Here is a 144,179-nt window from a genome sequence, read left to right on the forward strand (position 1 = left end):
CTGATACCTTTTCTCTTTTATTCCTGGCTCATGGCTTTGCTTTCTTAAAGCAAGCAGTATCTGCAAGAATGAGGAGGGGGAGGTTGCTAGATGGGAAAAGAAGAAACTAGCCTGATTGCAGCTTAGCTTTGTGAATTCAAGAAGTGTGTGTTTGAAAAATGAAGGTGCATAAGTTAGTGTAGCTCCAGGGCGCCAGCTTCCCTAGTGTTAGCATAGCTGACACACTGACAGTTTATATGGAATTTATGTGCCTATTTCCTCTGCTTTTTATGGGAAAACATGTTGTTACCTTACAGCTGCCCACATCACATGCCGCCAATCCGCCTCTGAGCCATAGAGCACCTTTCTCGAGGAAACATACATACATCAAGGGCTTATGTATTTTTTACAATGTTGTAAGGGGAAAATAATAAAATATGGGTTATTGTGTACACCATTCCACGGTTTAATTTTTTTTTATTTCACTGGTTTAATTGACTCTGACCATTTTTATTGCCCTTTTCCCCACCTCATCTCGCCATTTTAATTGTTTATGTGTTTGTGTACAATTGGATCGCATCTGGAAAAGGACAGGAGCTGTAACCACAACTTAAAAGCCAATTGCAGAGCTTTAAAAAGTAAATAAAGCATTTAAGCTGCCACATCAGTAGGAAGATATATGCAGATGTAAACAGAAGGAAATGTACGTTTTAAAGTGAAATGCTTAAAACTCAGCTCCTCTTTTCGATCACCTGCAGGAGCCCTGGATCCTCTGTGCTCTCTGGCTGCTGGAAGGTAGTACACAAGGAAGCACAGCAGGGGTCTCGCTCTGCCTCTTCGCTTCCACTCCGAGAGCCAGAAGCTCCATATGGGCCAGAAGCGGAACCTTAACCTGAGCATACTTGAGAGGCAGGTTGTTCATGGCTGAGTACCTAGGGTCACTCTCACCTATTGCCTTGAACTACTGTCTTGCTCAGACTCTCAATGCCTGCAGCAGTTTTTCAGAACACATCTCATTTTCTATTTAGCCTTTATTCCTATTTCTTCAATGACATGATGGGATAAAAATAAGCTATTTATGCCAATTTACATTTCCCACAGTCATCTACACTTTCAAATAGTACCTCATTGCTATAAATCAATCTTTAATTGGGAAGTGAAGAATGTAATGCAATGAGAGAAAAATAATGAGGATAGATTAATGAATCCAAATCATAAAAGGAAATTTCTTTGCAATACAGGGGATTGACCGTCTCTGTACCCTTCAATAAGCAGTAAATTGAAATAAGGTTCAACATTTATCTTGCCCCTCAAACTCGTCTGCCCTGGTTACTCAGGATACCCCTGCTTTGGGAATGTTATTAGACAACAAAACGTGAAGGAGATTTTCACTTAAAGGAAAAAGATAATGTATGTGAAACTTAGCTTTCTAGTGAGTAGGTTGGACCCTAAATGATGTAAAGAATGCTCTCATTTTTCAAGTCTGTGTGTGTGTGTGTATGTGTGCATTTGTGTGTTTAGGTATATCTTAAACATTCCTGCTTGAAAATCTTATAGTCAGTGCTCTGATACTTTTACCTTGGCTAAGGCAGATGCTGTAGCTCTGAATATTGTACCCCTCCACCAAACTACCTTTTGAAATACAAAATATTTTCTAAGTATACAGAAAGAACTGTCATAACCTAAGATGCTGGCCCCAGAAGGATTGCCTTGTAGTAGTGAGAGGCACACAATCAGCACTTCCTGCAATCTGCCTGCTGATATTTCCTTTCCTCTCAGGGTGCCTGGTAAATTATGGCAAAATCAATGAAGTCTTCTCATGTCTTGTTTTCCTTCTTGTAATGCCTTATCCCCCAGAATGACACATCACCTTCCATTAGTACTTAGTAACAAAACTAAGAGAGGCCTAGACCATTTCACTAGCACATTTAAAAAGGATCAGCAGCCAGGCATGGTAGCTCATGCCCATAATCCCAGCACTTTGGGAGGCCGAGGCTGGTGGATCACCTGAGGTCAAGAGTTTGAGACCAGCCTGACCAATATGGTAAAACTCCGTCTAAAAAAAAAAAAAAAAAAAAAAAAAGGATCTGCAATAACTAAGCTAACCCAATTTTATGAATTAACTTGCCTGCTTGCCTGCTTTCCAAGATACAGAGTATTCATCTTTGAGTTCATTCCACACTGGGGCTGGCCCTAACCTGCTTCTACATAGCAGAGGTCCTCTTTAACCCTGCCTGTTGAAAATTCTCAAATTCCAGGTCAAGAAAAGTCAAAAAGTTAAGATAGTTTATTTAAAATACAGGAGACTCTATCATGTGGGATTTAAATTTGACTTGCTCTGTATAGTTCCATTGTGTAAAATTATGACTGATGAAGGTGGCATGAAGAAAAGGCTCAGCCCAGGATGAGTAAGAACCCTCTAAAGAGCAGCTCTGGGTTACAATGAAATGAGATGCTTTATGAGATAAGGAGTCTGAAGTAGAGCTTGGAAGAGCAACAAAGACATAGACAATCACATTTAAGGGCTGGAATAATTTTAAGTTGCCTATAGTGCAACCACCCTCTTTATCTGAAGGTTGATGACTCTAGCATGGTCTCAATTTAATGTTAAGATTATTAAAGAAACGTTTCCAAAGTAGAAGGCCCCTACACTGATTTAACTCACCATCCTGTTAGGTAGAGATGGCATTTGCCAAATTTTAGATATGCACGAATGTCTAAGGTGGGATAAATTCTGGGAGGATGCAATTACCTACAACACATAAGTCCTCGTGATATCACAGACAGCAGGGTGGTATTTGTTCTCTCTTGCAGTTATTTAGATAATGTTTTGGATAAGTTTTCAGTTTCGTTTTATCTATTATTGCCTTTAGGTTTCATGTATGCTTATCCTATTTATAAAAGCGTTGTGTATGTCCTACCTCACAGCTCTCTTAGCATTGTTTCCAAGGGACAGAAATATATTATGCATTTTTCTTGTCCTTCAGTTGTTCCTCCAGACCAGGAATATATACAAGAAGAAATATGACAAATGTAATCTGCTCTCAGGCAAACCTGAATTTATTTAAAATGAAAAGGCAAAGAGATCAGAAAGTCTGTGTACTAAAATTTGTACAATCAGTGTCGCCTGACACTGACATAGAGAAAATAAAAAACAACTCCAACTTCTTGCAATAAGTAATGTGATAAACAAGAGGAATATGGTTTACAGTATGCATATATGTGTATGTGCTTGTGTGTGTGTTTATACTTTCACTGAAGGAAGCCATTTGACAAACAACCCATTTTGATAGATATTTTTTCTATATCCCCTAAACTTATTCTAAAAAGAAAAGTGATAAAAACAGAAAGACAGGACTGAGAGTGATCTTATAAAGTCTTCGATTCGATTCAACTCCCTTATTTTAGTGATGGGGCACTGGAAGTCATCGGGGACACGAGTGGTAAAATGTCTTGTCCACAGTTGCCCTGCTCTTTAATGGCAGAACCGAGACTTTGCAGCAGTGTATTGCTCTTACGTTCATAGCACCCCTTAGGCAGGTTTTCCAATGGCTTGAGTGATTAGGGGTTTAATAAGATTGCTTTTGAAGTTAATGTTGTGCATCAACCATAGTGAATTATGGGTTTTAAGACACAGAGAGCCACACCTTAAAAGATGGTTTTCTTTTCTTTCTTATTTTTTTAGATGGAGATGAGGTCTCTCTATGTTGCCCAGGCTGGTCTCAAACTCCTGGACTCAAGCAATCCTCCTGCTTCTGTTTCTTAAGGTACTGGGATTATAGGTATCAGTCGCTGCACCCAGCTGAAAGTTGTTTTTCATAGGTATCCTAGTGTACATGAAACTGACATGAAACTCTCTATGTTTTTGGTAGAGTTTGAGACTTAAGAATTACTAATATAACAAAATAGCTAACATTTATTGAATGCTTGCCCTTTCCATCTCACTTCTAAGTATTTTCGTATATTAACCTTAGACAATCCTTAATACAGAACAATAATGTAATTAATATAAATATTCTGCTTCACAGAATAAGGAAACTGAGATTCAGGACATGTACCCAATATCATAGTTTGTAAGAGTGGAAATTTGTAGTGAAGGCAATACTACTCCAGGAGCTGCTTTCTTAACCACCAACTACTTTGCCTCCCTGCAGAATTAGCATATTATGGATGGTTACCTATGTTGTGTGACTTAAAAAGAGATAACAGTCACAGAATGTCTTCTATTTGTCTTCATCAGTTCCTGAACTTTCTAGTGAATCTAGGCAGTATTCTCAGCTGGCATGTGTGTGTGTGTATGTATGTGTGTGTGGTGTTGCATATGTTACATAAGACAAGTACTATAATATTTAAGTTTATTACCACTACATGGCTCATTGTCACTTTGAAAAGAGAGCTCTAAAAAAGGCATTCAGGAAGAGTAATGTTTCGAATTTTGTTTGGTGGAAGCACTGGAAAAATCGAGCTTCTGCAAGGATTCATCTAGAAGCCAAGTAATATAAATTATGCTAGTAAGAAGCTTCAGAAATATAGGGGGAAAAAAGAGAAAGAACTGGGATTCCAGAGACAAAGAAAACAAAAACAAACAAAGAAAAAAGAAAGACACAAGGAGTTGGCAAATATATACAATACACATACTTGCAAATATATGGGTATTACAATATGTATGCATATGTAAACTGCTTCATAATTTTTGCTCCTATATACTGTTGTTTAACTCTTATAGCTGAAATTGCAGCACAAATGTCCATTCCTCCCATCCTCTATTAACTGAAGTCCCATTTTAAGTTCAGCACCTCTTCCGTCTTTTCATTAAGTTTCCTCTACCCTGATTCAGGTCATTAGACCCTCACCATTAGGATTGGTGCACTATGTCAGATATTGCAATACAAATTTGTCTTTTGAACACTACCACTTTTTTTTCTCCTTTCTAAAATCCAGTTCTTCTTATTCCACTTTAATTAAGTCATCTGCTAGCTTAAATGTCTTCTTTAACTTTCTACTTTTTAAACCATAAAACTGTTTATCCTAGCATTCAAGTTCACCCACAATCTAACTTGAACCTGACTTTACAACCTGCTACTACCTTGATAAGTCCAGTCAAATGGATCCACTGGCCACTCACAAAATGTGCTCTATCTTCCTATTTTTGAACCTTTGTGCCTGGCATCTCCACCACTTAGAATTTCCTCCCCAATTCTGACTTCTAAATCCTAACCCTTCTCAAGGTCCAGCTCATCTGCCACCTACTTCTGGAAGTTTCATTGATATATCAGAAAAATCGTTTCTAGTTAACCCTAAAACATCTTTAATGATGCAACACCAGTCACATGCTTCCTTGAATGGTAATTATTTGTATGCAAGTTAAGAGTACGCAACAGTGACTCAATCAATGTCTTCAAACTCCTTTATTGCTGGACACATTTTTCATAAGTCTAAATCATAATATGTTCTACTCCAACCCAGTCTCTAGAAATGCACCTGAAATAAGGCTTTATACACATAAGAAGTTCTAAATGAAGCTCTGATAAATGAACGCATTATAAATGTGTCATGATCTGTCCACTTGCCAGCTTTCTGACTCCATCCCTTCCTAGTCTCTGCCATACTTGTAACAGTGGAGGGAGGCTCATCATACTGATTCCATTTTGCTTCTGAGCAGTGCAACTCCCGGCCCCTGTGCCATGCCAGCAGAAGTATCTTTTAGGTTAAAAGCTTCTGCTGAGCTTTGCATATAGCCCAGCTAATTATCAGAGGAATTTAGCTTGTAGTTCAGCTTTAAGACAAAATGATAATAGTTCCTCTCTCAAAACTAACTCCTGAGGAGAAACCTATTTTACAGCAAAGTGAAGAAACCAAAAGCTTCACCCCAAAGTAGAAAGTCTATACTTAAACATTTCAACTCATGCACCTGCATTCTCTGTACTGTCTGGTGTCTGTGTTCTGTTATCCACCATGAATGCACTGAGGGATGCATTCGACGAATTCTGGAACTTAATCCCTCTGCCTCAATACTTCTACCAACCTCATCGCTCACTTTCTACTCTGCCATTGGATTCCAGAATCAGTATTTGTGCTCGATGCTTTGTCACTTGATGCTTATGGAGCCTAAGAAAATCACTTTCTAATTTCCTCATTAAGAAGGAAGGAAGAAAGGGAATGGAAGAGAAGGGAAGTGGGGGAAGGGAGGGGAGGAAAGGGAAGAGAAGGGGAAATTGAGGAGAGAAGAAGGAGGAAGGAGAGAGAAAGAAAGAAAAACAATATTTATTTATATTGTATCTTTGCCCACAGCTCTACGTCTGGTGAAAGAGTGAGTTGGGTATTAATGAAGATTCTGTCTATTCATTTATTTTCCAAATGCAGGAAACATTGGTCCTCCAACAGCTTTAAGGATAATTAAAGCAATGATGAAATATATTGATTGATTCCAAATTTCCTCACGGGAGTAAATAATTGCATTTTGGACTTTGAGAAATTCCAAAGGAGATTGCAAGAGAAGAGAATCTTGATCCTGGGCAGCATGAGGCATTTCTTTTTCTCCCTTCTTACTGTTACTAAAATTGCAGCTATGGATACACACAGACAGAAAGAATGTGCCCAGTGCTTAAGATGTAAAGAAAGATCCTCACCATGTCACTGCACATCAGTGGTCATGTTTCAATGTTCTGGAGACACCCAATCAATAGTTTAAAAAGAAAACAATCAATATATGAACACTACAGAAGCCCATAGCCAGAGTACCTTATGGAAATGTTGGCAGTTTCTCTCACGGTGTAAAGTGATGTGACTGGGATTTTTTGCTTCTTTGGGAACTGCAGTGGAATAATTTAATTTAATATGGTCATGATCTCAAGAATCCAGAGAAAAGAATTAACTTTTCCTGCTAGGGAACTACAGGTCTTGTAGCTCCTTTGGCTTATTTCTCTGGCCTGAGGTACTAGATGGTTGCATCCCCAGGGCTGGCAGTATTTATGTGGCTAGGTAGCTAAAACCCTCTGATTCAGGGAAGGCCAGCCCCAAAATAGGGGCTTAGCCCAAGGGTGTTCTTGGTTTCTCCAAAAAAAGAACTCAAGGATGAGCTGGTGGTGTTAGCAACTTTTATTGGAGAAGCAGTAAGGAGCAGCAGCAGAGACACTTCTCCTTATGTAGCCGGGCTACACCATAGGCAGTGTGCCCAGAACAGCAGCTCAGAGGCAGTTCTGTTGTCTTATTTATACCCACTTTTAATTACATGCCAATTAAAGGGTGGTTTATGCATACATTTCTTGGAAGAGTCGTAACTTCCCGGTGGTGGGGTCATTGCTGTGGAAAAGGGTGGTAACTTCTGGGTGTTGCCGTAGCAGTGGCAAACTGATATGGCACACTGGTGGGCATGTCTTATGAAAAGCTGCTTCTGCCAGCACTATTTTAACTGGTCCTCGATTTGGTCTGTTGCCTGAGCCCCACCTCCAGAGTGGAATCCTGCCTTGCTTTCTACCTTACTGTGTCTTCTGTATGATAGTAGCAGCAACTAATATTGATCATGTGTACCAAGAATTCTAGGCACTGAGCTAAAGCCTCAGATTTAATCTCCCACCATACACTGCAGGAAACTCTACTATAATGATTATAATTAGTTGAAGACACATAAGTTTAGCGGGCTTAGGAGACAGCCTCAGCCAGAAACAGAGGAGATGGAGTTTTCAACCCAGTGGAGCATTCCAGAGCCCATGCTTTCAAAAGCAAACTCCTCACTATTTATAGTCCTGCCAGAATTGCACATTATTCCTCAGGGTGAAATCTTAAATCACAGGATGAAATCTTAAAATGTTAGCCTTTGTAATAACATTAAAGGGGGCAAGAAGAAGGGGAAATTCCATAGCATGTGGTGTCAGAAGCCTGGAGTTTAAGTCGAGGTGTACACATCCACGGGCTCTGTGATCTTAAACAAGTTTCTTGTTCTTTCTGGGCCACAGTTTCCTCATCTGTAAAACAGACACTTATCTTATACCTTTTAGGTGAACAGATGGAATAACAAATGTGAAAGCTTATAATACATTTTTAAGGGTCATATGAATATAAGTTATTGTCTATGAAAAGGAAACTGAGGCCTAGAAATATGAACTGGCTTGCCCAGAGCCACAGAACTGGTTAGAATGTTAAGGCCTGAGCTGAAAGGTAAAATCTCTTAACACAATTTATTAACTTTACCCTAACAAGCATGCCAAAACTAAACTGAATTAATACTTTTTAGTCTTGGGGCCATCACAGGTAAAAAATTAATTTTTAACACTATGCTTGGCACACTGTAGTTAATGAATAAATGTAAGATATTATAATTATTATTACCTTCTCTTAGCATTGTTCTGAACAAGAAATTAGATGAGAAACATAAAATATTCTTTAAATAATAATATGCTGTACTAATAGTGTCAGGCAAAGTTAGGAAATTGTGTTCAGCATCATGTTCAAATTTAACAGCTCCTGACTTAATCACATATTGAGTCCAGAATTGTTTGGCCATGATACTATCAGAAAGAGAACAACTAATTCCTTCTGCAAAGGGAATTACCTTCCAGTCCAACCCAGTTTTTAATCTGAGTATGTCTCATAACCCCAATCCATGCAGACTTCCAATCTCTCTCTTTCTCCTTAGTAGCCAGTGTAGGTTTAAAAGGCTTTGGGCCGGGCGCAGTGGCTCACACCTGTAATCCCAGCACTTTGGGAGGCCAAGGCGGGTGGATCACGAGGTCAAGAGATAGAGACCATCCTGGTCAACATGGTGAAACCCCGTCTCTACTAAAAATACAAAAAATTAGCTGGGCACGGTGGCGCGTGCCTGTAATCCCAGCTACTCATGGGGCTGGGGCAGGAGAATTGCCTGAACCCAGGAGGTGGAGGTTGCGGTGAGCCGAGATCGCCCCATTGCACTCTGGCCTGGGTAACAAGAGCAAAACTCCATCTCAAAAAAAAAAAAAAAAAAAAAAAAGGCTTTGGAAAGAAATTCAGCTATTTCCACCTGTGGTGTTCTAACTGTAGTCACGTTGCTCTCTATTTCGAACTTGGAGAGAGGGTGCAATGCCAGTCAGTAATCCTTTTGTTTGCAACCTAAACTATGTACTTCTTCAAAGGGTCCTTAAGCCAGAGGTCATTTCCAGGGGTGAAGTGAATGAATCATTCCATAAGGACATCCACTCACACTCTACCAGCTTCAATTGCCCTCAATTTTGTAAAGCTGAATCTGGGTCAAATAAACAACATAGGTAGGTACAGGTATGGATGTGTGATAGAAAATGGTCAGGAAAATAGGAATTAACAGTACAATTAGGATAAAGGCTGTTCTCTTTATTTTACATGCTGTTATTCACAAGGGAAAAGCTGCAGTGCACCATTAGTCCTTTTAAAGGACTTGCCACATCCTCATGAAGTTCCCTATGGCAATTTGATATCCCTATCTCTGGTTCCTGGTATAGACCCCAAAACAGCAGACCAGGATACATTTGTGTCTTGGCAACTCCCCTTTCTGGGCTGCCCCTTGCTGCACCTGAGCTCCAAATAGCTGCTTAACTCCTTATGAATCAGAAATATATGGGTCTAAATCAATTGGCCTGACTCCTATATCTGTAGCAAGGAGATGTGTTTTCTCTGTTCAGCCTGTGCAAAACAAAAGCTGATATGGTTCCCATGGCTCCTCCATAGTCAGGCGATGGCCACACAGCTGGGCGAAGCAAATGACAGCCTCTCCCTCAAGCTGAGGGCTTTTCCCACTTGTTTTCTTTTTTAATTTGTCGACTCACACTGTCTCCCTGTCTTTTGAAAAGGACATAAGAAGTCTGAGCCCAGGAGCTTCCTACCAGTAGTGCCTGCCAGGAACTGAAAGGACCAATTAGCAGGGTCCCCTATCCGGGATTTCTCCGCCTCTGGCTGACTTGCTGGGGACTCATAAATTACCCATGCTGAGGCAGACACCAAGACCCTGGGCACTTGCTCACAGCTCTTCAGACACCACAAACTGCACAGGAGCTTCCCTGTGAGAGGGCCTGTGGGACTTTCACTAAACTTGCCTCAGTGGGAAATCAGTGGTTAACTAGGTCATAGGCAGCTGACAAAATCTCTAAAGGGAGTGAGTGTGCTAGGGACTGGCTTTCTTTAGAAAAGTTTGCTCTTTAGTCAAGGAGGGAGGGTTCGAAGAAGCTATAAAAGGGGCCAATGCTTTAAGAAAGAGAAAGAAGGGAGGGAAGAGAAGAGGGAATGGGGTGAGGGACGAATATAGGAAGGGAAATTCTGCACTTTAGCTGCTTCCCAAAACAAATAGAGATATTTGGATGACTTGAGATATTATGACCTGATATTCACATTAAAGTCTGAAGGGACAAGAATTTAGATGTGTAAGTTTACAAGCAACTACCTCATATGTCATTTCCTTTCATTGTGATGGACATAACTTGGATATGGTTGAATATAGATTCTCTTGTTAAGAAATATATATATAAAACAGCAAATGGTTGTATTGGTCTGTTTCCTCAAATAAAAGATTGAACTAATTTTTTATTTTTTTCCCCAACATTTTTTGTGGTCTCATTAATAAAACATAGTTTTCTTTCTATATGTACCTCAAACTTAATTTATTTAAAAGCGTCCTTTCCATCCTCTCCTTCACTCAATGCTCTGTGGGTCAGTACCTGACCTAGAGGCATAGAGGACTTCTATCCAGTCATGAGCCGCATTCAGCCAAATCCATGCCTATAATGCTCCCCATACTTGTATTCTGATGCTTGTGGCCAGACCCTCATTTCCACTGGCTGGGATAGCTCAGACTATCATAATTGGCCTTCCCACTACTGGCGTGCTTCCTTTTCTGTCCTTGCTAAACACTACTGTAATAGGTCTCATTCTAAAATACCCTCAACAAATGTGGAATACAGTCATTAGTCACCAATTAGTCATTCAGGACCTTCTACACCTTTTCCACCTTCTCTAGATTTCGCCCTTTGCCCTACAAACTGCCCACTTCAGCCACAGTGGACACACAGTACACTGCATTTCTCTAGTTCATGCTCTGCCCACTCCCTGCAATGCCTTTATCTTTGCTTCACTCATGCAGGCATCTATAAAAGATGATTTTAGATTTGCACAAAGGCAAATGTGACATCTTGTTTCTCCACCTCTTCCATCCACTGCCGAAGCACCATATCCCCAAGATAAATTTTCTGAACATTCAAATTCAAAATATCCCTTTCCAATCCTGTCATTTGATCATGTTTTAGTTGTAACCATGCTATAGACCTGTTCTGTCTGGTACAGTAGCCACTAATCACAGGTTGCTACTGACCTCTTGTAATGAGGCTAGTCCAAATTGAAATGTACTACAAGGGTAAAAATGCAGACTAGATTTTTATGACTTAATATTTTAAAAATTAAAATATCTTTTTAACCATTTTATATTGATTACATATTAAAATGGTAATATTTTAGACAATATTTTGAATCTTTTTGTCAAAATAAAATATATTATAAGAATCAGTCCCACTCATTTCTTTTTACCCTTCTAATGTGACTGCTAGAACATTTAAAATTACATATGCGGCTGAAGTATATTTCCATACTATAGAATATTTACATCTCAGTTCATCTTACGTTAATGTGTTGGCTTCCCTCCCCAGTACATTGTAAACCACAGGAGGGCAAGAAGCAGATTATTCTGTTTCATCCACAGTAGTTGTGTATGTCAAGAACCCACCAGATATCATTCAAACAAAATTTCAGATGGAGGTAGGGTATACTAGTCCATTCTCACAGTGCTATAAAGAATACGATCTGTGCCAGGCCCAGTGACTCATGCCTGTAATTTCAGCACTTTGGGAGGCTGAGGTGAGCAAATCATCTGAGGTCAGCAGCCTGAGACCAGCCTGGCCAACATGGTGAAACCCTGTCTCTACAAAAAATGCAAAAATTAGCAAGGCATGGTTGCATACCAATAGTCCCAGCTACCCGGGAGGGTGAGATAGGAGGATTGCTTGAACCCAGGAGAAAGAGGAGGTTGCAGTGAGTTGAGGTTGCGCCATTGCACTCCAGCCTGGGCAACAGAGGGTGACTCGATCTCAAGCAACAACAACAACAAAAGAAAAAAAAAACTACCTGAGACTGAGTAATTATAAGGAAAAAGTTTAATTGACTCACACTTCCATAGGCTTAATAGGAAGCATGGCCAGGAGGCCTCGGGAAACTTAAAATCATGGTGGAAGTTGAAGAGGAAACAGGCACCTTCTTCACAAGGAGGCAGAAGGGAGTGGAAGCAGGGGAAATGCCAGAAGCTTATAAAACTGTCACATGTCCTAAGAATTCATGCACTATCACAAGAACAGCATGTGGAGAACTGCTCCCATGATCAAATCACTTCCCTCCCTTAACACGTGGAGATTAAAAGTCCCTCCCTCGACACCTATGAATTACAATTCTGATAAGATTTGGATGGGGACACAGAACCAAAACATATCATTGCAACTTTGCCTTTTTAAAACATTTTGGTCTTTAATATGTTTGCTTGTTATTAGTCATTTCTTTTCCATTGGGTTCTTTCTACTGAATTTTTGTTGGTACTTTTTTGTTGATTTGCAAAACTTTGTATATTTTACATACATTTTTTTGCAAACATCGCCTTTCTGTTTATGAATTGCCTTTTTGTTCTCTTATCAAAAGAGAGTTTGTTATGGACAAGAAATTTAAGTTTAATGCTATTGAATCTATTGACTTTTCTTTTATAGTTTGTGATTATTTTGAGTGCTGTTGGGAAAATACGTCATACCTATCCTGAGTTACAAAAATATTTGTCTCTAGTTTCTTCTAAATTGTTTAAAATTTCACTATCAAATTTAATTTATTGATCTATTCTATACTAATTTTTGAGCTGGTGTGTTCTCTTTTTTAAATTTAGTATTGCTATGCCACCTCTATAATATCAAATTTAGTGTTATATTTCTAATAAGTAAGAGTAGAGTTCACCTACCTAGGGACTTCTATGAGGGCAAGGTAGAACTGTTTGTATAGTTCTTTTTGACAAGTGAAAATACAGAGGCTTGGTTTCTATTTGGGGAGAAGATTTAACAACTCCAGGATCAACCCAGTGGATTTTAGATCTGCACAAAGGCAAATGTGACCTCTTGTGTCTCCCCTCTTCCATCCATGCTGCAATCAACCTTAAACTCACCTCATAGCATTTCAAGAATCTAAATGGTGATAGGTTTCTTATTGCCTGTTACCATTGTTTTTCAACTGTGTTTTCACTGTTGCTAGGAACTTCGAGGAGATAACTCAGGATATAGGCAAAGAGAGAGAAAATAACCTTTCATATATATGAGACAAGGCAGAAAACTACATGGAGTTGGTATATGGGTATGTTTTCTGGATAGAAGATACAGAAACAATTAACCCCTTACATGTTTTCTAGAAGTTTAACAAAAGCAAAAATGCTTTCAAAAGTAGAAAAATTTATATTTTTAAATATAAAAAAAGGATGAATATAAAATGCATAAATTATATATATATGTATCAATCATTCTAAAACTAAAATTATACTGTTTATATGTGTTATGTATTTGTATATCATTAATATATTACGGGCATTTTTTTCCATGCCATAAAATATTCTTTGCAGATAAATTATTAAAAATTGTTCCATTTTATGAATGTTGCAATGCTCTTTTTGACTGAGTTTTAGTTTTTTTTTTCTCTTAGAGTTTTTGTCATTGTGAATAACAATAAAAGTATACGTATATTTTAAACAGGTTTTGGTTATATCATAGTATTTATTTAGAACAACTTCCATAAGTGCAGTGATTGGATTAAAGGGAATGTACATTATAAAATCTCTGATACATACAAGCTAGAGTAAATATATAAGCTCATTTTAGTAAAAAAAGCACCTTTTTTGCTTTTTATTCTTGTTCCAGAATAATGAACTCAGTATATTTTCTTCCATATGGCAGAGATTGAAGATTATATATTCCTTCCTTTACTATATATTGCTGCACAGGACATAATCTCATTCTTTTTTATACCTGCATAGTATTCCACTGTGTATACATACCACATTTTCTTTATCCAGTCTATACCATTGATGGGCATTTAGGTTGATTTAATATCCCTGTTTGCGGTCTACAATAGTTTGCTATTATAATGAACATATGCATGCATGTGTCTTTATGGTAAAAGGATTTATATTCTTTTAGGTATGTACCCAATAACAGGGTGCTGGGTCAAATGGTAATTCTGTTTTAAATTATTGGAGAAATCACCAAACAACTCAAATAATCTATAATGGCTGGACTAATTTACATTTCTCCCAGCAGTGTATAAGCATTCCCTTTTCTCCACAACCTCAATAGCATTTGTTATTTTTTGACGTTTTAGTAATAGCCATTCCAAATGCTATGAGATGGTATCTCATTGTGGTTTTGATTTGCATTTCTCTAATTCTTAGTTAAGTTGAGCATTTTTTCATATGCTTTTTGTCTTCTTTTCAAAAGTGTCATTTAATGTCTTTTGCCCACTTTTTTGGGGTTGTTTGTTTTATGCTTGTAAATTTGTTTATGTTCCTTAGATTCTGGATATTAAACCTTCTTCAGATGAAGAGTGTGCAAATATTTTCCCCCATCCTGTAGGTTATTTACTCTGTTGATAGTCTCTTTTGCTGTACAGAAGCTCTTTAGTTTAATTAGGTCTCTGTATTAGTCAGGGTTCTCTAGAGGGACAGAACTAATAGAATAGATGTATATATAAAACGGAGTTTATTAAGGAGTATTGACTCACACAATCACAAGGTGAGCTTCCACAATAGACCATCTGCAGCCTGAGGAGCAAGGAAGCCAGTCCGAGTCCCAAAACATTGGAGTCCAATGTTTGAGGACAGGAAGCATCCAGCATGGGAGAAAGACATAGGCCAGGAGACTAAGTCAATCTAGCCTTTTCAGGCTCTTCTGCCTGCTTTTATTCTGGTCACACCGGCAGATTAGATTATACTTACCCAGATTGAGGGCGAGTTTGCCTTTCCCAGTCCACTGACTCAAATGGTCATCTCTTTCGGCAACACCCTCACAGACACACCCAGGAACAATATTTGCATCCTTCAATACAGTCAAGTTGACACTAAATATCAACCATCACAGTCCCATTTGTCAATTTTTGTTTTTATTGCAATTTATTTTGACATCTTTATCCTGAAGTCTGTGTCAAGTCCTGCATCCAGAATAGTATTTCCTAAGTTATCTTGCAGAATGTTTATAGGTTTTGGTTTTAGATTTCAGTCTTTAATTCATCTTGAGTTGATTTTTTTATATGGCATAAGATAGGGTCCTGTTTTCAGTCTTCTGGATATGGCTAGCCAGTTATCCCAGCATCATTTATTGAATAAGTCCTTTCCCAATTGCTTGTCTTTGTCAGCTTTGTGAAGAGCAGATGGTTGTAGGTGTGTGGCATTACTTCTGGGCTCTCTGTTCTGTTCTATTGGTCTTTGCATCTGTTTTTGTACCAGTACCATGCTGTTTGGGTTACTGCAGTTTTATTGAATAGTTTGAAGTCAGATAATGTGATTTCTTTAGCTTTGTTACTTTTGCTTAAGCTTGCCTTGGCCATTTGGAATCTTTTTTGGTTCCAGATAAATTTTAAAATAGTTTTTTTTTCCCCAGCTACTCAGAAGGCTGAGGCAGGAGAATGGCCTGAACCCAGGAGGTGGAGATTGCGCTGAGCTGAGATTGTGCCACTGCACTCCAGCCTGGGTAACAAGAGCAAAACTCCATTTCAAAAAAAAAAGTTTTTTTTTCTAATTCTGTGAAGAATGTCATTGGTAGTATGATAGGAATAGCACTGAATTTGTAAATTGCTTTGGTTACTATGACAATTTTAACAATAGTGATTCTTCCTTTCCCTAAGCATGGTATATTTTACTATTTGTGTCATCTCCAATTTCTTTGAGCAGTGTTTTGTAATTCTGATTGTAGAGGCCTTTTACCTCCTTGAATAGTTTTATTCCCAGGTATTTTATTTTTTGTGTGTGGCTATTGTGAATGAGATTGCATTCCTGATTTGGCTCTCAGCTTGGGTGGTGGTGGTGTTTGAGAATGCTACTAATTTTTGCACATTGATTTTTGTATCCTGCAACTTTGCTGAAGTTGTTTATCAGATCAAGGAGCTTTTGGACAGGGATGATGGAGTGTTCTAGATATAGAATCATAGCATCTGCAAATAGGGATAGTTTGAATTCCTCTCTTCATATTGAATGCCCTTTATTTCATTCTCTTCCAGTCTTATTTTAAAGAATTTTTTTTAAAGTGGCAAGAGCTACCACCATTATTATGATGTTGACTCTTGATTTAAAAAAATATCATTTTTAGGAAATATTTTCATTTCACTAAGCATTTCTTTCATATTAAACTCAGGTTATTTTATATTTGTATTAATATTTAGAGATGAATATTAATTATAGCTGTTTAAAAACATCTTTCATTTATCTGGTTTAAGGTTAGTGTTCTATTAACATAATGAATTTAAGAGTTTTTATCTTCCAGTATCACACAAAAGTTACCTCTTTTGTGCAAGTTGAAAATAACATACTCATTGAGACAGTTAAGTTAGGTAACATTTTAGAAACTAATGATCTGATAGATTTTTCCATTTGTTTTATAATTTTCCACTACTAAAATTTGCTATTTCTACCTGGGTCTACTATAATCATATTTTTTTCTGAAAATTATTAATTTTCTCCATATATTCAATAATCGTATATAATATTTTCAATCCTGGTATTATTCATTTGCTTATTTCTCTGGTTATTTTTTAATATTTATATTCTTATATTTTTATTGCTTATGTTATTTAGAATTTTGTCTCTGTTTTCAAAGAAACTATGCTTATATTAATTTTAGTTTTTCTGCTTTATTAGTTATTACTTTTTAAATTTTAGTTTCACTCTATTTTTATTCAAAATTTCAAGAGTAATAAATTGACTAAATAATTATTTAGAGAAATCATTTATAATTTTTCCTGTAGCTGCATTTTTTCTATTTCAATTTTCATTATTTATTATGAACTGTGTTTTAATTGAATCTTTGCCTAAGAGCTGGATGATTTCTGGGTTTTTATATTCTATGACAAAATAGAAAGTTTTCAACTATCTATTAAATCAATTTATAATTTTGTCTCTTTAAGCTGTTAAAGACTGAGGAGATTGTATTAAAATTTACCACTATAATATTTTTTACCTTATATATTTTGTATATTTTATAGTAGATTGATAATCCCATGGTAAATTGTATGCTGTACTTTATATATATTTTCTTTTTTTCCATGATGATTCTCTCAGATGTCTACACATCTGATATTGTATACAGATCACTGCTTATTTTCCCTTCCTTCCTTCATTCCTTCCTTCCTTCTTCCTTCCCTCCCTCCATGCCTCCCTTCCTTCCTTCCATCCGTTATTCCTTCCATCCTTTCTTCCTTCCTTCCATCCTTCTTTCCACCCTTTCTTCCTTCCTTTCCTCTCATCTTTCTTTTTGTCTTTTTTTCTTATGGTATTTTTTTCTTTCTGTACCTTCTGAATCTCTTAGTTTAGGTATATACTTGTCAAAGCTTCATTTTATTATATTAATCTGAAAGCTATATTCTAATAAATCAGACGATTTTCTTCTTACCTCTATTGGCCAAATGGGTATTTTTTAGTTTACAACATATGCTTAATGCATTCTTGCTATGTTCTTGATTTTCTGTCTTTTGCTATATGAATGGTATTTTACCACCCATATTATGCTTCCTGCCCAGAATTTTGGAAGTACACACTAATCTTTAAATTTTACTTGTAGCTATTTTTAAGTTCTGAAAAATAAATATGTACTTTAACCTGTTTTTCTCTATTATCAATTTATCTTACTGATATTGACTGTTAACATTTATTTAAAATATAGAAGACTTTACCAAAAACACTTCAAAATTATGACAGTTTTCTCATCAGATATCAAACAATACTAAAAAGTTCAATGACTTGAAAAATAGGATTCTATTGTGGAATACTTATCAAACTGGTGTGAAGAAGGAGCAAATTAAGAAACAGTCTCAGGAATTAAAGAAAATTAAATAGATAAATATGCTATCATTTCAAATAGGAGAAAAAATGATGAATTATCCAATAAATGATATTGAGGGAGATAATTATTTTTTCCACACATCATGTAGATGAGGGAGATAATCAAATATTTGGGGAAAAAAGTTAAGTCTGGGCACTATACCAGCAGCATATATTCTAATGAGTCAGGACAAGTTGACAAATAAGATGATTCCAGGCATTTCTAAGAACATAAAAGAAATAAAAGGGTGGAGAGGGTGACCAAGACAGGGATAGTGGGGGTTTCAGTAGGGCGGCTCCAAAAGCTTTTTTAGGAAAAATATCAAGGAATCAAAATACTTAGCAGAAATCCATCACGTATAATTTGGGAAAGCATATTCTAGGCAAAGGAGTCATAAGTGCACATACCCTGTGTAGAAATGGGCACAGCAGTTTTGACTACTGAATGAAGGCCAGTTTTGCTGAAGCTGAGGGAAAAAGTGAAGACAGAAAATTAAAGTCAAATTAAAACAATAGGCTTCATTTTAAAGCCATATTTTCCAAATTTATTCCATAGCTAATACCTAGTTTGGCAGGTATGTGGGAAAAAAATCACCGTTATAAATTCTTGGCTAGATTGCAGATTGGTATAATGGAGAACAATGAACATATCTATTCTAATATGGAAATACATCTCTTCGCTTAGGTAGTCCCTCTTATTAAACTTAGCTGACAGAAAAACACAAATAAGCAAAAGTATATGTATTGTAATAGCAAAAAATTGTGCAAACAGTACAGTGGAATACAGGATGACTGTTAGAATAATCAGAGAGCTCTACCTATACATATTATTAGCCTGGAATTCTTCCCACAATACATTTGTGGTGGCTGTTTTGTTTTATTCAAAATTGGCTTTCACCATGTACCTTTAAGTGGAAAAAGATTACAGGAACAGTAATAATATGCTCAATTGTTACTTAAAATATAATTTGTTTTATTATATATAAATATATATATATGCAATGCTGTATATTTACATATGAATTTGTGAGGCAAGTCTAGAAATCTAAAATCAATATGTGCTGTAAATAAATACACTTACAAGTTTTCTCTTCAATATCTTGAGTGCTATTTCTGACTTTTATGTTACAGAGATTCCTTATAGTCCCCAGGTCCTTAATTGAGGCCTGGAGTTTACCCATATGTGGAGGAAGTGGTGCCATCTCACTCTGTGGGTGGGTACTGACTACTCTCAGAAATTGCCTCTTAGGTGCTAAGGTGAGTGGGGTTTGTTGGTGTGCATTTCCACTGCCAGTTAAAAACTTGAAGTGTGTGGGAAGGAGGGCACATCTGTGTCTGGGAAGGTCTTCATTGTACTATTTCTTTTTCCAGAGACTAGTTTTATTTGGTAGCTGAGTTTCATTTAAAAAGTCATCCAACTATATTATTGTCAGATAATAAGCCTTTAGGAAGAAATCAAAGTGGCCCCTATCTTATGGTTTCATGATTAGCATGTATCAGCCCACCCAGGACTGGATTTAATAATTCTCCTCTTTAGTGAATAAAATATCTTTCTAGAAAAGTGAAGTTTCTCTAAATTTGTGCCTGAAGAGGTTGTTTTCTTTCTTTGAGGAGAAAGATCCAAACATTTTCTTTTCCATATAACTTCAATTAGCTTTTGGATTCTAGAGTAAGGTTTCATTTAGCACTTAATGGCAGTGCGCAGTCAAAACATTCTTAAGTGATTATAAGAAAGTGAAACAAAGCATTATGTTCAGAACTTTCACTGTCAACTTCTCAGAATGGACAACTCCCATCTGCATTACCCCTCTATTTCTAAAAGAAAAAAAATACGTAAAGAGTAAGAAACAAAGTATATTGCTATAAATGCCACATTCATTTCTTTTATCAGATAATCTTCACTTCCAAGCAAATGGCAATTGGTTTTATTCACTCAGTCTACAAGGAATAAAGCAGAAAAGGTCTGCAATTTTGAATAGTACTATTTTAGGCAAACTGAAGATGTATCACACCCCCAAATCAACCAGCTCAAACATTCTGTTTGCTGCTGTATCATTTTAAATAACCAAGGTCCTTCGTAAATTGACTTCCTGTATATGTTTTGCTCAGCTTCCTGCTGTATCTTCTCTATTAAATTTATCTTTTTTTTTTTCTCACTCTGTGGATGAGGCTGGAGTGCAGTGGTGCAATCTCTGCTCATTGTAACCTCCACCTCCTGGGTTCAAGCAATTCTGCTGCCTCAGCCTCCTGAGTAGCTGGGACTCCAGAGGTGTGCCACCATGCCTGTATAATTTTTGTATTTTTTAGTAGAGACAGGGTTTTGCCATGTTGGCCAAGCTGGTCTGGAACTCCTAATTTCAAGTGACCCACCAGCCATGGCCTCCCAAAGTGCTGGGATTACAGGCGTGAGCCACCATGCCTGGCCTTAACTTTATCTTCTAACAGTCCTGCAAACACTCCTTCACAATTTGCCATTTCTATGACTTTATTCAGGTTTTACATTACTGCCAGAATGCTCACCTTTTTATCTTCCACTTAAGTGAATTATTCCCATTTTTCAAGGTCCTCTCAATATTTGTCTGCATATTGAAACATTACATCTTTATTTATCTTCCTTTCATTTTAATTGTGCAGCACTTAGTGTATACTGTATTATTCCAGCACATAATTACATGTTGTCATATTATGTTGTTCAACTTTCCTTGCTTTCACCGACTGTGAGTTCTACCAATGTACAGATAATGCACCTTGTGAATTCTCTCCAGAAAAGAGACACAAAATATAAATTTATAAATAAATAGCAGAGACATTAATTGATTACATAATTCATTCCAGAAAATGATGGCTCCTCAAGTATGTCTACTCAGTGACTCTGCTGGTAGATGAGTGCACCAGTGTAGTCACTGCAATAGCTATGCTTGAGGACTATGGGGACTGCTCAAATTAGGTCACCCAGGGACTTTTGAAATCATACATAACCCCTGTTTTCTCTCATTCCTTCTCTATGTCTCCACTGTGTCAATCTGATGTTCCTTCTCAAGGGGACATTATTCTCTGTGGGAATCATCATCACAGTGATGGAAATGTGTCATTGCCTTCTATGTGGTAGAGCATGAAAAAAGGTTTTAATCCCCCAGCTAAAGCACAGAACATGTGAGGCAGAGTAAAGTTATAAATATATGAAAGATATATAGTTTCCTACTCCTTAATGAGAAATGCTTAACTGTGGCAAATTTTGAAACAGGAGAAGCCAAATTATGGAAGGCCCTGGATAACATGTGAGCATTTTGCTTGTATTATTACAAAATACGTCTTGCTTTGGACTTTGGCTTTTTTTTTCAAGGAAAAAATATTTAAAAATATATCTTTGAGATTTCCATATTAATGTTTAAAAATTATGTTACTTTACCATTTCACATCCATTAGGTGTCATTTTCAGAAAAGTGGAAAATAATTGTTGGCTAAACAATGGAGAAGTTGGAAATCTTATATACTGTTAGTGAAAATGCAAAATGGTGCAGAGACTGCGGAAAACTGGTGATTCCTTTAAAAGTTAAACATAGAATTACTGTATGATCTATAAATTGCACTTCTTGGTGTATACCCAAAAGAAGTGAAAGCAGAGACTCTAACAGATATTTGTACAACCGTGCTCATGGTGGCATTACTCATAATAGCCGAAAGATGGAAGCAAGTCAAGTGTTTATCAACAGATGAATGGATAAGCAAACTGTGGTACATACATATAATGGAATATTATGCATCCTGAGAAAATGAATGAAATTCCAATTTATGACACAAAATAAATGAACCTTTAAAACATGCTAACTGAAATAAAACAGAAATAAAAGTACAAACATTGTACAGTTCCACTTATCTGAGGTACCTAAAAAAGACAAATTCATACAGATGGTAAAATGAAAGGTTACTTTGGATTAGGGAAATGAGGGGTAGAGAGTTACTGCTTAGCAGGTATAGAGTTTCTGTTTGAAGTAATAAAACATTTCTGGAAACGTATATTAGTGATGATTGCTCACATTATGAATGGCCTAAATGCCACTGAATCTGTACTTTAAAATGGTAAATCTTAAGTATGTTTTACTATAATAAAACAATAACTACTTTTAACAATGCCTTATGGATTCTATAGGTCTAAGCTGGATATTCCTATTTGTTTATTTTTTGTTGCTATTTTTGTTCAAACTGTACTTACCCCACAATGGTTTTATAGGTCATACTCACCTCTATTTGTGTCTTATAAGTTCCTATGCGTAAAACACTCAGTCCTTTAATCTGCCCATCTCCCTCCGCTAAATGTGCGCACACAGCAATCTCTATCATGCCATTGTCTCACTTTTCTACGGTGCTGCTACAATGCTCCCTTGCTCCTAACCACTCTCCAGATGTTCAATTTAACAGAGTAGCTACCTCAGACACATGCAAACCAAAAAGAATTGCATTATAATTAGGAATCTGATTATATTGCAAATGAAATGAGACTCTGTACTGTTGCTTTCTCACAAAATATATGTTTCTACTTAATTCGATTAAGGTTTCATAGGTTTAACTATATTTCCTCATTTTAATCTTATCTCACTGTTGACAACCAAGCTGTATTGAGTCTCCAAGTTTATTTTTTAAGGTAATTATTTTCATTCCAATAAGCTTTCTTCTCCATAATTATCTAACTAATGAAGAGTTGTATCTTCTATGATTCAACTCAGACAACTCTATTCAGATTACATTGCCTAACAATCTGACCAACAACTTTATGCTACCTATTTTATTGTTTCTCACTAAATATTTATCATTCATTCTCAGGTAACATTTATTATTCTAATCAGTTCCAGTATTTTCTCTTGTAACTAGAAGCTAAAGTAATTATGCTTTTGACTTAGTTACCCCAGAAATGTCTCTTCAATGACTGCCTAAAGATTCTTTGGCCTTCGTAGAATTTTCTAGACTTCTATCTATTTTGTGGAAACGAAATTGAGTCAATGTTCTCTTATGATAATCAATATACTTATTTTATTCTCCATTGCTAAATACCATTTTAAATCTTATAGCAGAAGCAAACTGATTACAAATTCAAATCTATTGCATAACAACAAATTTGACTTTAGTTACAGTGCTATTTACTCATAGTGTTAACTTTGAAATTTCATTAACTCAGTATGACTCCAAGGAGTAAATATTAAGCCAATACATGTTGATAGTAAAAACTTGTAAGCACTCCTTGCAATAAATAAAAAGTTTTATTGTGACAGGAGAACACATCACCATCAGCCAGACACATTATCTGAGGAGCAGGGTATAATGAAGAAGGAAAAAGAAAATTTTCAATTATATAAATCAGTCATCACAAATTAAACAACAATAACAGTAAAACATAAGTCTGCAATTTATTTCATTAGGTATATGTTGCATAAACTTTATCCCAAAGGCTCTTAAAACATAGTGGGGAGATAAAACAATGTGAACAATAGATTTTCCCTTTATCATTACTATGGGGTTCACAGAAGAAAGCTCTGAGAAACTCAAGGCTCAGATATGGCTTTGCTAAATTGTTAGGCATTCGGGCGTCATCAAGTTGGATGGGATTGGATTAAGGCAGGGGAGGGTGTAATATCCAAGGACGGGAGAGATCCACAGCCTATGGGGGCTGTGGCCATGTGATGTGACTGGAGGTGATTAAGACCATCAAGCTGATAGGAGGAACTGAACTGACACTAAATAGAGTGATCAGTGACTCAGATGTAGTCAAGTGGCATTTGCACATAGCCTGTGTATGGCTTTGAAGTCCAAAAGATCAGACTCTATGTTTGAGCAGAGGAGGCACCACTTTGGGAGCGGAACTTTAGAAAAACAAATCTGCTGGAAGCATGAAAATATTTTGAAGAGAGATACTATCGAAAACAACAAAAGGAGGAAAGAGAAGAGCTAAGGAGGCATGGAATGTGTGACCTCATCGCCATGACTTTCCTGGCAAGCAGGAGTAGGTAGAGAAAAGCTCATACCTTTGTGTATGGGGAGGGCACAGAGTTTTGTCTCACTATTTAATTTTTTTCATACTATCTACCTTGAAATTTCATAAACTAGGATTTATGTCCGGGTGCAGTGGTTCACACCTATAATCCCAGCTCTTTGGGAGGCTGAGATGGGAGGACAGCTTGAGCCCAGGAGTTAAAGACCAGCCTGGGCAACAAAATGAAACCTTGTTTCTGCAAGTAATAAATTAAAAAAAACACACACAACAACCAAGAATAGTGTCATGATGGTTCCAGCTACACAGGAGGCTGATATGGGAGGATCACTTGAGCCCAGGAGGTCAAGGCTGCAGTGAGCCATTATTGTACCACTGCTCTTCAGTCTGGGTGACAGAGTGAGACTCTGTCTCAAAAAAAAAAAAAAAAAAAAAGAATATGTATTAGTTCCTATTTGTTCATTTTCATGCTGTTGATAAGGCATACCCAAGGGTGGGTAATTTACAAAACAAGGAGGTTTATTGGACTTATAGTTTCATGTGACTGAGGAGGCCCCACAATCATGGCAGAAGGTGAAAGGCAAGGAAGATCAAGTCATGTCTTACATGGAATGGCAGTGGGCAAAGAGAGAGCTTGTGCATGGAAACTCCCATTTTTAAAACCATCAGATCTCATGAGACTCATTCACTATCACCAGAACAGCATAGAAAAGACCTGCCCTCATAATTCAATCACCTTTCACCAGGTTCCTCCCATGACACTTGGGAATTGTGAGAGTTACAGTTCAAGATAAGATTTCAGTGAGGACTCAGCCAAACCATATCAGGATACAATATATTTTCCAATGGGGAAATTCTTGAAGGTTAGGATCTACTACTAAATAATGCTTTGAATTTTTCTTCTTTATTTTTGTTAGTCCATTTTTCAATTTATTCTAACGATAATTTTAAAAAGTTCGAAGTTACGAATAATCCTTTACAGTTTTTAAGATATATATATATATATATATATATATAGAATTAAGTCAAAGAAAGATTATAAAATAACAATAGCAATTATATGACAGCTAACATGTATTGATGTTTACTATGTAGTATTTAATATTCTAAGCATTTTCATTGTAAAATCTTATTTAATTAGCACAAAAATCTCTATGAGACAAGTACTATTATTATTCCTACTTTACAGGTGAAGAAACCAAGACATAGAAAGAATGAATATGTAAAAGATGTCAGAGCTAAGAAGTGATGGAATCAAGAAGAGAGGCTAGATAGCCTGCCTTGTGACTTATAAGTCATCTGGCCACAAAAGCAATAGTAAGCAAAATCCAAGATCAAACTTCAAAGCATAGGTACTCCGTTAATCAATAACAATAAGAGGAATAATTGAGATGCTATACAGTCTTTTACAAACTCTTTAACCAACATATTGTTGCATGAGATTTTCACCATTTGAGAGGAGAAACCGAAGCACTGAGGAGAAACTGAGTAAGACTACCTGATAGAATCCTCTCAAAGCATTGGGTTTAAGCTTGAAGTTATTTCAGTGCTTCAGTACTCTTCCACTTGACTTAGCATCCACACAATTACCACCAACATTTAGCAAGTAACAGATAAAAAATGTGAAATGTTCCCAAAGAGAGGAAAGTCACCAGCAATCAAAACTGAAAGGAATGTCAAAATTAACAAATAGCACCTGCAGAAAGTGAATAAATTAGGTACTTATAATGTTTTATTATTTTAAATTATGGCACCACTAACTGAGCTGAGAAGGCTTTTTTTCTGATTATTGTATCTTTAAAAATATGAATTCCATCTTGACTGCCTCTTTAAATAAGATTAATTCATAGCATTTCCCATTTAATTGCTTTATCTGTTTTGGTCCATTAGATTCTATTCAAGATATAGCTTTTATGATAAATTAAATTCTAGGGTTTTATTTTGACATCTAAGTTAATTTTTAATTCTGAAAAAAGTTCTGCCCTGTGCAATTTAGTTCTTTTAGAAGTACTGAAAAATGAGAGTTGAAACATTGTAAGTTTTCTATGAAACAGGTATTTCCCAGCCAACCTGGCTGGGTTTTCTTCCGGTTTTCTTAGGCCTTAGCCACTCCAGTGAAAGGGTTCCTTGAGAGATACTCGCATATTAGCTTTTCCTCAAATTTCCAAAGAGCGATTTCATCAGAAGAAATTGCATGTCTGGTACATGCCTGTCTGTCAAGACGGATTGAACCACTGATATAGTTTGGCTGTTTATCCCTTCCAAATTTCATGTTGAAATTTGACCGTCAATGTTGAAGTTGGGGCCTGGTGACAGGTGTTTGTAGCGTGAGAGCAGACCCCTCCTTAATGGCCCTCCTCATGATGATGAGTGGGATCTCACTCTTGGTTTTTATGACAGCTGATTGTTGAAAGAGTCTGGCTCCTCCTCCCTTCTCTCTTGCCATGTGATGCCTGCTCTCCTTCTTCCACGAGTGGAAGTTTCCTGAAGCCTTCAGCAGAAACAGATGTTGGCAATGTGCTTCTTCTAAAGTCTGCAGAACCGTGAGCCAAATAAACAACTTTTCTTTATAAAGTATTCAACCTGAGACATTCCTTTGTAGCAATGAAAATGGACTAAGACAGTTCTCATGCTGTCTTCACTTGAACAAATAGAAATACATTTGAAATTTCCATATGGACCATTCTCTATGAATCGTTTTGGGTTTGGCCATGGAATCAGAGCCACTCTAATAATTAGAAGGATACACAAATTTAATATAGGAATTAGGGCTAACACATAGTTTAAAAAAAAAAAACAGGGAGGGTGAAAGTCCAGAATGTTGGAGAAAGTCATGGATGATTTTGGTCAGAAGTACTCACTTGGGTGGATGAATGAAATGCTGCTTCAATTCTCAAGTTTACACACATAAAGATGCTACTCCTGTCTCAGTCAGCCTTATCAGAGTGAGAGCACATAGATTAATCAGAGAAGCCACTCCATCAGGCTTTCATAATCTCCCAAGAATAATGCCCTCCCCTCCCTTGCAACTTCTACATCTGAAGCTATACAGAAAAGGGGATTCTGAGAAACACAATTCCTGGATTTTCCTCAGCATTGTAGAAGAGATGTTGGAAAGAGGTATTGACCCAGGTGATGACAGCCCAGCATCTCTTGCCAGACACATAATAAAATGGGTCATCACGTTAGAGAAAAATGAGTTCATTATACCTTCATGTCTTTAATGAGACTTTATCTTGAAGTGTCATGCTACATTGAAATCAACCCACTCATCATCAGTTACTGTTTCGCCATCAGTTATGTGGCTGGTGTTGTGATAGGAATTATGAATCAGATAACATTTAGGTGACCCTTTTTTAAAGGCACAATATCATATCATGGTTTAAAAAACTACGTATATTTTAGTTCTGCCAATGAGCTTGACACAATTTGAATGCTGATGTGTAGAAATAATTTCTGGGGCATTTTAAAATTTGTTGGAATAAGAAAGCCAATTATTTGAAATCAAGACCGATCCAGGAAATTTGTGACATCTGAAATAATGATTGTTCCATACATTTAAGATCTATGGTTAGTGTCAACCTGTGGAAAACAAGAGGAGAAAGGCCACCATCCACATTTGGACTGTTTGCACTTGAATAGCTCTTCTGTGGAAGTTGAGACATCTAGAGACTATGACATATGACTTTTTGCCTCCAAACTGTTTTTATGAATAGTTTAAATATTGGTAGTTCTCTATAATAGCCTTCTGTCTGCAGTATGTTTTTATTTACAAGTAATATACTAGAATATGAAGTCTTTGGGGGCAGGTACTATAGCTAATACATCTTCCCATCTCATTGGCTAACAAAATGCTCAGTACTATACAAAGAGACTACCCAAAGGTGCCTGGAATTAATATTTACAGCAATTCAAACAAGACAGTTCTACATGATATTAAGAATATATTCATGTGACCTCTAGGAAGGACATGACAGTGTCTCTTCCTGAAGATCTCACAGAGTGGCATTTTTTTCCTGCTAAATTTTCTCAGTAACTAGGATCACGGCCTTCATTTTTACAGCCTTGGAAACCTACTTTGTTAGCATATTGAGACTGCATCCATTTCTCTGAAGCACATTCACTGTAACCAAACTTGTGAGACTAATGAAAAAAAACAGGATATCAGTTTATTCATTGACTAAAAACAATACATTTCTATTGGGAGAATAAATTCAATTCATAAGTAGTAAAATATGTAAAGCCCATACAACCAATATTTATCTTCTTAAGTGAAGAAGTATATGGATAATTATAAAATAATCATAATTGGTTAAGTATTGGACTTTTTTTTAAAAGTACTTAATGGAACTAATATCAGGCTAAGTCAAGAATGGTCCTGTCATAGGTCCACAATACATGAAATCCACTGGGTATCTTTTTCAGCATTCATCCCTACAGAAGGATGGCTTTGCCAAAGGGACCAGAACACCCAACGCCTTTTATCTAATGTTTTCTCTTCTCTGAGAAGAATGCTGAATGCGATTGTCTTTCACCCCCAGTATCTCCATGACTGACCCAATTCAATTCTTTCAGGTCAGTCAAGTGTTGCAAGTTTAGGAAAGAGTCTATCTCTTTCCTTTGATCTTTTTATTCTACTCCACAATGCGTGGATTACATCATCTGATATTGATGGGCATTCTTATTTTCCTCACAGCCAAGCTTCCTAACATATAATTATTTACTACAACATTAATTTTTATCATTTGTTAAACAATAATTTTCGTGTCTGATATAATTTATGTGCTTTACAACTTTTATTTACTTTATCCTCCCAGGAGTCCTGTAAGGAAGGCATTATCAACTCTATATGTTTATCAGGATAGTGATGTACAGAGTGGTTAACTGAATCAAAGCCACATTACATTGTGAGTGAGCAGTCTAGATTGAGAAGTTGTCTGTTGATGCCTATGCCTATATTCAGTAAGAGCAACAAGCTGCATTCCCAACACTGCCCTTTTCTGGACATAAATTATAGTTGTCACAATCATTCACTGAAATTGAATTTCATTCAGTCCAGACTAAATTTGCATAATACCTTACATATTTCAACTCCTAGTACCTTCTATTAATATCTACAACAAAAGATGCTATAAAGTTGAAAGTTTTTAAACATGGCATCTTGTGTGTAGGAAATGCTAAGTAGAGTTTTCTGGGATGATGTAACTGAAAAAATGATTCTGAGTCCTCTATAGGCTTCTTGATAGATCCAATCTCCAAAAGTCAGGCGGTTCTACCAAAGAATGTTCTTGTTACTGGGAAGGAAAAGCTGAAGTATTCATATATGCGTAACTCTTCTTCTTAGTGACCATTTACCATGACTTACTATATGTACTGTGACCTACAGCTTCCTACAGAAACTGGCCTCCTGTTACTTTATTCTTTCATCTTCTCTGCTGTCCCCTTGTTCCATTAGTCAAAAGCACTAGTCTTAACAATCCTGGAACATGCCAGTCACTCTCCCACTTCAGAGCATATGAATTTTTTTTCTGCCAGATAGCTTATATTTAGGATAATACTAACATGACATATTCATTCTCTGTCTCTTTCTTTTTCTCTCACCAGAACTAGCCAATTTAAAATTTTGACTTTCTCTACTTAACATATTTTGTTTCTAGAAGATTAATTGACATATAACAGAAGCTTAACAAATACTTGAAGGATAAATGAAAATTAGATTTCAGTTAACATAATTTTTTTGGGGGGGGGAAGAAAGCCAGAAATATATCTCTAGGCTGCTAGTAAGATCCTCACTCCCTGTCATAGATAGTTCCCCAGTGCTAGGTAAGAGCATCATAGTTAGTGGTTAGATACCTGATCAAGAGTACAGAGGTCTCAAACCAAAAACTTAACTTTGAAACCTTAGGAACTAGGAAAAGAAGGACAAACTAAACCCAAGCAAGAAAAAAAGGAAATAAAACAAAAATAGAGCACATATAAACAAAATAGTCAATAGAAAATAGAGAAAATAAGTAAAATCAAAAGTTTATTTTTTTGGAAAAGATAAACATAATTGATGAACTTTTAGCTTGACAAAACTAAGGGAAAAAAAAGACAAAAGACATAAGTTGCTAAAATCAGAAGAAAAATGGGAACATGACTGCCAGTTATATAGAAATAAAAAAGACAGCACTGTGAACAATTGTAAGACAGTACTGTGAATAACTATAGGCCAGCAGATTGGGTAACTGGATGAAATGAACAAATTCTTAACAAGTTCTAAATCATAAATAAATAAAAACTATGAAAAGATCTATCATGAATAAGAAGAATGAATTAGTAATAACAAATCTTTTAACAAAGAAAAGTCATGGACATGTTAGCTTTACTGGTGAGAATTGTACCAAATATCTAAAGAAGAACTAAAACCATTTTTTCTCAAACTTTTCCAAAAATTTGAAGACGAAGAAACACTTTTCAATTTATTTGATTAGATCAGCATCATATTACCTGTGACACCAAAGTCAAATGAAACTATAAGAGAAGGTGAATATCCCTTAAGAACAATTAATTTTTAAAATTCTCAACCAAACACTAGCAAACTTAATTAAGCATTAAAGTTTGACCTAGTGGAATTTATTCTTGGAACACAGGGTGAATAAACACAGAAAAATCAATCAATGTAATATATCACATTAACAGAATGAAAGGAAACATATGATCACGTCTGATAATGCAGACAAAGCATTTTTTAAAATGTACCATCATTTTTTTATTAAAACACACAACAGAAAAGGAGTAAAGGGAAACTACTTCTACTTCAACATAACAAAATATTTTCATACCAATCTTTTCAGCTCCATTTGCTGAAAGATTGCTCTATATGAAAAGGGCAAACATAACATATATAACAAAACACATATAACATGTATAACAAAAGCCTTATATAAAAAGCCCTCAGCAAGTCTCACACAATAGTGAAAAATTAAAAACTTTTCCTGTAAAATCAGGAACAAGGCAAGAATAACCACTTTTACCACTTTTGTGGAATATAGTACTGGAAGTTGTAGCCAGGGCAATTAGGCAAGAAAGATCACATACACACAGACATGCATACATACACACACACACACCTGTTAGAAGTAATAAATTCAGTGAAGTGTCAGAATACAAAATCAACATACAAAGATCAATTCCATTTTTATACTCTAGCAATGAGCATTCAGAAAAAAATGAAATTATGAAAACAATTCCATTTACAATAGCATCAAAAAGAATTTTAAAAAAAGTAGAATACCAATGGAGGTGAAGGACCACCATATATTGCTGAAAGAAATTAAAGGAGACATATAAATAAATGACAACACATTTCATGTTCATGAACACGAAGACCTAACATTGTTAAGAAGCCAATAGCACCCAAAGTTATTTACAGATTTAATGCAGTCCTTATCAACATCCCAATGACTTTTTTTTGCAGAAATAGAAAACCTATCCAATAATCAATATGAAATCTCAAGGGATTGCAAATAGCCAAAACAATCTTGAAACAGAAGAACAAAACTGGAGGACTCAAACTTCCTAATTTTAAAACTTACTGAAAAGCTAAAGTAGCTAAAACAGTGTGGTAAAGACAGAAATATAGACCAATGGAATAAAATAAAAAGCTTGGACCAGGCGTGGTGACTCATATCTGTAATCCCAGCACTTTGAGAGGCCAAGGCAGATGGATCACCTGAGGTCAGGTGTTCAAGACCAGCCTTACCAACATGGTGAAACCCTGTCTCTACTAAGAATATGAAAAAATTAGTCAGGTATTGTGGTATGCACCTGTAGTTCTAGCTACTTGGGAGGCTGAGACAGGAGAATCCCTTAAATTCGGGAGATGGAGGTTGCAGTGAGCTGAGATCATGCCACTTCACTCCAGCCTGGGCAACAGAATGAGACATTGAAAAAAAAAACCCTGAAAATAAATGTTCACATAGATGGTCACATAATTTGTGACAAGAGCGCCAAGACCATTCTAGGGAGAAAGGACAATCTTTTCAGCAAAATGGAGCTGAAAAAAACTGGATATTCACATAGAAAAGACTGAAGTCAAACTCTTCCCTCACATCACAACAATTAAATTAAAATGAATCAAAGGCCTAAATGTAAAACTTAAAATTATATATCCTCTAGAAAGAAAATACAGGAAAAAAGCTTCATAAAATTAGATTCGATTGTTTTTTGAATATGACACCAAAGAAATAAGTAATAAAGGAAAAAATAGATAAATTGGACTTACAAATTTTTTTAATGTACATAAAAGGCACTATCAACATAAACAGGCAACTTATAGAATGAGAGCTAATATTTACAAATTATATGTCTGATGAAGGATTAAACTTGAGAATATGTAGAGAACTCCTAAAATGCAACAACAAAGACATAAATGACCAGATTCAAAAATGGGGAAAAGATTTGAATAGACATTTCTCCAAGGGTAATATTCGAATAACTAATAAGCCCATAAAAAGATGTTCAACATTCAAGAAATACAAATAAGTAGCTGCAACAAGATATCACCACACACCCATCAGGATGGTTACTACCAAGAAAAAACAAAGTAAAAATAAAACAATAATAAGTGCTGGCAAGGATGTAGAGTATTTGAAACCCTTGGGCATTGTTGGTTGAAAGTGAAGCGGTAGAGCCACTATAGAAAGCAGTATGGCAACGTGTGTACTTATGCAACTATCTTGCATGTTCTTCACATGTACCCCAAAACTTAAAATGCAATAAAAAATAATATTTATCAATCAAAAAAAGCAGTATGGTAATTCTTCAAAAAGTTAAAAATAGAATTACCATATGATCCAGAAATTGCTCTTCTGGGTTTATACCCAAAATAATTGAAAGAGGATGCAAAGAGATATTTGAATACCCATGATTATAGCAGTATTTATTTACAATAGCTAAAATGTAGAACTACCTAAGTATCTATAAGATGAATGAATATGCAAGACATAGGTTGAGGTAAGAGGGAATTGGGAGATACTGTTTAATGGATACAGAGTTTCAGTTTTACAAGATAAAAATTTCAACAATAGATGGTGATGATTGTCACTCAACATTATGAATGTATTTAAAACCACCAAATTGTACACTAAAATGGTTTATATGGAAAATTTTATGTTGTGTGTTTGTTTGCCCAAATAAAAAAGTGAGAAAGAATCTTCTATGACATCTGCAAAATGTCATCAGGGAAGAAATTTCCTGTCTGTGTTTTCAATATTGATGGAACTAGCAAATTTTAGAAAAGCATGCATGGTAAAATATTATTATAAGAATTACATACCTCATTTTAAATCTTGGAAGACTGACTCATATTCCTATTCAATAGAAACATTTTTTTAGGACACTAGGCTTAAAACCTTTTTGTGGTCACCTTGAACCTTCAAAAACTCATCTTTTTAACCCAATAGACATTCAATCCTATACTAAGTTGTGGGTTCTTTTAAATTGTTGTCTTGAGTTATTACTCACTTGTACAATCAATTCACTTTGCATAGGTGTAATTTTTTTTTCCTCTAAGAACTTAAGTAACTTGAAGTTAGGAATAAAATACTATAGCATTTATTTGATATTGGGTTTTGTCCAGTTCAATTCAATATGTAACAAGTAGTCATGACACATTTTTAAGTCAATTCTTGATGCTTTAATTCAACTCAATCAAATAAATAGTTTAATGATTCGTGTATTCAGCACTGTACTATGCACTGTAGGATGACAAATTCATGCATGCTCTAGCATATGTAGAGAAAGAAGAATGATGTGGCAAGATTTCTCATCAAACACAAGGAGGTATTTAGAAATGTCTACAATGTGTTTGGTTTTCACAGTGATGGGGCACATTGAAGTCATTAAATGCTAGAAATTTAGGGATGACCAATATTCCGCAATGTGTGGGGGGACAGTCCCACAAAAGTAAGAATTATGTTGCCCAAAATACTAGTGGCACTCTTAGTTGAGAAAGCCTGGCTGGGTATTGTGGGAATTAGCTAGAGTTACACAAAACAATAACTTATGCTGAAGAAGTAGGTTGTTATCTTTTAGACAATGGGTGCTATCATGTGTGTTTAAGCATGGGGGAGACTTGATTAGCTTTTAATTTTAGAAAGGAAACTGAACAGAGGCAGAAATGAGAAGCAAGAAGACCACACAGTGGGTAATGTCATTAGTGCAGCTAAGGAGTTGTTTCTTGTTTCTCATCTTGGTGTAGCTCTATGCAGGACATTGCAAGCAATAAAATCATCAAATATTTTTTAAAAGTAGACAAGAAGAAGAGATTGTAGCAAAAGTGTCATGCCCATCTTTAACCAAATTTGCATGTGCAGGTGATGGGACATGCTAATTGGATTATTCTAATAGGACTAACCCTTAAGAGTTAGGAGTGCGACCAATCTTAACAAACCAGCTGGCTGAGAATAGAGTGATATTCTATGGAAATTCAGTGTTCTCTCAGATATACAGAAGAAAGAGAAATAGGAACACATAATAAGTATGTATGTACAATGGGGAAATACATAAAATAGTTGTAAAGTAGCATGTAAATGTCCACTTGGGAATGTGGAAACTTATTCTTCCAAAAGCTCTTGAAAGTCTTGTAATAGCATAGAACCAAACATGTGGTGAATCTCCAGTAACAACCTGCTCAACTGTATTGTGGTAGGTGTAATACATTTTAATTTTATCTTTTGCAAAAGAAATGTCTAAAATTGCTTATCAATTATTGCCTACAATATTTTGAGATATCTATGTAACCAACAACGTACTAAATATCCTGTTCTCTGCAGAAAAATCATAATAGCAAAGGTATTTATATACTAGATAAAAAGATAAAAATGAAACGCAGGAAGAAAGAAAAAAATCTAGTGCTTAATCGAAGATATTTAATGACAAAGGTGAAAGCATTTCAGAGAAGAGTGACTGATACAGTCTGATGTAATCAGGGAAGTCTTTGCGGAAAACAGCCTGGAAGAACAGAAAGAAGTTGGGTAAAGGGGTAAAGAATTGTGGCAAGCCAGTGAGACTTAAACAACCAAATTGGGTCAAAAATGATGAGGTAAGTCTAGTCTCAATTTTCGCATTCACTTCTCTGCAATTGATTCTTTCTGGTCTCAGGTTTCTGATCTGTAAATGCAACTAATGATGCTTATCTTACAGGACTGCCATAAAGATAAACTGAGATGGTATGTGACAAAGCTCCTGGAACTGTGCTCACAATGTGTACTCAAATGTTCTCAATCATTTGTTTGTTCATTCTTGGAATTAACAAACTTGTAACTTTCACTGTGATCATTCAAAATTGTGAAATGTGATTTTTAAGGGATCTAAGGATCACCTCTGACCATTTCAACCTCCTCTAGTCATTTAGCTGAGCTGCCCACACTGCAGGACTGGATGCTGCTTATTAGACAAATGGGACCTAATCAAACTCCACAGCTTCTGCACGGCAAAAGAAACAGTCGCTAGAGTGGATCGGCAACCAACAGAATGGGAAAAAATTTTCGCAGTCTACCCATCTGACAAAGGGCTGATATCCAGAATTTACAAAGAACTCAATCGGTTTACAGGAAGAAAACAAACAAGCCCATTCAAAAGTGGGCAAAGGATATGAACAGACACTTTATGAAAGAAGACATATATGAGGCCAACAATCATATGAAAAAATGCTCATCGTCACTGGTCATCAGAGAGATGCAAATCAAAACCACATTGAGATACCATCTCACGCCAGTTAGAATGGCGATCATTAAAAAATCTGGAGACAACAGATGCTGGAGAGGATGTGGAGAAAAAGGAACACTTTTACACTGTTGGTGGGAGTGTAAATTAGTTCAACCATTGTGGAAGACAGTGTGTCGATTCCTCAAGGCCTTAGAAATAGAAATTCCATTTGACCCAGCAATCCCATTACTGGGTATATATCCAAAAGACTATAAATCGTTCTACTATAAGGACACATGTACACGAATGTTCATTGCAGCACTGTTTACAATAGCAAAGACCTGGAATCAACCCAAATGCCCATTGATAATAGACTGGATTGGAAAAATGTGGCACATATACACCATGGAATATTATGCAGCAATCAGAAATGATGAGTTTGTGTCGTTTGTAGGGACATGGATGAATCTGGAGAACGTCATCCTCAGCAAACTGACACAAGAACAGAAAATGAAACACCGCATATTCTCACTCATAGGTGGGTGATGAAAAATGAGAACACATGGACACAGAAAGGGGAGTACTAAACACTGGGGTCTATTGGGGGGAAAAGGGGAGAGCCAGTGGGAGGGGGAGGTGGGGAGGGATAGCCTGGGGAGAAATGCCAAATGTGGGTGAAGGGGAGAAGAAAAGAAAAGCACACTGCCATGTGTGTACCTACGCAACTGTCTTGCATGCTCTGCTCATGTACCCCAAAACCTAAAATCCAATAAAAAATTAAAAAAAAAAAAAGAAAGCATATTTCATTTAGTGCTGTTTCCACCTTTTTTCATTAAAAAATTTGGGAAAAGAAAGCTGTTCTCACTGCTCCACAGACACTGCCATTACCCAGGTTCCTGCATGGAAACCTCTGGTCAGAAATAGGCCCCCCTCTTCATCTGCAAGGAGAAGGAGGCTTCCACTCTTTCTCACCAAGTGTCTTTAACTAGGTTCTTGAGAAAACCAGAGGAATCAATGTCATGACACCAGAGATGACTAAAATAAAATTCAGAACTGAAACTTCCATTGTATATCCTGATTCTTTGATTTGACAAAAATTATTGACAAGTCATTGGAATGTCTGTTTGTAAGACTTGTTTCCTTCTTTCAGTTGAATAATGTATTTTCTATTTTTTAAACATTTTCATAAGCTTTATAAAGAATGATGGTATTACTTTTAAAGCAGTAAATTATATATAAGTTCCCAAATTCAGGTAAATCCCCTTATTTTCTTTCTGTCTGAATTTCCTTGTTAGACTCAGTTTTCCTTTTCTCTTTCTTTGGTACTTCACTCTCTGCCTTCCACTCCTCACTCCATATGCCCTGGTTTCTTTCCATTTGTTGGTTTAATTTTCTGTAGTAGTTTGATTCCTCTCTGGTTGATCCCAGTCAACACAGGAAAGATGGCAGCAGAGTTGGGATTGGACCAAATTCTGGAGACAGGCTCTGTAGTTCAGTCAGAGCAGGTGCATGGAAAGCCAGAGGGATGCTCTGTGCCGGCAGAGCCGGCAGCTCCATCAGCAAGGTAGCTGCTGCCGCCTTCCTCAGAGCTCGTTACTTTAAATGGAAGTCAGCTTTAAACATTCATGCAGATCGATTTATTCAAAGGTGTTTAAGGTTGAGCTGAGTTTATTACTACAGATGTGGTTGGGGCCCTTGCAGTTTAGCATAATGTTTTATCAGTTGCAGTTCCAAATACACCCATGTGGCATCCGTTGACAGGGGTATAGGGGAAACAGAGATTGCCGGAGAAGGTTTGCTACAGAACTTGTTTCCATAATACTCCGAGGGGGTTAACGTTTATGAAGATTTTAAATCTTTCCTCTTGACTTGAATTATCTTTTTTTTTTCTTTTTACCCATCCCTGTCTCCAAAGAAAGCAATAAGCCTGTCAAAGGAGGAATTAATTAAGCAAATCAATCAGTCGGTTTTATTAAGGAATTACAAAACCCAAGTGGAGCATTAATTATTCAGATAATGGGATATCTCTGAGCCTTTCTTTTCAATTATTGATAAGCTGCTATCTATCATTCAAACTGCTTTAGTACTGATTTAGCTGTGAATGAAGCCAGGTCATTCAGCCAGAGCATATGCTACTTATGAGCAGTGTTGGGAAGCTGAGGATATAGGAACTGGCTGGGATACTGTGTCCACCCAGTGTGAATGCAAACAGTAACTATCATGAGGCAGAGACTGGGCTACACTGCAGACATCTCAGTAAAAGGCTCGCCTTACTGGTATCACCCACCTGATTAAAAATGTGCACTGAGGCGATGAAGCCATGGACTTCTTTTCCTTTACCACATTTATGTTTTTTGTTGGCCCTATAAGAATGGCTACCAACCAAAATAATGCTTCTAATAAAGTGAATGTTGTTGTTTTACAGCTAAGAACAATTTTTAAAATGACCCTTCCTTTTATATCTGCATAAAATTTAGATTTTTCACCTCCAACATCAGGGACAAAATAATTCCTTCAACCTCAGAAATATCTGAAATGCTCTTTGTTTTAGTGTATCTACATACATTGATTTGGATAGATATATACAGATGTAAGATTAAAAGTTCTGCTCAAATCTTTTCTAATTTGTGTTAGGAGTTCCATCAATTATTCTCTCTCATCAAAGATTTATTTAGTATTTACTAAGTGCTGAATCCTGATTATGTAATGACTGAGATTACAAGGCACTCATGGTGCTATGACAAATGCATATATTAATACAAGATTTATTTTATTTTAATCAGACAAACCATCAGTTCCTCACAAGGAAATTCAAGATGAGCAGAACCAAAGATCTCAGTGTGGCACAGAGGATCACAGCAGTAAGAAAAATAAACAGATAATTTGTTTCTCATAAATCATAGAAGAAAATGTATAAAACCCAAAGGGTCCACTAAAATGTTAAAGAAATGCTCATGGAATAAAATGATATCTGCCCGGGACCAGGGTAAAGGAAATAGTTTCTGGGCAGAGCTTGAGAGTTTAGGAATATTTCTGACTCTTTATATCACTAATGGCTCAGTTTTGGGCTCACTGCCCATAGATAGATACACTTCTTAAGCTCTGTGCTCAAGTCAAATTTTAAACATTAACAATATATCTCAATACTTAGAAAATTTAAGAGTCAGCAGCAGCTTATTGGAAAACTGTGAAGCAACACTGTAAAACTACCTACTTCCAAGTTATGTCTCCCTCCCCTGAACTCTTATAGCACTTTCCATTGCTCTTACAGCACTTTAACATATCCTGTGGTTGTTCAGACGAAGGCTTTCAGCCTGATACCTTATTAAAAGCTTTTTGAGGCAACACCAAAAGCATAAGCCATAAACTAAAATGTTGATTGATTAAAATTCTTAAAATTAAAAATGTTTGCTCTGTAAAAAACACAGTTCAGAGAAGAAAAAGATCAAAGCCAAAGACAAGGATAAAATATTTGCAAATTGCATGTCAATAAAAAAGTTACATCTAAGATACATAAAGAATTATCAAAACTCAAAAAGTAAAAACAATTAATTAAAATGGCAAAAAGGTTTGAATATACACTTCACCAAAGAAGACATATAAATGACAAATACGCACCTGGAAAGCTGTTCACCATCATTAATTATTAGAAAATGCAAATTAGAACTGTAATGAAATACTGCATACTTACTAGAATGGATAAAGCTTTAAATCTGACAGTACCAAATAAATATGCAGAGCAACTGGAATTCTCATACATTGCTAGTGGAAATGTAAAATGGGCAAAACTACTCTGGAAAATAGTTTGCCAGTTTCCTATACAATCAAACTTACACTTTTCCTATGATCCAGCAATTTCACTCATTACCCAAGAGTATTAAAGATATGTTCACACAGAAACCTGTAAATGAATGTTCATGGCAGTTTTATTTGTAATTGCCTAAAACTGGAAACAACTCCAGTGTTTTTCAACAGATAAAGACAATCTAGTACAACCATTCAATGGAATAGTACTTATCAATAGAGCACACTGAGCTGTTTATACATGCAGTAATATAGAAGAATCTCAAATGCATTATGCAAATTAAAAGAAAAACAGACAAAAAGCCTACATATTGTATATTCTATCAGTATAAAATTCTGAAAAATGCAAAACTGTAGGGATAATTTTTCACATATTAGTGGCCGCCGTGATTTTGGGCTGGAGGTAAGGTTTGACAAGTAAGGAGCAGCATAAGGAAATATTAAGCAGGAGGATGAAACTCCTTGTATATTGATTATGATGATGGTTACATGACTATTCATTTGTAAAAACTCAAAACTGTACACAAAAAGAGTAAAGTTTACTATATAAAAATTGAAAAATATATTTTGGGAAAAGAACTCCTTGAGCATGGGAACCATGCCATATCCGTTCTTGTAGATGTCAGAGTATGAGTATTAAGATATATACCATGGTAATAGTTTAATAACCATGTATTGAGTAAAACGTACCATAGTTCAAACTTGAAACTTCCATGATTGTTCATAAATAATAGATGAAAGTTGGAATAAACTGATTCAGAACATTGTGCTTCTGCAAAGAGTGATTTTTTTTAAAGATTTTATGTAAGTACTGGCAACTGGATCTTTCTGCGAAAAATGTTCTTAATAGTGAACCAGACATCATGATAAAGTTTGTTTTTATATTACCATTAGTACAGTTCTTGACTCAGCGCAACTCAGCACTTGACTGACAAACAAGAAAAGACAAATATTTGTTGAATATTTGGGATATGCAAGGAATTTTGATAAATTTTGCAACTATTTTCTAATTTGCTCTTTAAGCAACAATTCAGGAAGGTATTATTTTTGTTTTGCAGATAAGAAAGGTTAATCATCTTATCCAAGTAACACAATTGTTAATCTGGAGAGACATGACTCAGCTGAGCTCTTACTGGTTCTAGTCCCTGTCCTGTCCAGTAATCAAGGCACTTTATATCAGTCATCAGACATGGAAAGCTGCAGGTGGCATCAAGATGAACTAGGAATTAGGACTGAGTCTGGGATAAACCCCAGAAATTATAGTGAATTGAGCTGCCACTCCGAACCCAGATAAGTGGTGATGATTCACACGCCAGAGTATGATTACTATGACCAGGGCCAGAAGGGAGAAGGAATATATGTTAGAGAGTAGGGAGAGGGAAAAAATCTTTTGCAAATGAGCTAATAATTAAAGCAAACCAATATTAGATGGCAGAGGAAGACAAAGTTCCGAATGTTTAATGTTATTCCTATTACATGCCAGATCTTCTGGTGAGCAATAGGGCCAAAAGATAAATTAGACAGTGTCAGTCTTTAAGGAGCATAGAATCTAGTAGAGGAAGACCACAGGTTTTGTGGTTCCTTTTTTTAAAAAATTAAGGCATACCAAAACATGCTGCAATAGTTGTAGGCACTGTATAGAGTGGTTATAAAAAAGGAATGGCCACATCTATTTAGAAGATTTAGTAGAGACTTCAGGGAGAAAAGAACGTTATGGTAGTCTCAAAAGATGAGTTGATTAGCCAGATGGCCAGAAAAAAAATGGGGATGGTACTAACATTCCAGGAAGAAGGGACAGTGAGATTGAAGTGTGAAGCTGTTACTGGCATGGTATGTGTGAGGATATGAAAGATATTCAAGAGGGTTAGATCATAAGATTTTAGCCAAGTGTCTATGGAAATAAGATTAAAGTTACGGGCAGGTGCACATCATAGGCACCCTTGTTTCAGTCATGGCAAGAAATTTTGACTTTATTTATTAACTGCTTGAAATTTTTGGAGGGTTCTTCAAAGAAGCATAGTATAATCAGACGTGCAATTTAGAAAGATGTGGCAAATAGAATTAAGGATTGTCAAATCTGGGTGTTAAGTCTAGTTAGAACCCTACTGCTACTTCTCCAGGCACCAGACAATGGAAGTCTTCTAGATGAAGAAGATGGATTAATATTCATACTCATCTCCTTTACTACACATCCCTCTAAAGTACAATGCTTTGAAGAAGCAATATAGAAGCAATACAAAATGTGACTAACAACAAAAATAACATGAGTAGAATCATTGGTTAAAACGAAATGCTGACCAGCCTGGCCAACATGGTGAAGCCCCTTCTCTACTGAAAATACAAAAATTAGCTAGGCATGGTGGTGTGTATCTGTAATCCTAGCTACTTGGGAAGCTGAGGCAGGAGAATCGCTTGAACCCCGGGGGTAGAGGTGACAGTGAACCAAGATCGCATTACTTCACTCCAGCCTGGGTGAAAGAGCAAAACTCCACTCCATCTCAAAAAAGAAGCAAATAAACAAACAAACAAACAAAAACCCAAAAAGAAATAGAAATGCCTGTAAACCAGACAGAGGAGAGGTAACTGATACTAAAGAACAGAAAACACTGTGATTTGAGAGCACATAATAAAATTAAGAGCAAGAAGAAAACTCTTTATTTTGTTTCCGTAGAACCCCAAAATATGCCAAATTCAAGGGAAGTTTGAATATTAAAGAGTTTGCCTGCTACTCCCTCACCTGGTTTCTTCTGCATGCACTAGGCTTGTAAACATGTTTTACCACTCTGCCTGATTTTCCATCCCAACATTTTAACAACCCTTGTAGTGACTATAGTGGTTCTTTGCTAGTGTTGACTCCTTTTAAATATTTATTCAACGAATCAGAGTCATAAACCATTCATGTCACACTATACTCAGCCACCTTCAGAACCCCACCTAATTTGAATAATCAGATCATCTGACTGCTATTTAAAATACTGTTATGTGCTAGACATCATGCTGGGTTGATTAAAATAATTCAAAAAGCAAATTAATATGGAAAGAATTTTGGCAACTCCACCTGTAATCTCACTCAATGTTGAGTTGCAGAATTAACAGGTAGGTTATATGATGTCCTCAGCCTGAGGACTATGTGTCAGGGAGGCTATGGTGCTTTGGTGGCTTCCTGATAGAACAGCCCCACACATCACACAGAACTCAAAGTGCATGTCTTTTCTTTCCTAGCCTACTTTTTATTTCTTGCCTCTGTCTCTAATGTCAGACCAGTACCAATGCCTTTAAGATAGAATTTGGGTTTCATAAATAAATTTGGAAAAGAACTTCAAAGTGATAAAGAATTGGGTGGAAAGGTGTCACATTGTGATTCTGACTTTTTATTTAGAAAATGACTTCTGCATCTGTTTCCATCATTTCACCACTATGACATTATAAGCCTAAGAGAAAAATATGCCAACCCCAGTAAAATTATTAGACTCTCTTGTCTTCCCAGCTTTGACGTGATGGGGTCCTCTGCCTTTTCTCCTTTCCCTCTTGCCTCTGGCTTCTCCAGGTGACCTGATACTACTCTTCTTCCCCAACAGCATTCACTTCAACTCTGACTGCAGAAGGAGCAACTGTATTTAGAGCAAGTGGTGAAAGATGTCAGACCACTTGGCCCTTGTTCTGAAATTAAATATTTTTGGCAGAGTAGTGGAGTCTTCTGCGAGCTCTGTCTGTTGGTGTTCTAGGTCTAGGTTCCTCATTTCCTTCTCTGTTCGAGAGGCAAGGATGAGGGGATTTTGGCATTTGGATGCTTTCCAAAGCTAACTTTGTGTCAAAAGCTGGCTTCCCAAATATTACCAACACAGCGTCTTGATAAGAGAAACACAAATAAATTGCTTATTATTGTAAGGGAGAACACTACCACTCTGCAAAGCTTTGTCAGTGTCTTCTGGAGAGAAGATAAGGTCAAAATTTATTGATTTTAGGCAAATCTTTCAAAGTTAGAGTTTGATCGCATTTGGGTAAAGATTGTGATTAAACAGTTTGGGATTTGTAGAACAGCACAATGAATATTTTGAGTTAGGAATTCAAATAATTTGGGATTACAAAGTGTTGATGTTTTTAGATGAGAATTAAGTCTTTCAGGAAGTTTCTATAATGAACAATCAACATAATTGCCCAGGTAAGAGACTTTTGAAAGAATAAGGTCGTGGTAATGAAGACAGAGCAATAACAAAGACAAGGTAACAGAGACAGAAAACTGGGACGGTCATGCTATTGCAGATGGTAAAGTGTGGTTTCAGTTCTCAGTGCCCAGGCAGAATGTGGAGATCAACGGCTTTGACTCATTGTCACCACAGTATCTGTCAGTCTTTTCTGATTATTTTGCCAATTTGTTTTTGAACTTTATTAATCATGTCATAATGAGATTGTGCTCATTTATTCCACTTTGTGGAGTTGTGGATATTGATATTGGATAAGCTTAAGTTTGAATTCAGGGTCTGCCATTTCCCAGCACTGTGACCTTGGTTGACCTATGTCATCTCTCTGAGCCTTATCTTTCTTGTCTGTAAATCGGGTGTCTTAGTCTGTTTCTGCTGCTATAACAAAATACCTCAGACCAGATAATTTATACAACAGAGTATTACTTCTTTCAGTTCTGGAGGCTGGAAAGTCCAAGATCAATTCTCCAAACTACTTGGTTTCTGGACAAGGCTTCTGCTTTTTTTGAAAAATGATGCCTAATTGCTTCATCCTTCCATGATTAAAGAAGGCAGGGAGCTCACTTGAGACTCTTCTATAAGTACACTAATTCCACTTATGAGCCTGGAGCCCTCATGACCTAATTATATCCCAAAGGCCCCACCTTTTAACTCTATTACGTTCCATCATATAAATTTTGAGAGGATACTAACATTCATTCCATAGTATTGGGATAATGTTTCTTACCTCAAAGAATTGTAGCTCAAATTGAGAGTAGAATTCCACAGAGTTTTATTATCTTTGTTAATGCTTTGTATATGTATTCTTACTGGGTTTTCTGCCCTGAGTTTGTTTATTGTCTAAGTCCTCTTTTTTTGGACAATCATCTCCCTGAAAAAAATGGCTAAATTTTCATTTCTCCCTCTCAAGTTTTGTTGCATTTCCAAGACACTGACAATTTTGCATGAACATTTGATGTATTGTTTGGCCCAACCTTATGAAATTTATGTAGTCATAAGCATGGTGAATTGGAAAGAGCACTGGAATTGAAGTCAGAAGTTCTTGACGTAATCCTTAACTCAGCTACCAACTCTCCCTGTGACCTTGGGCTAGGATAGCCAGGCTGAAATTTGGCTCAGTTAGATCCTTAGTTCTAAATCAGATCCTGCTGACTGTTTGGACTTTGAAGTACTTCTCTGAAGAGCCACATACTCATCTAAGCAGTTTGCCAACAATTTCATGGAGTTTCCTGACATATCTCCATGGAACTCTCAGACTTTTCTGAGCGTGGCTAGAAAACAACTGCCATGAAATCATGGCATTGACTTAACAAAACTCATTTTTTTAATCCACTCATTTATTCCACAAATATTTACTTTCAATAAGTGCCGAGCTTAATAGAAAGTCAATAAAAATGTTCCTAGGGATAAAAGATAGTAATTTATTTGCCTTAGGAGTCTTGTGACTTCTAAGTTCTTAAAATGAAAAGAAAGCCTGTCTCCCATTTTACCCTACCCCCAACACACACACATATGTACACACACTTTGCCACCATGATAGCTGCCAAGCTTCATAAGTTCCACCATCTCTGCACTGCTTGTTTATTAACAGGGTGCCCCTTCAGCAGCACTGGGGCCAGGCTTCAGCTGCTCAGTCATTCTCAATTTGTCTCAGGCATATTATTTCTCCTACCAGCCATTTCAGAGCACGTCTATGCCTTCCCTCCTTCGTTCCTCCATCTCATTTATTTTTTAGTATTTTCTCAACAGTTCCTCCAGACACTCTCATTAAGTGCTGGGCTAATTAACCTCCTGTTTCTGAGCAGTGGAGCTGTGGTGAGCTGCCTGGCCCTGCAGGAGGGATCTCTGCTCCGTGGGAGGAAGTCGGCCCAGCTCCAGTCTGCTCATACACCTGCAATGGCTTACAACAGGACCTGGCACCTACTCAGCAAGGTTGTTTTTGTTTTTGTTTTTTAATTTTTTTTTTTCAAAACTGATGCTTTTTATTCCAGACAAGCATACGCCATGGTCCCAGCCACCCTCACTCACTGATAACATCAGTGATTGAAATCTTTCAGCCCCAGAAACCAGAGCTCCCTATTAATGTTGCAATGTGTTTTCCATGCTACAGACTCAGTAGGCACTTAGCAGCATCTCTCCAAGATGCTCTGCTTCATGGTTAAGAGCAGCTGATACAGCCAGTGCCACAGACAGCCGTGCACAGAATCAAAAGCTAAGGATCACAGGAACTCTGAAGTATGGGAAATGACACATCACCACTGCGGCTTTTCCTCCCCATTTTTATATCCAAGCCAAATACATATATATATTTGAATCTCTTCTCCTAGCTTCCTAGCATAGCCAGCTTTTTAGGGTCATGGTTGATCGAACAAGTGTTCAGTTCTGAAACCCACATTTATAAGAAGGAGAGCAGTAAAATAAATCTTCTCCCTCATCTATTTCATGTATAGCTAACAGACGAATTTAGTATTTTGCCCATCCCTGGTTGAGTCTTTCTAGGTTGAAATAAATGATGAACCACTTTTTATTCATTCATCTTTGTGTATCCTGTAGATAAACTTTTTTTTTACCATAATAGCAATGTAAGTTACTAGATGCTCTCTAAATTTTCTTCCTTGCTCTAAATAACATTAGTGTATCACTTTATAGTTAGCAAAACACTTTCAAACCTGTCATCTTATTTATTCCTCAGTTGGATAAAAGTGTTAGCATCATCTGAAATTCAGAAAGACTTGCCCAAAGCCACCCAAATGAAAATGAGAAAACCAGAAAAATAAGTAGAGAAACGTAACTGCCTAATTCTCGGAAGGCTCCCCAGGCCTGTTAGGTTTAGCCCTGATATTACCTCCTTCCATGCCCAGCCCTTTTCTTCTCACCGCCATATTCTGCAGACCTCTCCCTTCTACCTCTACCCTCTCCTTGGATCTCTGGCCCCCTTTCCCAGAGCACGGCACAAACATTTTCAAGGCATAAATCTATTTATACATATAGCAATTTTCTTAGTCTCCTATGTCTGATAAATGTCAAAGCTATCCTTCACCAGTTTTCTGATAAAAGTAGGGCAAAGCTAGATTAACACTATTGTTAAGGAGCCACTTGAGAAATGATATGCATGAGAGATTAATATCATTTCTACCTACACACTTTGCTCTTATTACAGGTAAGCCAACAAAGCCACTGTTGTTTTGATGTAAAAGTATTACCCTCCCAACTCCTGCTCTGGTTGTTTCTCCAGGCTTTTCTAGCTGCACTTTTGATGAAGGGAGGAGGCTCAAATCTCATTGCTCCAAGCCTTTGGCTTCTCTCAGGACTCCTGAAAGTAGAACAAAGGAAATAAGGTTTAATAGCTAGAGAGAAGTGGAGCAGGGAGTCAAGACATGTTTTCCAGTTCTGTATCCCTCCTGTGTGACTCTGTTAAAGTCACTAAACCCAACTGGTCCTCAGTTATCTCACAATTCAGTTAAGAAGATAAGCTAACATGATTTCAGAATTTGCTTCTAGCAATGAAATTTTACAATTTTATTTCATACGGTAGAGAAAGATATATATATAAGAGAAAGCTTTTGTTCTCCTCCTCCATTGAGCCAAAGTTTTCTCACCTTTTACCAATTGATACCTAGAATCAGCTTTTCCCCTTCTTCATACAATAATTGTCTCAAATGCTCAGGGCAAGTTCTACTTTCTCTAAAGTTATCTTTTCCTAAGGCCAATTAATTTCCCAGCAATGTACACGGTTTGGTTCTGATGCTTTTTGTTAACATTATGAATAGCTTTAACTCTTCAATTAAAATAGAGTATGGCTTTTCCGGTAGGATGTTCTTTATAGAGAGCGCAATTACAACGTATGGGCTGCTTTGTTTCCTTTGTAATGTTATCCTTCCTTCTAGAAGATGATTTTTTCCCCTGACGACATTAGAAGCACAAAATATGTGCCATCAGACAGTGTATGCTATGGAGTCTCTGGCCTCCTGGGGCTCCAGGTGGGGTTGTCTCCAACCTCAGATGCTGACTGCAGACCTGTGGGCCATACTGCTGATACGTCAGACACTGTTGAAATGCTCTTCCTTCTTAAATGTTTAATAGTCAGAACAATGTGAAGTATCTCATATTTCCATCATAGATGAAAACTGGAGGATCAGCTTGCCCAAGCCCCACAGATCATTTGACTCCAAACCTCAAGCTTTAACCATTAGACTATGAAAAGGGGTGAGGTCATAATGGAACACAAAATAAATTCAAATGTAGGACAACAATATCTCTGATTTCAACGTAACTTCAATAATTGAAAATATTTTAATTGTTAGCTATAAAATATTAAGGAAGGATTGAGCAGATGACTTATAGTAAAAAGATGAACCAGTGGTGCCTTTGATTTTGATGAGGATGGAAGAGTAAGAACACACAAACAGCTTTCAACATGCTAACACTTCTGCAAGCCTCAGAGTGGTTTCCAGTTGAGCAGGTAGAAACATGGATGTAGCATGACTCTGTGGATCAATACCCTGCTTTTCCTCCATCCTTTCTATCTGCTAATTCTCAGCCCTCTTCCCCATCTCTCCACTTTGAAATGCCTGAGTGTCTAGCATGCTACTCACAACCCTCAGCTCTCTTGTAACTACAGTCTTTTCTTTAACGTCCTCAGCCAGGGAAGAAATCAGCCCTTCTTAGTCTTGGAAGCTGGACCAGAATTTAGGAGTCCTATAGCCTGGACTCATCAGAGAGCCACTGATGCCTCATTTGTTGAAACTCTGAAACTCCAACTGAAACTCAAACTCTTAATTTGCTATTTTTTTATTAAGATGTAGCTATTTGTCAGAGAGCAACATTACTTATGGTTTTGGATTATCAATATGTTTGTTTGAATGTATTTACCAAGGTCCTTTCTTGAGATTAGCCAGTACAGTGATAAAACTCAGCCAACATGTAACACATCATCTCTAATGTGCAGGTCTTGATGGGAGGCCTCAGAAAACCAGGAGGCAGCAGGAGGGAGGCATGAGAAGAAGAGGAGCAGAAGAAGATCATGGGGCCAGGAAGAAGACTGGGGATGTAAGTCATATTACATATCTCTGAGCAGGTACTATGTTGAGCATCCTCTGGAACCTACCTTATTTGATCTTCATAAAAATTCTACTGCATAAATATTGTTACCCATATGTCTTATGTTATGGCAGAAACATTCTCAGAGAATTTAGTTAATAGACCTCAGATCACGGAGCCAATCTATAATGATGCAGAAATTTCAATCTAAAACTTCCTCCATAGCCCAAGCTCTTTTCCACATATGAGCTTCTCTTCCTAGTGAGGACAATGTCTAGTACTTGTAATTAATATTTAAAATGGACTTGAAGGCTATTCAACATTATCAGATTGTACTGCATCAACCTTTAAGCCACACTGCATTTGGCAGGCTGGTATCTGGTACGCTGTGAAGTCAGAAGAGCTGTTGGCAAGGTATCCCTTTTTTTCTTTTCTCCTTGCTCCAGGTGCCCACTGCTCTCCTTTCCCTTACACAAATCCATGTGTAGTTCCCTTCCTGGCAGTATGGGTTTCTATTCTCTTCCCACAGCTTCCCCCTAAAATCTGACGTCCTCTGCACCCAGAAGTTGTGGGAAGCTGGACAATCACTGCCACGTGAACTACGGTTGCAAATGGAGACTTTGCACAGTATTTTTCAGGTAAGCTGTGTTTATTTTAAAAGTCTGAAAATTGCTTATTTTAAATGAAAAGTTTTTTAAAAGTAGAATTTGCATTTTAGTAGGGATCAGAATGTAAAGTGACAGGAATATAGCTTAGAAAGCAAGTTTTGAGAGACGCATTCATCATGCCATTTCAAGATCCCTAAGATCATGCCACAGAAGCATGCAGTTAGCTCTTGGGTTAAATTCCGTTCTTAAATGTTTCCTTGCATTATAGAAAATGCAACCTATCTTTTATACTTTTAGGCATTGTTTCCAAATGTTGTCATAATCTGAAAAATAGGTTTTCTAAAGAATAAAAGATAGGTTTTTATTTTCTCATCTTTAGCGTTAGAACCTTGACCACCTCATCCATGCTCTGGTGCAGATGGCTATATTCAGAGGTGCTGCAGCCAAAGTTTGACCTCACATTTTGATGCTACTTTGCTCTCTTCTCAGTTCATGTACATGATCCATATCCATAGCTGTGTGGACTATTATTTTTTTCTTCAATCAGTGTTTTCACAACAAGCTTGATTCTGGCAGCCAGCCATAGTAGAATCATCTGAGACTGGCTGCATACCAAGCCCCTTGGAACTTTGGTCTGCACCTAGGAAGAGGATCACTCTGGGGTTTTAATGCTCACTGGGCGAGTTGACCTTGAGCAAATTATTTAACCTTTCTGTGACACAATTTCTTTGTCTATAAAATAGAGGCATTAAACAGCATCAAGCTCATAAGGTTGAGGATTAAATACAATAATCCAATATAAAGAGCTTTTTTATAGCACCTAATACTCTATCCTCAATTAATGTTAGTTATTAATACAATATACGCTTCTTCACCCATCTTTCTTCCTTGTCAAAACATTCCTAAACTCCCAGAAAAAAAAACAACTTTTTTCAGACAACTATAAATATTTTCAGAAGTTTCTTGTTTCAATATCTGCTTATTATAAAATAAATGAATAAATTAAAAAATTAAAGGCATTATAAGCGATCTCCATAATATTTGTTTTATAATTTACATGCTGTGGAATAATCTCACTGGTCATTCAGAGTGACTTTAGGATAGAATTGTCTTTCAAGTTATAGGCCAAATTGATGGGGTTGTAGAAGGCAACTGTCTGGTCAACTCCAAAAGTAAGTTAAATGAACCAGTTCAAGGCTCTATACAAACACTTGTAGAAATGAAATTGACTCACTCTGAATGAGCAGCTTATTATTTAAGGATTGGGAGGCACCATCGCCACTCAACTCAACTAAATTGTGATAATTACTTCTGGATATGAATTAAGCTATTGCGATAAATACTACTTTATGCATGTACATAGCACCCTTTGGGGAAAAACTAGGCAGTGCAGTGTTAGTTTTACCTGACCACTTCAACTTTGCAAGAGCTTAACCTGGAAAATTCCCTCCAATGTTATATATGTTATCTGACACATCTATCTCTTGGTAATGAAAGTGATTTGATAATCTCATTACACTAAGGTGTTAAAGGCATCATGTATTAGTGTTACCAGAAGGAATTATTTTTTAAATGAGGATTCTGGACAGGTCAGTGATTAATCAAAAGCAGCAAAGATTGATAAATTTTCAGATATCAGTAGGTGAGATACTTGAAGAGAGGAAAGTACTCGGCATCCATCAAATCACACCACTTAAATGACTCCTTCCATATATAAAGTATTTTTGTAGCTACTTATTTATTCACACAAAAATCTTAGATGAGGAGTTACTACCTGAAAGTTAGAGTTGCTAGTGCAATAACCAAGACAAGCAAGGTAGACATTTAACAACAAATTAAAGAATTACTGTAAGTTACAAAGCATAAAGAGTATGTGACAGGACTTGAAAGCTTTGGAGAGTGAGGGAAGGCTTACTTGAAGGTTTTCTACTAAGTCTTGGTAGACATTATATATAAAACGGAGTTTAACAATGAAGAAAAAAAAGCACTTCAAGAAGATGGACTAACACAACGCTCTTAAGGTGAGACAAGTATCACTTCTACAGAGCACTGAGAAATTGGTATAAATAAAACATACAGGATGAGGGGAAAACATTAATGAAATAGGAAACTAACAGAGTCCACAGGCTTAATTTATTTATAAACTATGGTCAATCGTAGCCGCAAGAATATTTGAAGCAATGGAGTAGTCAGATTATATATGTGCCTTTAGAAAGTACTCTCTAGCTTCACTGTGAGGAATAGAAGGGAAGAATAAATGGGGGAGTTAATAACAGGAAGTTATAGCAGCTTCCCTGGGGTTTTGAACCAGAGAGGAGGCTATAAATGGAGAGGAGAGAAGGATTTGAGAGATGATCCCAAGGTAAGAATTAATAAGATGTTGCATTTGATTTTATAAGAAAGCTGAGGGCAAAGGAAATGTCAGGAATAGCCCTCGATTCTTTGATTTGCTTAGCTGGATGAATGATGATGCCATTTGCAGAGGCAGAATTGTCTGGAAATTCCAGGTGTTTCTTCTTCAAGATGACTCTGAGTTTGTACTCTGATCACCTCTTCTGTTTTGCCACATTTTAATTATGGGCATAATACATAATGGGAAAACAATAAAACCATAACTTGGAAACAAATAAAGGAAATAGTTTCACAGTCCAGAAATAAACATTGAAGATAGAGGCTAATTTGTTTAATTAAAAGAATAATTTAAAAGAAGGGGCTAAGCCTGAAGGTCATCTTATCCCAGATTTAAAAATAGGTGATGGTGGCCAGGGATTCTGCTTCTCTGAGCAAAGGAGACCAAACACACTGAAAGTACAGGGTGACTTTACCACATTCATGAAAATAGGCTACATGTAACAACTTTGATTATTGAAATTTGATTTCTATCAAAAGAAACAAAAACCAATTTGCTTACCTATAGGGAATGTTTATACAGTTAATTGCCAAAAAATCGAATCACACCAAATAAATCTCAATTGTGAAATAGTTAAGCAAGCTGTGGTCCATTCATAAAGTGGAATATTGCTTAACAATAAAAAGGACTAAATTATTGACTCATGCTACTACATGCATAACATTCAAATGCATGATGCCAAGTAAAGAATCCAGATAAAAAGACTCCATACTTTACAATTTCATGTATATTACATTCTGAAAAAAAGCAGAACTATAGGGGTGGAGAGTTCATCAATGGTTCCCAGGGGCTGAATGGTAGAAATGGGTAGATGTGACTACAACAGGCAGCACAAGGGAATTATGTACATGCCTGTGTTGATGAGGAATGTTGATAGAGCTGTTGTGTTTCTTGATTATAGTGGTGAATCCATGCATTTTTCAGAATCCTGACTTTATAGCAAAAGCAAGAAATTTTGTTCTATGTTTATTTAAAAGTGAATAAAAATTAAACCTGGATTATAATTCTCAGAATGATGTGCATAAAGGCACAGACATAAAGGCTATACCAGTAACTGAGTCAAGACACCCACTAGCTCTGTGGCTGGATCAAGGGCTTCAGCACCATCACCAGACATGATGCTTGCACTTGTGAGATCTGGATCTTGAAAACTACTGGAGGTAGTTGCAGAGCGACTAGGGGTGAGAAACAAGCATGGCAATAGAAAGAAAACTAGGGAGGAATAATCTCCACAAAACATACACCTGTAACCCCAAATTTCAAAACAAATGAAAAAAATCAAATACCAAGTAAGAAAGCAAAAAGAAAAAGCAACTGACTAGAAGAAACATTTCCTTATATAAAACTAATGTTATAGTCAGAGGAAGAATTTAAGATAATTGTGTTTTATATGAGTAAGGCTCTAACTGATAAAATAACTTTCATATTTTAGAAGAAGTCATTATTTTTAAAATGTGCTGAAATAAAATACATGTGGATATAAAAAAAGAAACAACTAGAAAATCTTGCATGATCAAGTATGCCTACTGATATCAAATATATTATTGGTAATGGCAGTTCAAGATGGGCTACAATAATAATGGTGGCACAGTAAAAATATTTAGAATTGGAAAGAATATTTTCTTAAATTCATTCTGAAAATGCAGCACAGAGAGACAAACAGGTAAAACAAGGTAAGATATTATAACAACAAACCCATTTCACCCACAAGTTCAGATGCAAAAATTCTAGACAAAATATTATTTAATTGAATCCACTATCATGTAGAAAGCATAATTGCCAATATGGGCTTATTTTAGACATGCATATTAATAGATAAAGAGAGAATAACCATATAATTGTTCCAATAATTCCGTAAAACACTTAATAAAATTAAATATAAATTAATGTTAAAAGTTTCCATCAAACTAGGAAAAGAACAAAATTCTCTATCATTAAAAAAGTATATTATTAGCATTATGATAAACAGGAGATATTAGAAGTATGAGAAATGAGATAATGCACCCACTTTTATCAGTTCAACTCCTTTCTTTGTATGGGAGATCCTAGCTAGTGTGATTGAAACAAAACAAAAAGCTTAAAGTTCAGAAAAGAATGATCAAAATCTCATTAATGTAAATGATATGAGACTTTATATTAAAAATTTAAAGAAACTATGAATAAATTTTAGAATCATTGGGGAGTTGAGCAAGATGGCGAGATAATAAGATAACCAAACAAAAGTCAGTTGCATTTTCATACTCCAGAAAATATAAATAAAAAGAAGACAGTATCGTAAAAGAACAAGTAACGAAGAATGAATCTAACAAAAGATAAGCAAACCGGTATTTAGAAAATTATACTTTATTTATTTACAGTCATTAAAGAAAGCCTGAAGAAGTGAAGAGATGTTGTGTTCAAAGAAGGAAAATATTAGTATTGTAAAGTTTATTTAATTTATACATAGATTTGATACATTATAGATTTTAAAATATGTCTGAAATAATAAAGAGCCAAAAATAGCCAATACTCTTTTGAAAAAGACTATGAAGAGAGAACTGTCTTATTTCAAACTCATAGAAATTAGGTCCATAAAGCACTGGCACAGGCAGAAACAAATTGACAAAAGCAGTAAAGTTCCAACCCCATAACTGACTCATGCATTTCTGACAAAAGTGGCCTGGCATGCAAATAGATAACTGTGGCCATACCGTATTTATTAAATGGAGTTTTTAAAAATTAGCTATACACTAGAAAAAAAAACCTGTTTTTGGATTTCCCACCTAATATCATGTACAAAAAAATCATGTGTAGATGTGTGAGTATGTGAGAAACGCAAATCAAAACCCCAATGAGATAGCAAGTCACACAAGTTAAAATTGTGATCATTAAAATGTCAGGATACAACAGATGCTGGAGAGAATGTGGCGAAATAGGAATGCTGCTACACTGTTAGTGGGAGTGTAAATTAGTTCAACCATTGTGGAATACAGTGTGGCTATTTCTCAAGTATCTAGAACCAGAAATACCATTTGACCCAGGAATCCCATGACAGGCTATATACTCAAAGGAGTATAAATCATTCTATTGTAAAGACACATGCACACTGTTTATTGTGGCACTATTCACAATAGCAAAGACTTGGAACCAACCCAAATGCCCATTAATGACAGACTTGATAAAGAAAATGTGGCACATATACACAATGGAATACTATGCAGCCATAAAAAAGGATGAATTCATGTTCTTTGCAGAGACATGGATGAAGCTGGAAACCATCATTCTCAGCAAAATGACACAAGAATGGAAAATCAAACACCACATCCATAATGGTAGTTGAACAATGAGAACACATGATCACAGGGAGGGAAACCTTACATGCCGGGGCCTGTCCGGGGATTGGGGACTAGGGCAGCGATAGCATTAGGAGAAATACCTAATGTAGATGACAGGGTGTGGATGCAGCAAACCACCACAGCACGTGTACACCTATGAAACGAACCTGCATGTTCTGCACATATATCCCAGCACTTAAAGTATAATAACAAAATAAAATAAAATAAAGGTGCACTCTAAAACAGCTTATGTGTCAAAGAGCAAATTTTAACAATGGAAATTATAAAACGTTTAGAACTGAATGATCATAAAAGCACAATGTAATCAAATTTGGGAGTTAAAACTAACACAGGACTAGAGGGAAGTTAGCTTTCTAGACGGTTATTTAGAAAGAAAAAAGCAAGAATTAAAGATTGGAAGTAAATGATGTATGTTCAACTTGGATGCTGTAGAAAGAGATCACAAATTTTCTTTTAAAAGATAAAGGAAACAAAACAATAAAGAGCAGGAAATGAAAGAAAATAAGATAAAATTAGTGAAAGTAAAGGCAATTTTTAGAACTCTCTCAGCAAATCTGATTAAAAAATCCCAGAAAGATGGAGAAGAGAGATAAAGAAAGAAAGAGGAAATATGTCTATATGTGTATAAATTAGAATTAGAGAAGAGAATAAAAATGCAAACATAGTAAGGATTTTAAAAATCAAAGAGTGATACATAATTCAGATATAATAAATAATTTCATAAATCAATATATAAATTACCAAAGTATCTCAATAAAAATTCAATAACCATTGAAATATGTACATTGTAATAAAATTTTGTCTTTTTCAAAAGGAAGCCAGTTATAGATTAATTTACAGTCAAGTTTTGCCAAACTCTTAATTAACCAAATAATGATATTTTCAGAATGTTTCAGTCTAGGACATGTGATTAAGTTGACCAACTCATTTTCCAAGGTTAGTTTTGCTTTAATTCTAAAGTTATGAAGGGCCAGGACAAGAAACGATCATTGCAAGCCAACTGTATTGATGAAAATATTGATAAATTCCTTTAAAACTGTTAGCAAACCAATTTTAGCATCAGGTTTATGCATGGTTTATCTTAGGAACACAATGATTGTTTAAATCAGAAAACTTATTAAAGTCATCCTAATGTAATTCAGCATATTAATAATTAAAGGAAGAAACAAAAAATTAGGGTCTTCTTATCATACTTGTTTCTCAGTAAAATCAGAAAAACATTTGATTTAATTTTAGATTTGCCTATGATAAAACACTTAGCCAACAGAAGCATCAGGTTTCTAAAGCTCATAAAGAGTACTGTGTTAGATATTTTTAGAGCTGCTGTAACAAATTATGACAAATATATTGGCTTAAAACCATACACCTTTATTATCTTACAGTTCTGTGTGTTAGAAGCTTAGCACAGGTCTCACTGGGCTGAAATCAAGCTGTTGACATGGCGGTGTTTCTTCTAGAGGTTTTAGGGAAGAATTTGCATTGCATGTTTTAGTTTCTAGAGGCTGCTCCCTTTCCTCAGCATGTGGCTCCTTCTTCCATTTTCAATGCCAGTTAATGGCTGGTCAGGTCTTCACACTCTGTCACTCTTCTCTTCTAACTCCCTTTTCTACTTTCAAAGACCTTTGTGATAACATTAGGCCCCTCTGGATAATCCAAAATGATGTCTCTATTTTAAATTCATTGTAAAGTTAGCAATCTTAATTCCATTGGTAACTTTACTTTTCTTTTTCCGTGTATTTTAATATACTCACGGCTTCTGGAGATTAGAATGTGAACATTTTTGGGTGGCCATTATTCTGCCTACCACAAGTACATGTGAGTTAGGTTTGTTTTCAGCAAAGAACAACCAAAATCCTATATGAAGGGGCTTACATAAGAAAATCCTCATTTGTTCCATGCTGTGACAAGCAACAGTTCAGAACCATATGGCAACACAAGCATGACATCAGAGTCTCCAGCCTCTTCTACTTTTCTCTTACATAATCTTAATGCAAAAAATGGCTGCTCCTCTTAGAGGCATCATATCTGCATTCTAGCCAAGAAGAGGAAAGTGGAAGAGGGAGGGCAGTGCCTAAGTTAAGAATGCAAAAAGCTTTCCCAAAAACCTTAAATTTGCATGTCATTATCTAGCACTGGTATTTTAGCTGCAATGGAGTTTGAAAAGTAAGATTTTTTAAAAATCTGGACATAGTGCTGCCCTTTTCAAAATCAATTCCCTATTAGTAAGATGGAGGGGGGTAATGAATACTGCATAGGAAACTAGCAATGTCAGCTACTGAATAACTATCATCATATTTAATGGTGATATTTTAGAAACATTTCAATTCAAGTCACGGATATAGTGTAGACATCCACTATCACTTCTTCTATTCATTCTTTTAGAGTCTCCAATCAATGTAATACCAAGAAAAAACAGTAGAGCCAGGCTCGGTGGCTAACACCTTGATCCCAGCACTTTGGGAGCCGAGGCTGGCAGATCACCTAAGGTGGGAAGTTCAAGACCAGCCTGACCAACATGGAGAAACCCTGTCTCTACTAAAAACAAAGTTAGCTGGTGTGGTGGCACATGCCTGTAATCCCAGCTACTCGGGAGGCTGAGGCAGGAGAATCACTTGAACCCAGGAGGGATTGGTTGCGGTGAGCCAAGATCGTGCCACTGCACTCCAGACTGGGCAACAAGAGCTAAACACCATCTCGGGAAAAAAATAGAAAAGAAAAAAATCTCTGGAATAGAGTACAATTGGCTGGTGACAGACAATAAGGTTAAATAGTTGGGAAAGGGGGAGGATTTAAGACTGAACATTAAAGAATTACAGTATTTAAAGACAAAACTGAAAAATGTCCAGAGAAGTAGGGGTAAATACAGAGAAGTATGGTATTGATGTCAACAAGAAGAAAGTTTCAAAGGGAAGGAGCGAAAAGTGTTTAATTTTGCTGAGAATAATAAAAAAGAAAAGAAAAAATAAGGTAAAGTTGACTTCACTTTATGGTAAGCTTTGATGACCAAGGAATATAATGGAATAGCGGGGATTTTGATGTGAGCCTGATGAAAAGGAGCTCAAGAGTCAATATATGGAAGTAACCTAAATGTCCCTGGACAGATGAAGGGTCGAAGAGTAAAGAAGATAGGATACATATATACAGTGAAATATGTACTATTCAGACGTACAAAAGGTAAACATTCTGGAATATATGACAACATGGGTAAACGTTGAAGACAATATGCTAAGTGAAATAAGCAAGTCATTCACACACACACAAAACAAATACTGCATGATATCACTTAAATGAGGTATGTAATAAAACATATTCATGGAATCAGGTATTGGAATGGCAGTTTTCAGGTACTGGAGAGAGGAAAATGGGGAGTTACTAATCAATGGACATAAAGTTGCAGTCAAGCAAGATGAATAAGCCCTACAGATGACTTACACAAGGTTGTATTTACAGTCAACAATAATGTATTACTCTTAAAAATTTTAATGTAGATCACATGTTAAGATTTCTGACCATAGTAAAATAAAATACAGTTCAAAGGAAATAGAGACATTGAAACAGCATAACAAATGTTGTGAAAATTTTAATTTTATAGTAAGCAGAAATATAAAGCAATATTGGGAAGTGAAAATAGGGGTGGATTTGGGATTATATTTATGAGACTAGAGTTTCATAATAATTTTCAAAATAAATAATTATATTTATTAGACTAACTGCTAATTGGGATGATCCTATAAAAGAGTCTGGTGAAAGTTCCAACAAAGGAAATGATGGGCAGAAATATATACTAAATACGCAGAAAGGAATTGCCATTAAAATAAGATGGATAACTTGTCTTTTTAAATAAGTTATAGAGATAAAAGAATGGGTGTAGATAGAAAGATGAAAAGACTCGAGAGCGCCCATATGAAGGCTTTAATTTCCCCTGTGAAGAATAAGATCATTTGCTAAGAATTGACAGGAGCAGATGGGGAGAGCCAGATTAATGAAAATGGAATAGGTTTGAAATAACCATTGTAAATATTGGAAAGAAATTGACCAGATAAACATACTAGAATTATTGGATAGTCCTGTTACTGGGACTCAGCTGAGGTTGGCAATCATAAATACACCAAGGAATCACACTGTTATGTGATATTTTCCCAGGAAAACATGATATTTCCTGGCAATAGTTTCATCCAAGTTTGGGATTTGCCCCAGATAAGAGCAATATAGAACAGAGGGGCAGAAGGATTTAGCATTTATGTAATGTTTATTGTAACGTTTGGTCAAGCAATCTAAGCTGCATAGGAAGGAGAGTGAAAGATTAAAAGCCCATGGACAGCAAATCAAATAGGGGTGAAAGCTGCAGGTCTGTACATTCATGGTAGAGTTGTTCGAACCAACAAGCTGGAAAGATGGAAAATTCAGACCAGAGAGTAGTAACATTGACCTAATTGTTTTAAAAGTAAAATCACTTCAAGATTAAGGCAAAGATCAGGAAAGAATATTTAGGGGATAATTTGAGTCTATGAAGAAATATGCGGCTCACAGAGTAAACATCCAAAAGAGGAAAATAATAATTTAGGGCTGGAGTCAAGAAAAGCGGTACAGAACATTTGGGGAAGATGGTGCAATTTATAACGTGGAAAGAAAGCAAGGTCAACTTACGCCTCAGATATTGGCGGTGAGTATTGAGCATTGGGCAATGCCATGAGATCTGGATCTCTACTAATCACGGTCATGAACTGAATCATGGTATGGGATGCTTTTCTATATTCACAGAACTTTCCACAAATCTTCAAATAGTGCTCCCTCTGGGATGAATTGGTTCATCTATGATAAGTGGCATCTTCTGTTACTCATCAATTTCCTGGGCAGCCTAGACATACAAAACTGGTGAGCACAAATGTTGCTGAGTGATAGCATGATCACATGATTTGAGGGTATAAATTTGACTCCAAAGCCAGCCTTTGACACACAAGAATTTTGGGTGCAATTGTCTTCCACCAGCCCTTCCTCCCCCTTATCCACCCTGCCTCCATGCACACACAATTGACTTGTTTATCCCGACTCTTGATTTTACAGACCTTACCCTGTTGCCACTCAAGCCTGAAAGCAGACCACAACACTGTAGGCTCTATCCTCTTTGGTGTGCAAACCCACCAAATGGTGACAATCTGTTCAGATTTTCATTCCTTTTGGGTCTTGTTGGTGACTGATTGGCTTATCTGTCAAAACAATTTATGCAGAAGTACAAATGGCTGAAGGTAGCATGGTGCATTGTAATGTCCTTGTAACCAATTCTTCACTCAGGTTATCAGCACTTTAGTCTCTAAGATTGATTAATAGTATGAGTTTCAAGCTCTGTGTGAAAGACAGTTGGAGTCTCTTTTCCAGGAAGAAAATACTCTTAAATTTCACAAGTTCCTTCTTTAATACATGCAATTGCTGAGAGTCTGTTATATCCCAGACATTGCTTAAGGTTCTGGCCACAAGAAATGCCCAGATCACTGACCCACACCTTAAACAATTTATAGTCTGAAAAAAGACTGAAGCGTAACAAAAATTTTAGGGTAATAGCTGCTACAATAGAAATCTGGAAGTGCAAAAGAGACATAAAAAAGAAAGTACAAATACTCATTGTCTTATTTCCTCTGGGAACATGTTTCAATATTGATTCTTTCTCTTCTGTTTGCTTTTTGTTTCTTCTCTACTGGTCGTTTCTAGTCATCCTATAACTCAAGTCCATTTCATCTAAAAACAAAATAAAACAAGAACCTATTATTAACTCTGGATACCCTTCAATTTTTATATTTCTCCTTTACAGCCTTCTTAGCAAATACGTTCTTAACTTAGGTTGCATATTGTAATTACCTGGGGAAAGGGACTGAAGCCTGAAACTCACTCCACACAGATTCTGTTTATTTGATCTGGGAAGTGGGAATCAGGATTTTTAATGTCTCTCAGGTATATTCTAATATGCATGAGCCAAGAATGAGAGCTGCCATTCTAAAGGACAGTAAGACTGATCACTCAACATATGTACAGTACAGGACATATTAAGCACTCAATAAATGTCTATTATCATTGCATTTATCAATAAATACTAGCGCGCTTTCAGTGCATGGATGTCACAGTCTAGTTAACAGAAAACTGGTTGACAGATTCGCCTGACAGAGGTTGAAATGACTTAGTATTTACCAGCTGTTCCAAATTTGTTTCATCTTCAAACCTTTGACAGCTAAAAGGCAAGACTTTTGGCACTCAGTTTCTCCATCCATAAAATGGGGAAAATCACTTATTCTGAATTGTAGGGTTGGTTAGAGGATTAATTAGCTCATCTTTGTAAAATGTCCTTCAGATGCGCAAAAGAAAAATCTCTAAGAGTTAAGGGTTATAGTCTCTCTGAAGCATCTATAATTTGTAGAGACTTTTACAGCCTGCCTGGTCAGTGAAGCCTGTAGTTTGGAGCCTTACTTTTGCTTCAAAGCTTTAGAGCACAGACTCTTGTTAAACTCATTGGGCTTCACTTATTCCCCAGGAAAATGACTATAAACTTGTTGCTATCGAAAATGGCCATGACCTTTGCTGTTTATACTCTGAGTGAATATTCAATCCTATGTGTTCCCCAAATGCCATCTTTAATGCCTTCTCTTGAGAAAGAGAGTGGTGAAAGTAAAGAGGAAGGGTAAATGGGAACCCCCTTCCCTACACCTTTCCATCAGTTGGATGATGTGTTTTGAGAACTATGCTGGATCTTTACCTATTTTTTTGCAGGATTTTCTAGTAGCTGCTTTCATATCCCATTTCAGTAATATTTACTGTTGCCTCATCTTCTCATTGTGCTCAAAGGTCTTCATAAGGACACTGAAATCAAAGCGATGATTCCTGGCATCCGCACAGAGTGAAGCAAGAGAATGTTACAAATGAGAAAATAGAGCTGGGGTCTGCTTCCTTTCTTTTGGCAAAAAACCTGCTATAGAAACTAATGTAGATGAGGGGGCACTGAGCCATATATAAGTGAGTAATTATCTACTGTTACAGGCCTTATTATCTCTCCAAATGTTTGCTAAAATTCTGTTGGGCAACCATCTGGACCCAGAGATTTACCCGTGGATAGAGAGTAGATTGTTGTTTTAACTTGAGATAGGAAAATTTCTTTCTTTAATTCTTTTCTGTCATCTTCTGTTAAATAATTTAAGTGAATGTCTCTTACACAGCTCTCTGTGAGTCCTCAGAGTAAGTGGATTCAGTGTGATAGACTCATATAAAATATTTTTTGAAAGTTTTTTTTCCCTTTTCCCCCACCAGAGAATCCAATGACAGTTTGCCATCTGTTGTAAGAATTTCATTAATGCACCTATTTTCTCTTCCTTTTTCCAAGAGTGGTCAGTCCAAATAATTTGTAGCCCTCTCCTGTTGTGGGAAGGATTCACTGCCCGGAAGCGTCACCCCATCACAGCTAAGTCTCTGCTCTCTCATTATGGCTTTCTCTCAGGTGGCTTTGTTAGCTCAGAACAACAAAGCCCATGTCCCAAAGCCTGGTTGGGTATCAATAATTTAACAACATGTCATAGACAACAGTGAACCATGCTGCTAGGGTTGAAATATTCCTAGGGCTCACTATCTATTATGCTGGGTTTTCTCACTGTGCAGTGAATGGAGTACAGGTGGGCCCAGCATTTTCCCAATTCAGAAACTTACAAGATAAGATAATAGTACATGGGGAGGATTTATTTGCATTACAAAAGATTCCATGCTTTACCAAAGGGTTCACTTTGGATCCTCTTTAAATTAAGAGCTCCTTTGCTGCAATTAAACATTTATAGGCATTAATTTGTTTGGGGCTTTTATGGTAACATTCCCAAAGAACTTTCTTATTCAGACAAGGTGACCCTCCTTCAGACTTTACTGGTCAAAAGACTGTGCAAAAAATATTTGAAACATAATATTCAAAACCCAGAACTTTTACTTAATATTTTCTTTTGGTCTAGATTTCATCACAGTCTGGTACATACAATTGTAGCTTAGAGTCTACTGCACCTGATTTGAATGCACTGACCCCAAATTCTCACTGTCTCACTTAACCACATGACCCAGTTGCTCCCCATAGTGCCAGATAAAATGCCCACGCACCAAAAGCATCAGGCATCAGTGCAGAATGTTCTGTTATAGTAATTACATTTGTGAGACAGAGGAAGGTTTACGGTACAGTTCCATAGCACACAACCACATAGATACCCAGACATAGTTATATCATTCCAAAAGTCCCTCTCCAAGTCTCACAGGTCCTCTCCTGTCTGTCCTCCTCATAAAGTGCTCAAGCTCAGGTCCCTGTTCTTCGTCCTCCTGGAGATCTTCCCAGCTGTCACCACCTAAATTATGCAGAGAATTCTGCCCTGCTTAGTCCAGCTTCTGCCTTCCTACTGTCAGCCACACTGTGCTTAGCTAAGAACTATCTCCCCAGCTACTAAAAACTCTCAGTATATGCCTTCTGCTCTTTTTCTTTTATATAATGGTATTTTTTGTTTGTTTTAGCTAAATTGTCCACCTTCACTAGAAAAGTTTACTCTATTTGAGACTGGCCTGCTGCCAAACGTCAAAGAGGAGAAGCCCAAGTTTGGAGCATGACACAAGTTCATTCACCATAAATCGTCAGAGCAGTTTGAACATGGGGCAATTATAAATGCCCAGGATAGCCAGAGAATCATTGAAACATTATTTCCTACACTGTCTGAGTAGTTTATGCCAGATCAAGTCAGAGTGATTGGGAGCCTCAACTCCCCTCCCCAGAATAGAATAGATAGGCCCCTGATCAATCATGGGTTTCCATCAATCATGGGTTGTAATTCTGCGCAGGAATTCCTCTTAGAAGGGCTTGAGAACTAAGTGAAGAATGTGAGGGGTCAAGGGTCAGATTTAGGAAGAAGAGAGTGCTCCTTTCCTCCTGCTTTTGTTACTAGGATTTACCAGGAACTTCCCTATTCTGTAACTATCTTTGTGTTCTGGGGTCTCCTAGAAAAAAATTAAACTTGAAATTTGACCAGATAAATATGGTTTAGGGTATTTTTAAAAAACAAACTCAGTTAAAAGATTAAATAACTCATCCAAAATTCAATCCAAAAAAAAATCACCCTAAAAGCATTGTTAATTGTTTAATATTGTTTTCTACCAAAAAAAAAATGAGATATTCCTAGCACCATTGTTTAGACACTTCAAAATAAGATTTTTATTTTAAGTGAATGGAAACATACAAAAACGGTTATCTTAAAACAAGATACTCTTGCTTTTTACATAAATATATCAACTGGTTTGAGTTGTCTCACCCTGTGATGACGAAAAGTAGCCTCCAACATTTTTCTCACACCTGTAATGGAAAAAACGCAATATCCTTCTCCCTGGACCAGAAAAACCAGGAAGAACCCCAGGGATGTTCTGTGGTCTCAAATTCACTAGAAACTTATTTGGGGGAAACAAAAAGGAAGCAGGTCTCAAAATAGCTGTGTTGACTGCATTGCCCCAGCAATAATGCATTTCCCGATGTGGCTGAACAATACCTACACCATCAGCTTCACTCTGGCTTCATTCCTTTTGCTAACAAATAGGTATGATTTTCCCTGGCCATGCTAAGGTTATCTGCCAGCCTGTGACTGATGATTCAATGTGGGGAAATAACTTAAGTACTACTCAGATAGCCAGCAATCTGCTCCCACTCTCCCCAGGCCGAGGGCAGCACACAAGCCGTAGCTTCATGGAGTGAAGGTCTGGGGCCTGGTGAAATAGACACTGAGAACATCACTTTCCAAAAATTATCAGAGAGCCATCATGGAGAAAGAAGGTACTAAAGGAACAGGAGGCGTTCTAGAATACAGAAAGTATAAGATATTAGATCACTAATTTGTGAAAGATTATACCAGTAGGAAATCCTATGGCCTATTTGCAAAACACTTCTCTGAGTTACTCTGCAGGATCAGTCAGTGAAAAATTACAAAATTAGCCAAGGTGCTTTTTTTTCCCTTTTGTTCCACCAGCATCCTTGGTATACTTCTGATGCCTAAAGTCCTTATGCTCCTCACTGTTTTCTCTAGCCCTCTATTGCTTCTCAAAATAATAACAGCAAATATCTAGAGATTGCTTGTTATGTTCCAAGAACTACACTTTTCATAGGACACATCTCTGAGTCTCAGAATTGAAATTGGCTACATTTTTTATCTTGACTTTAAGTTGTTGACAAATTTTCCCTGAGACACGAAACTAGTTAAGTGGCAGAGCGGGGATGCAAAGCCGGGCAGTACTATCTGAGTCCTGAGTTTCTTCAGCCACATAAAGCATATGGCCAATTCACTCATGCAGCTATTTTTCTGCCAAGAAGGAATGTGGTTTTGGAAACTAGTTTACTCTGAGATTACAGACTTAACCAATCCCCTTCCCAAGGTTGTTCATATTTTTAAAAACATCTCAGAATAGAAACATTGCATGTGTGTCTAGTAAAATGTCATCCCAATTGTAGGTAAGACATTTTCTGTATGTAAGACTCGTCTTTTTAAAAAAATTATATTTATTTATTTTTTTATTTTACTTTAAGTTCTGAGATACATGTGTAGAACGTGTAGGTTTGTTACACCTGTATACATGAGCTATGGCAGTTTGCTGCACCTATCGACCCATCATCTATGTTCTGAACTGCACATGCATTAGATATTTGTTCTAGTGCTCTCTCTCCCTTTGTCCCCACCCCTGCCCTGGTGTGTGATATTTCCCTCCCTGAGTCCATGTGTTATTGTTCAACCCCATTTGTAAGTGATAAGTGAGAACATGCGGTGTTTGGTTTTCTGTTGCTGTGTTAGTCTGCTGAGAATGATGGCTTCTAGCTTCATCCATGTCCCTGCAAAGGACATGAACTCATTCTTTTTTATGGCTACATAGTATTCCATGGTATATATGTTCCACATTTTCTTTATCCAGTCTATCATTGATGGGCATTTGTGTTGGTTCCAAGTCTTTGCTATTGTAAATAGTGCTGCAATAAACATACATATGTGTCTTTATAGCAGAATGATTTATAATCCTTTGGATATATATCCAATTGTGGGATTGCTGGATGAAATGAAGACCTGTCTTCTTAATCAGCCTGTGAATTACACTAGAACAAATTTAACCTCTATGGATCACAGGACTAGAATGGTGGGTGCTCTTCTGAGCTGCCCAGAAGCTCCAGATGCTGAAATAGATTATTTCTTTATCCTTGGATTCAAATCTTCATCATTTGAGTTCTTGTACGTGTATTCCTACACTCCACATAGCCAGAAACCACCTTTTTAATTTATAAAAAAAAATTACTCTAGTTCAAAATTCATGTTTTTCCTCATGTAAGTCTTGATCAGTTCCAACCCATATATATTTCTTCTTTGAATTTATCATAGATACATAACTTATAGCCTATAGATGGGTCTTATACTTGATTAATTCTATCATGCTATTCTCTGGTAAATGTGTTTATGTCTTACTTTATGTTAAAAGTTTCTCAGTGAATGGAAAAGCAGAGAGTTATCAATATTTCTGATTATTTCTAGCACAGATTAAATATGAAGAAGCTTTTTAAATGAGATGAGATAATGTATGGGAACCACTTATGAGTGACTGGCACATAGAATGTGTTTGCACACACATACACACACATGCACACTTATTACATTATTTACCTCTCCCTTCTTTTGCCTTGAGAAACACTTTTGACAAAACAAACAAAAACTTAGCCTTTCTCTAGTTAAATTCAAACATATATTTTGTGAAATTAGGAATTGTGTTTGCCTTAAAATCCTGTTTATAACCAGGAACTGAGCAGATGGTGAAAGACCTGGTCTCAGGCCCATATTCCTTCCCTTCAAATAAGATGCCCCTTGATTTAAGGACAGCAACTCCTGTGAGCTTAATTTCATCAGTAGGCTAGTCTCATCGTGCATCTCAACACATTTGAAGGATGTAGACCAAGATAATCAACTGTCCTCACTTGGGCCACCATCACCTTTGAGAGCAGCGGACCCTGTCTCATTGCAATTCGCCAGAGTAAGTCTGCTCAGAAAGCACCTGGCAGAACAGCCTAATTAAGTATTTACCCTGGCAGCCAAACTAGCTCTTTCAGATTCATTATGGTTTCTCAAATGACTAAAATTAATTTCTTTAAGTGAATAGAAAAATGATATTTAAAACAACCTTTTATGGGTATAATAGTTGAATTATCACAATTACTAGCTATTTTTTAGTTGTATTAATTAATATTGTTTTATCTCCAACATATGTTCTTGTTTCTATGGAACTGTCTTCATGACTGGTCTGGGATAACATGTCATCATTAGCCTCTGGCAAGTGGACATTTCACATCTGGGTAACTTTACCTGCCCTAACTTCATAATGAATAAGCACAAGTCTGACACTCTGGAGTTCTTCTATTGCCATGCCAGCACATAAAGGGGGTGGGGGGCATCTATGTTGAAGTCTTATGACAAAGACTAAGACTTACAACGGGCATAGATAAAGAAGAGGGAGGGGTACTTCAGTTTATATGAAAATCCTCTCTCAAGTAAGAACTTAAAAATGTAACTAAATATGTCAACGTTTAAAAAAATTTTTTTATGGTATAAAGAGCGTTTAATCAGCAGCTTTTTAGAATTGTACTTTGGGCTCTGGGGTACTTGTGCACATCCTGTATCCTGCAGGATTGTTGCATAGGTACGTATATGCCATGGTGGTTTGCTGTCTCAATTCCCGGCCTCCCACTACCCCCTGTTGCCTACATCAGGCGCTGTGGTGTTATCAGGTGGATTTCTCCTGGTGTTATCCCTCCCCATACTCCCCACCCCACGATGTCCCTCCCCTCCACCCCCCCCACCTACCCCAGTGAGTGTTGTTCTCTTCCCTGTGCCCAAGTGTTCTCATTGTTCGCCACCCACCTATGAGTGAAAACATGCAGTGTTTGGTTTTCTGTTCTTATGTCAGTTTGCTGAGAATGATGGTTTCTAGATTGATCCATGTCTCTACTAAGGACATGAACTAGTCACTTTTTTATGGCTGCATAGTATTCCATGGTGTATATGTTCCACATTTTCCTTGTCCAGTCTATCCTTGATGGGCATTTGGGTTGGTTCGAGGTCTTTGCTGTTGTAAACAGTGCTGCAAGGAACATATGTATGCATGTGTCTTTATAATAGAATGATTTAAAATATTTTTAAAGAAAAAATCAGATATACAAGTTGATACCTTTCTTGGTAATTTCTGAACTGTTGATTTGTTACATTTTTCTTTGAAATTCAGGACTTTGGCACATCTTGTTAACTAGCACATAATTATTTTTATTTAAGATTTTGCATTGGCAATAGAACTTCAAAAACAAGAGTATTACTAGAAACGAGAGTGTATTCACTTAGAGCAATATGTAGCAAACCAGATGCTTTCCAATACTTGAAAATGATATTAGACTACAAGTCATAGTAGTAAACAAAGCATTTATTTAGAGTGTATTTCATTGAGTTTACATATATATTTTTTATGTCAGGTGCTTTTGTTAACTGGTTTTACTAAGAGATTGGAAAATATAAATAACCATTCTTTTTATGCCAGTGTTATTACCCAGGTGTTAAGGTCATGTTTAATTGTCTCCATTAAAATCTTTTTTTCTTCCTCTTCAAATAAAGATTTGGGCTTAATCAATGAAGTCCCATGTTTACTTAAACCTTCTTTTCGATATTATAACCATTTTCAAACTACATGTAAACTGTTTATATGAGTTTCCTATCTCAATAAAACGTCCCACTCTCATATCACACCCCAAACTTTGACCCACCAGTAATATCATTTCTTCCAAAATTTCACCTATGTATTCCTATTTAATGAATCCCTCACACATGTATGCCACTGTCTCCAGCCAACTATCCATCAACACTCATCTCTAATTTATAGCCCATCACTCTTTCATTATCAAAGACCCATTTTGTTGTCTTCTTAGACAACAGACTAGCTTAGACTCCAGACTCAATCACTTACTCATTCTCTTGACCTCCCATCTCTTCTTAGTGAAATTCCTTTTCTCAGCTATCCCACGTGTCCCTGAAAGCTAAGGAGCATGGATTGGGGAAAGTATGATAATGCTGATTGCTTTCACTTTAAGTTTATAACACTCCATTTCCTGTGAGCTCCTAAAACGTTTCTGCAGTATTTCTATATATTCCTAGTTCCTCCACTCTCCAAATCTCTAGAACACCTTCATAATTTTTCCTTTTTTCTCAAATTTTTAACATACTTTCACCCTCCTTACTCTGTTAATGATTTCAGCTTTCATTTCAGTGAGAAAACAAAGAAATCGTAAGAGAATAACAACCTCATCTCCCATTACCAAACCCACCAATATATCTGCACTCTCATTTTACAGTGCTTCTCTTTTGTTGCAGTGAGTAAATTTTTCTTGCCTTCAATGAAAACCAAACATTCCTCTCCCACACTGGATCCCATCATCTCTAAAGTTCTCAAAGGGGCTTTGTTCCTGCAACTTTACTCGTCTCTCTCTAACTGCATCATCAATTACTCCACTGTGTGTTCTCATCATCTAAGTACTAGTTGTTACACCACTCATTTCAACAATTTCTGTCGCCCTTCATTTCACTCATACATGTTTCTGCCTCTTGTGGTAGGAAAACTGCTGAAAATAGTGTCTTCTACCCATTCTTTTTATTTCTTAAACTCCAATTTTGTCTTTGAAGCCATTCCAGTCAAGTTTTCTTCCAGTCACTCCTATGACCCTCCTCTTGTGAAGTCATCAAAAACTTCCATATAGATGAATCCATTAGTGAATTCTCAGTTCTAATCTTCCTCTGCTCTGTAGCAGCATTTGGCACAGTTAATCATTCCCTCATCCTTGAAACACTTTATTCACTGGTTTTTGAGATACCTTCCCCTCCAGTTATACATCCTAACTCTCTGGCTGCTTTCCCAGACACCTAGGCTGATTTGTCTTCATCTTCCCAACCGGTATTAGACTTCTTTTGTCTTGTTTTTTCTTGTCTTCTTTTCTGAATTACCACTTTGTGCCTTGGAGTGCCAGTAAGTTTATGGTTTTTAGAGTCATCTGTCCACTAACAGCTTCACACTGATCTCTCTAGCTTTAGCCTTTCCATTCAGCTCCAGAGCTGAATGACATATAAACATCAAGCTAAACTAGTAGTTGAATACAGAAGTCTTGAGACCTCTTTTTACTACCTCGCTCCAATCCAAATCAGGTTCTTCCCCATTTTCACAAATGGCTCCAGAATTCAGCTAGTTCTAAACTGAAGTGTTGTTCATGACTTTCCTCTTTACCTCACATCACCATCCCAAACAATATTACATAATTATTTGTTTATTTTCTTCTTTGTAGTCTATAAACCCCATTAGGTCAGGAGATTTTTCTAGCTCATTCACTATTGCATTGCAGTGCATACAACAGTCTCTGTCACCTGGTAGTAAATATTGGTTTTCTCAATGAATGAGTGAATAAATGGTTTCTTCTCATATCTGAAAGGTTTTGTTTTTCAAGTTGTAGTTGAACATCATTCTGTTATAGAGTAGTTCGAGATGTATTAATTTTCACTATATGTGTTTTTATTTAGCATATTTCCATGTGATTTGGCAGTTGATCATGCAGTGTTGAGTGTTATTGTATAGGTGCTTTACCTATATGCAGTTTTATCCCACCTAAAATATAAAGTTCCTGATGGGCAGAAACCACACCTACATTCCTATCTCTCTTAGTTTCTCACATTGTGTTTAGAACCTAAAAACTGAAGGAGCACTGTGCTCCTAAGGCATTAAAAACTATTTATAATTATTTCTGATCCCAGCATTAGAAACACTCTAATACTATTAGAAATATTAATAATATTTTACTTTAGCAAATATTTATGGTTTAATAATACAGCCATGTGGACAGGTCACCAGATATCTGAGCTTAAACTGAACTGTTTTGAAACGGTTGTGTTTTGATAATGTGTTTTGCTTTTGAATGACCTGACTACTTCACTAAACTGTCAACTCTTAAGGCCAATAAAACATCTGGCTTATCTCTGGTCCCCTAATATTCAGAACATGAAGAGAGGAAAGAGTTACACGAGGAAAGAAGATAAAACATAATTTTCTGTGTATGCAGTGCTAGATTCTTTATGTAGTATCTTATTTAACATTTATTATAGATTATATAGTCATTATTTTCTCCAATTCATAAAATGTGGAAACTATATCTTGAAAAATTGTAAATAAATTATCAAATAAGCCAGTAACAAGCAAAGTCTCAAACCTAAGGAAGTTTGTCTTACTTTCTTTTCATGGCCCCACTGTTCTTCCCAATAAGCACGGAAAACATTCATTAAATAAATGAACTAACAATTTTTCAAGCTAAAATGAAGTTGTTACTTTGATTGTTTCTCTCTCTCTCTCTCTCTCTCTCTGTCTCTCTCTCTCTCTCTCTCTCTGTCTCTCTCTCTCTCTCTCTCTCTCTCTCTCTCTCTGTCTCTCTCTCTCTCTCTCTCTTTCTACAGTCTTATGTATGGGAACTTTACTCTTTGGCAAAAACTGACTCTTAAAGAAAAATCCGTATGTTGCTTGTTCTCTGAAATTTATGTAGCAAGAATTTCTGATTTTTGCTGTAGAAATTTCTTTTTCTTTTGATAGATTTATCTTTATTCAAAGTGTAAGGCATATTGCAAGTTTTCAAAGTGAACCAGTGTGATGACTACCTCTAGATAAAATAAAAGACAATTTTTAGTAAACTTTTATGTTTCTTAATGTACACTTTAGAGTGTTTGTAGTAACTTTCTGGGTTTGAGATATCTAGAAAGCATTTCCCAATGAAATGAGTCTGTTCCTTCAAAAAGCATATTCTGTACTAATGTATGGAAATTATGAAAGCATGTTTCTTCACTAGAGAGAAAATTCATGTTGGTGATACAATCTATGTGGACAGGCCACCAGATATCTGAGCTTAAACTGAACTGTTTTGAAACTATAAAAAATCAGTCAGATATAATGATGTTTAAAAGTGATAAAAGGTAAAAAGTGTATGCAAAATATGTAAGAATAGCATACATAATTGACATTTTATTTCAATATTTTGATACATCATATAAATATTTTTGATCAATAAGGTTTTATCATGTATGTTTAGTTGAAACGCATTGACTCTCTATGTTTCTTATTAATCTTCCTCTGTTTATTCACTAATCCTTAATTGAGTTTCTCAGTTATCCAACCTAGCCGCACTTTTCTTTCTTCATAATAATTACATAAAAGTTATAAAAGTCAGTGATTATCATCCTAACAAATTTGAACTTTTTGCTATACACTATTGTTTCAAGCAGGAAATTAATGCTGGTATGTATGAACAAAAGCATATCATGATCCTGTCTTCTGCAAGTTCAAAATCAAATTGAAAAAAAAAAAGACAGGAATCAAGTATTATTGATGAACCAGTATCCATTTTGCATTTGACAAGACTGGATGATAGAATGTAGCTCAAATGGGTGGCCATAAGCAGGCTTCCTAGTGCTTTCCCTTCTCATTTAGAGCTCGAGTCAACCCACCCGAGGAGGAATCTGTGTCTTCGGGGTTTGACACACTCATCTAGAATTACTGTCTTCACACTGATGTGATTACCCATTTATCGATCCAATAAATATTGAGAAACTACTATGTGCCATGTTCCAGATGCTGTAGATATACTGTGTGAATCAAACAAAATAATTCCACTTAAAGTTTCTTAACACAGAATAACAGAAACTGGTAAGTCTACGCCATCCTGGAGCCAACCAGTTCCTAAAATGGGGAAAAGAAAGATCTGGGATGTAAGTAGGCTTGCTTACTTGCTTTCTCTCTCTCTTTCTTTTCCTTCTTTCTCTCTCTCTCTTTTCTTTCTCTCTCTTTCTTTCTTTCTTTTTTTTCTTTTTTTCTTTCTTTCTTTCAACTTTCTGAGACAGAGTCTTACTCTGTCACCCAAGCTAGTATTCAGTGGCATGATCTCAGCTCACTGCAACCTCCACCTCCGTGGTTAAAGGGATTCCCCTGCCTCAGGCTCTCAAGTAGCTGGGATTACATGTGTGTGCCACCATGCCAGGCTAATTTTTTTTTTTAGTAGAGACAAGGTTTTGCCATGCTGGCCAGACTGGTCTTGAACTCCTGACCTCCGGTGATTCACCAGCCTCGGCCTTCCAAAATGCTGGGATTACAGATATGAGCCACCACACCTGACCAGCTCTCAGTCATTGAACCATTCTCTAACCTTCTTCAGGGAGAAGTGAATGAGAAGATGTGAGGAATAAGACATTCTCTCCTGGAGACCATAAATTCCTTCCACCACATGGAAGAAAGAATATGATCGACTTTATGATTTAGAAAGATAATACTATGGCAAGTATAAAAGACAAAGAGAAGAGGGACATGTTAGTCTCAATTTCTTTGGTAAAAATCTTCTTAAAATTTTTTGGGCAAGTTGCCTTAATGATAGATGCAGAATAACTATAACATGAAGAAACATCTGTCTAGAATATAGTGTTGAAATAAAAATTAATAAATATAGCATTGTCCCCAGTTCCCTTAGCATAATCACCTCTCTGGTAGACTAGATATTGTTTCTAGCACTGCTTGAGAATGTGAATATATTATTACATTAAGAGGCCCTATCTTTAAACTGCAATCACTAGAATATATGATAGAAATAACGAACAGAATTTGCAGTGAAATTTTTTTATCAATGCTGAAATTTTCCCTGCTTTATGATTTTCTATTGAAAATTAGAATAACTGCCAGAGATCTTTCAATTTTACTTAGTTACAATAAATGCAGTTGTTCTTTCTGTGGTATAGTTCTCATATGTCTTAAATTTTGCGAGTATTTTGTAATACCTTTCTAAATCACTGACACGATTTGCTCTCATATCTGCAAACATTGTAAGAAAAGTATTTTTCTTATACAAAACCACCATTCTCTTTAATTTGTACAGACTTTAAAAAAAATTGGGGACCGGTGCTGTACACCCCTAGTCACAGCTACTCAGGAGGTTGAGGCAGGAGGATTTCTGAGCCCAGGAATTTAAGGCTGTCGTGTGCTGTGACGGCTCCTGTGAATAGCCACTGCACTCCAGCCTGGGCAACATATAGACACCCTGTCTCTATAAAAATAAATAAGTAAAATAATGGTTTTTTTTTTTAGCAGTTTTAGATTTATGAAAAAATTGAGCAGAATGCACAGTTTCCTTATAGTCTTTAGTCCCTTCCCCTGCTTCTTCTGCTCTTCTATTATAATATCACACATTGTTGTGGTACATATGTTATGATTGGTAAATCAATATTGGTACACTATTATTAACTCTAGCCTATCATTTACTTAAGGATTCACTTTTTGCATTTTACATTCTATGGATTTTGGCAAACATATAATATAATGACGTGTATCCACCATGGTAGTATCATATAGGATACTTTGCCCTAAATATCTCCTTCAATCTGCCTATCTCTCTTTCCCTCTCCCTAGACCTCTGGCAACCACTGATATTTACAATTTTTTTTTTTTTTTTGAGATGGAATCTCACTCTGTCACCCAGGCTGAAGTGCAGTGGCACAATCTTGGCTCACTGCAACCTCCATCTCCCGGGTTCAAGCAATTCTCATTCCTCAGCCTCCCGAGCAGCTGGGACTACAGGTGTGTGCCACCATGCCCAGCTAATTTTTGTATTTTTAGTAGAGACGAGGCTTCACCGTGTTGGTCAGGCTGGTCTCAAACTCCTAATCTCAGGTAATCCACCCACTTCAGACCCCCAAAGTACTGGGATTATAGGTGTGAGCCACCACACCCAGCTGATCTTTTAACAATCTCTGTAGCTTTGCTTTTTACTGACTGTCATATATTTGGAATCTTACAGAAGGTAGCCTTTTCATATTGGCTTCTTTCACTTAGCAATCTGCATTTATGTTTCCTCGATGTCTTTTTGTTGTTTGATAGCCCATTTACTTTTCTTGCTGAATAATATTCCATAGCATATATGCACCACCATTGGTCTATCCACTAACCCATGGAAGTAAATCTTGCCAAGTTTTGAAAATTATGTACAATGTTGTTATAAATATTTGTGTGCGTGTTTTAAATTCATTTGGATAAATGTGTATATTTCTAAAGCTCAAGAAAGAATTTAATTTTTGAAATAGTTTATCTCCATTATCTCAACTGTTTGAGCATCATTTGTATGAAGGCAATACTTTGGAGATGGTGTTATAGTTCTATGTGTTCTTGACCATAGAAACTTTTATCTGCTGATTTTCTCCTTCATTTACCTGCACTTCACTATGCTTCCTGAGGTCTCAGCCTTTGTGTTTGCCTATCCATATATTTCTCACACCATCTTCACTTTATCATTTCTACTAGTTCCTGGCTAAGCTTTTTTTTTTTTTAATTAAAAAAAACTTTGCAGGAGATCAGAAACATAAATGTACTGAGTTGGAGGCTGTGGCAGAATCAGCTTGGTTCATCTGTAAGTCAGCTTCCCTTTTATCTAACCCCAGTTAACCAATTGCTAGTGTATTAGTTGGAGCAGGTGAATGAGCAACATTCCCTTAACCCGTTAAAAAAAAAAAAAAAAAAAAAAAACAAGCTTATTGGGATACACTCCTGGAACATGGTTGAGGGAGGGAGTTGAGTTTTTAAGCATTAAAAGCTATAGCAGTGACAGCATTCTTGAAAAGCAGTTCTGCCAGTACAGACAGTTTAGTCTAATTTGACCCACAAACTGGCCTTTCTTTCCATGAGACCCATTTGTTCCTGAGTAGTCAATGAATGCTTTGGACAAAGTAGTTTCATCAGAACACTGCATTATACTGTACATCTCTGGAATGCCATATTTTGTCTTGTCTTTTCTATTTGTTTTGCAATCTGTTTTTTCACAACAAACTTCTAAAAAAGGGAATGAGGGCACAATTCCTGTTTTATGGGTGAGAAAACAGGCACACACAAATGTTTGATGCCATGCCTAATGCCACATGGGTAATTATGGCAAAACGAGAAGACGAAAGTCTGGTTTTCTGGACTCTTAGCTCCATGTACTCTCTTCTACAGCATGCTGTCTTCACAACTGTGGTCATTAGTCTGTGGCTGGGATTGTGATGGTGTCATGTCAGTGGAGCCAGAGCAACAAATTTAATGACACAGCTGGGAAAACTTAAAAGCCTCCCCTTGGCTGGGTCATAAGTGGAGGTTAATACAATGGTGTCATTACAGACTTTTGCCCGCCTCCCAAAACCACAGCACAGTTCAAGAGAATCAAAAAGGTTCCATTGGGGGTTGGCTCAGGTCTGAATGAGCAGTCAAGGTCAGAATGGAAATGTGGAATAGACAGGGAACTGTTGAGCCCAATGCAAAGTTCAAAACTGCTCAGTGAATCCCACATGACCCAAAGCCTACCTTTGCCTGCCAATTAAAAGATCATCTTCAGTTAGAGTTTAAATTAAGGCAGCGTACTGCTTCTTGGGCTAAAGATCTGGTGATTTAATGCAACTTATTTTTAAATCAATACTTTTCAAAGTAACGTGCTTAAAGCAAGGCTCAATTACCTGTCCAACTATTTTTAAAAATATTCCCACTGCAACTAAATACAACATTCCAAGGTCCCATTGCACACTTCATACCCCCTACCATGTACTATACCTTTAATTTCATAATATATGTGGTCTTAAATTCAACATTTTTAACACCTATATTTTAATGAAACATGAAATATAAAATGAAACTCCAGTCTGCCTTGTATGAGCACGAAGAAAAATCCTAATTACCTGTTTCAAAAGTGTGAAGCGCTTTCTAATTTTCCACCAGCCAGTTTCCTTAGACAGCACCTAGTATTATAACTATTTATGCCAATTGTGCTATTTCATGCATAAAATTACCGCATTATTGTTGGAATAGATGCCAGAGAGATATCTAAGCAGGGTGCAATCACTTCAGTTTCTATCAAATTGGGCTCCTGAAAGGTATCATAAATTTTATTAGAAGGCAAGGGGCTAATGGCAGCCAATCAGCGTTAATGCTGATAAAATTGCTGTATTTTACATTATAAAAACCAGATGATATTTTTGTCAGAGAGCCACCTTTTGTTTTATTAAGAATGCATCATGAAAACTATATTGTAATCACAGAAGATACTTAGGAAAGCTGCCTCCCTTCCTCAGGATGTGGGGGCGACATTCCTCTCGGGGTACCCTGGCAGCAGTTGGTGAGGCAGCCTTTGCTCTTGGCTGTCTGATTAATGGCAGCATAAAATGAAGCAATGCAAAATGCATCCCCCACACTATGGGTACCGTAATTCAATTGCATGCAGCTTTATTCTCTTAGGGTCCACTCTTTGGGAAACAAGTATTAATGTTCCACTGTTCCCAGGTCCTTTATTGTGCTATAAAAAAATTGTTTTCGATTAACCTGCCAATTGAATCTGGAGAGCTAGGTGGTTTTTAAGACTCCCTCGCTTCTTCCTGAGGCACCACAGTAAAGAGTGGCAGATTATGATGATATTGAAACAGAAAAGAAGAAAGTTTGGTGCAGAGTTCAGGCCCTTTGATACACTTGTTAGTTGCATTTTGCATTTTACCAATAGTGACAATAATTTCCATAAGTTGAAGGCTAAAATGTGCGACCTTGGGCAAATCAGTTCCTCTCTCCAAGGCCTCTGTGACCTTATTTCTAAAATGATGGTAAAAAAATGTTGCAGTTCTCTAAGGCACCTTACACACACACACACACACACACACACACACACCTGGAGAAATAACCTGTTATCTTATCTTTGCCTCTATTGGCAACTCCTTACTTGAACTGATACCTGAGAGAAACACTAATGTTATCAGACTTGAGGAAGCATAGGATGAATGACCTGGTCTTTTGTGGCTGCTCCATTTCAGAGAGGAAACGCTAGGACAATGTAGCTCTCTACGGTCAACAACAAGCAACCATAAAAATAGTTTAAATAATTGTTCAAATGCTCTTTCAGACACCCAAAAACTTAGCACACAGGAGTTTTCTTTCCCTTGTTTCTAACTACATCAATAATAGAGTGTAATTTGACTCTCAATTATACTAGGACTTGGGTTGTCTTGTGTTCAGTCAGATATAAATGCTTCAAGGAAAAAGACCTATTTTATACTTCCTTTGAATACTTTTATTGTTCAACACTAAACAGTGTGACTCGTAAATGACTTCAGAACTCAGTGGTTAATGGTAAGTGGCTGACAGAACGTGAGGAAACCATCAGTTGGCTTATACGATCGAGTACACTGGACTAATCAAACTACTAGAGGATAGTAGACAGACGTGTTTAAGACTATGTCTTCAGTTTCTATTCCCATTCGACTATCACCATAAGTCCACTTTTTAGAAAGTAAGTGTCATGTTTGTTTGCTTCTCGTTATGTTGATTGTGCTATTTACCCAAAGAACCACTGATAGCTGCCTTTTTTCCATGGCATTACAACCCACCTGCTGCAGCTAGTAATTATGACCCTGTTACAAGTATTTTTAGAAACTTGGGGGCATGCCTTAATAAAACAAATACATATTTATGTGACTAAACAATATATTAGTGCTTATATCAATCAAGTTACACACATTGTACAGAGTAATAAATTACCAAGGTTCTGTGATTAATGATTATAGTTTTGTACCAACCAGACAGGAGTGCCGTATATGATCGTGCAGGTTGTGTGCTACACCAGAATAAAGCCAGGAAAGTGAGTGGTGAGTCACCAAGCTGTGTGCCTCATATAAGTGAGTAACTATTAGAAAGACATTGTACTTTTTTATTCTCAAGAAAGCATTTCCCACTCTCCCAGCCGTGTACCCACAGGGAGAAGCCATGTTTTTCAATTCACACAAAGAGGTCATAAGCATACCAGTAACTAATAAAGCAGATGATTTTAAAATTCCACTAAGAACCCCACACACACTGAAATCTCAACTAATTTTAAATCAGTCAGTTTCTTCAAAGCAACAGAAGCTATCATCTGAGAAATTTTAGATTTCCTGAGAATAGTTCCCAGAGCCTAGATCCCACTGACACCAAATGAAATCAAGCCATGCAAGACAATTTTTACTTGGACTACCTGAGGAGGGGATAAAGATTGGAACAGATCCATAAATAAATGCTCAGAAACAAATGAAACAATGAGTTAAGAGGCCAGGAGAAAGCCAAGCATCCACCTACCAACCTGCATGTGCAATGGAAAACGACAATGTTCTCATTCTGTATGTCTTATGGTTGCCCCATTTTCAGATGTCTTAATGGCCTAGGAAGATTATTCCATTAGGGTTTCCTTAATTATTTTCACAGTTACTGTCACCTTTACACCCGGCCTCAGAGTAGTTTGAGAACAATGTATGAATGCCGAGATGCATTAACTACAGCTGAGCAATTACACCATTCAACCAGAATACAAAGGTAATGAATCCTTAGTTATGTATATAGCAGAAGAATTGCTTCTTCTCTATGGTCCTACAGGCAGTCAGTTACTACTCATGTCATACAGGTTTATAGAACCAGTTATTTTCAAAGGGGAGATTAAAAAGCTAGGACATGTTCCAAAGCTAGACATTGTTATTGATAACATTTTTTTGCATTTTGTTTAAAATAACCAAATAATAAAAATAAAATATGTTTAATTACCCAATCAACTTTGTGTGTGACATGTACTTATGACTTATGACCCTTGCCTCATGTTTGAATCACACCCTGTTCCTAAGCCACCATTCTTCATACTAACAGTGAACCTCACACCATCCCTGAAACTGATCATTTCTATCCAATCCTGTGCCACTTTCTATCCCAAATTGTCTCCCTAAGATTTATTGTTTGCTTTTAAGCCAGATCAAAATGCACCTGAAGTCAAAACACAGGCTTCAAAATGCCATCTTATCAATATAGCCTGGGCTCTCAAGTTGTTTAAAATACTGCTGGGAGATTGATATGAATGAAGCCCATTGAAAATCTAGTAACAAAATCTTAACAAATATTGCCCTCACAAAGTTGTCAGAAGCTGAAAACTATGAATGTTATTAAATAAGTGGATCTGTTAAGTGACCCAGGAGGTAGTACCAGGAGGGACCCAGGAGGTGTGTGTGTGCTTTCTCAAATTTTATTTTTAATTGAAGATGCCTTCTGACATCTGTTGACACTGTTAAAATGAGAAACCCTAAATAATGAAGTCTTCGCATGTACTGTGATCAGTGTGATGTAGGAGCATTTCTTACATTAAGAAGGTTAAGTACTCAGGTTTCCTAGTGGAAAACAAATATTCTCAATAATCTATCTCACTCTTTTAGAATCTGTTAGTCCATTTTGCTTTGCTATAAAGAAATACCTGAGGCTGGGTAATTTATAAAGAAATGAGCTGTATATGGCCCACAAATTTACAGACTGTACAAGAAGCATGACACCAGCATTTGCTTCTGGTGAGGCCTTAGAAAGTTTACACTTATAAAAAAAGGCAGAGAGAGAGCCAGAGGTGCCACATAGTGAGAGGAAACAAGAGAGAGAGGGAAATGTGCCACCCTCTTTTTAACAACCAAATTTTATGGTAACTTATTACTATGGGGAGGGCATCAATCCATTCATGAGGGATCTACCCCCATAACCCAAACATCTCCCAGTTGGCTCTACTTCCAACACTAAGGATCACATTTCAACATGAGATTTGAAGGGGCCCAAATATCCAAACTATCAGAATCCAAACATGGGCTGTTTGATTACATGAAAAATTGGCTAGGTTGCCTTATTGCTCATAAAACTCTTTTATATCCATGCTACAGAGAGATGACTCATGGGTCAGGTGAAATTCTGGTCCAAGCTCTGGAGACTAGGTGGGAACTGTTGAAAAGACGTGATAAGTTGAACACGTGTAAGTGTAAGAGCATGAAGGGGCTTTGCTTCTATTGTTTGATGGTGATTGTTTGGATACTGCTCTAAATTTTTCAGTTTGGAAATTGAGTAGTAATCAAGTCTCCTTGGAGTAGAAAATTGAAAAGAAGAATAAAGTGGGTAATAGGTAGGTCAGAGGACAGAAGCCTGGGGGTTTCACTATTATTTTTTTTTTTGATAAACAAAGGGAATTCAAGGAAAATTTTAGTAACAGAATCATGTGATTAAAGTGGGTTTACAGAAACAAAACTAGAAACTGGGATGGATTATGTGGATGTGAATGATGACACGCAGCATATTTATGTAGCCTGCAGCTAGTATTTCTATAAAATTATTTTGTGATCTCATAAAATCTCAGTGGTAACAATAACATAATATTTGAATCCTCAGTGGGCTAAAAGTTTCATGATTCCATCCATATGCTGATTACGTGAAATGTTGGTAATATACCCATGGCCAATATATCCTAAAATCCGCATTGATTTATAACCTTGCAATCTATTTGTACTCATTTAATATCTTTTATATAAAATCAGGCATCCTTAGTTGTCTCTGATGCTGGATCTAAAGAGTTGAAAGAAGAGGAGTTTGGCCACAGGAGTCTTTTTGGAAAAATACAATGCAAGAGATCAGTAAAGCAATAAGAGTCTGACTGCCCCATTCCTAGTATATGAAATTCAGTTAAAAATATAACACCAAGATTTTTTAATAACGGGATAGAAGCTTGTGCCTCCTGTCATTGAAGGTTCTAGTGCCAGATGAATCTTTACAATTCAGATCTTGGGTAGGAGGAGGGGGGATATGGGGGAAAAAATGAATAAATCTCTAAAATTTGACAAGTGACAGATCCTTGCCTGGTTAACTGGGTATGCAAAGATTTTAGTAAATTCTTCTGTCATTCCCAATTTCTCTTATTCATGAGAATTTATAATATTTAAATGACACAGTGAAAGGTAATTCTATATTTGCTTTGCAGAACATTTTAAGATGTGCAGTCAAAGTGTCTAATGTAGTCCTGTTTCCACCACTTTGCAAAGACAAAGTTGTATAATCAACTCCAAATCACTGGGAAAAAAGCATAGTGTATTATTTTCATTGTTTCAGAATATAGTAACACTGATAACACAGTAGTCCATACAGTTAAAACTGTTTTCAGCCAAAATGCCTAAAATGCAACCTCTTACCCTACTTTCTATCTCCCTTTGTGTCTGCAACACTATCTCTATCTGTCCTTTTTTCCTGGTCTCTGTGCCTGCTACTTTTGTCTCCCTCTCCCTTCTCTGTATCTTTTTTGTGTTGGTTTCCCTTGTCTCCAGTTCATCCCCCTCTCCACATTCCTATCTCAGTAGACACTTCCCCCTTTGCCCACCTAAGTCTTCACAATTTTCCTAAGATGAAAAAGGAAAGTGAGTGTCTTTGCTTAGATATTTAGTTTGCATTTCCTTCTAATGTACTTTGAGAAAACTACAAATGGAATCAAGAATTTCAACCCAAACTCAAGGGAAAAATTGTAATAAAGTGGTACCAATTAGAGCAGGAATGAGAAAAAGAAATATTGTCAAGTTCTTAGAATATTTTGAAACATTATTACTGTAGGGAATGGATGAAGAAACCAGTTTTAAGCAACTGACAAAATTTTGATCAATAATTGAAGTTGAATAATTCTTAAAAAGACTATTAGTTCGCAAGTTGAGGTGCCCACTGTGGGAACAGAGAGTCCTTACAGTGTGGGATCGGAGGGGCTTTGCTTCAACTCTCCTCTGTCATTTCCGGCTGTATATCCTGAAGCTACTTATTTATCATCTCTAAGCCTTGGTTTACTTATCAAAACAAAATAGAAAATAATACTATGGTAGCTGAACTAAGATAATGTAAAGTGCTTAGTACCACCCCTGAAACATAATACATGTTCAAACATGTTAGTCATCATCACCAACATTATGGTTTTCCTTATTTTTATTGACTACAAGAACAACAATTTCCACATTAAATATTCACTCTCATAAAGACAATTATCAATTTAGAGCTCCATGTTCTCTTCTTTCATGAAAGTTTAGCAAGTTTAAATTTTGATTTAATTTTTATTTGTATAAAACATATATGTACAAAGTTTAATAATCAAAGTATACATCTACAAAGTTTAATAAGCAAGGTTTCTCAAAAATTGTGAAGAAATAACAGTATTTAGTCTTATCTATTTGTACTCTAAATTCTCATTTCCAGAAGTAATTATCTTTATTTTCCAATGTTACATTTTTTTTTATTTTCTTCCCTCCCTATACCTAAATAACTTGTTTATTCTATTTTTTTTTCAGTTTGTATTATTATCTGTTTAGTTCCTGCTGTGGAAAATGAGACTCTGACTCTCTTTGTAATTTCCCCACATGCATAGAAACACACACATTTCTACTTTTCTCATCCTCTCAATACTCTATCACAGTTTTTATTAAATCAATACTCAGTGTTTGTTTGTATAATTATTACTGGATAAATATTACTTACAATGGAACCCATTTCATGTATGATTAGATATTCTTTCTTGTAGAACTTTATGTTTATTCAGGAGTTAATACTTATCTGATTATTTTCAGTTGCGTAATGCCCTACACACCTGTTACTAATTTATGCTGAACTCCCCAACAGAACCTGAAATCTTCTCTTACTATGTTTGAACACATCATGTATTCCACAAATTTCTTATTTATGTATAATGCTCCTAGGGCTTTCCATCTTCCTGCTCTGGTCTAAACTGGTTGTTCTCTAGGCTGGTGGCAATGTTGTCATCCTGATATTCCCCTTCATCATCAGCCTGGGAATTCTATTAATTTTTCTCCTGTATGGAATTTTCTATTTCCTATAATATTTTAAAATATTGGTGTCAACTCTAACTTGCATGGGTATATTTATGCAGTAACTTTTCAGAAAAAAACATAAAAAAGCAAAATTTTTTTTCCTGTGATTTTGCTTACTCGAAAATGTCTTTATTCCATGGGTCAGCCAACTGTGGGCTGTAGGCTAAAATTCTCCCATTCGAGTGAATAAGGTTTTATTAGAATAGAGCCACATTCATTGTTTACTTATTATATATTATGCCACAATGGCAGATTTGAGAAATTGCAACAAAGAACATTTAGATGATAAAGTCTACAATATTTATTATCTGGACCTTTGCAGTGCAAATATTTGCTAACACTTGCTTTATTTTACGTTCACACAAAATCGTTAATTTTGCTACATATAGAATTTTAAAGACTTTTTTTTTATCTTCAGGCTTCCAGAGTGAATGTTTAATAGCCCTACAACATTCTGATTCCTAATCCTTTATATAACAACTGTTATTATTTTTTTTTCTGAAAACTTCTGAAACCTTCTTTTTGTTCTTGGTGTGAATACTTGTTCTAAGGCAATAAACACGTGATTAACCCACTCAATACAAACTTAAGCAGTGTATGTGATAATTTTCTATCTTTATTTTTCCTCTTTTTCTGAACCAAATAGTCAAAGTATAGATCTCCTAGACTAAACTAAAATCTTTTTTAGTCACAAAAAGCTGAAATAATTTATCACCAACAACCATAAAAATGAATAGCATTAGAAATCTAACTACATAACTCAATATGCAAATTTTTTCTTAATATTTAAACCATTTTATAAGATAATTTGTTGTATAAACAAAAATAACAATGTAAAATAAAGCAAAATGCATAACCATAGTACAAAAACAGAGGTATATAACAATATAAAATCCATAATCATAACACAAAAACTGAGATGTAAGATAGGTGTGTTATTGTAACATTCTAGTACTATTTGTGAATTATACAATACCATTTGAAGAGTCTGTAATAAATTAAAATATATTTTCTAAAAGCTACCATAACCCCCAAAATAACAGAGCAAAGAATAATAAGTATCAGCCAACAAAGACAGTAAATTAAGTTGTAATTAAATAATGGAAAAGAAGTCAGAGAAAGAGGAAAAGGAAAGAAAGAATACATGGGACAAATAGAACACAAAAAGCAAAACTAGAGATCAATAATCACTTTACCTGTAAATGTCCTAAACACCCAAATTGGAAGAGAGAGATTGTGAAATTAGATTAAAAGAAAGAAAGAAAGACCCATCTATATGCTGCTTACAAGAAGTGTATTCTAAAGAAAAGAAGAAAATAGGTTAAAAGTAAAAGGATGGGATAAGATATAACAAACTAACACGATTAAAAAAAAACTCTAGAGTATTTATATTTGCATAAAATAAATTAAATTTTAGAGCAAAGACTATTACTAGGGCTTAATATCGTATTTACAATGGCAAATGGTTAAATAATCAGAAAAACATAATTTTATAAATATTTATGTATCTAAAAACAGAGCTTAGAAAATGCACTAAGCAAAGTTAATACAATCACAAAGATAAATATAAAAATTTCCATATAATTAGAAATTATAAAACCTTTCGTCATGGTTGGTAAGTGGACAGAAAACCAGTAAGTATATAGAACAACACAGTCAATCCACCTGACCAAATGATATTTATAGGACACTCTACTGAGCAATAGAAGAATAAGTATTATTTTCCAGAGCACATGGAACAATTACCAACATGTATATTATTTTTAAGTCATAAAACTAATCTTAATACATTTAAAAGGATTTAAGTCACACACAAAAATGTTCTCTTACAATGAAATTGAATTAGATTACAATGAAATTAAATTAGAATTAAATAATAGAATGAGATCTAGAAAATCTTTTCAAATATTTGAAAACTAAATAATATACATCTAAATAGCCTATGTATCAGAGAAGAAATCAAAGAGGAAATGAGGAAGTATTTTGAATTGAATGCAAAGAGAAAGACATGAGAATTTATATAATGCCAGTAAAGCAGTACTTAAGGGAACATTTGCAGCACTAAATGAGAAAAGAGAAAAACAACAGATCAATGATCTCATCTCTCAACTTTTAAAAACAGAAAAAGGAGTACAATAAATGCAGATTTAAAAGAATAAAGGAAATAATAAAGATCAGTGCAGAAAGCAGTGAAAGAGGAAAGCCAGAGAAATAAATGAAGCTAAAAACTGTTTAGTGTGTGTGTATTTTGAGATATGTAAAAGCTTATTACTTTGTCCAGATTCAACAGGAAAAAGTACAGAAAACAAAATATTATAAATACGAGGAATGATAGAAGTGATTTCACAGGAGTTTCTATAGATACCAAAATCTGACAAAGATGTTGCATGAAAGATTACTATAGACAAAAAAACCCCACAAAAATAACAAAAAATAGGATCCGTGTTATTGCTAAACACAACTTTAGCAAATAAAACTCATCTCTCTTTCTCTCTCTGTCTTTCTCACACATACACATTTGTTTAGTGTTAAAACAAATTGGGAATTCCTAAATAACTTTCATTTGGCTATGATAATATGTGTGTGTGCATGTGTGTGTGGTGTGTATGCACATAACATATTTCTATATATAATATAGATACACACACTATATATATGTGTGTGTATATATATATATGCACATACACATATATATGTAGCACTATACTACATATACTATACTAGACAGTATATATGCACACCATACACACGCGCACACACACACACACACACACACAATGTTATGACCAAGTGGGGGTTATTTCAGAAATTCCACATTTGTTTTAGCACCAAAGAATTAATTAATGTAACCCACCATATTAAGAAAATAAGAAAAATAGCATAATCATATCAGTAGCCACAGAAAAATGCATGTGGTGAAATCTGTTTCTGATTAAAACTGTCAGCAAACTAGAAATAGAATGGAATTTCCTCAAGCGAATAAATGACATCTACTATAAGCCTACAGCTAACACCATAGTTAGTGGTAAAAGACTAAATTATTTTCCCTAAGATTAGGAATATGATAAGAAAGCTCCCTCACACCACCTTTATTCAACATCATACTGAAAGTTCTAGCTAGTTCAATACAGCAAGAATAATGTATAAAAGGCATCCAGACTGGCAGAGAAGACATGAAACTCCCTTTATTTGCACACACCATTATCATTTATATAGAAACTTCAATGATAACTCAAAACAGCAATTAGAATAAGTGAGTTTAGCAAAGTTGAATGATACAAGATCAATACATAAAAATCAATTGTATTTTCATGTAGTAAATTTATTGATTTTAAAGCACGTTATAAAGCCACAATAATTAAGACCATGGGGTTTTGGCATCAAGAGAAAGATGTACTCCAGTGAAACAGACCCTAAAATTCAAACTGCACATATCTATAAAAGGAGGTTTTTGACAAAAATGCAAAGATTGTACAGTAAAAAGAGACCATCTTTTCAACGAATTAGGGTGGACCAAACGGATGTTTGTATGCAAAAATAAAATGATGTACTTGGATCATAACTCTAATTGCTAAAAATATATTATAAACTTAAATATGCAATTTAAAGTTATAAAACTTCCTGAAGTAAACACAAGAAAAAGCCGTTGTGATCTTGGCCTAGGGGACCATTTCTTAAATATGACAGCAAAAGCACAATCAAGAAAAGAATAGTTAATAAATTCAACTTCTTCAAAGCTAACAACTTTTGCTTTTTTAAAAACTGGAAGAAAATATTTTTAAAGCTTATTCCTGACAAAGGTTCATATCCAAAATATATACAGAACTCTGAAAAAAAGTGTAAGAAGAAAACAAAAAATGCAATTTTTAAAAATAAGCAAAATATTTAAGAAGGTACTTCAAAGAAGATATATGGATGAAAAACACATAAAAAATGCTCTGCATCATTATTATCATGGAAATAAAAATTTTAAATGTATTTCTACATGCCTATTAGAAAGGATGATATTAGAAGAACTCATGATTTCCAGTGTCATACACATATGAAGCCAGTAGAACTCTCATATACCATTGGTAGAAGTATAAAATGGTACTGTCACCTTAGAAAATAGTTTAGTATTTCCTGAAGAGTTAAATACACATCTACCACTTAATCTAGCCATTCTACCTCTCAGTATTCCTGCAAGAAAAAAATGAAAACATGTCCATGCAAATATTTGTACATCAATCTTCACAAAAGCTCTAATTTTAAGAGCCCCCAAAAGAAAACAACCCAAAGATCCATCAGCAAGTGATTGAATACACAAATTGTGATATAGCTATATTATAAAATACCACTCCACAATAAAAATGAGTAAACGATTGACAAATACAACACATACATAAGTATCAAAATAATTATACTGACTGAAGGAAGTTAGAGAAGGAAGAGTACATACTATATAATTCTACATGAATAAAATTTTAAAAATTAATAGTGAAAAAACAGACCAGTGATTGGGAATGATATGTAAAGGAGAATTATAAAAGGGCATAAGGAAAGTTTTAAGGGTGATATGTTTCTTATCATGACTAAGATGATAGTTTAATGGATTCATACAAATGTCAAACTGCATACTTGAAATATGTGCAAGTTCACTGCATGTCAATTGTACAAAGCTGTCAATTTAAAAAAATATTTAAAAATATAGTGAAATATTACCCTCCTATCTTTTTCTTAGCAACACTTATTTTCTCCTCAAGTAACCATTATTACCAGTTTCCCAATTTTTCTTTGTATCTGTTTCCTCTCTGTTTTGGTCTCTTATTTTAAGATCTTCAGGTATCAAGTAGTTACTGATCATTTGCTCATACTGAAAGTTCAGATGACATAGACACAGTTGGAGAAATGGTAAAATGTTTAGGGTATTTGGTCAGGGATACTACTTTTATTTCTTCGTTTTTTTTCTTAGTAAATCTCAGCTTTTTCTTATGAGAAATCCGATTAGCTTTGGCTAGTGAACATATCTAGAAGGTACCACTCAAATCTTCTATTTGTAGCGTGCAAGGATAGCTGTCAGTGGCTTTGTAGAAAACACGTAGATTTTATTGTTCATGGCAGGGTAATATGTTCCAGTGTGTCCTGCAAATAAGGCAGTGGGACACAGGAAATGTGTGGCTTGTGAAGTTTTATAGGCAATTTGACAATGATTAACATCCTATATCAAAAAAGTCACTATCACTTTAAAATATGAGAAATTATACATTAGTCATATCATGCTTTCAAACTACCTTAGAAACACAGACTCTTAATTCACAGGGTGAATAATAAAAAAATTTCTGAAGCTCCTTTGGATTTTCATTTGAACCCAAAAATATTTCTTAGGAATATTTGCAATGTCCTAAAAATGAATATTTTTGAGAAATAGGAAAAGACAAATTAGATGAACATGAACATAGTCAAGCTGAGCCTATAATTGTGACCTCAAAACAGGTGTCCTTTGAAAGTAGTGGCACTTAAACACTAGTTCTGAGGAAAATTTTAAAAGAGAAATTTCTAATGCTTATTGAATGTTGACAACCTTATTAGAATAAATATATCTACTCCCAGAATGACTACTTCGAAAGACAGCTCTCACTCAGATGTACAAATTTACATGTGTCAGCATGGGTGGGAGTAATTAGGAGGTCCAATTTATTTCTTTACAGATGTACTTTGGATAAGCATATCAGGTGAGATCAAGCAAGTTGCCCCACTACTCACCTGCAAAAGCCTATTAGGCTGGACTGCCTCCTGAGGATGTGTGGCTGATGACAGCAGAAGACAAGAAGGCTACCGCTTTGATAAATACCCCAAGGGTCTGCAAAATGGCAATGCTGGGGAGGCATGTGCCAAATCATGTTTGGCTTTGGCCCTATAACTTGTGAGTCTGTCAAGGACTCATCACGTCAATTGGTGGAAAATGGATTACTGTCATTCTTCAAGGCACGGCACATCATTCCCCATTGATTGGCATGCCAAATCCTTCACAACGTAATGAGTCAGGGACGATTCAAATCATCATCCAACTGTCAGCTTGATTGCATAGCCCTCTATCAATGGGATTAAACTGGTGTGGCATCCAAATGTAATGAAATGCATTACTTTACTTGAAAAGTTGACAAGAAGACAGCAATGCAGGACCCAGGAGGCCTAGGCATACAGAAAAAAATAATAATCATAAAAGTTGGGGAGTGAATTGATAGATAATATAAATATATTTTTTCAGCCTCGCAGGAGATGCTGTGACTAAAGGGAATTACTTTTCTCTTCAAAAAAAGTTTAAACTGAAAAGACATTATAGAAATCATCTAGTTGGTGCCTGTTCTTTAACAATAACACCAAAAACTAAACTTAAGTAAAGTGAGTCACCAATGTTAGTTAATGTGGAGAGAATGGTAATACAATAGAAATCATGTTCTTTGGAGGAAAAAAAATAACGTGGTTTTCTATCTTGTTTCTTCAACTTACTACTTGTGTCATCACAGGAAAGTTACTTAGCCTCTGTCTCCTCACCTTTAAGATGGGGATAATTATACTACATATATCACAAAGGTCAATATGCATTGATATATGCAGATCTCTTATACTGTATTACATGTATATATATATTTCATATATACCACAGTTAAGGACCGATTAGGGGAGCAAAACCAAATACAAAGTAACTATTACATAGTAGCTATGTTACTTATTAAAAATTGAGACAATTAGGATATTATACCAGTGTTTGCCAAGAAAAAGTGCTGCTGTGTGCTTAATTCGTATGTAGCATACACACAGACACACACACACACACACACACACACACATCTGCTATAGAGACTCAAACCAAATTTCTTATTTTTCTTCTGCCTTGGTGATCCCCTTCACTTTATCTCAGAAAAGGGCTATCCCCTGGACAAATATTACTCACCAACATTACTTTGGTTAATGCAGTTTAGGGAAATCATAAATCTTGTTAAAGTCATACACCCAGTAACGGGTGGGGTTTTATTGGTGTGCCTACAAAGCCAGGGACTCTGATGCTCCTCGTGATGATTTCCTGTTTCTTCATCAGCAGAGAACACTCTTCCAGTGTTTTTTTTTAGCTGTTGCACCAGGAGCATGCTGGATCAACTATATAGTGCAACGATAGGTTGTGTTGCCAGAGGGTTGCCTCCCATGTGAATAGTCAGGTGATTAAGTGAAAGTTGTCCACACTTTGCTCCCACAACATTTGTTAAGTTACATTAAACTGATTATAAGTACATTACTTAAGATTTTAGAAAAAAAAATGTTTGGGGGATAGGGTGTATTACATCTCTATCTTTATTAACTAAAGGAATTATTTGACAACCTAAAAAATGAAGTATTTGAGAAATTGTTGGGGTACTGAGTCCTGAAACGGGAGGTATCATTTTAAGAACAAAATATCTTCCCAGTGTGAGGCATCAAGACCAGAGCTGAAAGTGTGATTCTAAGTGAACTATATTTAGACATCTATTTCATTGTTAGAAGTTTCGCTATCTTTTCTGCCAGATTCTTAAGATATGGATTCTGTGCCAGGTGATGGAAATCATATATTTAGAGTGGCATTGACACTTCATAGTGCATACGAAGAAGTGGCCTTTGATCAAACAAGCTGAAAAAATACTGCACACAATGTCCCTTATAGCTCCAATACTTACTAACGTATTCAAGGGTCTAAGAAGTCTTGTCATGAAGAAACCTGTTTAACTTTATTCTTCCCAGCATTTCGACAGCTTCTTTGACAAGAGAAGTTCTTCATATGTAATATCCACCATAGCACCTAGAACAGAGCCTGGCATACAGGAGAGGCTCAAGAAACACCTGGGGTAAGAAAGGTGTGGAATAAAGTTCACAGTATATTCACGTCTAACAGTTGTTATACAGAAAAAGTTGATTTGACGCACTGTGGCAGGCACTGGGGAAAGAGTATAAAACAATAAACATGACATATGCATTGGTCTCAAAGGAGTTTAGAGGTTAGTAGATGAGACAGAAATGCTCATAAATTACAAAATGTAGGCAGCACCACATAAATATTTAGAGCAATGGCTTTGGCCTTGGACAGACCTGGGTTCAAGTTTTGATGTTGCCACTCGTCTACTGGATGGTCTAAGGTAAGTTATTTAATGAGCCTTCCAACCAGGAAAATGAAGATAACAGTGTCACATATCTCACATGAACGGTATTTGATGTAATGTAGGCAAAGGAAAAGAACGGTATCTTGTTTCATTATTCCCAGAACCATCTAATATTGAAACATAGTCATTGCTCAAATATTTGTTTAGTGAATTAATGATGACTTAATTGATTATATATTTATAGTTTCTATCTAGCACAGTGCCTTATATGGAGTAGGTGCCTAAGAAAGTATTACTGAATAAATAAAAGAATGAATCAGAGGGATTTTTGAAGCTCAGCTTGCACTTTCTCCTGTGTACGTAATTTTCCTGCCCTTCCATTGCATTCCTGGCCATATAAAGGGACATTTATAAACATCTACCATTTTTCTAAGCTTATGTGATGGCTTTGTAATGTGCCAGCTTGGATAAGTGAACTTCATTTGCCATAAATAGTTTTCTTGTGTGTCCCCGGTTAGAGCAAGACAAAAAAAAAATTTCTTTCTTTTTTTTCTTCATCCCTTTTTTGAGGGGAGGGGTTGATATTGCAGGATGAAAGTAAAGGAGCAGCTACTTTGAATCTTATCCATGTCGTCACTTACTTTCTGGCTCTTCTCCAGATATAGAGCAGCAGATAGGCCTGCAGCTGCTCCATCTTCCCCTGGAATATCCCTCCCTTTCTGCGACTCCTGTCCAGATATTCATTTAGCTTCATGATGGACATCAACTTGACCATCCCTATCAAGGTTAACATTGACATGAGTTTCAGTCCACTCCTGTGAGTTCCAGTTCAAAATGTATAAAATATTTTTAAACAACCCATATTTTCCCTTTAGTTAGGGGAACGTAGGAAAATGTCTTTGTTTCATATGAAGATGATTAGGGTCTTTAGGGCTTTCATTCTGCATATTACTTCCCATCTGGAGGGGCAACAGAGCAGTGCAAAGCTCAGTCCAGACATGGGATATGGGATCTATTCCCAGATCTCAATGCATCAGCCCTTGGGGCATAAGTAAATCAGTAATTTTGTGAGTTTCAGATTCTACTTAATTCAATGGATGGTGTCCATTCTTCTGCTTATACAGCTACTGTAGAGATGAGCTATTACATATAAAACCAATACACCTTGAAAAGATATATAAATCTCTAGTGTTTACAATTGTTCAGTATTATTTTGGCATTGTTGCTATTATTCTTTCATATCTATCATGTAGTGAGAACTTACTTTATACTATGCTCCATACTGAGAGCATGTTTCATTTTTTCGTTTATTCCCTGTAGAATAGGCCTTATTGTCCCTATTACACATGTAAGAAAGTGTTAGAAATTTGACTACCATCCCAGAGTTTGTAGCCTACCCTATCTGTACAGCCAGAGTGCCTAGGCATTTCTTTATAACATGCAGAACACATAGAAAAATTATGCAAATTTTATTAATATGTGAATTATCTGCATTAGTTGTAAAATAGTTGTGCTATATGAAGTTACTTACAAAACATTTTTATTAAATTGTATAATGATACAATACTGAATTTGAAAATTATTGCATATCACAAGATAGATCATTCAACCTCAGGCAATGAAAATTGCCAAACCACTTGACTTACATCAGAAATTTTTCAAATTTAGGAAAGGTTATTGTGAACTGCCAAAGTAGTTTAAAGAACTCTCCCTGAGGCATCAACCATCTATCAATCAAAAACTTTCAGCTGATATTTAAGAGTAGCTATTTAACTTCAAGTAGTATTATTTTAATTACAGAAAATTGAAAGTGAACATTTAAATACGGTAAATAGTAAATGTGCATTAAATCATTTGCTATGTCTTAAAAGATGATAATAAGATTAAGATTTTAAGTTTGGATTTTGGAAATTAGCTTGTCATATTGATAGCATAACTGCAATTGGCCAGAAGTGCTTCAGAAAAATATTAAGAATCAGAATGTAGAAAGGCTGACATTTTGATTGGGATAATAAAGAAAAAGCTATTTGTGTAAAAAATATAGACTCTTCTGTGTGAATATGGGTGTGTGCAGTGTGTGTATATCCTAAGATATGCATTGTGTGTATATATTGATGTATTTTACAGAAAAGCTATTATCAAGTAAATATGTGTTTTACTCTCATGGTAACGAAGTTGAGGGAATTTGGTACACGTGTTTAAACTATTCTTAATTTTAAATCTTGCAGGTTGGAGCCAAGACTACAGATAGGTACCAATATTCTAAGTGGGCAGTTAAAAGAAATAAACAATGTGGATTAGTGCAAGCAGGTCAACCTGGTAAAATATCTACTTCATTTTTAACATGAGGTCTAAGATTTCAGAAAATTTAAGTTAACTAAATTGTCAATAAGTTAGCTCGATAAATGGCGAATCTAAAGGAAGAAAAATGATCTTTGATATTGAAAGGGAGATAAAGATAGGAGTTAAAGGGAGTAGGCTGAAATCATTAATTTTTTAAGATATTTAAGTAGGTGAGTTTTAGTAATAAAGTGAAATCCTAACTCTAGAAATATTAGTACATAAAAATATTGGAAATTGCAGCCGTCGGAAGAGTGAGTCTGTAGCCTAGGAAGATAAGTAAATCATGTGAATTGGAGGCCTACATAGAAAGAGAAACCAAAATAGAAAATTAGTATACAAAAACAAAGAGAAAAATATTAAGTATAAGTTAACACAAAAATGCATCTAATTATAGCACACAATGGTTGTTTAGACAATTACTTTGTTAAAGTTAATGACTTGATAGCAAAAATAGAGCAAATAACATATATACACATAAAATAAGACACATTTTAGGAAAAACAATCTAGAGTAAGATGAAATAAATAGATTACTAATAAAAATAGAATATTTCATACATATATCTAATAAGTAAGTTCTAGTGAAATTATGCTTTGAGCAGTTATTGTTTTTTAGGGCAAATACGTATATGTTCTATATTATACAACACTGATATATACAGTTATGGTAATTTAGGAAGTACACAAGTAAAATTATGATAATGTAAATATTGAAGTAGCCAGCTAGAAAAAGTCAAGTGAAAGGAGAGCTTAGTCCTAATCTGTGATTAAATTCTAAGAACTATAAAATGTGTTTGGAAGTATGCTGCCTGCATTGCACAAGTTTTGGACCTTATTATTTTCTCTTTGGTATAACAATATATTCTCCATTGCATATGGTAGAACTTCCCCTGATTGTCTATAAACATTATCCTTCTAAACCAAGATTAGAGACTTTCTTGTGTCTAAGAGCTTGGAGCCAAGACTAGAGAAAGTTCCATTCAGAATCAATGTTTCTGCCCATGGGAATTTGGGTTCCAACCCAAAGATGAGTTTGGAAAACATGAAACACCACACACTTTTAGTACCAGAATAAGGGCTGCTGAGAAAAATGAAATATCTACTTTCATTTTGTATTTTCTGCCTACCTTTTTAAAAATATTTTTCCTCTTTCCAAATTTCTAAGTCTCTTCCCTCCAATGCTTCTTAGGGAAGTTTCTTATATTAGAAAAAGATACATAATTATGACTTTAAATGATTATAATAAAGCTCTCAAATGGGATTTTTAACATTTTTCTAATTATAAAATTAAACTTTCCTTGTGAAAATATCTCATCCATCACCAGCAAAAACTTGAGGTTTTACCGGAGAGAATAAGAGTTTTACATTGCCCGTGAAATCTTCATATTTCAACCACGTTGAAGAACTCTCAGATTCTCCAACCACATTCCTTGATCCCCTAGACGCTGTTCTACAATACAAATGGCTATGTGGCCGGAAGTTCTGTACCACAATGGCACAAGAGTCATGTGCAATGAGCATCCTTGAACCCCGGGCTTAAATGTTGCTTCTTTGGTGTGTCTGACAAATTTTTGAATTAAATAGTACTTGTTGGTCAATCAAAATGTGAAATAAATAAAAGGCCTTCCAATCAACATTAATTCCTTTACACCCTGATCTCTCTGAGTCTACAGAGGCCTTTCCACTATACAGAAGCATGGTCCAAACAGCCTGGACCATGGCTGCCTTTTTTTTTTTTAACTGCTATTTTAAACCTATTATTTGACCTGTCTCTTCAAGGTACTTCTTCCTGTGACAGAAGAGTGTATGAGTAAGTATTTACAGGCCAGGTGTTATGGGTAATAATTGCTTAATAAACCCCACCCTGATAATAATTTCCAGCCCAGTAATAGAATAAAAGAGGGAAATACTACGTTAGCTGTATGTTGTTTGAGAATTTATTTTAGGACAGAGTTTCATGCAAATCATATTATATAGTCAGATATTTACTTTGCTTATGTTTAAAGCTGGGGTTAGGTTACATGTACACACCTAATCCAAGTGTACTGTTCAAAGTCACTTTGTGTGTCCACAGCTGAAAAAATCCCTCTTTCCTTTGCCTGATGGATAAGAAACAGCGTGCTACATTTTTCTTAACTAAGGGTCTCACACATTGGCAATTTTGTCAACCTAGATGTAAACACCACTGCCATGTCCGAATCATAATAAATTTCGTTTACTGTAGTTAGACATTGAGTTTGCTTACATTTTAGTTAAAACAGCCGAAGATTTATCCTTCTGTCAGAGCCACTGGAAAATTGAGAGTCTTGTGCAAGTTGTAAGCTTTCTGCTTAATCTTCTGGAAACTTTTCCAATTTTCCTTTAATAACACCAGGAACCTAGTGGTGTGCCACTTATGGATGAAGGGGGAGGAGTTCTCCATCCCCAGTTCCCCTCCTTTGCTCTGCTGACAAGCCCCACAGAAATGAAATGCAGTAATATACATTAGCACTAACTTATACACCAAGCTGTCACCATCAGGTAAAATTGATCACAAATTACTGATTACCGAATCAAGAAAGTCATCAGTTATATTGTACTTGATTACTTTCTCATAAAAGGAATATATTACTGAATATGGTGAGATTACTCATGCATAAGAATTTGGAACTGACACTCCAGCAGCCCACACTCAGGAGGGAAGAAGAATTGTGCTGAGGAATTAGACTCTAAGTTCTACATAAAAATTACTTTAAACTGGTTCTTAAATTATGGCCAAGACCATAATGTCTACTGGAATAATTTTTAACTGTTTTATGGGCTGAAAGCTTCTTCATCACACATTCTTCTAGGAAGTACCATGGCCATGCTTACCAGCTACCCTCTGTGGTAGGAAGAACCCTGATATTGGTCAAGTTTACAGAATTAAGCCAATGGAGATTATGGAATTTTCTCTAGGACTAGGTAAGAAATAAAACATCCTTTTTCTTTGTGGTTTATTTTCTCCTTCAAGACGTGTTCTGCACTTGATCTTAGCCAAAAGCCAAGAAGCAACTGAAGACCTCTTTTGATTTGTCTTATTCTTCTCTTTCCTTTGCTAGGATCACTTTAAGACCTACTGAAAATTGCCTCTCATCAAAAAGAGGCCCTTCTGCCTGTGGAAAACCATATGGGTCACACAAAAGTCCTAAGACAAATCTTAAGGAAAATATGTGAAGGAGATATTCGCATTCATACATTGTCTATTTAACTCACCTGGAACATGAAGCTGAAGCTTTCTTTTATGATAAGGAGCACACATTTGCCCATATAGAGATAATTTTATCATTGCCAACTGATAGCAGCTGACTGAAATTCAGGCTCTGTGAAAGGAGGCTGATCATACAGAAGAAATATAAAGTTAGGTTGACATCTTACATTTTACACCAAAATACAATTAGATGGGTAAGGCATGGTTTTTCCAAACAAACCCTGGCAAGGTTTTCCAAACTGGGTTATGCAGAGATTTCCAGTGAGAAGCAGCAACAGTATAGATGGAAACATCAAAGAAAAAGGTAAAAACATCTTCCCAGATTGTTTATTCTGGCTAAATTGGTATCCTCAGTCTGAAAATATTTAGGCCAATGTCTTATTTTTCTTTAAGTTCAGGGAACATTATGCTTTTATGTTCAGGGAGTGATCTGTAATATTGTGAGTTTGTGTCATGTGCCTGTCAGCCCCATCCCTTTCACCACATCATCAGCACAGTTGGTGCCATGTGAATACAGCTTGCTTGGCTGGGTTAACAGCACTCACTCCACTCCTGGTGGTGGTCTGCCAGTGATACTTAGTGCCTAGTGGTGGTCAGATGGAGTCACCAAGGACCGGAAGCTGCACAGAAGGGAGAAGATTAGGAAGCCTGTCTTCGTCCACTTGTATAAGTCTGGATGTTCCCACAGCTATTGATCATATTTTTTATTGTCTATGCCCAAATTTTGTCAGCTTTCCCCCACTAGTGTGACCTTATCCCCAGCATTTAAATTGCATAGCAAAGTCATGCTATCAAATGGATGGACAAGCAAAGCCAAGGTTCCTGACTTAATAGGCTTACTGCCTATAGATTCCTGATCCAATTCCATCCATATGTTTGGATTTCTTTGAATAGAGACACCAGCCACAAACAAACCCAAGTCAATACTTGGTTTCAGAATATAGGTATTTGGGCCTGAGTGCAGTGGCTCATGCCTGAAATCGCAGCACTTTGGGAGACTGAGGCAGGCGGAACACTTGCCAACATGGCAAAACCCAGCCTCTACTAAAAATAGCAAAACTTAGCTGGGCATGGTGATATACACCTGTAATCCCAGCTACTCGAGAGCCTGAGATACAAGAATCATTTGAACTTGGGAGGCTGATGTTGCAGTGAGCTAATGTTGCGCCATTGCACTTCAGCCTGGGTGACAGAGTGAGACCCTATCTCAAGAAAAACAATAATAATAATAAATAGAAAATGGGTATTTGACTAACAAATTCTCCATATTGGCTTCAGGTTTAGCACCGCCTCCTTACAAATTATCATGGCACACTGTTCTGACTGAGGAACAAATGTCCGGAACAAATGAGAATTTTACAACTTTAATATTTGTGAGAGCTAAAGAACACATCTTTTCAGAGAAAACAGAGCCCCTTTTCAGATCACATCCCATGGGATATTGAAAAGAGAAAAAATAATAATTGTAACTTAGATGTTTATCTAATTCTTTAATGGTAGAGTTTGAAAGAAGACTCATTGTAGTTCCTAATGTTGGACTGACTCCTTGTAATTCTTTAAAAATATGTTCCACACAATGCTCTATGAAAAATATAATAATCCTGACTATTTAATTATCAAAGCTGGTTGTTTATAACAATAGGATAGCTAATGCTGTAGGACAGAAAACAAATGTCATGCAATGCAATTTTTTTCACCTGAGCTTTAGTCTTCAGTAAGATCTGACAAATATCGGCATTATATGTCACTAAAAAGTAAAAGATCATGCTCTGACCTTCAAGAATCTCCACAATATGTACATTATGTTGATGTGCCCTTTGTTTTTTCTATTTTGGTTTGCTTTGGCGGCCTCTGCAATTTCAGGATGAGGGAAGATTGTCTTACCGAGTTTCCAATGTCATCATTTTAGCCAAGGAATTAACTAAAAATGAAGACTACCTCTTCCACTATTTATTTATTTCCCTCTGACACAGCTGGGAGTCAAGACATGTTGAAAAATGCAGATGCCACATATGGCTCCGATGTTCATTTAGGGTGAGCCCAAGTGACTTCACAAAAGCAAGTGTAAACTTTTCCAAAACAGTTTGGTTTTAATTTGAAGTATCTTGAGAAGGAACCCAGCTGAGAAGGTCAGAATTTGTACTTCTTTCCTTTGAAAGGCCTTTCCCTCACATGTCAAAAATGTGCACCATCTCAAAGATCCCAGTCACACCCCTCTGAATCCATGGAGACTTGCCCCCATCTCTGTCACTGTATTCACTCACCTCCTCTTTCTTTAAACTCCTAAAGTTCTTATAATCTCTGTTGTACGTTTTATTATTTAATTATATGTTTCTTATTGCATCATTGGTTTTGCCTCCCTAGCTAGAGGTCTTGCAAATTAAAATGGATGACCATGTCTCTTTCTTATTACATGACATGAGAAATGGTATATATACTCTTCATACAATTATTTTAATTGGTTATTACCTAACTACAGATTGGATTTAAAAGCAGACAGATAAGAAAATAAAATATAAATACTGTTAGGTCCTGCTTTTTCTTACAAAGTAAGATAAATTTATTTCTAATATTAATCATATATTTTTGCTTTTCAAAGCAAATTTATATTCACTATTATGATTGATCCTTATAATAACTCCCAAAGATAAACAGAACTGATGTCCATGTATATATGAGCATGTGTTCATACTCAGAGTAAGTCGAAGAGTCTAAAACTCAAGACTCAAAATTCCCAACTAATGTGCTTGACTCTAAATAACATTGGCATGGAGTCAGGTGCAAGGGCTCATTTTTGTGATCTCAGCTACTTGGGAGGCTGATGTGGGAAGATGGTTTGAACCCAAGAGTTCAAGGCTGTGGTGAGCTATGACTTTGCCACTGTAGTTCAACAGTTCATCCTGGATGACAGAGCATGACCCTGTCTCTCGAAAAAGGTAGTCATAAATAACAGTGGCATGATTTACTTCCCATTTAGAAAAAAATTATGCCTTAGGTTCTGCCAGATAATGACATCATTAAGACAGTGCTACTAAAATGCAATGGAAAAAAATAGTTTCGGCCGGGCGCAGTGGCTCAAGCCTGTAATCCCAGCACTTTGGGAGGCCGAGGCGGGTGGATCACGAGGTCAAAAGATCGAGACCATCCTGGTCAACATGGCGAAACCCCGTCTCTACTAAAAATACAAAAAAATTAGCTGGGCATGGTGGCGCGTGCCTGTCATCCCAGCTACTCAGGAGGCTGAGGCAGGAGAATTGCCTGAACCCAGGAGGCGGAGGTTGCGGTGAGCCGAGATCGTGCCATTGCACTCCAGACTGGGTAACAAGAGCGAAACTCCGTCTCAAAAAAAAAAGTTTCCATTAAGTTTGGCAGACCACAGAAAATATTCCCCTCATATATACAAGTAAAAAATAAATGATTACACACGGGGTTAAAGTAGAATTACTGACAGAAATTTCAGTTAGGAGGCAAAAGTAAGAGAATTAGTCTCAATTCTGTACATCTCCACTCTGAGCCTCCATAATCTCAAAGAAAAGAAGGAGTTAATTTCAAGCATCTCTTCTAGCCTAATACTTATGATTGACCTTTCCGTAACACTAATTAAGAGTAGCTTATTATTCAACTCTATGATCCGTGTCTACTCTATTATTTGGGCCTTGGCATGATACAATATTTGAGTAGAATTTGAATTGAAGCAGTATTTATTTTGAGTTCCCGGTGTTGTTTACCTGGCTTATAGTTTAATTGTTTGGTTCATCTATTTATGCATATTTAAAGAGCTAACTGGTGATTATACTGTTTGTTTAAGAAGTCATGTTTCCCAGAGACATATGGCAAGTTCAATCTAGTGCTACTGAGAAAAAGAAATCCCCATTCCTCGTTAAAGTTTGACGGTGTGTTGAAAAGTTGTTATGTATTAACCCCATATTCAATGCTCTATAACACTATCTGAGACATGCTGAGAAATACAAATATAAGGAAAGGATCCTCCTCTCAAATGCTCAACAATCTTGCTAGGAAGTAAAACATATAAATATGAACAATTTGCTGGCAACTCAAAGAAGTAAATAACAAATAACAAATTATTGGTATGTTTACTGTCAAATCATGTCCTGACAAATGTTTAACAACTGACTCTTTGATGGGGGCTGAGGCAGGGTTGGAATAACCAGATTAGTAGCATTTGCCAGTTTTCATGATGTAAATATTCCCACACTGGTCAATTTCAAGCCACCAACCTGAGGTCGCTGGAAACAGAGTTGGGGACAGGTGTACACGATACGCCCTGGCAAGCCAGTTCTAGCTGACTCCAGCATGCCAGCACTCTTGTAGAAGTTTGGTCAAGCAAGATCTCAAGAACCAAATTGGTTAAGCCTGTTCTATGGAGGAATGTCTCATATCCCTATCTCTGAAGGACAATGGGATAAATACAGGTGAGTTGATGTGAAAGCATTCCTGAAAGAGATGATGTAAGCAATAGTCTAAGTGTCCAATGATCAAGATAGGCTTCGAGAATAGAAATACATCCATCAGAGGACTTATTGAGAATGATTTTAGATAGTAGGTAAGAAAGCAAGAAAGAACTCTTCCGTGATTTGGATTGTATCTTGTAAGTTTGCCTTTCGAAAGATGTGAATGATATCCGCGTCAAGAAAGAAAAACAAACAGTAAAAATTATCAAACCCATTTTCACTAAAAAAATCATTTGATGATTGTAACAACTGTTATTGAAAAATATTTTAAAGTGAAAAACACAAAATTTGGTTATAGAAAGCTCTACAAATCACAGGAAATTCCTGCAGCACAAAATTACTCTGGGAATAGAAAGTTTAAATCTCTCTTTAGCCAAACCACATTGAATTCTTTTAGTAGTTATATTCAGTACTACATTGGAGCCTTTAAAATTCTCTTCTTTTTCCTGCAAATAAATCCATGTTTTGCCCTAGGAAACTTTTAACTTCAATCCTTCTTCACAGCAGAATCCACTGTTATAGCACTATTCCAGAATATTTCCATTCTTGTCAGTATCCCTAAAGATAAGGATTCATTTTGATAATTCATGTGGTTGGATATCAAACAGCTGCCAGGATATCTACCGACATCTGCTGTTCAGTTTTTATCAGTTTGTCCCATCTGGCCTGCATTCAACAGGGCCCAAATCAAGGCTGAACAAAATCACAGGACCTTCAAAAGCAATTTTACATTATTTTTGGAAGCATCAAGTGTTCCTTCCCAGTTGTTAAAGCCACAGACCATGTTGTCTATTGTCCTAGAGACAACTCTGAAACTTTTCAGATTAAACTTTTTAACAGTTTTCTCCATCATGCTTTAAAATTTCTAAACTATGTGCTTAATATTCATCTAAACTGGCTTTATTTGGCTTAGAAACATTAACTATGATAAGGAATATTAAATTATTAGTATGTGCAATCACTAAAATACATGTTAATCATTAATTTAATCTACACAGATAGAGCAAAAAAAAAATTCTTATCTTGAACATTTCCAATTTCTTTCCAGGATTCCTTGCATCTACCTTTGCTCCTCATTTTCATGTAGCAGGTGTCTACTAATATCCTCCTTCATGCCTCACATTCTAACTTGTTGTATATCTTCTGCCTCTGCCCATGCCTATCAAGACAAGAAAAAGAACTAGGATCATAAATGTGGCATGTACCCTGGAACATAAAATTCCACAGTGCCTTTGACTCCACTATCTTTCAACTTCTCCTGAGCTGATTCCTCTACTGTGAGCCTTTCTAGCACATCTCCAGTTCCAGGGTCTCCTTTATGTTTAATACAGACCTGGCATTTTACCTACTTATGTAAAAATTAGATGTACAATTTTAATGAAAAAATAGACACAAAGAAGTTAAATCCTCTTCTAAAAGCCATGTAATGAGTTAATGGTAGAACAAGAAACATTTGACAAAACATCCTATTCTTCCAAGAACTCTCCAGATACAGACAGCAGCACAGTTTGTGCTTGCTAAGGCAGACTAGAAATGCATTCTTTTAAAAATAATTTCAGTTTTTCTTTTAGTTTCTGGGGGTACATGTGCACATTGGTTATGTGGGTATATTTTTGGTGCTGAAGTTTGGAGTATGAATGATCCCACCACCCAGGTATTAACCATAGTACCCAATAGGTAATTTTGTAGCCCCTCCTCTCTCCTCTTCCTTCTCTTTTCCCTCTTATAATCCCTAGTTTCTGTTGTTTTCATCTTTATGTCCATGTGTACCCAATGCTTAGCTCCCACTTGTGAGTGAGAACATGTGGAACTTGGTTTTTCTCTTCCTATATTAGTTCACTTAGGATAATGGCCTTTAGCTGCATCCATATTGCTGCAAAGAACATGATTTCATTCTTTTTTTGTGGCTGCATAGTATTCCACAATGTATACATACCACATTTTCTTAATTCGGTCCATCATTGATGGGCACCTAAGTTGATTCCATATCTTTGCTATTGTAAATAATGCTGTGATGAACATATAAGTACATGTGTCTTTTTGGCAGAACTATTTATTTTCATTGAGTATATACCTGGTAATGAGATTGCTGGCTTAAATGGTAGTTTTGTTTCAAGTTCTCTGACAAATCTCCAAACTGCTTTCTACAGTGGCTGAACTAATTTACATTCCCATCAACAGTGTATAAGTGTTCCCTTTTCCCCACAGCCTTGCCCACATCTGTTATTTTCTGACTTTTTAATAGCCCTTCTGAATGGTGTGAGATGGTATCTCACTGTGATTTTGTTCTTTATTTCAGAAAAAAATGTGGCTGAAAAATCAAAACTAATTAAGCATAAATGTATTCTTGTTTCCACATTGTTTTCTACAAAATCATGATAAAAAGAAATAAATATATAGTTTGAAAAGAATAGCATGTGGTTACATCCTCTCTTTTATTGTAGAATGTTTAACTAAAGAATACTCATTTCCATTGTGTTCATACACTCAAGATTCAGAATTCAGATAATTCTCTACCACAAATCCCCTAAAACAACTCCCACTTTTTTGTATTTGAAAGTATTGTTTTCTGTAAACTTTCAAGTGAATTTCTATAATTTCTATAAAGGACATGATTTTACTCTTTTTCCACATTGTACCAGTGGTTTAGTGGAACAAATAATCCTGTTTAGGTTATCTGTTCATGTTTAGAGGTGACAAGCAAAGGATGGGTAGAATCAGGCTAACTGGGTATCTGCTTTCTAATTCTCATCCTGTAACATCTATGCTAACATCACAAAACCTATAAATGTGTTATCTAATTTCTCTGAACCCATTTCTAAAGTTTGCAAATGGCTGTTCCTCAGGTCTCTTCTTCCAAGAGCCAACCACAATTCCAGGGTGCACCTCATTTCCCACTGGCCAAGTGCCGTGAAAGGGGTTGGATATGCAGAATGAGGTGTCCACACATGTAAGCATGAGGTTCCTTGCAATGCTGAACAGAGCTGGGGATGGGAAGAACAGATCCTTGGTCAAAGATCAGAAGGGGCCTTGGCCAGGTGTCCCACATATCACATTCTGCATGGATTCAAGGAATCCGTGAACTCTGCATTCAACTCTGATGCTCCTCCTGATTTTAACTTATTTACCAGTTTGTTTTATTGAGTTCTGTTTTTTAAATATTCAAATATGTGGTATGAAGACTTCCTTTAATGCATGTTCACCAACCTTGCAAGTGTTAGGTGTGGGTCTGCTTTTTCCCTTCAACCCACAATGAATACAAATGTGTATGACAAGGAAATTTCAAGTGATTTGATTAATGTAGTCAAAAATGCACAAAAATTATTTACCTGAAAATAATAATTCTTTAAGAATTTTGTCTACACATTTAGGCAAAATTAAAATTTATGATGACAGAGAATTTTAAACTTCATTTTATTTTTCATTTCTGCAGTCACACTGATCTATTTATTGACAGGATGTGAAATTTCTACTTTGTTCATTCTATAGAGACTCCAAAACAAAGTAATTCTTTAGTTTCTTTCTGCTATGTCCATTCCAAAAGAGTAGGAAATTTAGCTTAGCTCTCCATTTCTTTGTATAGAGCAATGGTATTTTTATTGAAATGAGAAATTTACATGCTCATTACAAAGTGCTTATTCTTGCCCAAAATAGCTTTGGCATAGTGTTATGCAATATTTCTCCCCAAATCAGGAAATGCTGAATTAACAGATCCAGTGTGGAGAATTTAGAGGTTGTGCCCAGTTACTTTACTATGTCTGTCAGGGAAGTCCCTCTCATCATTCCAGAGTAGTTTCATCTTTGGTTTGAGTGGAACTTTTGTAGCTTAATGGGTGATAATTTCCTCCTGTCAGGTATCTCATATTCTGCACGCCCTTCATCTGGCCTGTGTCACATAAAGAGGAGGGAATATAATTTTCCACCCACCTGTAGAAAACAGCTAAGTTTTATTTCCTATGTGATTCCTAATACACTGCCCCATGACAGGAATTCATTATCCACAAATGAAGCAATTATCCTCAAGAAGAGTGGAATTGAAGCACATAAAGTTTTGAGTCTGATAGGGATGGGTTTGAAGGCTGGCTTTCGCAATGCTTACATGCTATATGATCCCTGGAAAATTGCTGAATGTCTCAACGATTCAGATTTCTCATTTATAAAGCAGAAATAATATACTTCTCTTATGGAATAATTGTGAGGATTAGATAAGACAATAGGTATAAAGTTGCAGGCACCTGGTAGGCATTCAGTAATTGCTATTATTATTATTTGAGCATTTAAATAATCACCACCACGCTGCTATGAGTATTTTACTGTACCTATCACTTCTATGTGCATGATTCCCATGTGACCCCAAGTCTTTTAATTCCAATCAGGCCCTCCACTCAGATGTCTCAGAATTATCTTGATTTGATATGTGCAATATAAGACATCATCAGATTTTAAAAATTTGTCCTCAAAATTCCTGAAGTTAAAGAAATATAGCTACTAGATTCTCCCTCTTTGATTTTTGTAAAGGAGTAATAAAGAAGGTGTGATATTTAAAGTGAAAATTTCTCCCTTTCCTATGCTCCTCTCTCATTCCTTTCTCAAATTCCCATAGCTAAACATGGTTACAGTTTGGTATGTTCCCACAGTGTCATGTTTTACTGCTGTTTCATTTTTCCAGTATATGCTATTTATCACTAGATCCTGAATTCTTTACTTTGCAAATGCCTCGCATGTTTGTTGCCAGTTCTCAGTTTCCCTTCTATTTACACTGCTCTAGATCTTCATCATCACACATCTAAACATCTGCCTGACCCCTGATTCCTCTCCTTTTCCTTCTTCCTTCTCCAACTTATTCTTCTGTTCAAGTTTTATTGCCTGCTGCATCCAGTAAGTAAACCAGTGTACCTGCTTTCAAGACCCTTTTGTATGTATCCCTGTGTTTCTTCTCCATCTTGTATCCTTTCATATCACATAGGTGGAAGTTTTACATGAACTGTATTTTTGTGCCTCAGATGCTTTGTTTATGCTGTTCTCTGCTGTTAGGAGTTAAAATCTTTTCCTCTGTAACTTATCCGTTGAAGTTCTAACTCTCAGTACCTCTGATTGTAACCATATTTGGAGATAGGGCCTTAACAGAGGTAACCAACTAAAAATGAAGCAATTGAGTGGACCTTAATCCAATGTAACTATTTTCCTTATCAAAAAGGGAAATTTAGGGACAGACATTCAGAGATAAATAACGCCATGTGATCATCAAGGCAAAAACAGTGTTATGAGCCAAGGAACACCAATGATGTCCAGCAAACACCAGAAGGTAAAGGAGAGGCATAGAACAGATTTTCCTCACGGCATTCAGAAGGAATCAATCCTGCTGACACCTGGATCTCTGACTTCTAGACTCCAGAACTGTGAGAGAATAAATTCCTTAAAGCTAAAGCTACCCAGTGTGTTGCACTTCGTTATGAAAGCCATAGCAAACTATTACACCACTCCTCGGAGCAACTGTCCCTCTGCCAATGCTGAGCGCTGTACTCAAACTGAGGACACAATGAAGAAGTTGTTCCAGACCACACAAACTGACACTGACTTTTCTTCTCTGCTTTTTTACAGTGCCTAACAGCTATACCACGATTATGACATTTAGTCATGGAGGCAGATACTATTCACAGTACGTATCAATAATATAAAAGGTGTATCCCTTCATCTCTGCTTACAATAAACCACAATTTTACTTTAAATGCAAAAAGTGTTTCCCTGATTCCAGAAAATTAATTGTAAATATTTAACTCAATTTTCTTTTCTTTTCTTTTTTTTTTTTCCTTTGGCAGAATTTTGCTCTTGTTGCCCAGGCTGGAGTGCAATGGTGGGAACTCTGCTCAACACAACCTCCACCTTCCAGATTCAAGCAATTCTCCTGCCTCAGCCTCCTGAGTAGCTGGATTATAGACATGTGCCACCATGCCCAGCTAATTTTGTATTTTTAGTAGGGACGGAATTTCTCCATGTTAGTCAGGCTGGTCTCAAACTCCCAACCGCAGGTGATCTGACCATATTGGCCTCCTATTAACTCATTTTTAATAAATTATTTTTATTTGCCAGTGATTGGACTAGAGACAGAATGTGAACCCTAGATGATAGATAGGATCAATGGGTAAAACATGGAAGATTTCTAGGGAGGCTTTTGCTTTTCTGACAAGGGAGGCAGATGTGGCAAATACTACCACTCTCTCTCCTCCTCTGGTTTTCAGTGAAGTATGCCTGAAACTACAGTAGCTATCTTATGACCCAGAAGCATCAAGGGAGAGAAGAAAATGGCCAACATACTAAGAAGGGCACAGAGCAGAAAGACTATAAGTGTGTGAATCCTTGATGATGTGACCGACAGCCAAAGTAATCCCAGCAAATGCCAATCTCCAGACTTCTTGTTACATGATGAAAATTATGCATTTTTGGTTTCGGCCACTTTCATGAAAGCATGCCCAACTGACAATGTGCCATAAGACTATTATATGAATATTTTATATGTCTTGTTTACCAATAATGGCTGGGACTTACTTTTTCCTGGCATATAGCAGATGCTCAGTAGATGAATATTAATGTTCTTTATGTCATGTTATATTCTTTATGAAGCTGTTAACATCCAACCAATGCAGGCTTAATTATTTTGCCAAAACCTTGAGTACACATGAACAATCCAGCAAAAAAATGTTTTTATGATCTCAGCTCTGAGGGCCATTAGTAGTAGTACCCAAATATTTCAGAGTCCATACAGGCACCATGGTAGAATCGCACTTGTCTACCCTATTTTAAATTAAGCATATGTATAGCACTTGTTTCAGCAAATATGAGTGGGAGTGATGTGCGTCACTTCGAGACTAAAAGCCAATGCAGGATTTGTGACTACCTCTTTTGTTCTACTCTGGCATTGGCGATGCTACCATGTGGGCTCCCTAGGAGCCTGGGTACCAGGATAAAAATGATATGAAGCAGAGCCCTTGGCTGACACCTGATGGACATTTGATGTAAATGAAAAGATAACTGTTCCAAGCCACAGAGATTTTTGCTTCCCACAGAGTAACCTAGCCTGACTAGTATATAAAACAATTTTATCTTCTGAAACAGGATTTCGGGTTGATTTGAACATTAAAACCTCCTACGATCACCATTTTGGCTTCGGTGATCTGTGATTTAGGTCTTTTTTCTATGCCTTTTATTAACATTCATATAGTTTTGTAATACTATGGCTCTCACCCAGAATGGTTATGAATAATTTTATGACTTTATTAATCCAGATCCTGCCCTCGAGGCACTTATATGATCTATGGTGTATTGAGTTTCTCTATAAATATTCAGTACATGCACAAACCTCTGGCAAAATGTAAAGCACCAATAGAATAAAACGAAAAAATGCCAAACACATTTGGAAACTGAAGACTTAAGGACGGAAAAACTGGTGGTAAACAATTTATTTTTCAACACTTTCAGCTTTCAATTCCATAAAACACTTTCTTTTTATGTGTTACTTTAAGTGTTATTAATAGTCGTATCTGAGTTCAGAGCACCTGATGGCAAAATCGCAAGGTCAGTAAGGTTTGTGTTATGGCCCCAAGCCTTAGCAGTAGGAACTGTTTCTCCATTTCAATAAAACTGCTTTCTCCAAACTCTATACCTCATTTCTAGTCTCTCTTTCTCCTAGTATTTTCTGCTCTTTCTTTATCAAAATCCAATCCAGGAACAAATATGTCATTCATGGCTTAAAATATTTATAATGGCAGATAATTTACATTTTGAATCTTTCCTGCAATCATGACAGGTTTTGTTACCACTTCAATGATGTAAAAGACTGATGATCTGGTAGAGATGAAGTTTTAAGTGTTGTTGTACAAACTTGCTTCTGATCTCTGAAATCATGTACCCTAGAGTTGCTTTATCCAACAACTAAGTAATTAGGATTTTCTCGCACTACACCAACCAGTGGACGCCACAGTCATAACAGTAACTAATGGCACTCCAGACTGCTGACTATGTGCTGGACACTCTTCAGTGTATGTCCCATGAGTTAATTTATTCAATTCTGCCAACTATTCTATGGGATAAATTGTGATATTTTGTCCTTGTTACAGGTCAGTTAAGTAAATGTCCCAAGGTTGTGTGATTAGTATGATGCAAATCTAGGGTTTAAATTGAGACAGTCTGGACCAGAACTCACCCACTTAACTTATCCTTCATTCTGCCTTTCTGTTATTTTAAGTGTGGTTTAAATGGAGAACTGCTAGTCTAGCATTATCCATGAGGCTTCACGTAGGTATATCTGGAAGATGAAAGGCAAGAGAAAGATTGTCTTTATGGGATTTTTTACATCCCTATGTGTCTCCTTGCCCTTCCATGATAAACATTTCAGGCTAGAATGTGTAGAACCAACTGCTCTGCCATCTCTTCAGAGGCCCTTTTGGCATTTTGTATTGTTTCCACACCTGTTCCATTGGACTGAAGAATCAATTTAGTCCTTATCCTCACATTCATTGGCCAACTTCCTAACTGAGATTTAGCTACCTGCCTCTCTCCCTCTTGAAAGCCAGTTTTCTTCTTTTCCCATCTCATCAAATAATTTTTCCAAAGATTGAACAGAATATTCTGATTTGAGAATGATGCCTTATATCTGGGATTAGGCTATCCATTTCAGAATTTTCATTTTTACTGTTGAGAGTTGTGCTTATGGAATTTTCAAGATACAGAAGTTTGGAGTAAGTGGGATGATATACCTCGAAGGTTTTTTGTCTAGCTATAATGGTCATTAGATGGTTTAGAGAAAGATTGCAGGCTTCTAGCCCTCTTGCCTCTCACAACGATGTTATGACAGGGCAGAGCATAAAAGAAGAAGTCAATACATGCTATTGATTGACTTCTTAAATTATTTGTAAATTTGTTGAGGAATTCTTTCTTCTTTAATTGTGGAACTCAAATTTATTTCAGGAAGCATTAATTCTGTATCGGTCTGACTTATTTGCAACTTATCTTTTGAAGAAATTATTTGATGTCTAAGGGCCTTTTAAAAAAAGAAGCCATTTCCTTTTGAACAATGAAATCACGTTTCACTGGCATAATTGGCTGGAACAGACAGGCTTGAGTTTAGCTCTAAACTCAGAACCCATGAAGGTCGATTGGAAAAACGCAGTCGCCCATCCCAGTCTTAAGTGGCATTTTTTTTTTCAAACTGTGTCACAAACATGCATACAAAACAAGAGCTAAGTGTTACAGATTATAACCTAAAGCTTTCCAGCCATGCCAGTTAGGAGAGAAAATCAAAGGAAACTTGCTCATTTAACTTTCTCATTTCACAGCATGTAGAAGGGTGAGGGGAAATCAGATAGATGTAAGGTATAGCCTACAATGTGATCAAAAGAAAAAATATCTACCATGCTTTGCTTTTATTTCAGAGTCCTATCAGTCTGGCTACAGTCTGAACAAACAAAATCTGTCTAAGAAACATCTGTTCTCATAACTACCTAATAAATCAGCAACAATAAAAGGTGTGTACAGCTCACCAACCAATGTGCAGCAATTATATCAAGCTCTCTCATCTTGTACCTTCTTTATGCAGCAGCCCCCACTTACCTAGTTCCTACTGCTTACAGCCCTGTCTGTTTTCCCTCTGCCAACATTACCTGGCAGATAATTTCCCTGGCCCTCAGAGCTTTGTGAATACCGTATCCATCCTTTGACTCTTCCTACTTATAGGTATGAGTAACTATCCCCTAAATTCACTATCACCCATGTGATTGGCTTGTCTGTTAGTACCCCCAAAGGGATTTCTCTGTCACCCAGCATGGAGAGATTCTGTTGGACCAAAAGAGAAAGAATCTATATGAAATGAAAGAAAAGAGATAAGCCAATAAGGATTAAAGGGACCTCTCAAGGCATTACGTGGCAACACTGACAGTAAGTGACTTCAGGGTAGACAAGTATAAAGACTACACTAATATACATATTATATTACACTGCACTAATATATATATATTGTTATATTGTCTAATATTGGGTTAATACTGTCTAATATATTGTCTAATATTGGGTTCTGTCACCACTTCAGATATATATATATATATAAAATACATACATTTCTTCAGAGATGTATATATATTTTTTCAGAGATATACATATCGTTCTTCAGATATATATATATGTACACATATTTCCATATATTTCCAAAAATTGTTACCCCTAGAAGGTAGAGGGGCCCTAATTTAATCTGGTCCAAATGTTTTATTTCATAGGTATGGATATTTAGCCCCCAAGTCAAGAGAATTAATGAAGTTTATATAGTGAATTAGCAACAAAACTGAAGTTAGACCCAAAGTATCCTAAATTGAAGACCAGAGTGCTTTTCTTCCCCAGTTCTCTAGGAATCCTTGCAGCGTTTTGTGCATTGAAAGGATTCTATACATATTGAAGGTAGCAAACTAGGAAAGCAGAGATTGAGGGAGGAAGTAAAGAAGGAAGATACTGTATTCTGATAATGCATTCTTCAAGCAAAGGAGAAGTATTTAGATAATGCAGTGTTTTCTGACATAGAAGGGAGTGGAGCGGAGTGAAACAGTGAAACAACAAATACCTGCCAAGACTCATTCTTCAGATACAAAGACCCAAGAATACAAGAGGAACACACCTGGAAGCACTAGAGAAGAAATCATCAAAGTGGGGGTGTTCCCAGTCACGACTGAGAATGAAGGCCAAGGATTAGGACCCAAAGAAGACAGTTACATAAACAGAAAACAAAAATATACCCATAGTTGTTAAAGCAAAGTGACCAGTTCTGTCTAGTGTGGCTTTCTGCCCTTGTGGCCAACAAACCAGATATTGCTCTATAAAATTTGAAAAGTTGCTCATCACTTCGTTTTCTGGACAACTTCAGAAAAGTAAGTGGAAGTTTACAAAAATACTGATCAAATTATGGCAAATATGAAAAAGTATTATGGTATGCTGTGTTGCTTACAGTATTTCAAAAAGGTAAGATGAAATCGTAGAATATCAAGTTCCTAAAGTTGCTTATAAGTGCAGATGAAAGTAAGAATCCTCCGATAGGGCAGCATCTGGAAAGCATGGAGACATTTTAAATGAGGAAAACAGAAAGAGCAATAGGATACCAAGCATAATTATATGTGATGACTATATAGTGCCCATCCAATTGATGGCTCAATTTTGATGTGGTAATATGCAAAAAGAAAACAAAAACAAAACCCCACACACAATAGCATCTGGCAACCAAAATATCTTAAGAAAATGTCATCTTTATTATACTCGCTCATGAAAGTATTAAAGGGAAATATATTCATAATAAGGAGTGAAACGTTTAAATTTTTCTCTCTCCATCTCTGTCTTTCTCAGTATCTTTCTTACCCAGAGATACTGCCTAATGTTGTTCTTTTCTTTCATACAATCCATCCAAAACATTATTTCTAATTCATCTTATTTTCTGTCATACAAACTTCCTTGTTTTCTTTTCCTTTCCCTCTCTGTCTCCGTTCACTATGTATTATGTATATAGCATCACCTTGCACAATAAACAAGGCCACAGTAACTCTCAAGAGGTTGGGCTGCAGTAGAGGCACAAGGAACATAAAGAGAAGGGAATTGCCACATGCCACTCAGAGTGTCTAAGCTTGTCGGACACATCCCCCACACAGCCCCAGTGTTCTATCACTGATTCTGCCCCTAGTGCCTCAGTGCTTCCCAGTCTCTGCAATTTAAATCCAAAAGCAACATGCTTTCATCAAAGATCATCCATCACTCCAATTCACCAACCTTTCAGCCCAACCATGCACTATAAACCTCATTCTTGCAGCTCACTGAAATTCTTGCTGTTCTCAGAACTTGACCTGCACACTCCCACATCATTGCCACAGAAATCTTCCCTTGGAATACCCTTCTGCCATTTTCCAGTTCTTAATAGTTTGCCTTAAATACCATCCTTTTTTTGAAGCTGCACTTAGTGCCCCAGTCAAATCAAATTCTCTCTCTTGTGTGGCTATCCACACTGTACCCCTGCATTACAGACTTAGACATTCTTCATCTCATTCAAAAAAGACTTGTAGTGCTTAGTAAAGCTATTTGTGAATATGCTGTCTTTCCCCACTCAGTTCTGAATTCCTCATGGAAAGAAAAGCAGCTTTATCTAAAGCCTTTGCAAAACCCATAAAGTGCCCCTTGAAACAAATATGAACCTAAAAAAGTTTATTCCCTTGAATGACCTGGCCTTATCTTACCCAACTTACCTTCTGTAATCTCCTAGGTGAATGGCAAGAGTCATTTTGTTAAATGAAATTAATGGCATTAAGGTGAAATTAATATGTACATGGGAAAAAATGTAGTCTCCAAGCCAGTTGCCAATATTTGAGAACCAATATTTAACAATTAACAGTAAACTAGATCAGAACTGCCTAGAAGTTACCATCTGCTACCTTAGCATGGTCAAATCAGAATTTATTATGGATTTGGATGCATATAATGATTTTTTCAGGTTAAATAAAGGAAGAAGAAAATAAAACAGCGTAGAAGAGAAGTAATCACGGTCAAAAAATGATGTCTCCAAAGTAACATCAATATAATGTAATTAAAAGTCAAGAAGAAATCTTTTCATTCGGAATGTACTTAAATTGCTTATCTCTTTACTGGTTTGAAACATTTCATCAAACTAACACAGCAGCTATTCCCTGTGGGCCTTTATAGACACATAATAAATATGAGGTTTGAAATTTCTGCTTTTTTGAGTTATTTGAAATACCTTTGGTTATTCTGCGTGTGTGTGAGTATGCATGCACACACATACATATGCACACATACTCTGGAAAGAGCAGAGAATGTTCAGTTAGAAGTCAATGCTGGCTCCACATCTTAGCCTGACTCATTGGTGAAGCACCTTGCATTCATGAATTGGTGAAGCACCATGCGTTCTTTTTCTTTATGATTGGGGCATTGAAAAAATTAATGTCTATATTCTTTTTTGGTATGCAGATCTGTGGGTTCTATGCAAATGCACACCATTTAAATAACTGCCTAATGTAGAACACGTAAATTTTTTTAATTATACCTAAAAAGGATCAATGCAACAAGAAGAGCTAACGATCCTAAATATATATGTACCCAATACAGTAGCACCCAGATACATAAGGCAAGTTCTTAATCACTTACAAAGAGACTTAGACTCCCACATAATAATAATGGGAGACTTTAGCACTACATTGTCAATATTAGACAGATTAACGAGATAGAAAATTAACAAGAATATCCAGGACTTGAACTCAGACCCGAAATAAGTAAACTTAATAAACATTTACAGAACTCTCCACCCCAATTCCACAAAACATACATTGTTCTCAGTATCACATCACACCTATTCTAAAAGTGACCACAAAATTGGAAGTAAATCACTCCTCAGCAATTGCATAGCATTTCACAGGTTTAAATGAAATATTGGTTGGCTGCTTGTTTGTTATTTTCCTCCCTTATTCCTTCCTGTCTCCATTGTTAAGCACATTTATTGGCATAAAAGAGGTTCTTAATACCCATTTTTGTACTTCATTCTAGCCTGGGCAATAGAGCAAGATTCCCGTTCTCTCTCCCTCTTTCTCTTCCTTTCTTTCTCTCTTTTAGTCTTTTTTTCTTTCTTTCTCTCTCCTTTTCTTTTTTCTTTTAAAAAAATTATACCTAGTAAACTTTCTGGTAGAAGCTTAGGTTCCATGAATGGCTCTTAACCCACAAAACTGTAAAAAGAGCAGGAGGAATGTCCACTCCATAATCACACAGGAAGTCTGATGTCTAATCTAGATCAGAACTCAGAGGATGCTATCTCTGGCCCTAAAATTAATCAGAGTCCATTGCTCTCATCCATAAGATTAAAAGGAAGGATGCTTTAACTGAAACAATGCTCTGATTTAATCTCATATCAGGGATTGACACACAATCTTATTTTGTCTTCTCTCAGTTTGGTTTCACACATGAAAAAGAAAGCCCTTGCAAAATGTGTGCAAATTGTTAAATGTCAGCTGAATGTCATTTTCCAAGTTTGGCACTCAAATAGGACTCTGAAAATTGGCTGTCATCCTCTGAGACTTAAAGGAAAGATCTTTGAAAAGGTCCTGGGAGGCTTCATTTCCAGAGGTTTTTAAGGTCCCACATGAGCTGACTGCTTCCACACGTGAGTCATTTTCCCCATGGTCTACAACGTCACAGTTCTTCCTGCCTCCATGCCTTTAATTGTGTCACTCCCCTGCCCATGAATGCCCTCTCTTTGCTCTCTATCTATCCTAATGTGGCTATTTCTCAAAGACAACACTAAGGTACTTCCTCCACAAAGCAGCCTTGACTTCTTCCACCATACATTATCTTTCCACTTCGTAACCTGACAACCTGCATTTGAACTCTGCACCAAATTAGACTAATTCTGGTCTAGACAATGATTGCATATACAACACTATACCCATTTCTCTGGTCTTACTACTTGTCTGTAAACTCTTTAAGCAAAAATCCAATTTTATTCTACCATCTGTACTGTTCACCACAAAGCTGTTCATACAAGAGATGTTCCAACACTCAATACTACTTCTGTTTCAACTCCTGTTATCCTCAACAAGCAGAGAAATTTCCATGGTCTTGTTGCCTTTAAGGTTAGACCTACGCCGCTCCGCTGTTTTTTGTTTTTGTTTTTTGGTAAGTTGATGAGTTGAAGAGGCAGGGAATGAAGGCAAGTAATCAAATAATTAAGAGCAGAACTTATATGAGCATTTCAGCACAAGTCAACATTTGAGCCTAAATTGTCTCCCACCTAATCACACTTACACTTTCTAAAAGCATTTTCCCATACCTGAGCTGCTCTTGACAACCTAGATAGAGCTACCACAGCTCACTGGGAAACTTAAATATCACAAATGCCCAAACTGAGTACCATTAGGGAACGAGGTGTGAACTGCCTAAGGATAGACATGAGTATCTGATGGCCCTACACCCTCTCAAAATCCTGGGCATTTGTCTTACTGCCAGATTGACCTTCTCTTGAGAAATACAGTTATTTTTCTCTCAATGAGGTAGCATAATCGGTGTGTTGACTCTGGCTTTTCTTCCAGGTAAATGGGACAGAGACAGATGAAGAAAAATATAGAGGGAACTTTGATGAATCTATGCAGTGTTTTATTGCTGATGGAGGCTTATTCCATACATTTCTGGAAATGTAACACTTTAGAAGAGAGAGTGGGGTTATAATTGAGTGAAGGATGATGTAACGGAAGTTGATGCATCTTATCAGTAGTTGAGCAGACACACTTACTCTGCAGATGAACCTCATCACAAGGAAAAAATCAAATGACATAGAATAGAGCCTAATGTTTTCATTAAAGTGAGAAGAGACTTTTACTTTCCTAAGAAAAATGTCTGAACTAAAAAATAGATTTTTCAAAGACCACAGACAACAGCAAGGTAAAATGTGTCTGATTTATGGCAGGTTTAAAAGGTCTTCTTCCCACATGTGAGTCTAGAGCCACAGTAAGTGCCACAATAGGATGATAAATGAAGAAATAACTCAACAGGAAAGCAACAAGGCAGTGGGCTCTGGGGTAGTGACAGCTGCACCATTCAGCCTCAGAGTGGAATCTGAATGCTGAAGGTGAGCAACTATGTTGTGAGGTGGAAGAGGCAGATAAAGAAAAGAGGGTGACACTAGGAATCAGAAAGGTAGAACTTTTGTCCCCAGTTTACTATTAATCTTTTGCATGATTTTGGGCGAAATCACCTTACCTTTCTCTGCCTGTACTTTTGCATCTCTGAATGAGAATAACATGTTCCACTACTCTCTGGGATGTTATAAAAAATAAAACACAATGTGATAACAGATGAACCAGTGCTTTGAAGAGCTCAAAAGCGCCTTACAAATGTAAGGTATTAATTATGCTCTAAAGGTATCATTTCAGTGAGAGAGATAAAAAAAGAAGGAACATATTATTAAATTACGTATTTGAAAAGATAAGAGAAATATTGGGAAGACTGCTTTCAAGAGATATTATTGAAACTGGCATTCTATCTTCTAGACACCAGCCAATCCTCACACAAAAACACAGATCTGAGATGAGAGAGAAATAGATGGGAGAGAAATAGAAATAGGGGGTGAATCGCATATGAAGGTAAATTGCAGAAATGCACTGGAAAAATAAAACTGGTGACTTATATAATTAGTACCAAAAATAATAGGTATAGGAAAGACTTAACATGACAAAGAAGAAAAGGTAGAGGTTTAGGGTAAATTCTAAGCTACAAGATAAACTGAACAGGACAATTACTAACAAGTAGTCCTTCCTGCCCAAAAAAGGGGAGCAATGGAGCAACAGGTTGTGAAAAGCCAGGTCTCTGGGGGTTCCATCCTGCCGACACCTGAGCGATAACTTCAGAATATAGCTACCCTCAAGTCCAAGCAAAACTAATCACTTAATAAATGATTCATGCTTTAGGTTTGGGAGAGACATGAGAATGAAAACCTGGGAAATTCTGCCTTTGTGGGCCAGCTAGAAAGAAAGGATGAGAATATAAAAAACAGTGAAGTGAGGCTTACTTGCTAAACACAGGTTACTGACTATGGACATTCTAGTTGGTTAGAAAAGAAATATAATGAGAGGGTTTGCTCTACAAGATATAAAAACATTTCTAGTCTTAAGATTCTAAAATTTTAAGAGCATTTTCTTGCTAGAAATATCATTCAGAGACTTCTGCCTCCTGGCTCTTGGAAAAAACACGAAAAAATAACTCTAAAGAGGTGGAAGCTAAGTGCTTTGTATTCAGGAATACCAGGTCCAGCTAAGAGTGAGGGCTCATGTTGAAAACGAAGAGAGAGTAGGTGAAAGTCTATATACTGAAAACTGAGGTGTCTATCCTAGCTTCCAGAACACTGGCAACCAGGCTTATATCCCCTCAAACTCATCCCTTTGACTACCTTCAGCAAACGAGATTGGAAGATACTTTGGGGGGAAATTCATAAATTCAAGAGGATTATGTATATATATATGGGTTTTGGCAGATGGGGCTCTGGACCTGTTTAGAACTTACAGTAGAGTTCATTACTAGTGAGCCCCGTCTGTGCACAGTCTTGACAGCTCTAGATATGAGCAGATAACCTGGAGTTACCAGGCGGCAGAGGACAGCCTTTACTGGAAAACACTCAAACAAAAACGATTAAAGGAAATAGAAGACAACAGAAAACTTCTGGGAGAAGAAAACTTAAAAAAAAAAATAATTATAATTAACATCCTCAGAGGTTTAAAAAAAAGTTGAACACCCTTTGAAATAAAAACAATGATTATTAAAAAATTATAGACATTGTCCAGGCATGGTAGCTCAAGCCTGTAATCTCAGCACTTTGGGAGGCTGAGACGAGAGGATTGCTTGAGCTCAGGAGTTCAAGACCAGCCTGGGCAACATAGAAAGACACCCATCTCTACAAAGTAAAAAAATTACCCAGGTTTGGTGGCACTTGCCTGTAGACCCAACTACATGGAAGACTAAGACAAGGAGGGTCGCTGGACCCTGAGAGGCCAAGGCTTCAGTGAGCTATGATGAACTTCAGCCTGGGTGACAGAACAAAACCTTGTCTCAAAAAAAAAAAAGTCAGAGACATATATCAAAGTAAAGAGAATAATATAATGAACCTTGTGTACTCACCAACTAGCTTTAAAAATTATCAATATATTGTCAAATTTTTAACCTCTAAAAACATCACCTGCTCTCTATCCCAGATTGTTTGAAACAATTCCTAGGTGAATAGCATGTCATCTATAAATATTCCAAGACAAATCTCTAAAAACTTAGTACTTTAAAAAGTACGTTACTACTACACCACTATCATGCCAAAAATTATCATTATTATTTTCATCATCAGAAAAATCAGTCAGATTTCAGATTTTTCTAATTCTATCATTTATTTCATTTTGGTTTGTTTACGGGTTGCTTAACTCAGGATTCAAATTGTGACATTTTTATCTTTGTCAGATTGCCTACGCTCTTAATCAATAGGGTTCCTTTCCTTTCTCCATTTTCACTTCCCTTGCAATTTATTTTGACAGCTATTGGTTCATTTTCATATAGAGTATTTCACAGTTTGGATTTTGCAACTCTGTGGTATTATTAAACATGTTTCTTTATTCCTGATAATTCTTATTAATTGCTAATTATATTTAGAGACTAAGTCAAATTTAGGTTCAATATTTAGGCAAGAGTTTTCTGTAGTAGATTATAAGTACTTCTTCCATCAGCAGGGACATAGTGTCTGGTTGTCTTTTTTTTGAGACAGAGTCTCTCTCTGATGCCCAGACTGGAGTGCAGTGGCACGATCTCGGCTCACTGCAACCTCTGCCTCCCAGGTTCAAGTGATTCTTCAGTCGCAGCCTCCCAAGTAGCTGAGACTACAGATGCCTACCACCATGCCTGGCTAATTTTTGCATCTTTAGTAGAGACGGGGTTTCACCATGTCAGCCAGGCTGGTCTCCAACGCCTGACCTCAGGTGATCTACCTGCCTTGACTTCCCAAAGTGCTGGGATTACAGGCCCCTTTTTGTGACATTTTAAGCCTTAAAAATCATTGCTTAATCACTAGAACTAAGTTTATTATTTCATTTTGGGTTACAGAATATTCTAATTCTACAATTTCTTTGTCATTTTATTAACTGGTATACTTGTATAAAGAGAACCTTTTTTTTAAATCAAATATCTGCTCCCTGAGATACCTTTGTAGAAGAAAGGCACAATAAGGTAAAAGTACTTAACTTTTACCTCTACTAAGCAATTTTTACAGTAATAAGTTGATTCTCTCACATTCTCCAAAGTAATCAATGAGGTTTTTTTCAAATATCATTATCAACACATAGAATTCTATGTCATTGATTTGTCACCCTCAGTCAAAATTTCTATTGTTACCAGTGTTCAAAACCTCTTCCAGTTGGCCTCTGAGTTTTTCTGACATAGGGTGGAAGTCTCTGCTTTTTTATTTGATAAGATGTTCCAGGCTCATCTTATACATTCCCAGTCTTAGACCTACATTTTTTTCTTTCTCCAAAGCCATCTGGTTCTTTTCAGTGGAAAGCAGTATTTCAAAACCATAATTCTTTTTCCTCATATCAGCTCTTTTTTGTTTCTCAAGAATATTTACATATGTATTTACCCAGAATGTTTGGTTATTTGAGAGAGAGGATTGGCCCAAATAACTTAGCCCACTATTCATACCAACTTATACCGGGACCTTTGCTAAGTCCATTCATTGGCAAGTGCTTCCCCTGGTTATTTGCATGGCTTATTTCCCTAATTCTGTAAAGGCTTTGCTTAAAATTTGGCTTCTCAATGAATAGTTCCCTGATTGTACAGAGTGCAAAGAAATGAGTGTTCAGTTAATAAATAAATAGTGCCTAAATAAAACATAAGGGAGCTTATTGAAAAGGAACTCAAAAAGGTCAGAAAAAAGAGATCTTAAAAAATTTAAATATCATAACAAAATGAAAAAGTCAGCTATAAATCTAGAAACACAGGTATATAAACACAAAGAAACAAAAATCTGATAATAAAGAATTATACAAAAAGGTTTTAAAACATTTTTTATTATTGTACTTTGGGCTCTGGGATACATGTGCACATCCTGCATCCTGTAGGATTGTTGCATAGGTACATACATGCCATGGTGGTTTGCTGTCTCCATCCCCCTGCCCCATCGCCTACATCAGGCATTTCTCCCGGTGTTATCACTCCCCATCCTGCCCGCCCCCGCTGTCCCTCCCCTTTTCTCCCCTCCATCCCCCACCTACCCCAGTGATTGTTGCTCCCTTCCCTGTGCCCAAGTGTTCTCATTGTTCATCACCCACCTATAAGTGAAAACATGCAGTATTTGGTGTGCTGTTCTTGTGTCAGTTTGCTGAGAATGATGGTTTCTAGATTCATCCATGTATCTACAAAGGACATAAAGCCATAATTTATTATGGCTGCACAGTATTCTATGGTGTATATGTGCCACATTTTCTTTGTCCAGTCTATCCTTGATGGGCATTTGGGTTGGTTCCAGGTCTTTGCTATTGTAAGCAGCACTTCAACAAACATATGTGTGCATGTGTCTTTCTAATAAAACATTTTAGACATAAAAAATAGTTTCTGGAAAGCAATTAAAAGGAACCATTGAATGTCAGCATGATGTACTAAAAAAAAAAGACTCCCAACAAAGCATTTCATAATGAAATTTCACAACACTATGGACAAAGTGATGACCCTATGACCCAGAGCCTATGCAGAGGCAAATGAACTGATTAATACAGAAGTTCAGGAGTAACAATGCCATCCAACTTCTCTATCATAACAGACCATTGCTAAATCTTGAGGAGAATGATTCTCAATCTAGAATATATTATTGATCAAGTGTAAGGAGGAGAATAAGGAAATATTCAAACACAAGTTCTCATGAAGACAGATTTCAGAATGACAGCAAGCCCAGAAAACTATGAGGCTAAATAGTAGAGCAGGATGAAGGGCCGCACAAGGAATATCTCTAGCAATTAAGAGGAGAGGAAGAAAGGAAGGGAAAAAAGGAGATCTTAATAATTTTAAATATCATAACAAAATGAAAAATTCAGATATCAATTCAGAAGCATAAATATTTAAAAACCAACATCAGACTAAAAGCTACCAAACAGAAAAAAAGGACTACCTGATTTAGTTGAATTAATTGAAAGATTTCCATAACTTTCAGATTATTTGGGGATGATTCATTGATATATAAAAATGAAGCAAATAAAAAATTATTAAACTCAAACAAAAATTAAAAGATGTTGAAGAAAGAAAACAAAGCTAGCATATCACATGGCTCAACAATGAGTAATGTTTACAATGTCATAATAAAGTCACTATTATACAATGATTTCAAAATTATGGCTTACTTATACTGGGAGAGTGGGGAAGGAGAATGGTCTAGGCTGATGTGTGTATACAAAGAGTAGTACATAAACAAAGTTCATTTTCCAAAGGAGGCATCAGAAAATACTATCTTTAGCTGGAGATTTTAGAAATAACAGAATTAAAATGACATTTCTAAAAGTAAAAATGAACACTAAAAGGCAGTTAAGAATGTTAAAAGTATTACTTTGAGGAAGCAGAAATTGGAGTTGAGGAGATGCTTTATTAACTAAGTAAAAAAAAAGCTTTGACTTTTTAAGGGTTTATGTATTTATTCATTTTTTAAGAAACAAGATCTCACCCTGCTGCTCAGGATGGAGTGCAACAGTACAATAATAGCTCACTGCAGCCTCGAATTCCTGGGCTGAAGTCAAACTCCTGCCTCAGCCTCCTGTGTAGCTGGTACTACATGCATGTGCCACCATGCCCAGCTAATTTTTTAAAAGTTATTTACAGATGAGGTCTTACTATGTTGCCCAGGCTGGTCTCAAACTCTGGGCCCCAAGCCATCCTCCTGCCTCAGTCGCCACAGTGCATTGATCCTCCTGCCTCAACCTGGAGGTGTGAGCCATCACACCTGGCTCCTTGGCTTTTTAAACTATATATATATATCTTTAATGAAAATAATTTTTTACATTTTTTTAGAGAGTGAAAAGATGTCTAAAGGGCACATTAAGGAAATGAATTAATCTGCTTATTAATGATTTACATAAGGTGAACAATGTCCTGTAGCCCACGAGCAGAACAGTGGGACATGTGCAACCAGCGGTTTTCACCCCTGAACTGATGTGGGCAGAAACTGAAAGTTCTTGTTGGCTTGGATTCCCAGGTCTCTCTTGATCTTTCCAAAAAATAACTTATCAGTCAGGAGAAGTTCCTTACAGCTTCAGATGCCCTCAGAAAATGACTGAAACTCCTAGGGATTCCTTCCACTCAGGACACTGTCAATTTGGAGAGAAAAGCAGTGTACAATCATGAACACTAGGTATAATGATACTGATTGAGACCAGGCCAGTGAAAGAAGTGATAGGCAAGTGCCAGGCCCATGACCCAGATTAAAACATAAGTGCAAAACCCCTCCTGTCATCCACAAACTCTGCCATGCATCCTTGTAACTCTTCTATGGTAACAAGAACGTAATGTTATAAAATCTTCCCTTTATCTATGCTACACCACTTATGCATATTAAAAAAAAACTTGTTACCTAAGTTGTTCCTCTCATTCTATATTTGATATATTCTATTTTTGCCTGCAAGAAAACGATATGAAAATTATCTCCAAATATTCATAAACATACACAGAAACCCTCAAAACGTACCTTTGTTATATATATATTATTGATATTCATGTTCCCTGTGTTTTAATACAATAAAAATACCCCCTTGACAAGTAGTTTTTCTCTATTTTTGTGTCATCTTTAAAATCTTCTGGTCTTTTTATAAAGTGGGAACCATTTCTGCATTTATCCACATCCTTCTTGTCTACTAAGAATTGTGCTTCCAAATTTCTATGAAAATCTGAATAAAATTATTACCTGTTGACAGTTCATCAAAAATAAAGACAGCATCATACATAAACTACATTGGGTGGAGGATTTCAGTAGTGTAGTAGAAGGAGATATCAAGACTTCTGCAACCCAACAAAGTCTACATGTCCAATGAGTCTGAATTTTCTCAGAAAGATTGTTATGTTTTCAAATTAAAGAAGGGCGTCTTTTATAACATGTAATTTTTGTGCATGCTAAGGGTGAACATAAAGGTCTCAGACTTTTATCTAAAAACAAATTTGAATGGTGGAAGGAAAAATAAATATAACTATCCCAGGTAACTAGGCAGAAGCAAGTATTACCAAAGGTATAGGGCTTCAAGAGAAAGAGTTTGAGGATATTGACCGTAATTTGCATTCCAGTCTGCACCTATGTCAGCCACGGTAAAAGAAATCTGATTTCTGACAGGGATGGGAGCAAATGGAGAAATTAAGTCGTTGATTTCACATCTGTGATGCTAATGTATGAAGACCAGTGTCGTGCGTCCAGGTCTATAGTGACTACCTTGGGTCTGGTCTCACAAGGACATCTGTGCTGATGCCCTTTCTTTATCCTCCACTGCACGTGGCAAAACTCAGGCTCAGTTTTAACACAGAAGGTTAAAGGAATCAAATACATCTATTCACATTTGGTGAGTGACTGCAGGGCTCAATGGACCCTTTGCGTAGCTGTTCACAATTTATCAGTAAAAACAGAACTATAAACTTTCATTTTTTTGAGCTACTATCATATTGTAGGCATAGTCCTTTCTATGAATTGTTTAAAATCAAATCTTGCCAGGCCAATTATTTCCCCCATTTTACAAGAGAGGTAACTGAGTCACAGGATCACCCAGCTAATAAATGGCACAGATAGGATTCACAGACAGTTCTGCTTAGCGCAAACATTCTTGCTGCATTCACTGTGCTGGTTGCTTCTCAGAATGAAGCACAACTTCAGACCTCAGTAACAGACTAGTGGAGAACATCATTCGGAAAAAGTGGTGGCCCTCAAATCAGACCAAAGTGGCATTATATAAACTGCTGTGTATGTAAGACTAGCCCTGGAGAAGAGGGTGTGTACACACATGGACATGTGAATGCATGTATACTGCAAATCCATGAGTGCATTTCATATCTTCAACTTTATAATTCACTTAATACACAAAAATTTGGGGCTATTTGGTAGCATATTTAAACCACAACTCTCAACCCCCAAAATTTCTGTCACCTTTTCCTAAAGTTGTATTGTTTTCACACTGTGAATGCTGTGTGCGCAGGCCCCTTGAGCTACCTAGATTAGTTATCTTCCTCTCTAAATCCCTTAGACTTTGGACTTGGTATGGGATTTAATCCTGAGAGCCTAGAGCTAAAATAGAGAGAAAGAGATAATAAACAATAGTAACTAAAGAAAGAACCAAAATATGCCAATTCAAGAAAGCAGCAATTTCTGCTTCTGCATTAACACCGTCCAGTATTGGAAGCATTACCCTTTTTTAAAGTATTAATCAGCGGGGAGATTTTTAGAATTCAAAATTAGTACGATTTTTTTTTTCAACTTGACATAAAGAACAGTCTCCCTACTTCTGTTTATTTTGCTGACATTTTCTGTAACTTGATGGACATTAATAAATAGCCAAAACGATCACCTGAGAGATTTCCAGACGAACTTGGCAGGACTTAAAGTCTGGGCTTTGGACGGGCAAGAATAATATTAGACCTTCTGGGGTGTTATCCACCCAGTCAGAACATTTTGCCACTCATCCGTCATTACTTATTTCCTCATTCCAACATGGCCACTTGCCATGACAGCCTGCCACGAGCGGCCCGACAATCGTTTCCATACACATTGCACCTTTGGCAGGGAAACTGCCATTTTTGTTTAAGGCAGTTATTGGTCTCACATTTGTGATAATTTATCAAATGCCTTGCTGAAATTTTATTTTCTATGAGGGTATATAAAAGACTCATAGCATCTTTTCTCTATTTGGCAAAAATTAAAAGCTTTGAAATTTGGCCTCTTTTGAGAAGCAAGCTTAAGGCAAATCCATTCCTCATATCTTCCGAAGGGATTGGCATCACCCTCAGGGCTGTAGGCATCCCTGATGCCAAGGTTGGCATGCTGAATCGTTATTTTCTGTAATCTATTGCATTAAAATATGTAAAATTATGACAGTTGCATTTGGAATTGGGTTGTAGTTTAACAGGCACTAGGGCACTTTTAAGTAAGTCACTCAACTGCCACCCCCACCATCTAATACATGATTGCTGTCAACTCATCTTGTACCAAGCATGTCTAAATGCCTGAAAATAGAGAAGAAAAGTAAGAAAGGAGAGAGATCTAGGCTAGACATTATGAGCGTGATGGGGCCCTCCAATACATTTAAGATTGACCCATATTAGAGATGGGTTAACTGAGGCTAAGAAAATATAAATAATTTACAAAATGATCACAAAAGTAAAAGTATCATGTTTCATATCAGGAATCTCTGGCTTCAAAGACTATCTTATGTCCACTTAGTGATGTGTAGGAAGAGAATATATACATTGTTCAGAGTAAATGCCATGTCAAGAAATCTACATTTTTACACAATTGCTTGACATTCAGTCGAAAACTATTTAAAGTCACCTTTCTCTTCACTGCAAATTTATGCTAAAAGAATGCATTCACACACACACACACACACAGAGAGAGAGAGAGAGGGAGAGAGAGAGAGAGAGAGACGCACACATACATACCAGATTAGGAACAGACAGAAGCAGCATCACATAGCCATGCTGTATAACTAATACAACAGGAATTAGTATTAGGGAGAGTATAATCAAAGAAAAAGTTTTTTATAAGCATCAATTTATGAAGAATCAGGACACATACTAAAAATCTTGACAGCCAATCTATTTTCAGAACATGGAAAGACATTTTCTTAATTGCAAGGACACATTCATGGTACTAAAACGGAAAATAGTAAAACTTCTATTCAGTGCTATCCAATATAATCCACAAATGTGAGTCACATATAACATTTTAGATTTTGTAGTAGTCACATTAAAAAATTAAAAAGAAACAAGTACAATTAATTTTAAGAATATGCTTTTATTAGCTTGATAGGTCCAAAATACCACAAATGTCAAGGTATAATCAATATATAAATTGAATAAAATATGTTACATTTTAAAAAATCCGTTCTGTATTTTATACTTTAACGATATCTCAATTCAGACTAGGCACATTTCAAGTTCTCAGTAGCCACACCGAGCTAATGACGACTACTTCTGAAGAGCACAGCTCTTCACTGTGCACCATGGAAAAGAGACAGATGGGTCAGAATGCTATTTATGCTATTTATTCTTTTCCTAATTGGTCCTTGGTTTATGAATGAAAGATCCAGACTAATTAGAAAACTGGGGAGTGGAAGAGAAGTAGAAGGGTTGGGGAGAAGTTTCCAGGATAACTACAGGCAGTCACAATTGGCAATTTAATGGATAGAAATAATCCACTTATAAGTAGACTGCTGATGTGGATGGATGAGTGGGGGAGACAAAATGAAAAATCTTGGAACCAGGGCTTCTTGTAATGTGCAGATTTCATACACCTTAGAGTATCAGTGAACCAGGCGGTGGAAAAAGTCAAAGAGCCTTGAATGGCAATCTGTCTCCAAGAATAACCGAGCAGAAGCTAGGTACATGCACTCGAGGCTGAAGTGTAGATCACAAAAGAAGATTTGGCCTCTGTTCGAGTTGATAAAGCCGTACCTTTGGTTGACGAGTATTTTGGTTGACAAAGACTTTTTTCCGGAAAGCAAAACAATAAAAAAAAAAAAAGCACAGAAACAATAATCACAGTAATTTGCACCGAAACAATAACAGCAATAATTAAAAAAGAAAAAGAACATCATAAATCAGTAGCAAAATAAAGGATTTTTTTATATATGGCATTGAGAATGTGAATTAGAAAAACATTAAACTTTTCTTTTTAATAAAACAATAAGCCAGAACAAAATATCAATATTTTCCCATATAAGAAAAATGTTCCTAAGCATAGAATTCATGAAAGAAAGCCATTCCGAGGTGTGAGAAACAATCAATATGTTTGTATCAAAAATAGAACAGCTCTGAAACTCAGCAAACATCCTAAGCCAAATTAAAAACAATGGTAAGCTAGGCACAGTGGCTCACGCCTACAATCTCAGCACTTTGGGAGGCTGAGGTGGGAGAATCACGAGGTCAAGAGATCGAGACCACCCAGTCAACATAGTGAAACCCGATCTCTTCAAAAAAGTAAACACAAAAAATCAGTCAGGCGTGGTGGCACACGCCTGTAGTCCCAGCTACTCAGGAGGCTGACGCAGGGAAATCACTTGCACCTCAGTGAGCTGAGATGGCGCCATTGCACTCCAGCCTGGTGGCAAAGCAAGACTCTGTCTAAAAACATAAAATAAAATAAATAAACAAGAAAATATTTAATACAAATTATTTTTATAAATCACTCGTATTTTTTTTAAGTGAGTAGAAGACATTTACAGACATTTCACAAACGAAAATGATAAGAAAACTAGATGGACATAAACAGACAATAGCCTAACAATTCAAATAAACTGAAAACTGAATTGCAATATTCAATCTCACCCATAATAAAATGAAACCTAATGCAAAAGATACTGTACATGCCAAATCCATCTAAAAGGTGGTTATCATAGCATTACATGCGCTAGCAAAACATAAAAAATGGAAGCATCTTATGTGTGAGAGAAAAATTAGTTAAATTACATTAAAAATACATTCATTTACAATATTTATTTACATGCTTTAAATATGTAGTAACAGAAGAAAAATGTAGTCTGCAGTTATTTATTTGATTTAATTTTAATTTTAAAAATGGAGTATAAACTCATCTACACATATCAATTTATTTTTGTTAAAATATTTGTTTATATTGTACTAAAATATAAATATTAGATTTTATTAAGAATGCTTATATATGTGGTTCTATATACAGATTGATTACATGTGTGTATACACACATATACAGAAACTTAGACAAATCTTTGGAAAACATGTATATAGAAAAAAGCTTCAATAAATATATTTTTAAATAGTTACATGTGAAAAGTTATGAATTGTAAATTTTCTATATTTTATTGTTCTAAGTGATTATATAGTATTCTCATTATTAAACATTTTGAAAATTCCAAATATTAGTAGGCAATATGTTTAATATGGGACAAGTGAGTGATATGACTGCCAATAAAGTTTGTGAGATTTCTATTGCTAGAGATACCAACCTAACCAAGTACTTTCTGTTTCAGGTAAAAAGCATTGCTACAGTACAACATCCAGGGACAGATTACGTATAGATTGGTTAACTGAAAGAATCTTGAAAAGGAGGAAGGGATCAATATGAGTAGGAATTATTAGGGTTTGTCATATGCTGGAAATTAAAGTCGTCCATGTCCTTGAAGTGCTTGTGAAAAAAAAAAACACACACACACACACACAGAGAAGAAGGTTAAAGACTTGGGATTGTGGAACACCATTGGTAAAGGCAAAACCATAAAGCAATGGTTGTGTGCAGAGAGTTTCTTTCATACAGGTGGCAGGAAATGTATCTTTTCTACAAGTTCTCTTCTTTCTAAAAAGAAATCCAAGCCATGTGGGTTTTTTTTTTTTAATTTTTTATTGCATTTTAGGTTTTGGGGTACATGAGCAGAGCATGCAAGACAGTTGCGTAGATACACACATGGCAGTGTGTTTTGCTTCCTTTCTCCCCTTCACCCACATTTGGCATTTCTCCCCAGGTTATCCCTCCCCACCTCCCCCTCCCACTGGCCCTCCCCTTTTCCCCCCAATAGACCCCACTGTTTAGTACTCCCCTCCCTGTGTCCATGTGTTCTCATTTTTCATCAGCCACCTATGAGTGAGAATATGCGGTGTTTCATTTTCTGTTCTTGTGTCAGTTTGCTGAGGATGATGTTCTCCAGATTCATCCATGTCCCTACAAACGACACAAGCTCATCATTTCTGATTGCTGCGTAATATTCCATGGTGTATATGTGCCACATTTTTCCAATCCAGTCTATTATCAATGGGCATTTGGGTTGATTCCAGGTCTTTGCTATTGTAAACAGTGCTGCAATGAACATTCGTGTACATGTGTCCTTATAGTAGAACGATTTACAGTCTTTTGGATATATACCTAGTAATGGGATTGCTGGGTCAAATGGAATTTCTATTTCTAACGGCTTGAGGAATCGCCACACTGTCTTCCATAATGGTTGAACTAATTTACACTCCCACCAACAGTGTAAAAGTGTTCCTTTTTCTCCACATCCTCTCCAGCATCTGTTGTCTCCAGATTTTTTAATGATTGCCATTCTAACTGACGTGAGATGGTATCTCAATGTGGTTTTGATTTGCATCTCTCTGATGACCAGTGACGATGAGCATTTTTTCATATGACTGTTGGCCTCATATATGTCTTCTTTCGTAAAGTATCTGTTCATATCCTCTGCCCACTTTTGAATGGGCTTGTTTGTTACTTTCCTGTAAATCTGTTTGAGTTCTTTGTAAATTCTGAATATCAGCCCTTTGTCAGATGGGTAAACTGCAAAAATTTTTTCCAAATTCTGTTGGTTGCCGATTCACTCTAGTGACTGTTTCTTTTGCCGTGCAGAAGCTGTGGAGTTTCATTAGGTCCCATTTGTCTATTTTGGCTTTTGTTGCCAACGCTTTTGGTGTTTTGCTCATGAAGTCCTTGCCTACTCCTATGTCCTGGATGGTTTTGCCTAGATTTCCTTCTGGGGTTTTTATGGTGCCAGGTCTTATGTTTAAGTCTTTAATCCATCTGGAGTTAATTTTAGTGTAAGGTGTCAGGAAGGGGTCCAGTTTCTGCTTTCTGCACATGGCTAGCCAGTTTTCCCAACACCATTGGTTAAACAGGGAATCCTTTCCCCATTGCTTGTTTTTGTCAGGTTTATCAAAGATTGTATGGTTGTAGATATGTTGTGTTGCCTCCGATGCCTCTGTTTTGTTCCATTGGTCTATATCTCTGTTTTGGTACCAGTACCATGCTGATTTCATTACTGTAGCCTTGTAGTATAGTTTGAAATCTGGTAGTGTGATGCCCCCTGCTGTGTTCTTTTTGCTTAGAATTGACTTGGCTATGCGGGCTCTCTTTTGGTTCCATATGAAGTTCATGGTGGTTTTTTCCAGTTCTGTGAAGAAAGTCAATGGTAGCTTGATGGGGATAGTGTTGATTCTGTAAATTACTTTGGGCAGTATAGCCATTTTCACGATATTAATTCTTCCTAACCATGAACATGGAATGTTCTCTATATGAACATGTTTGTGTCCTCTCTGATTTCGTTGAGCAGTGGTTTGTAGTTCTCCTTGAAGAGGTCCCTTACGTTCCTTGTGAGTTGTATTCCAAGGTATTTTATTCTTTTTGTAGCAATTGTGAATGGCAGTTCATTCTTGATTTGGCTTTCTTTAAGTCTGTTATTGGTGTAGATGAATGCTTGTGATTTTTGCACATTGATTTTATATCCTGAGACTTTGCTGAAGTTGCTTATCAGTTTCAGGAGTTTTTGGGCTGAGGCGATGGGGTCTTCTAGGTATACTATCATGTTGTCTGCAAATAGAGACAATTTGGCTTCCACCTTTCCTATTTGAATACCCTTTATTTCTTTTTCTTGCCTGATTGCTCTGGCTAGAACTTCCAGTACTATATTGAATAGGAGTGGTGAAAGAGGGCATCCTTGTCTAGTGCCAGATTTCAAAGGGAATGCTTCCAGTTTTTGCCCATTAAGTATAATATTGGCTGTTGGTTTGTCATAAATAGCTTTTATTACTTTGAGATACGTTCCATCGATACCGAGTTTATTGAGGGTTTTTAGCATAAAGGGCTGTTGAATTTTGTCAAATGCCTTCTCTGCATCAATTGAGATAATCATGTGTTTTTTGTTTTTGGTTCTGTTTATGTGGTGAATTACGTTTATAGACTTGCGTATGTTGAACCAGCCTTGCATCCCCGGGATGAATCCTACTTGATCATGATGAATAAGTTTTTTGATTTGCTGTTGCAATCGGCTTGCCAATATTTTATTGAAGATTTTTGCATCTATGTTCACCATGTGGGGTTTTGTTTGTTTGTTTGTTTGTTTGTTTTGTCTTTTTAGTCTGAATGTCTTTGTATCTAAGCTTGGGTAGTATAAGAGAAATTGTATCAAACTCATAGACTTGTAGTTTAGAGAGTCTGGTAGCTTTCAATAAATGAATCATCCTCTAGAATAAAACTTCTAAGAATAAAATAAGCAATAATTTCAGTTTAGTTCATTTAACTCATTCTTTGCTTGAGTTTTAGCCAAAGACACAGAATACTTATTTGACCAAAGTCCCAGACTAAGTGATTATTATACTTTAATTGACTTCTTCCCTGGACAGAGGCTGGGTTCAAGTTATACTATTAACATTTATCTTTCAACTTCTAAGAATATGTTCTTACTTAAATAGACATTCCAGTCAGTTGCAAGCAGTTTGACTTATTTCAGTCTTTGCTTTTGTATGACATATATCTCAATTTCACCTATACGCAGGTGTGTCTTTCATTTCTACGTCACTTGCATTGCATTCCCAATCAATTCCTCCTCTTGGAGATAGTTTTCTCCTCATACTTAGCTCTTTCACTTGCTTCAGGGAATTATAGCTGTCTCCTAAATGGACCCAACCTAAGGACTCCTTAGGTTGCAGTGTGGGTCACATTTATATTTACCTCCAAAATGTAACCTACACTGCAACCTAAGGAGTCCTCAGCCTACATTAGAGTAAATAATCCAGGGAAAAGTTCTTCTTCAATGAAGCATCTCTATGCAGGCACATGACACATTTCCCTCTGGTTTGGGACACTGAGAAATGCCAAAATAAAATAATACTTTTATTTCCAGCAAACCCAGAGCCTAAATCTTACTGTTTGCCCATTCCCAGATGCATGTACCCTGTATGCTATGCTGTTACAAAACCTTTTCACCTGAAACAATCCTTTTTTCAATTAGTTGCAAAGTAGATTTCAGAGGAAGAGTCCAAGCAACAACAGGGACCTAGCTGGGCATCCCAACCCTTGTAACTTGTTGATTCCTCAGGTGAACTTGAATCCTCTTCCTGAAGGTGAAATCCGTCTTCAGAGTCCACTGAGCCTTTTAGTCCCTTGAAAGTTCTTACAGTGTCTATAAAAATTTCTGCTCTTAACCTTTCTTGTGTTATAAAAAGTACAGCCACGTTCCTCATAACTATTTGATGTCTTATATAAAACCCTTTATAAAATAAAAAAAAAAATCTCCCCAGATAGCCTCAAAAGAAAAGTTGCCTGGCGTTGTCTTAAAATGGCATGCTTATTTAATATCGGCATGAAGACAGAGTCAGTGCTCTGAATTCTGGACTGCCCATGCTGGCATTGAGGGGCAATGTTAAAACCTGCCAGTTGCTAAAATATCCCTTCTACTCCGTGGGGAGATAGTGTCAAGAGTAAAAGCCAGAAAGGGAAAATTTTGGCCGGCATCCAAAAACAGTTGTAGAAAAGAAGGTTCTTTCTCCGACAGCATTCTGACATGCTTTCTTCAGTTTTGCCATGAAATTGAAATCTTTCCTCAGGAGAGATGAGTGTATATATAAAGACAGCATGCACGTGGTGGGCTCAGGAATTTCAAACATGGCCCAGTCTGACATGAAGGAAGGAAAGGAGAAGGGGTGGGGAAGAAATTGCTGAAGTTTCAGAAAGGGCTGTCAAAAGTAAGCCATTTCAACAGGTTTCTCTTTGAAATATTTCCACTGTCAAACTCTTCTGACTGATTCTAATATAATTTGGACCCAATCCTTGTATGATTTTTATATAAGACTGCTTGTTGGCTAGATTTCTGAAAGTCTGAATTTATCATACAGTGAATGATATATGTGATCTACATGATAAAAGCAATTTTACATTTATGCAGTAATTAGAACATAGCACATTAGTATCCAAAGAGCAGCTAAGATGTACAGTCAAAATTTTAAAGCATGACTGGAAGGAAAAAATGGGAAGGGGTAATAGGAAAGTATATGGAAAAATTTCCCCAACCTCGACTGGCAATGCCATTGTCACAGAGAAGAGGCTAGAAGGGCTCTGTTATCATTTGACTTACAGTCTTTGAGGAGGGTGATGGCGGGAGGGTGTGACTGTGAGTGCACATGCCAACATATACCGACAGATAGGGCCTGGAGAGCCCCTCAAGCAAAATAAAACTTCAAAAAAGATATACATGCACTTCTTTTCTACACTCAAGGTTATATCTCTACCGAGTATACAATAAAAAGTTGGCAATCATCTAAATAAGTTTGTAACTTTAACATTAACAGCAGGGAACATGTATATTAGACCTTGAACAACAGTGTAGGTTTATTAAAACTGTCTTTATTTCACCTTTTCTTATGTTTTGAATTGCAAGAAAGGGCAGAGGTTCCAATCTTAAGGCCTTTCTGAGTAAATGTTAACAAGTAAGCAAAGAAACAAGCCATGTGTAATTGCTAAAAAAAATAATAATAATAAAGAGTTAACTTCTAAGTAAGCCTATGTCGCCATCAAAATCCACAACGAAAATAAAAAGTGTCATTTTCTCCATTTGCCTATGCAGTAAATTTCTATTCTTGACTTGATTCTTTCTCTAGCTAGCTGTTGATCTTCTTTATGGAAAACAATTCCTCTGAATGTCAATTTTCTCATTGGTAAAATGAAAACAGTAATAATACCTATTTCTTAGTGTTATGTGATTTCAAATGGTACAATGTGTGTATCTTTAGCAGACTATAAAATGCTGCACACATGTTGATCATGAATAGTAGTAATATCTCTGATCATTTCACTCGCAAGATGAAGAGAAGAGTTATTTCATAGCTTCTTAGATTTTAATCAGTTTCTAATGCACTAATTTCATGGTCATAAAATATTAGAGCTGAACGAGATCTTAGACATCATCTCATTCAAACTTTCTCATTTTTAAGGACCACAGAGTTTGTGGCGTGCTCAAAATCAAACATTGACATGCATGGAATACAGACGTTTTTAGGATACATATATCTGGATTGCAGGCTATTGTGAGCTTGCTAAATGTTTTCTTCAAAAAGATTCTCTGACTGTTTCAAGAATACTAAGTTAACAAATCTGGCCTTAAAGAAAATTTCTGGAAACTGAATTTTCTGTTTACCATTAGTTCTTATAATACAATTTAGAAAAAAATGATCCCATGGGAAGAGCAGCCAGAGATGTCTTTTAAAGCTGTAAATCCAGTCCTCTCTTTCTCTTACTTAAATCTTTCTATTGATCCTGTGTTTCTTATTATAAAAACCCCTTTCCGGCCGGGCACGGTGGCTCAAGCCTGTAATCCCAGCACTTTGGGAGGCCGAGGCGGGTGGATCACGAGGTCAACAGATCGAGACCATCCTGGTCAACATGGTGAAACCCCGTCTCTACTAAAAATTACAAAAAGTTAGCTGGGCACGGTGGCTTGTGCCTGTAATCCCAGCTACTCAGGAGGCTGAGGCAGGAGAATTGCCTGAACCCAGGGGGCGGAGGTTGCGGTGAGCCGAGATTGCGCCATTGCACTCCAGCCTGGGTAACAAGAGTGAAACTCCGTCTCAAAAAAAAAAAAAAAAAAACCCTTTCCATCTCCTGCAAGGTTTACATGCTCTAATTCCTACTGATTCAGACAAATTCATCTCTTATAAAACACCTCCTTCATTAATTACACTTTAGCTATAGCTATACCTGCCTTTTTTAGTTTCCTCTGAAATCTGAGGTTTTGACTGTGATTTTTCCTTATATCATTGCATGGCAAACCTTTCGTCATCTTAAGTGTCATCTCCTTAAAGAGACTGTTGGTGACTGCCTCAGCCTCTTACCCATCTCCCTATTTCACTCATGGTGCTCAGCCCATATGGAATGGTCTTGTTTATGGATATTTTGCATGTTTCAGATCAGCCTCAGCCACTGGAACATAAGCTTTATCAGGGTAGCAATTATTCTGTTTCTTTCACGTCATTGAATCTCCAGCATTGAGCTAGACTAGCCAGCACTAGTTACATATAACAGGAGGCATTTTATAATTAGTTGTTGAATGAATGAATGAATGAATGAATGGATAAATGAGTCCATCACTGTCACTTTTGATATGAAAGATGCTAAGATAATAATTAGGCTTGCTTTCATAGCAGAATGTAATACTGAGCTGATTAAAACACTTTGGCAACCAGGACTATGTTGAAAGAATTCTGTGAAGAAGCGTTGGCACTTGACTGCAAGATGAAAGAACACCACAGACAACTTCACTGACATCAGAATTTCACAGGACACTAGGCCTCAGCACCAGGTAGAGGCGTTAATTGCATGAAAAATAAAAATGTTTCAAGTACTATATTCTATGTATATAGTATACAGGAGAGTTAAAAAGAAACAAAGATACATAAGACACACCTTTTGATATAAATTTCATACATAAGACACATCTTTTGAGATAAACTTCAAATTTTCTTTGTGATATAAGTATAAATGTAAAAACAGGTTGTATGAGAGTGAGTCAGATAGAACAGCTAATAGGTGCTTGAATTTAAGAGAGAAGTGTTACCAACCTGCACACTGGTAAGGTTTTATGTTGAAGGAATGTTATTAGGTCATCTGCATTCATCATTTTGGGCAATAAGGTGGGTTTGGGCCTCCTGATATTTATTTTGCTTAGATACATAAAGGCAGAAGTGTCCATTTCCCTTTATTTCACCATGCACAAATACATCCTGTGATTATCCGAAATGACAGTGGAAACCATGTAAGCTGGTACAGGACCCAGAGCTTGTGTGTGAAAAAAACTGAGACATGGGCAATCTATATGTTTTATGGCTCTTACATTACCTTTTGGGGTTTTCTATCTCCTGATCCATTCACAAATGACAGCAGGACTAAGGTGTTCAGATGTGCTTAATTGTAGGTGACCAATTAACAGTGTGAATGTGAGCAGAATGATTTCCTAGCTGGAGTATGAGTAAACTAAGTCTCCTTTCAGCTTTCTTCCACTAGACTGCAGTTGGTTATACTTCACATGCAATAAAGAAATAGTAATGGAGATACAGTAGAGTATCATATTTTAGCCTTTCCCTCCAATATTATGTTGGCATGTCTATCCTAGATGGGGCTGGGTTGCACTGGAAGCTTCTGTCAGATATCAAAGCTTCAGGTCCCAGAAACACTATATCCAGCAAAGGGTGAGCATCCACATCTGATGACCCTTTCACCTTTGCAATTCTGAGTCCTGCCTGCTAGACCCAAGTAAAATGTAGCTTGGTAAGAAAGTAATTGTGGTTTTTGCCATTACACTAACCTAATACATAGTCTTCTTTACTTTGGCTCAATTCTATGAACCAGCACTTTTCATGGTATTGTATATCACTGGTGCTCATCAAATATTTGGGTGGAGAGATGAATAATGAATGCTTGGATTTATTTGTAATTTGGCCTATAAATACATACAGTATCTATTAGATATTTTTTTTTCCTAAGCTACAATCCCTCTTTACCTTAGAGATCTGGGGAAGGGGAGTTGAAACACAGATGTTGAAACGACTGAGACTTGGGTTTAATGCCCGCTCACCACTGCTAGCTTTGAGATACTGAACAAGACCATTAATATCCGTGAACCTCGTTCTCTCTATGTGTAAAAAGTAAAACCATACATTTACTTTCCTCAATTAAGACCAATTAATGAGATCATGAATATAACACACATTACTTTCTTTCCCTGGCTATTTGACAGAATTTTTTTCACACTTTGGTCTTAAAATTGGACTTTGGTTTGTTAGTGGTTTGAATTTATTTTTGTTTTCTGAAGTCCAAGATTGTACTAGAGTATCTGATACTTTTATCTACACAACCTTGTCTTGTGGTTTTTTTCTTCTAATGCTGATCTCTGCTGGGGGCAGGAAGCCAGGCAAAGCAATGGAGTAGGGAGTCATCTTACCCTACATCTTAACATATTAACAACAAACTGCCTTTTGGTATAATACATCAAGAATACATTTGAAAATGAGATTTTATTTATTTTTTATTATCTGCATTGTAACATTCGTTTTGTAAAAATATTCCCACTTCTCACTTTATTATTCTCTAAAATAAAATTGGAAAGGTGGTTAAGCTATTTATTTTAAAGCTAAGACTCTCTCATCACTCAGGTCTTTCTTCAATTTTCATCATTCTATGACTCAGGATCTTGCTCCTTATCACTTTAACAGGGCACCCAGGCTTGGGGGCCGTGAAAAACCTCATCACATCCTGGGCAAGAGCATCCATATCTCTTAGCAGCAGAACTGGGATGGACGGTTCATTATCTGAGAAGGAAAGGAGAATGAGCACAACATTCAGAAAAGCTACTGTGGCAGACTCCGTGCAAATCACAGATTTGTGGAAATGATCACATTTCTACCGGTCTCCTTCCCTCCGTGGCACATTCTGCTCATTAATTCATTAATCTTTTTACCACCCCTGCAGCGAAGGTAACTATTATTAGCTTGGGTTTTTAGATGGAGAAATAGAGCTAAAGTAGAGTGAAGTTCAGCAACTTGCCCAAGATCACAGTGGGAGATGCTGTTGGGAGTAGGGTCTGAGCACATGAGTCTTGTCTCCCAAGTGTCTGCTCTAACACAGAGAAATCTCCCACCTAACCCATCCATTAGCATAATGGTTAAGAGAAGCTGTCATTTTATTTCCTGGAGTTGCATTCACCTAAGCTGCCGAACTCTCCTGAACACACATACAGTTGAGTTGTTCTAACATTTACACTGCCAAACGTCTGCATAATTCCTCTCTTTTCCTTGCCTACCTGTCAGCAGCTGCCCTGCCTGACAGAGTACAGCCACTTGGTCAGGAAAATATAATTCTGAAAAAAAAAAGTACTGTTACTTTTCAGCCCAGTGCTATAAAAGAAGCATGTCACGTAGTGAAACAACAAATTTCCTTTTGAAAGGAAAGGCATACCATATTATTTTTAAGCACTGACCGTCTCTGTGCATCCTATCCCGAGGTGTGAATGACATTTTGGCTTATCACCACAATGCAGATGGTGAGAACCAACTGACAGTCAAGATGTTTGTTTGGCCCAATCAACTTGTAACCCTTGATTTGATTTCAGGAGACCTGTAGAGAAGTAGATCAGAGAGGAAACCACAGAGGCTGAGGGCCTGCCGTGTGCCTACCACTTTGTCGGACTCATTGCTTGTCACAAAGCTACAAGGAGGGGAATTCCACTCTAGTTATATAGATGAAGAAATATAAACCTCTAGAGGTGAGCTAGGCCCAGATTGCTCAGCTACCAGCTGTAGCCAGGATTTGAGCCCACTTCTATCTAAATCATGTTGAATACATATATACATAAAATATATATAAATATGTATATTAGTTTATATAAATATATATTAGGTATATATTATATATATGTCTAAATCATGCTGAATATATATATAATAAATATATACCTATTTATTTTGTGTGCTTTTTTACCTATATTTTGGATTATATCTGTATGACTCCACTAGAATGTAATTTTCATATACCCATGTTGAATATTTCATACATTCATGTTGAATATATATATATATTCAACATGATTTGGATATATATCTACATATATATTTATAATATATTTATACATATATTCATCATGATTTAGATATATACATTCACATATATGAAAATAAGCATGTACCAATGATATTTACTTTCATTTCAGTTGAACTTACCTAATAGAATCTTTACTTCTGAAAGAGAAGGCCCTTGCATTAGAAATTATTTGCTGAGCATGAGCCTATGGCTGTGCTGGGTTATTGGGATTTCATAGATGTGTACATAGTTGATTAGCAGGTCAACTATGATACATAGATGTGTACATAGTTGTGTACACAACTATGATGTGTACATAGTTGATTATCAGGTCAACAGTTATTACATAACTGTTACTCTTGAGGTAGAAACAAAATGCACTAAAAGTGAGGTATTCCAGTCTAGGCTGCTGAGTAAATGAATCAAGAGGCTGGACATGTAGAGAGGAATTTGGTATTTGGGTCTATTAGAATCAAGGTATCCAAGTAGACAAATGTGTATTCATTACCTACCAAGTGCTGAGCAATGCGACAGATCCTCTCTCCATTCAGAGATGTTGAAACAGTTCAGAGGGAGGAGGTGAGTTACTTATCACTAAGCCAGCTAGTGACCGAGCTGAGGCTGAGTCCACGTTCTCCTGACTTCTCAGCATAATTGTCACTGTGTCGCATGGTACTGTCCCCTACAACACACCTAAACTTTCTGAACATCTGCCACCCAATTAGACACCTTTCTCCTTTCTCTGTCTTTCCTCTTTGTTTCTCTGATAAGCATACTGTGAGAGGAAGGATAATTAGTCCTTCCTGGAAAGTTGTTTTTAATTTCATATTTAAACTTGGGTGCAAACGTTACTAAATGTAGTGATTTTCAGGATATTTATTGGAAAAACACATTCAGAAATATTTATATAACTATTATACTATTTAGCATTTAGATACAAAACAAGCACTGTTGTAACTGCAACTCCAGTTAAGGAAATACAGGAAGCCTTTCTATCACCTCAAAAGTTCCCATGTCACCCTTTCCTTTCCTGATAAAGGTAACCATTATGCTGACATATCAAATAATCCCATTTTTTTCTCACAAACCTAACATTGGACAAAACTGACAACACAAAAAAAGACTTGTACAATACAATTCTATTTATAAAAGTCAAAAAATAAAACTATCTGGTTTATAAGCATATGCAATAGTGGCTAAGCTATAAAGAAAAATAAGAAGTGATGTTTTTAATAAGGTAAATCAAAACATGTCCTCTCTCTGCTAAAAGTTCATCAGCAACTTTTCATTATACATAAAATAAAATTCTGTCACCTTACCCTAACCCAGAAATGTGTGTGAAATCTGGCACTGCCCACTTCTCTGACTTGACCTCAATGCATGCTCCTTGCTTAGCCTTTGCCCTCCGGAAACAACTTCAGACTGTTGCAAAAACAGAGCAAACTCACTGGTGCCTAGTGCCTTTCCCAGCCGCATTCTGAGGACCTTCATATTGCTGGCATATGCCTCTCAGTTCTCAGTTAAATGTCTCTTCCTAAGATGGGTCCTTCCCCTCCACCTCCCATCTAAATTAGCATCTAATTCACCTTGCTATATTTTCATCAGAGCATTTATCGTTACTTAATATTTGGTGTGCTTTTTTAAGCTACTCTTTGGATTATGTCTGTGTGACTCCACTAGAACATAATTTTCATAAGGGAAAGGGCCACCTCTGTCTTGTTTGATGCTGTTTTCTTAGTAACAAAAACATTGCCTGACCCATAGTACATGCTGAATAATGCCAGTTGAGTGAATAGTCAAAGAACAAATTATTCCCTGCTTAGACTGTGATATGGTTAGGCTTTATGTCCCTACCCAAATCTCATCTTGAATTTTAATTCCTATAATCCCCATAATCCCTATGTGTTAAGGGAGAGACCAGGTGGAGGTAATTGAATCGTGGAGGTGGTTTCCTCCATGCTATTCTCATGATAGTGAGTGAATTCTCACAAGAGCTGATGGTTTTATAAGGCGCTCTTCCCCTGTTGCTTGGCACTTCTCCTTCTTGCTGCTTTGTGAAGAAGGTGACTTGGTCCCCTTCACCTTCCACCATAATTCTAAGTTTCCTGGGGCCTCCCCAGCCATGCTGAACTGTGAGTCAATTAAACCTCTTTCCTTTATAAATTACCTAGTCTTGAACAGTTTTTATGGCAGTGTAAAAATAGACTGATACAGATGGGAATCAAACAACAAGAATACATACATGCTTCATAGAATTCTAAGCTTGAGGCTGAATGCTGGCCAGTGAGAAGAACCAGCAAGATGAAGAGGATGAGGAACACTCTCTCTAAGAAACTTTACACCAGAGGTGAGGCTAGGACATGAATTATTGTCTTAGGTTTCACAGGCAAGTAATGGATTCTACCTACTTTTTATAAGTCTCAACCCCACTCCCACCTTCTCAGTTATGGAAAGAAGTTTTTGATTATATCATCCCCTGCCCATTCATTCTCTTTTCACACATCAATAACAGGGAACAAGGGGAGCTAAGGAACAGAAGAGGAATGTGAGAACTCAGCCCAGGTGAGCTGGGACTTTTGAAGACTCATCCTTCTCTGTGTCTAATCCTAACTCATGCTGCAGCCATCACCCGGCTGTGTTATCAATGGACCACAGGTCCCATTCAGGGTCAGGTGACCTTGTGAAGCAGAAATAATATGTCACAAAGATACAGTGTTATAAAAGATGTGTGCAAGGCTTGGCTGGCAAGCCAGCTTTTCTAAATAACATTCTGATTGCATTCGATGCCTCGGCAACCCCACTATTCTTGCTGCCCAGGCGCTCTGCAGCCAATATATGCACTGGATGATGAAAAACTCAGGGACCCACTGGGTAAAAACCAAATCACATATCGGCAACATCGGCATAAGAGCATATAAAGCAATCCTGTTAAATATTTAGTTGTGTAGGGCCCCAGAGCATGACACACACACTCATCTAGAAATGTACTTTTTTTAAAACCAGGAAATTTGAGATTATGAACCAGTATAATATTGTGACTTTTAAAGGAGAGTGAATCTAAGAAGGATTTGTTGTATATTACCTATGGGATTTAAATCATCACCACCAAATCACACAATGGTCTGGGACAGGGCTCATTGAATCAAGAATTAATCCCATACATTTACATTTTACTTTTATTGTTGCAAATCACTTTCACTAGCATTACGTTGTTTGATGCTTGAAACAAAAATCCATGAATATAAGTTTATTAGCAAGTTTATTTGATCATTTACTTAAGACGAGGCACCAGATTATGCACTAGGAAAGATACAGAGAATAACTCACAACCGAAGAAAGAGGACACATGTAGAAATGGACAGATATTATCTCCTTGAGGAAAACTATCATGAAATGAGCATCAGGAGCACATCTAAGATAAAAGTAGAGTTTAACAGTGAGAACAAGTATTCATCATATGCCTGTTATCATCAAAAAACACTCCCAGGTTTTAGGCTTAGAACTGACACAAATGAAAAGATAGAACACTTCAATAACAGAATAATTATAAGTATATTATTATAAATAAGCAAAGGCCCACCGAGCAATCCAAAATATGAGGATGTAAGTGTTTGGAAGAAGAAAGGCTAAATTGAAGAATTGTAGAGAAATGGGATTTGAGTTAATATTTGAAAGAAAGGTGATACAAAGATAAAAGTGCAAGTCTATGTTTTTGACAATGTGTTAAGGTGTTTTATAAGTTGAGGGCTTACTTTTCACAAGGAGAACAGTGTGCATTTTCAAGGATTACAAAGCCAACCAGTTAGAACCCAAATATCTTGACTTCCCTGCTACAAAATGCTGCCTCTAAATAAGTGACATGATCTGTTCACTGCAGAAATGATAGTCCTACTGACAAGGTAGGAAGCAGGAAATCTCCAGGGTGTATAGGTGGGGATCTTGGATGAGGCAT

The sequence above is a fragment of the Callithrix jacchus genome, chromosome 13 (assembly GCF_049354715.1).
Source record: "Callithrix jacchus isolate 240 chromosome 13, calJac240_pri, whole genome shotgun sequence".
Lineage (NCBI taxonomy): Eukaryota > Metazoa > Chordata > Mammalia > Primates > Cebidae > Callithrix > Callithrix jacchus.